Raw genomic sequence first — 124,436 nt, 5'->3', positions numbered from 1 at the left:
GTCAGTAACCACCGCTGGGCCTTGAACAGGTAAGGGAGTAATTGGCTGCCTTTTTCAAGATTAAGGCCGAGGATCTGTATTGGAAAGAAAGAGAAATAACTCTGCTCAAAGATGCTGTCCTTGGACGACGTTATCAGGGCATTCAATACATTCTGTCATTTGCCCAAACTACCTTTCAACTGTGTCTCCTACAAACCCCTGACATGCCTCCTCTCAGGGTAAACTGACCATCTTTTTCCCCCTGAGTACAGGAGGTGTACCTCCATTCCTTAGCTGTCTGCCCTTCCCAATGCCTGGAAAGTGCCACCACACCTGAAACACGACATGAGCACGCTCAGTGGCTCAGGCTCCGTTGGCCAGGGAATATTCATCTAGCGGCTTTCAGGTCCAATCCTATCCCTTCTCTCCCACTACTTGCCTGGAGTAGCCAGCTTGATCCATCCTGGCCTTTCTCCTCTGAACACCTACAGCACTTCCCCTGCATCAGGCAAATAGTTCATCTCCACTATGAAAGCATATTGGTGTTGAAACTGGACATGTTGCTCTTGAGAAAACTTAGCAGGCTCGGGGAAAAATGGTGTGTGTGTGTGGTGTTAGTGAAGGAACTGAGGGCAGATAGTCAGCATGGCGGAGTGGGTGGGGAATTGATGAATACAGAGATAGAGTAATTAGAGAGAAGTGATGAAAAGGAAATATCCCCTCTGCTCCTGATCACTTATTGTGCAAAACCCATAGTCCTCCCACATAGCTGTAATGATAAAAAAACAACAACAAAAAAAACAAAACATCTTTTCAGTTTAGAGAGACCACTACACACTCACACATTCTACACCCAAAATGCCAAAATGCTCACTAAATTGCATGTAACTTCCTACACGCAGTTGCTTTGAGGTCATTCTGTATCCTCATGACCAAAATTAAAGACTAAAGAGTTACATTTGCCGAAACCGGTTTGTCTCAGTGGTTGGAGCATCAGTCTGCGGACTGAGGGGTCCCAGGTTCGGTTCTGGCCAAGGGCATGTTCCTTGGCTTCAGGCACATCCCCAGTGGGGGATGTGCAGGAGGCAGCTGGTCCATGTTTCTCTCTCATCGATGTTTCTAACTCTCTAAGACAGCTGTGTCTGGGAAGCTGCAACATCACCCTGGTGATGTTTTTTTCCTCTCTGTAAAAAATTCAATAAAATATATATTTTAAAAAGTTTACATTCTTCTTCCTTCCCTTCCTCACCCTTTTACTGCAAGTGCTAACTTGCTAATAGGCCTCTGACAACAAACCCCCATGACCTTTGTTTCTCATCATGCATATATGTACTCTCACACTGTCATAGGATGTTACTCTTTAAGTGGAATGTGAACATTAGAAATCAATTTTGAATAGCCGATTTTGCTTCTATAATAAAGACATTTTGAAAAATAATGAAAAAATTGTGGACCCTGTAATACCTTTTCCAAATAAAATCCTAAAGGTATTAATATATACTCTCATCTATTATAATAAAAGCATAATATGCAAATCAACCAAACTGCTGAATAGTGGAACAACCCTCTGGACAATGCTGGGATGTGAGGGTGGCCCAGGCAGCTGGGGCTGTGAAGGCCTACTCTTGCACAAATTTTGTGCATAGGGCCTCTAGTGTATATATTGTACAAATATATATTCATAGCCATACACATGTCAAAGTTACGATAATAACTCATGTGGTTTTGATCTGAAAGTTTTATGAAATAAACATTGAAAGTATTGGAAACAAAACTTTCCTTCCCTTATTTTCCCTTCAATAAATATTTAGTACCTATTGTATTGGTGCGGTAGAAAATAGATTAAAATACTGTCCTCTCTCACATCCATGTGTCTCTCCCCTTCCCAGTCTCTAAAAAATAAATAAATAAATAAATAAATGGAAAAATATTCTTGGCTAAGGATTAACAAAACAAACAACAACAACACACACACACACACACACACACACACACAAACACACCAAAAAAAGAAGCTCTTGGGAAGAAAAGCGGTAAAACATTTTGGAGTTTCGACAGTGCCTCTGCACTAGCTTCTGGGAGATTGTTTTGGGTCCCCTGGGCATAAAAATCTGGGGTGATCACATGGCTTGTGAGTAAAGACTGAGAAGCGGTCATATGGACGGCAGCCTTCCCCGCTGGGAAGAACCCTAGGACTTGGAACTCCCCAGCAGGAGCCGCAGTTTCTCTTCCAGACTTTCCGCGGCCCACCCACGGCAGGAATCCGGCGGGACGGGGACCGGCCCAGCGCGCCCCAGCAGAGGACTCTGGCGGGCGGAGAAGTTCTCCCGCAGGCGGAGAGGCGAAGGACTTTCCATCCCAACCAATCAGGCGAGAAGAATGTTGGCACACCCCTTCCCGCGTGCCAATCAGCACCTGACTGAATGGCCCCGGCCCAATGACGCAGGGCAAAACGCCTTTTAAATCGTATTCGTATAGGGTTTTTTGTTTTGTTTTTTTCTCTCTCCACCATCATTCTAGACCACCCCAAAAATTATACCCAAAGAGGAAACCTGAGTGCAATAATTGCAAAGCTGGCCAGTCTTGTGGTGAGAAGCGAAACTATAAACCTCTCCATCCACTCTGTCATTCCAGGAGGGACGAGGGGGAAAAAGGAAAAGGGAAAGGAAGGCTTCGGAAGGTACACTACAACTCCCAAGAGGCCTTGCGCGAAGTCGGCGCGGGCCTCGGGCGAAGGGGCCGGCCTTTGCAAGGAAGCGGGCTGAGCGTCACGGGGCTCCTCTCAGACTTCCTGAACGCGAGCCCCTCTGATTGGGCGGGACTTGCGGTGGGCGGGGCGCTGGCTTCGCTGCTCTCGCGCTTTGTGTCCTCTCACCCCCCCCTCCAGACGTCGGAGGGGGCGTGGCCCGCGCGAGGGCCGGCGGAGTGGCGAGCGCCGCGGGACGTGGGTTACGCGGCTGCTTCCAGCTCAGCGGTGTGTGAGGTGTCGCGGCCCCGCCGGTGATTGGCTGCTGGCGGGAGAGTGCGCTGCGGCCGTTGGTCGCGGGCAGCCCGAAGGGAGAGCCGGGGCGGGCGGGCGGCTGTGGATACGGCGACGGCGGCTGTGGCGGCGGCGGCGGCATCGGCGGCGGCTGGAGGAGGCGGGCGCGACGAGCTGGCGGCGGCCGCGGCAGCAGCGGCAGAGCCCGGAGTCGTCCTGTGAAGCGCCCCCGCGGGGCCTTGGGTGAGGGCGGCCGGCACGCGGGCCTCCGAGGAGCCGCTCCCCCGGCGCCGCAACCCTTCGGACTCGCGCTCCCATCCTCGCGCTCCGGCTCCTCCATCTTGGCCTCGGCAGTGGCGGCTGCCGGGAGGATGTGCCGCCTTCTGGCCGGTGGAAGAAGGAGGAGAAGATGAAGAAGTACCGGCGGGCCTTGGCCCTGCTCTCTTGCCTCTCTCTGTGTTCCCTGGTCTGGTGAGTGAGCCTCGCCCGCGCGGGGTTTTCCCCGGGGCCGGGGGGGGGGGGAGGGAGGTGGAAGAGGGCGCAGCTCAGGTCACACCCCCACATCCCCTCGAGTTTCAGGGTGCGGGTCTCCGAGGTCCCTAGGAAGCGACACACCGACGGCTCAGCGACCCTCTGGCCGGCTCGGCCGGACAGCACTGTGCGGAGGTTTTCTGGGTGTGTTTTGGAGTTTACAGACCTGGGGAGCGGAGGGTGCCGGGGGACCGGGGACCGACCACCTGCGCGCCTTGGCGCTCAGCGCCCCTGGCCCCGGGGGGCGGCGTTGGGATGGGTGCTAGGAAGCCGGTCAGTTCGCTGCCAGCCGCTTGCTTTCCCAGGGCGGTCAGCGCATGGAGCTGGTCGGCTGGGATACGTTCCCGACGTGCGGTTTTTTAAAAACGCGAGGTGTTCCGAGGGGGGTGGGGGGGGTTGCCATGGACATCTGTAGTTCTGGCCATTTCCCGCAGTCTTTGGGCTCCAGTGCAGTTGGGGCTGCTGATCTTGGAAACTTTGGAGGGCGCTATGAAAGCACTTTTTTTCATTACGGGGAAGGTGATGGGAGGCCGCTGGTTTAGAAGAGAGCGTGGCTCAGGTGTAGTGGGTTCAGCACCGTCTGGTGCCCTGGCTGGGGCATGTCTCTTAGGAATGGGAGGACTGTCTTGTCCCTAAAGTTTATGGAGTGTGTACGTTCCTGGCACGTTGGTTTGTTGTTGTTTTTTTGTGTGTGTTTTTTTTGTTTTTACTTTTGTTTTTTTGTGTTTTGTTTTTGAAGAGCAGAGAGCTTGCCTGTCCAAGGATTGCTATCATTGTTGTAACTTGGTAGGGATTTCTTCAGAGATGTATGACGCTTTGCTGACTTACCAGGTGCTTCTTCATTCAAAGTGGTTTGCTGTTGATGAAAATACAAATTCACTGTTTCTGGTGTAGCTTATGTTTGCAAAAAGACCAACAGTTTTTGTTTTTATTTTTGGGGCTGGCCTAATAAACCCCAAAGACACTGAAGTTGTTGAGTTCTTTCTCCCTTAAGATGGTACATAAATAAGAGGGAAAGAAAACACTTGCCTGGCAGAGGGATTTTTGATAGGAAGGTTGATGGATGGTTTAGAGAAAAAGACATTTTGCCTCTTGTCTTTGATTCCGTATCTTCTTAAGACCAATGTCTGCTCCCGCTATCCCACCTGTTAGTATTATATTGGGTTCCAAGACGTGCATGTAGGTGAGTCCACTTACTCCATTTTAAATTTAAATTTGTAAATGAGGTACCAAAACCTTGTGTTCATTCATTATCCACCTCCTTGGCTGCGTAGTTGTTTGTAGATGACATCTTTCCTCTTTCTCCTTGGTCTTATCTATCTTTAGACCAAGTTATTTTTCATTAGCACTTTCAAAAATGGCTCATAGGACAAAGAGGTTACACTTCTCATTCAAATTTAAAATGCACCATTATCTGAATTTCTTTAAAATTTTGAACTATATTGGACATATAACACTGTTTAAACTTAAGGTGTACAACATGTGGATTTGATGTTTATATATTGCAATATGATTGCCATTGTAATGATAGAATCTCTGGCATGTCTCGTCATTTTTTTTGTGTGTGTAGTTGGAATAAAGTAAGTTTGATGATTGTCATAGAATATTGTTATTTATATTCACTGTACTGTGTTTTAGATTTCCAGGACTTATTTACTAGTTTTAAGTTTGTGTCCTTAAACATGATTTAGAAAAAATTTAATTGGATAGTGAAGATGAAAACAATTTATAATTTATTATAATGTGGCTCTTAACATTTGTGGATTTAAATGAACCACGCTTCTATTACTTTGTATAATTTCTGGCTATCTTTTGCTTAAGCTAACCTCAATATGATTTCTCAACTTTACTCAGCAGTAATGAGGATATTATGACCTGTTGGGGGTGGGGGGTGCAGATCAGTTAGCCTAGTACTGAAAATAATAATCGTAAAGTTCTGTGAAGTTTGTTGATTCCCATGGTGAAAAATGAATGTTGGAGTTTAAGTAAAGAGTGAAAAGTTTGTGGAACTTTTTTTTTTTTCTTCTTAAATATATTTTATTGATTTTTTACAGAGAGGAAGGGAAAGGGATAGAGAGCCAGAAACATCGATGAGAGAGAATCACCGATCAGCTGCCTCTTGCATCCCCCTACTGGGGATGTGGCCACAACCAAGGTACATGCCCTTGACTGGAATCGAACCTGGGACCTTTCAGTCCGTAGGCCGACGCTCTATCCACTGAGCCAAACCGGTTTCGGCAATGGAACTTGACCTTAAGAAACATTTGGGTTAGTATGATTTGAGATTTGTTTGGACTGCCAAATTTAGAGACATTTTAATATTATTCACTGAAGCCATTAAAAGACATTAAAATAGGATATTTAGACTTGAAGTTTTTTTGAAAAGGTGGTGATGAGATTGGGGAAGAGGATGGGTGCATGACGGTGATTGGCAAAGAGTATGTTGTATCTTTTGAAACCCTTCTTCCTTGGGAAATTAAAATATTGAAATTACAGCACTGACCCAACTAGAGGTCTAACTTTTGCTTTAGTTATTTCCCAACATCTCATTCCCCCTTAATCCACTTAGGTACCTAAAGCCATTGCAGAATTAGACAAAAGGTTTGTAGAAGAGTTGATAAGCTCCTCTTAGTAGCCAATTTTGTCATCTTTGTCATTCATATTATTATTCCATTATAATTTTTAAGTTATTACCCATTTCCCACAAGTCTCTCAGTTCTTAATAGAATTTCTGTTAATTTTTTCAAATTTCCAGACAGTAATGTTAAAAAACCAAACCATAATTTTTACTGTACTTTCCCACCCCTGTGTTTCATTTAAGTGTCTTTCCCAAAATATTTTTTTTGTTTTGTTTTGAGGGGGCTCCAGTGCCCCCTTTTTTGTGTGGAGAGGGCCCTACTTTACCACACTGCCCTAATTCAATGCTGACACTACGTTTCTGTACTAAGGATCAGATTTGTACTTACCAATGTATGTAAGAAGCAATTCCTCATTCCCAGTTCAGTTCTTTTACCATGAAGTCACTGATTACAAGGCTTTCCCTTTTTAAAGCTCTTATCAAGGCTGTTTCCACACATAGCCAGAGGAAGAGCTCAGTAGATCACTGTGCTGAGATCAGGGCAGAGGGTTGATTTTCTGCCCTAGATGTACCCAGTGTTGTATGAGAAACAGGAATATAAACAGTTCATTTCAGTTAGTGTTTTAGTAATTGCTTAGCTAGAGAGATGCCAAAGGACTGTGGGAATTGAGAATAGGGCCGCTTGTGGAAACCAGGAAAGTCTCCTAGTTTCTAACTAACTAGTTCCTTTCCCAGAAAAAAGAATAAGAATTTCACCAGGCTTTGGTTGGTGGGGAGTGAGAGCAGGGGCAGAACATTGTTGGGAACAGCATGAGCCAGAGCTTGGAAACATGGTATGTGTTCCAGGAACACAAGCAATTCTGTATCACTGAAGCATAAAGTGGGAGGCACGAGTGGCTGGAATTACAGAAGATGAAGATTTGGGTAGTAGAAGAATTGTAGAGATTTTTAAAAGAATGCAGGGAAGCTTGACTTTTGTCATGTAGAGTCTATAAAAGATCTTAAACAGGAGTGATATCCTGAGGTAATTTAGTACTAGGTTTTGGAGTGGTATGAAGGGTTGAATTGTAGAGGTAACAAGGTAGGAATTAGGGAGCTCTGTTAGGGGTTGCTCTGGTTAAGAGATGAGTGCTTAAGCTAAAGCAGTCTCAACAGGGAGGGAGAAATGGATTGCATACATTTGAGGTAAAATAAACTGGAGATGGTAAAAAAGGAGTAGCATGGTTGTTTTCAGGTTCTAACTTGAGGACTGGGTGGATAACAGTACCACCTGGTGAGAGCTAGGATGTAGGAAGATGCGGTTTGGAAAAGGAATAAGCTGTATTCAAGTTTGGATTTAATTTTGTTTTATTTTACATATCTTGGTTAATGAAGGAAGGAGAGATTCAACTTATAAATATGCTTAATTTATTCTCAGCATTAATATAGGGTATCATTGGAGGGTTTTAAGAACAGACTAGTTAGGAGAACATGCTAAGAGCTAAAGATACACATTTTGGCAGCCACCAACCCAAAACCATAAAAATAGCTGAAATTTCTCAAGATATACTTAAAGAAAGATAAAAGGGAGAATGAGAAAAGAACGCAGGTGGCACCAGAATTTAATGATGAGCTGAAGCAGAGTTATCAAAGGCGACTGAGAATCAGAGAGATGGGCAGAAGTGTGTTATTTGACAAAACAAGGAGAGGGTTTCTAGTGGCAGTGGTCTAAGGTGCCACATGCAACAGAGAAATAAAAAAATGGTAAATTGTGCCACAACCATACCAATTTGATAAGTGAGAGAAGATAGAAAGGTCAGTAGTTGATGACAGCAAAGATTTTAGGGCATATTCTATGCCAGGGCTAAGAATAGCATGTGCATTATTTCATTTTCCTCTTTATAACACCATTTACAGTATTGGTATTGAGGTACAGCTGTTTTGTCATTTTCCTAAAAACATATACAAGAGACCTGGGATTACACTTCAGTAGCTTGACTTTGAAATCCATACTCCAGGCAGTATACTGCAAAGTGTCATGTTTATTAGCACTTGTTGCTATCTACATCATGCGGCAAATGCTGTTCCTCCTTTGTGATAGTTTATGTTACACTAACTAGCGTGACTAATGTCATCAGTTTCTGAGTGAATGGATCCATGTTATTTCCTTACTTTCTTTTTGTTCATCCACTGACTCAAGAATATTAAGTATGAAATGCAGTAATACTGAAAGATCATGGGCTGTGGAGAGAGATCTAGGTTTTCAGTCACAAGTTGAATGACTTTGGGCAAGTTAACTTCTGAGCTTTAGTTTCTTTAATGTAAAAATTGAGTTAATACTTTAAAGGTCTTGACAGATTAAAAAAACTTTTTTCTTCTGGAGACATCAGATGTTTATAATTGGGCTGGCCGTCCTCAGTTAATGCCACTTTTTCCACCAGGTCCTCATCTTTGCTCCACTTTATATCATTACTCTTGTACCTTCTAATCCATGGTGATAGGAGTGATAGTTTCACTACTGTTTACCCCCATTTTAGGCATTTACCCTGGAATATATTCGATGCATTTTTTTCAATCAACCTTTATGTATGTATTTAGATGTGTGTTTCTTTCCACAGTAACGTTTTGTTGGTTTTAGAATTTACATAATGGATATACTATTGATATCATTCTTTTTCCCCTACTTTTCCTACTAAACACTTTTTTTTTTTTAACTTGATTTAGTTAGTAGAATCATCATTAAAATGAATTCTAGCAGATACTTTCAGGAAGGCCTCGTGTCATTGATACCTCCAAAGTATTTATTGACCACTGTGTGTAGGTTGTTTCTAAAGAGAGACTTTATGCCAAGGAATGCTTTTGGGAGTATTCTGTTCCAGTTGCCTGTCTTTTGCTATCCCAGTACTGTAGTCTAATTAGAGTGGTTTTGTAACAAATTTAATCATCTGGCAAGGTGAACTAGTTACCTTCAGGCTTTCTGGTTAATATGGTTATTCTTGGGTCATTTTTTTTCATATTGTATTTAGAGCAATAGGATTCTTCAAATATTTTGATAGGATTTATATTTGAGTGATGAATTACTTTGGAGAGAATTATTGTCTTTACATTGCTGTCACCAGCATTCCATCTGTATTAATACTAATTCTTCATTTATCTTTTCATTTTATGATTGTTACTAGAGTTATAAGTGGTGGTGTTACTTAGGTTAATTCTGAAGTTATTTTATACTTTTATTATTGCTAATAGTATATCTTCCAGGTTATTACAGAGGAGAAAAATCTTTTTTGTTATATTTTTTAATTGAAATTTACATATAGTGAAACCTACATATATTAACTATACATAGTTGGATCAGTTTTGACAAATGCATACATCTGTGTAGCCCACACCCCATCAAGATACAGAACATTTCCATTACCCCAGAATGTTCTCTTATGTCGCTTTCTAGCAAATCCCCCAAAACACAAAGAGTGATTTGATTTCTGTTACCATGGATTAGTTTTGCTAATTCTGGAATTTCATCTAAGTGGAATTACACAGTATTTATTTTTATATCTGGGTTCTTTCATGCAGGGTAAAGTTTCCAAGATTTATCCATGTTGTTTCATTTATCAGTAATTTGCAAGTAGTAGTACATTGTATGACTATACTGCAGTGTGTTTATTCTCCTGTTATTGGACATCTCAACTGCTTCCAGTCTTTGTCTATTAGGAGTAAAACTACTGTGGACCTTTTTGTACAAGGCTTTTTATGGACTGTTTTTATTTCTCATTCCACTTAACATTGGAATTGCATATGCTGAAACAGATGGATATTGTATGCTTCTGGATGTATTACCTGGAAAGACACAGATCACTAATGAAGGATTCTGGCCAGGAATATATAACCTGAACCTGGTCATGAGGAAACATCAGATAAACATCAAATAAGGATTATATTATCCTGTATAATAAAAGGCTAATATGCAAATTGGCGGAATGGCGGAACAACCTGTTGCTATGACACGCACTGACCATGGGGAGTGGGCCTAAGCCATCAGACAGGCCGGGCTGAGGGACTCTCCCTCCCCTGCCCCGAGTGCATGGATTTCATGCACCGGGCCTCTAGTTTAAAAATAAAAGGACTTTTGTTGTGGTGTAACCTCCATCTTACAAAGGACGCCTCAAAAAAGTTGAATTATGGTGTCATTTATTAAAGGCTGGTGGCATACGAGAGAGCAAAAGCTCTCCAGACCTCACAGCCCCAAACAGCTTGCCGCTTTGGCTTATATTGGCAGAATATCACAAAGGTATCGATTACATCTTTGGATCTGGAATGAGGAACCTGTTTCGAGATTTTACCAAAGTGAAACGGAGCAAGTTATCTAAAGTATCAACAGAAAAACTGGGATCACCTGGACAATTTAGAATAATTGTGCTGTCCAGATTCTGGGATCACTGAGTCAACAGGAATGCACTATCTGTAGCAACTGAGGCAATTTGGGATAATTTGTGCTCTTATTCTGGGACCACTGAGTCAACTGAAACTCTATTATCTGTCTTAGTTCCCAGAAAAATGTGCTTCAGTAACCAGTGAGATCACAATCAATGGGACATTCAAACCATCATCAACGGAGTATTGGGATAGCATACATAAATTCAGAAAGTCAGAATAACTTTTAAATGAGTACAGAATCCAAAACAGCAAGGTTAAAATATTAAACAGCAGTTTTTACCCAAGTATGGTTGCTACCATACTTCACTATGTTCTTAAAAAATATCAGTGCTACGTAAGATAAAGGCCATGAACTATTCCAGATTAAAGAATGCTGATGACAAATGCTGGACTAGACTCAATTTGTACTTGAGGTGGTGGGTGGGGATGCTATAAGGACATTATTGTGCTAAGTGACAAAACTGCATACAGATGATAAAGCATTGTGTCAGTGTAACATTTACTGAAGTTGATAACTGTACTATATGTAAGAGAATATCCTCATTTTGTGGAAATAATGCTCATACCGTATACTTATAAATAAATTATATGGAGAAAGGGAGAGAGGGAGGGGAAGCAAGGGTGCATGCCATAAGCAAATTGCAAATGATGGGAAAAAATGAGTAAAATGTTAACAATAGGTTGATAATGGATAGAGTTTATGGATGTTCTATGTATTATAATGTCAATTCTTTTGGAAGTTCGAAATTATTTCCAAATAGCCGTAGCCAGTTTGGCTCATTGGATAGAGCATTGGCCTACGGACTGAAGTGTCCAAGGTTCGATTACAATCAAGGGTACATGCCTGGGTTGCAGGCTCAATCTCCAATAGGGTATATGCAGAAGGCAGCCAATCAGTGATTCTCTATCATCACTGATGTTTCTCTTTCCCTCTCCCTTTCCCTCTGAAATCAATAAAAGTATATTAAAAAAAAAAAAAAAAAAAAAGCCTGGGTTGTGAGTCTCTCCTCTTTATGAGGTGTTAAGCCACTCAAATTTCTTTATTAGTATATTCCAAGTTTTGTATACTTTGCGCCAATGTTGCTACTTTCCCAGAAACACCTATTTTTTTCCTAAGTTTTAAAGTATATTGGTATATATAGTTTGTAATATTTTATAATTTAAAATAATTGGTTTTGTCTGTAGTTCTTTCATGTTTTTATACCATAGTTTAATTCATATCCTCAACTATCTTTAATTGGTTTTGCCAGTTTGTCTTTTTAAATATTTTCTTCAAAGGACCAACTTTTGGTTTTCTTAAATTTTTTTTTTGCATTTTTCTTCTCTATTTTAGCAATTTCTGTCGTTTTAGCCTTCCTTGTTTCTTTGGATTTACAGTGTCTTTTGTCATTTTCAGTATTTATCTTCAATTGCCTTCAAAAGCATAGTTTTCCTGTTCTTTTATCTATATCTCACCAATTTTGACCTGTAAGTCTTCCGCTGTAATATTTCATAATGTTCCTTATTGTTTCCTCAAAATGAAGGATTATTCTGCTACGTGATTCTTTCGCCAGGCTTAAAATGTTGTTAGTTATCTTTCTGTTTCAAAGTTTGTTGCAATGTGCTTGGAGAGTACAGTTTACTAGATTTTGATCTTTGGAATTTGAGTCTTCTTTTGAAGCTTTAGTATAGGGGTGTCGAACTCAATCAGAGAAGGGGCCAAAATCTAAAATCCAGCCTAAATCGCGGGCCGAATGGTTTACTGAACAGTCATAAACTGTCATTGTGATGGAAACGCAGCGGAGTACAGTGATGACAGCGCGGTGCGGGCCACGTTGCAAGGCCTGGCGGGACGGATTTGGCCAGCGGGCCTTGTGTTTGACACATGTGCTTTAGTAGATGGTCATTATTTGGGTAATATTTTATATAGTGTTTTAAAAGGATGTTAATTTGAATTAGTTGTGAAGTCCTGTATATTTGGGCAAGCTTGTTGCCTATAAATAATAACAAATTTCATGTTCTCTTAGGTTTTATCCATCTATTATTTTGTAAGACATAATTTAAAATAGGCAATCATAATTTTTTACTATTTTCTTTCCACCTTTAGCTATCAGTAATTTTGCATATTTTTTGAAGTGATTTTGTTAGGTGCATATGTATTTATAATCATTATATCTTTTTACCAATAGATAATACATTTCTCTCTTAGTGACTGTTTTTTCAATTAACTTAAATTTTATCTACTTAATTAAAATTGATACTTTTAAAAATATATATTTTTATTGATTTCAGAGAGGAGAGGAGAGGGATAAAGATAGAAACATCAATGATGAGAGAGAATCATTTATGGGCTGACTCCTGCATGCCCCCTGATGGGAATTGAGCCTATAATCCGGGTGTGTACTCTTGACTGGAATCTAACCCAGGATACTTCAGTGCTCTCTCCACTGAGCCAAACGAGTTAGGGCAAAATTGATACTTTATAATGTTTTGTCTTTATAACTTCGATGTTTAATGAGTTGGAAATTATGCCTAACAAAGCCCTGCATGTAACATAATATCTGGTACCTACTTGAAAGCCTTAAGTGCTTATATAGTTTCTTCTATATAACTCAGAGGGAAATAATATTAACTCATTTGAAAGTTTGATGGACCCCAGTTTAGTTTTGCCTCCTACCTGACATTTATTGGCTTATTTGCATATCAGCATATCCTTCATTGCATATTAACTTGTCCTGAAATTTATTATATTTCAAAATTTATTTCTGAATTTTATTTCAATATTTATTAGGTGGAATTATATTTCAAAATTTACTAGGTAGAAATAAAATAGTAATAAATTTTGAATTATAATATTTCTTTGATAAATTATAGAAATAAAAAACTGTTGAAGACAGTTCAGTATTTCTGTTAGGCAGTTGTAAAATGTTATCATTCTGAGGCATTGATGTCATTAAAAATGGTGTACCAGCAATCACTTTCACATTAAAAATTGTTTTCTCTCCCATCCAAGTACTAACCAGGCCCGACCTTTTTTAGCTTCCGAGATCGGGTGCATTCAAGGTGGTATGGCCTGAGACAAAGATTGTTTTCTCTCAATGAAGTCTTCCTTGTCACTTAAGTCTCAGTTTAGTTGCTAAATTCTCAAAAAATCAAAAAAAAAAAAAAAATTCCTGAGTCTTTCTCCTGTTCCCTTTGGTAAGAACTAATTGATACTCCTTCTATCCTAACATTTAAACCTTAATGATAATTTTTAGAAGCATAGTTGTAACATACTCTTAAAACATCATAATGTCTGGCAATATTAGATTCTAGGTTGTCACTACAAGAAAAACTTCAGTCACTATACATTCATGTTGAAAACCTTCAAGAAAAAAACTATTTAGAAATGTACTTTTTAAAATGAAAGGAGTCAGATTTAAGAAAAAATTGAAGTCCTTAAAATATGCCTCTTGAATCTAGGCATTTACTTTATTCAGGGTCATTCATTCCTTTTGTACTTGTAGTATTTTTTAAAGAATCTTGTATTAAGACCACACCTAAAATGTTTTTGTGGAAATTATAGGTAAATAACAAGTTTTCTCATTAAAATAGATGAATACATGTGTAGTCTCTTAATATACCTTTTATCCTACTATAATGTAACTAGAGGCCTGGTGTACGAAATTTGTACACAGGGGCGGGGGGGGGGGTAGGGAGGGGTTTGTCCTTTAGCCCAACTTGCACCCTCTCCAATCTGGAACCCCTCAAGATGTTTAACTGCCACAGGCAGTCAGACATCCCTCTCACAATCCAGGACTGCTGGCTCCCAATTGTTCGCCTGCCTGCCTTCTTGATTGCCCCTAACCTCTTCTGCCTGCCAGCCTGATTGATGTCTAAATGCTCCCCTGCCAGCCTGTTTGCCCCCAACTTCCCTTCTCTGCCTGCCTGGTCACCCCTAACTGCCCTCCCCTGCAGGGTTGATTGCCTCCAACTGCCTCTCTTACAGGCCTGGTTCCTCTCAACTGCCCTCTCTTACAAGCCTGGTCCCTCCCAACCGCCCTCCCCTGTTGGCCATCTTGTGGTGGCCGTCTTGTGGTGGCCATCTTGTGTCCACATGAGGGCAGGATCTTTGACCACATAGGGGCAGCTATCTTGATCTTGTGTATTGGAGTGATGGTCAATCTGCATATTACTTTTTATTAGATAGGATAATAGTGATAATGGACATTCTTGTCTTGTTTCAGATCTAAATAATGTATTTTTAGGTTTCTTCACTAAGTGTGATACTGGCTTTTAAGCCTGTGTATTATGCATATATATATTTCCCATGTTAAATATCTACTTATTTTATTGACTTGTGAGATGTGTTAAGTTTATCAGATTTAAGTGCCTGTGGAGATAAAAATATTTTTCCTAATGTTTTTTCATGGCAAAACTAAATAAATAAATTTTATTATATTGAATGACTTCTGAATATCTGCTTGATTATAATATTATTTTTTGCTGTGTTCCTAGATACTTTCTTCTTTAATGATTGTCTGATTCCATAAGCGGAATAAACTGTGGTATTCATTTGTGTGTGCTACTTCTGTTAATTTTTGATGTTCCTATTATGTTCCCCTATAAGCCCAGTATGCTTTGAAATAACATAGGTAGCTTTAGAGTTATTTGTTCTTAATTGTTTGGTAGAATTTAGACTATCATAGGCATCTGGTGCTTTCTGAGGTTAGTTAGCTTTTTGACAGTTTTCCCTGTTCCTTGTGGGATGATAATCAGATACTCCTTTTGTGAAGTCTTTTCTGTTTTACCTTCATGAAATTAATAATCCCTTATTGGAATGCTGATAACAGTATATTTTCTTACTAGGGCTTTAAATAAAAATTCCTTGTTTTAGGTACATTTGTCTTTATCATTAAATTAAATTCTTAAGGACATTAGATAGGAATCATCCTTGTGTTTATTGACCCAAATTCTAGTGCATAGTAGAGAATATGTGGGCTTAATATCTTTTCCTTTTTCTTTTTCTTCCTTTTTTCTTTTTTGGTGGTGGTGGTAATGGACATTTCACAGGCTTCCCAGTTGGCCGGTGTGTTGTAAAGAGAGTTCTTCAGCTTCAGCTTCATCATATTACTCTCAAGATGACAGTTGCGCGCTAGAAAATGAAGATGTACAATTCCAGAAAAAGGTACTTTAAAGTTGACAATGTAATCTGTGTGTCAGCTTTCTAAGACTTCCTCAACATATTCAGAGTAAAAGTAGTTTAAAATTATATGACATAATTTCTGGTGGTGGAGATTTATAATATTTTCCCTCGCTGTAATATGAGAAGTTACTTGGGTAATTCTGAAATAAAGCTATCGCCAAGATATTATATATTTACTAGAGGCCCAATGCACGATGACCTCATTTAGTGTATATATTAGGGGAGTACAAGGAGGGGAGTGCAGGAAGATAGATAAATGTGCAAACAGTTAAAAGCTTTTAGAGTCAAATGCTTTCAAGACAATGTTTGGGTTGTAAAATATAGGAAGAGATGGTCTTTAATATTGCTTCAGGACTGTTGTGTGAAACAATTTTTATCAGTTAGCTTTTTGTTTGTTGCAATATAGGATGAACAAGAGGGACCTGTCAGTGCCGAATTATCAGGAAAAGTGGGTTCAAACTTACCTGTTCTTCCAGAAGAACATAAGTTAAAAGATGACTATGTTGTGGATGTACAAGTAAGTTATGCTGCTTTGACTCTTAATTATATGCCTTTTCTAACTACTTCATAAAATAGGAAATATGTTTGGTTAAAGTATTGGGTATTGATTCTTTTCTTGAAGAACTATTCAACTGGCTTTAGTACTATTCAACTGCTAAGACTATTACTGCTTTTGAGAAAATGCACAATTACAGATTGAATAATAAGTGAGACCATTTTCTCTGTGGTGGAAGTTTGGGTGTAAGTGCTCATTTCTTCTTAGGTTTCATTTTTGCTCATTATAATGTATCTTCTCTCTTCAGATTTTCAGGTGTTAGGAAATTTTTTTCTGACAACAAAAAGTATTTGTGTGTAGAGCACAGTATTTTGATAACAAAGTTTAATCGCTTTTGTAGAATATGAATTAATAATAGGTTAAAATGTTTTCCTTTTTTCTCTCCTATGTCCCAAATATTATTTTTAATTTTGTACCCCAGGTTTTATAAAGGTACTAAAAACTAGACCAGAATGTAAGCTGACCAGAATGCTGAAGCATCTGGAAACCATTTAATATCAGACATGGCTGAAGGAACTGGGGATATTTGAGCTGGAAGAGGGACTAAGGAAAAACAATCTCACATATTAACAGAAATAAAATTTCAGCTCAAAATGAGGGAGAATTCTCTTTTTTAAATTCAGCTAGAGCTATTTTATGACTTAATTGGGTTATTTAAGGAGATGTAGTAAGTTTCGTTTTGTTGTGTTTGGAAGACATTTGTCAAAGATTTGTGTCTGAGAGAGAAAAGTCATCTCTCTATCCCTTCTAATTACATGATTCTCCTGAACAGTCCTACCATTGTTCATTTTCCAGAATTTTCATCAGGCATACTCTTGCTCAAACACTTTGAAGTTGCTTATTGCACATCTTATAGACTCTTGCTGTTCAGTATCATGGCCACTGGCTACATGTGACTGTTGAGCCCTGGAAATTCAGCTAGTCGAAACAGATTTGCTCTAATTACAAAATATACATCAGATTTAATTTATAAAACAGTGCAAATACCTCAAATTTTACATTAAATACATGTTGAAATGATAATACATACAATATTTGTTACTATGTAATAATAGTCCTTGTTCTTAAGGCCTCCACCATAAAATGCAAACGATTTGCATTCCACTGTGAATTTTTCATTTCAGTGTAAATAATTTGCCACATGATCACATTTTGTATTCTGACTATGCCTTGTATTTTCTTTCTGCTCACATACTGGCCCTCCTTTTCTTAAGGATCCTAGTTTTTCTAGTCCATAGTCTCTTCTCTGAACTGAGCATGAGCACCTCTCACTTGATATTTATTCATTTAGTAAGCATTAAATGTCTGGTGCTGCTAGGTATTGAGAATATGAAGATCAAGATAATATAGTCTTTAATCAAGGTGTTTATAGAAGAGTTGAGGAAAAAGAGATGTATAGATGTTGTGATAAAATTGTACAGGGAACATTGGAGCCTAGAGGAAGAGGGATGGCTAATTATATTTAGGGTTGGCTGTGGGGGAGGAGGTGCTGGTAGGGTTTTCAAACATGAGTAGATATTAGGTAGATTTCAGACTGTGTTTGGGAGGGGCAAATGGCTCAGAACACCCAGGACTGAAGGAGTAGCAAGATTCCTAATGGCCTCCTAATGTTACTTGTACATGCCTTGTCCTGTTTTTGATACTCATTATCTTCTTAACTGCTCAGGGGGTAAGAACTGTGTGTTGTATTATTTTGTACATTTACATAGGATTTCTATGTTGCTAGTAGGATTATTTAATTACAGTAAGAGGGAAATATTTGTAGGTCCAAAATAAAAAATAGGAAAGACAAAAGATAAACTCCTTTGTCCTAGTTTGTGAATTTTAATATGAACTATATTTCTTAGGATGGTAATATTGGAAGAAAGGACTTTCACTCTTTTGGTGAACATTCTTTATATTGCCACTTTTGAGATATACTTTTTATATAGTCCTGTTCAGCTAAAGAGATAATTTATTAATCTCAATATTTAATATAAATTTCTTTAAAACAGAATATGGAGTCAAAAACGTTAAGTCCACCTGTGATTGAGACACACTCTACAATTGATCTACATGAAGATTCTTCCGCTTTAGTGGGCAGTGAAAACATTGAAAATGTTTCCAGTTCATCTACCTCAGAGATCATTCCAATCTCAAAACTTGAGTAAGTGATTAGAGAGAAAAGAAAAAAGAATCTCATTAGATAGAAATATAGCAGACCTAAGTTATAATGCCTGTCTTTTTATTATTTTTTAGTATAATGATCTTATAATGATTATTTATTTTGCTGTCCAACGTGGTGAAACTGATTAGATCCCAGCAGTGAAATCTCTGTATCATTTAAGTAAAGTGAGGTTTTAGTTATTTAAGAAACACAATACTTACTTGAGTAATTGTTTCTATAATTATCAAAAATTCAAGTGTCAGATTAAGTATCACTATGGCATTCCAATATATAATTATGTGTTTGTGTGAATACCTTCCTTTTTCAAACTTGATAATAAATATTCAGAACATGTAGGCTTAAGGTTTTCTTAATTTAGAAAACCAATTATGTAATTCTCCCAGCTCCTTCAAGCAACAGTACAATGAACAAAATATAATAAAATTTCCTTAATATTACTTTAAAGATTTCCTTTATCTAATGAATTAATATATGTACAGTGCATAGGACAAAGTCTGGCACATAGAATATATGTGTCAGTTAATATTATCATTACCTTTTTTTTTTTTTTAACCATAAGCACTTTAAAAATAAAACACCTATTCTTCTTAAGAATGTAAGGGTCAGGTTGAAGGAACTGTGCACAGAGATGTTCCAGTTACCATTTAGGAGTTTGTCCCAATATGGGACAAAGGAACAGAAGACGTGCTTAGTATTTAAAAGTTTTAAATGTTTGTTCCAGAAAGAATTCAAGGCTGGGTAATATATATCTGAACAGTACCTTATTTTCTCATTATATTGAACATGACTTTCTAGTAAAATTGAAGTGTTGTAGGGAAAAGTATTTTTTTCTGGCTTAGATTATGTTTTGGAAATCACTGGTATAATTTTTAACTTATTCTACATAATGTGAATAAAATTATCAGCTTGTTTTTGTTTGTTTGTTTCTATTTTTAGTGAAATAGAAAAATCTGGTACTATTCTTATAGCCAAGCCACACGAAACTGAGCAACCTGAAACCGACTGTGAAGTTGGTGAGGCCCTGGATGTCAGTGTTCCCACCGACCAGCCTTCCTTTGTCAGTCCCCATGAAAGGTGGGTGTGAGCAGCGGTTGCCTTTGTATGACTCTGTAGTAACAGCAGTGTCATATTCAAGTGGACTTTGGTGGATGCTTGATTCCACCTTCTGATTGAGAAAAAACTGATCCCTGTTGTGCTCCTTTTTCAGTTTACTTTGTATGTGATAACTGTAATAGTTTAGATTGTATAAATTTATTATTTAATTAAAATTTGTTTAAATGTCTCTTTTATTTTCAAATAGCCTTGTTGGCCAGCATATAGAAAATGTGTCCTCTGCACGTGGTAAAGGAAAGATAACAAAATCAGAATTTGCATCGAAAGTTCCAGCAAGTGATCAGGGTGGTGATGATCCAAAATCTGCATTGAATGCGTCAGATAATTTAAATTTAAAAAATGAGGTAGGTATTATGCATTGCACTATTTCCTAATTTGTTAATATGACACGTTTTTGTTGTTAATTAATCTTGTAATTTGCTAACCATATTTGGCGTAAAATCAAGGATTAAGTAGTTGATGAAGAATGTGAAACAGAAAGGGCAGAGGGTGGGGTGGGAACCTGGTGGAAGGGGGAAGAAATGAGGAACCTTTGTAATATGAACAATAAAGATTGATTAAAAAAAAAAACACGTGAAACAGAAATGAGCTGTGCTTCCTGAGAGCAAGTTTTTACTTCATGATACTCTTTCCAGTACACTGTTTATGTATAAATTGTTCCTCATATGAACTCTGATTACATGCAGTTAAGTGGCTTTCTGCCACTATCACCCTTTGATGTCAGATACATAAAATCTTTATTTAATTAAGCAGGTTCTAGAGAGCTATAAAGAAGCAGCTATGACTTTTTAAGTATCTTCAGAATATTAGTTAACTGAATAATACAAGGTTAAATTTAGGCTCTTCAACCAGAATTATTTCAAAGGGCTGTTTTACCTTTATTATTTATGTGTGAAATACTAGACTGGCTTATATGTGATTCTTACCATAAAGACAGGGCTCATCCCAGTGTGGCAGTTAACTTTCCTTTCTCCTTCTGAGTTCTACTTTGATTTCAGATAGAGACAAAAATGTATTTTGGAACTATTTAAATTGCAAAGGATGTCTTTGTATTCTATGAAAGTTAAAATCTTTGTTTCTTTCAGAGTTCTGATTATAAAAAAACAGAAGAAATTGACCCTGCATCTGTGACTAGTCCCAAAGACCCAGAAGATATACCAACATTTGATGAGTGGAAGAAAAAAGTTATGGAAGTAGAAAAAGAAAAAAGTAAGATAGCACTGTTATTCCTTTTTATTTTCTTTTTATAAAGGAACTGTTAAATACGCTTTTCTCTTTTTAATTAGTCAAATAAAAGAAAACTTTGAAAACTTTTTAAAGGTAATACTTACCAAAATACTATTAATTACCCATATGTAATTTATCTGTGTATAATTATATACAGATTAATTCTAATAAAAATCCATTCTTATAAATTACTCAATGAGGATTAAAAAAGGGAAAGATAGCAGAGCAGTGATTTCATTTCAGTTATATGAGAGGAAAATTAAGGTATGGAAAGTTCTGAGTCATAAAGCTTTAAACTGTAAATACAGTTGCACTAAAGATATTAACACTTTCTTTTTGTTCTTGTAGACCAGTTCTCAGAGTTAAGAATTCTTAATATTGGGGACAAAGATAGAAGATAGCATTCATCCTTAATAGAATTAAATGTATTTTGTATTTTTAAAAGCTTTTATTCTTGTGGATGAACTTCACTTTGTGTTATATTATTTAGACATAAATTAAGCAATGTGGGTTTTTGTAGCTAATTTGTGTGATTGGGGTATTTTAAAGCGATTGAGGTAAAGCTTTTTGAATTTCTCAATGGGTTTTAAAAATATTCTCTTAAGCATTAAAACCTGTTCTTTTTTAGACAGCATCTGTTGCTTTTGAGATCATTATGTTGCTGGGTTATTTTCAATCATAATCATCATACATATGTTTGTAATAAGGTTTGTCTGCAGGTCAGTCGATGCATGCATCTTCTAATGGAGGTCTACATGCCACAAAAAAGGTCCAGAAAAATCGAAATAATTATGCCTCAGTAGAATGTGGTGCCAAAATTTTGGCAGCTAATCCAGAAGCCAAGGTACTTTAAGTATAAAAATTTTCTACATGTATAGGAAGCTAGTGACCTTAATAAATATAGGCAGTGATTTTCTGGGGACTATATTTTAACATGAGCTGTTTCTTAATGCACTAGTAAATGTAGGATTATGCTTTTAAAGAGCTCTTCTTGTGTGAATTAGGTTATATTTGTTGATATATTGCACTCTATTTCTTTTGAAGACTATTTTTTAGAGCAGTTTTAGGTTCATAGCAAATTAAGAGGAAGGCACAGAGATTTCCCATTCTCCCTCCCCTTACACAATACATTGCCTTCTCTATTATCAGTATATCCCCCACTCGAGTGATACATTAATTACAGTTGATGAACTTGTACTGACACAGTATTATCATGTAAAGCACATAGTTTTCAATCATACATTTGGTGGGTTTAGACAAATTATGTAATGACATGTATCCATCATTTTGGTAGTATGCAGGGTATTTTCACTGCCCTAAAAATCCTCTGTTCTCTGCCCATTTATCCTTTCTTCCCCCCAATCCCTGGCCACCACTGATCTTTTTAGTACCTAATAGTTTTTCTTCAGAATGTCAAGTAGTTGGAATCATATAATATGTAGCCTTTAAGATTGGCTTCTTTTACCTAGTAACATACATTTAAGTTTTGTCCCAGTCTTCTCATGCTTGTTGGCTCATTTCTTTTTAGTGATGAATAATATTCCATTGTTGGATGTATATCGCAGTTTATCCATTTACCTACTTAAGGACATGTTCCCTGTTTTTAATTAAACCTGTGTGAAATTTTAAAAAGGGAATCGTTTTTCTTTATAGTAATAGACATTTAATTTCAAATGTGATGTTCTAAGACTAACAGTGCTATAGCCATGCTGGTAATTTTTAGTCAAATTAGTGTTTTTTCCCAAATGAGTGTTTCAGAGTCAGGTGTGTTTTAAGATCTAAAAATATAAAAATCATAGACAGTTTTAGAATTTAAATAAATACTTTTACTTAAGTAATTTATTCCTTCCCCTCTTTTTAAACTAGAGTACATCTGCTATTCTTATAGAAAATATGGATCTTTATATGTTGAATCCTTGCAGCACTAAGATTTGGTAAGTAATATAAAATTTAATAAGCACACTATATATCCTATATAATAAAAGGCTAATATGCAAATTGTCCCCTGGGAAGTTCGACCAACTGGGAGTTCAACCGCTTGCTATGATGTGTGCTGACTACTAGGGGGCTGTGTAGAATGAAGGCAGGCCCCAGCTGGCAGCTGGAAGGCCCCAATTGGCCCTGATTGCATACAGGCCTAGGGACCCTACCAATGCATGAAATTTTTGTGCACCGGGCCTTTAGTATGTAGGTATTATATTAAACTTTTGTGTTGAGGTTAGATTGATTTTTTTCATGTAGTCCTTTAACAAGTACTTGTGATTGATTGGTGCTGATAATGTACTTACCTTAGATCCTGGGATATAAAATTAGGACAAAATGCTTTTCTTAAGAAGGAGGTAAAAAAACAAAACATAAACCCCAAACCAAACTAAACCAGTGTTATCTAGCAGGATTCTGTTACTAAAAGACAGAGAGGAAAATGTGAAATAACCAATTAGTGTTTATTAAATAACTAGAGGCCCGATGCATGAAGATTTGTGCAAGAATGGGCCTTCCTTCCCCTGGTTGCCTCACAGCCCTGCTGCGTGATGGCTGTATATGCAAATTAACCCGTCATCTTTGTTGGGTTAATTTGCATACTCCAGATTGGCTGGTTGGCATTGTGAAGGTATGGGCAATTAGCATATTACTCTTTTATTAGGTAGATTCTATAAAATGGAGATAATGACCTTTACAGTTAAAGAATGAATTAAATAATTTAACATGGTATCTGACCCAGGGTGAGCATTCAGCATTCAGTGCATGTCAGCTTGCTTGCTTCATGAGTATCTTTCTGATACCTGATTGTTTTTACCATTTCCTAGAACTTGATTCTATTGTCCAAGATTACACACAGTATGTTAATTTTAATGCTTTTAAAATAAATAATGTAAATTTATTTAACATTTAATTGTCAGTATATGATCTCATTTGATGTAATAGTTTATTAGTATTGAGTGCTAGATGTCATGATTATTTCTTTTCTCCAAATGCCATATACTGTTTAATTAACATACATGACACCATATTTTTCATTTTTTTTCTCTAAGCAGCAAGATTTGTGGCGTTTTTTCCATGTCCATAAATATAGGTCTCTGGCATAATTTTTTAACAACAGCTTCATTGCCTGACCTGCATGGCTCAGTGGCTGAGTGTTGACCGATGAACTAGGAGGCCATGGTTTGATTCCCAGTCATGGCACATGTCTGGGTTGTAGGCACAATCCCAAGTGGGGGCGTGCAAGAGTCATCTCATCATTGATATTTCTTTTTTTTTTTAATATATATTTTATTGATTTTGTGCAGAGAGGAAGGGAGAGAGATAGAAACATCGATGAGAGAGAGTCGTCGACCAGCTGCCTCTTGCACACCCCCCATTGGGGATGTGCCCGCAACCAAGGTACATGCCCCCGACCGGAATCGAACCCGGGACCCTTCATTCAGTCCCCAAGCCGAGGCTCTATCCATTGAGCCAAACCAGTTTCCGCTCATCATTGATATTTCTATCTCTCATCCCTCTTGCTTCCTCTCTGAAATAAACAAGCAAACAAAAACATTAAAAAAATAAAAATTAAAAAAACAGCTTTATTGAGGTATCATTGGAATACAATGAACTACATGTACACTAAACTGCAACATGTCAAAGTGTACAGTTAGTTCACTTTGACATTTTATATATGAAACCATCACCCAATAAAGATAGGGAACATATCCTTCTCCCCCCAAATTTTCATGTGCTCCTTTGTAATTTTTCCTTCTACCCCCCGCACCACAGCAATTACAGGTCAGTTTTCTATCACTATAAATTATACTTTCCATATTTCTATATAATGGGAAGTATGTAGTTTGTTGTGCCATTTTTAACTGCTCTATGGTATTTTATTGTCTGAGTGGGCAATGAAATCAATCCTCCTTTGTGAATCCTCACTGCTAACCATTAAGGTTGACTATCATCCCCAACCCCCAAACTGTGCTTTGGTGTATTAAAATATATAAACAAGAATGAATAAATGGAGTCATGTATCCTTAGGATAAATTTTGAGAAACGTGTTGCTAAATCTAAGACTATGATTGTACTTCTTTTTTTTTTTTTTTTTTTAATCAATCTTTATTGTTCATATTGTTACAAAGGTTCCTCATTTCTTCCCCCCTCCACCAGGTTCCCACCCCACCCTCCGCCCCCTCCCCATCCCCCATTGTCCTCATTTATAGGTGCACAGTTTATGTTCAGTCTCTTCCTCCCTCCCTTTCCCCGATAGTAAATCCTTTTTCAGATAGTAAATCTGTTACTTAGCATTTTCTCATATCAATAATACCACCACATGCCCAATGATACATTTCACACAAAAGACATTTCCAAATAGGTCAACCAGCCTCATCCAGGCCCCACCCAAGGCACTCACAGATCAACACCCCAGCCCTATACTAACTCAACACATCCAGATCTAAGCCTTCATCAGACCCTTGATTCAGCCGACACTCAAGTTCCCACAAAAGTTTCCAGCCATGTCTGAGAGGCCGCCGTGGGGCAGGGGCAGGCGAGAAGCGAGCTGTTCCGGGCCTGGCTGCTTCAGGCCTGGCCTCTGTTGCTCTGGTTCGTTCCACAACCAGCTGCTCCGGGTCTGGTCACCGCCGCTCCCGACCTAGTTGCTCTGGACCTGGCTGCTGCTGCTTCGGGCCTGGCCGCACCCGACCCGGCTGCTCGGGGCCCAGCTGCTCCGGGCCTGGCCGCTCCCAGCCTGGCAGCTGCTGCTCCGGGCCTGGCCACACCAGACCCAGCTGCTCCGGGCCTGCCCGCTCCCAGCCTGGCAACAGCTGCTCCGGGCCTGGCCGCACCAGACCCGGCTTCTCCGGGCCTGCCCGCTCCCAGCCTGGCAACCGCTGCTCCGGGCCTGGCCGCACCCAGCCTGGCAGCCGCTGCTCCGGGCCTGGCCGCACCAGACCCGGCTGCTCCGGGCATGGCCGCTCCCAGCCTGGCAACCGCTGCTCCGGGCCTGGCCGCACCAGACCCGGCTGCTCCGGGCATGGCCGCTCCCAGCCTGGCAGCTGCTGCTCTGGGCCTGGCCGCTCCCAGCCTGGCAGCCGCTGCTCCGGGCCTGGCCGCACCCGACCCGGCTGCTCCGGGCCTGGCCGCTCCCAGCCTGGCAGCTGCTGTTCCGGGCCTGGCCGCACCAGACCCGGCTGCCCTGGGCCCGGCTGCCCCGGGCCTGCCTGCTCCGAGTCTGGCCGCTCCCAGCCTGGATGCTCCGGGCTTGGATACTGCTCTTCTGGACCTGGCTGCTCCCAACCCAGCTGCTCTGGGCTCGGCTTCTCCGGGTCCAGCCACTCCAGGTCTGGGTATTCCTGGACTGGCCACCCTGGGCTTGGCTGCCTCTGCCTCAGGTCTGGCTGCTCCAGTGCTGGCTGTTGTTGCTTTAGTTCTGGCTGCTGCTGCTCTGGGGCCTGGCTGTTGCTGCTCCGGGCCCGGTTGCCATTGTTTTGTGCCTGGGCACTCTAGGCCTGGCCGCCGCTGTTCCAACATTCTGTCCTTTTTTTTTTTAAAACGCATTTATGTTGCAATGTTGGCTGGTGAGTTGAGTTCTGACTTAGTCTTTGAATTTTCAAGATCTTCTTTGTATTTTTTCTTAAGTAATTTTACTATCTTTTGCTCTCACTTGATTTCTTCACATTGAGAACTTTGGTTTCTTCCTCCTTGTCCTGGGAGCTCAGCAGGTTGGCCTGTGGCACCCCTTTGTTCTCCACAGGCTCCCGCGCTGCTCCAGCCTGTTGCCGGGGTCGGCGCCGCCCAGGAAGCAGCCCCTGGCCTTGCTCCATTGCCCGCGCTCAGAGGTCGATGGCTCGGGGGCACACACCCCCTCCCCCCCGGGGGTCCCGTCGCCCGGCTCCCTGCCAGCGCCCAGCTGGCTGGTGTCCGGCAGGGGCTCCTGCTCCCTGTCGCATTCCTCCAGTCTGGAGCTTTTTTTTTTTTTTTCTCCTTCCCACTAGGGGAGTCTAGGATCAGAGTCAACAGACTGTCCTCTGCGCGCAGTGCGCGTGACTCTGGGGGCTCTGCTTTTTGCCACTCCCCTGGGATTCCGCCTCCCAGCCCCGTCTCCCCTTGCCCGAGCCTGGGTCCCCAGGGTCTGGTCCAGGACTGGGGTTCAGAGCAGTCCGGACTGAGGCTCAGTGCCGCCGGAGGCTTTGTTTCTTCCCGCTAGGGTAATCCAGCATCAGAGTCAACATTCAGTCCTCTGCGCGCAAAGTGCGCTCGACTCCCGGGGCCCTGCTTTTCGCTGCTCACTTGGGATTCCGCCTCACAGCCCCGTCTCCCCCACTGGAGCCTGGGTCCCCAGGGTCTGGTTCATAACTGGGGATCAGCGCTGCCGGTTCGAGGGTTTAGCCCAGGCTGGGGGTTTTATTTCCTTCCTGCTAGGGAACGCCAGGCAGCACCCAGTCCTCTCCTCCTCTCCGGCTGTGACCTCTCCGCGCGGGCTCGTGCGTACGAGCACGCAGCATGTCTCCGTACCTTAGGCTTTTTTCAGCTCCTCTGATTTTCCTTCTGGTTTTCTCTTTCCTTCTTGTTGTAGAATTTTCAGTCAGTCGACTACCTCTAGCTCTGGGCGATGTCCACTCTACATTTTAGTTGTATTCCATTGAAATTGTTGTGTGCTGCTGTGGTTAGGTGTCTACCCGAGCAGCCATCTTGGATCCTCTCTATGGTACTTCTTGAGACAATATACACTGAGTGGCCAGATTAATATGATCTCCAAATGCATAATAATCTGGCCATTCAAAAAAAACACCCATATACACACACACACACACACACACATGTATGTGTATGTATATGTGTGTGTGTGTGTATGTATATGTGTATATATATACATATACATACATACATACATATATATATATATATATATATATATATATATATATATATATATACATATTTATATATATATATATTTTAGAGGCCCAGTACATGAATTCTTGCATGGGTGTGTTCTAGCCAGCCTGGCCAGGGCAAGGGGACATGGGCAGTTGGCCTGCCTGCTGGTCAAACTCCTGGTTGAGGGGACAATTTGCATATTAGCCTTTTATTATATAGGATATACACTGAGTGGCCAGATTATTATGCATTCAGGGATCATAATAATCTGGCCACTCAGTGTATATGCCAAACTGCCCTAGACTAGTCAGTTTATACTATCACTAACTGTTCTTAATAAAGTAATTTCTTCTCCAAGAATGCCCTTTCTCATTAAAGTACTCTTTAAAAAAATATTATGCATAAAATCAAGATTTGTTTATTTGTAGTCTCCCCTCCCTGACTAAAGATACGCTTGGGAAATATCAGTGTTCCCTTATAGATAACTAAGGGTGCAAATCATCCTTCTTCCTTTTTAAACGAGTCAGTTTATGAACATCTGGTTTATGCAAACTATTAATGTAATGTTTAATATGAACTATTGTTTTAATTGGTTTATCTAAATTGTCTTGTGTTTTTCTTTTTGAAGGTTTGTTATTGAACTTTGTGAACCAATTCAAGTAAAGCAGTTTGACATTGCAAATTATGAATTATTTTCTTCTACCCCTAAAGACTTTCTGGTTTCTATCAGTGACAGGTAAATTCTAAAGTTGGTTTTTATAAAATTTATGCTGGATCTCTAGAATAAAATTTTTTAACTTGATCACTTTTAAAATTTTTAATTATTTTATGTTTTATATTAATGTATTAATTTATAGGACCAGAAATAATAATACTGTAGTGCAGGCACTTAAGTAGTTTACTTTCATTAACCTATATAGTGCTTCTAACAACCATATATTTATTATTGCCTTCTAAGATGAGGTCTTTTGAATGTTCTTAAAAAATAAGTAATTTATATTATAGGTATATTTTTGTTAAAGTATATTTTGAAACTTTTTTGTTGGTCTGTATGATCATAAAAGAAAAACTAAACATAATTTATAAGGAATTTGGTAAAGAACCACAATGCTTTCAATCAAAGATAACTATTCATTAACATGTTATATATTTCTTCATGTTTTCTATGTATTTATTTACTAATCCTACAAGTAAATTCAGTTTTTACTGCTTACATCCTAAGAATATTCTTTTGTCTTTTAAACAGATTATTTTAAATGAGTACTTAATATTTTCTCCCCAATGAAAGAGTTTATTCATTCTATAAATACTTTTTGAGTGCCAACAATGTGCCATGTAGGATGCTGTTATTTATTTAACCTTCCTTCTGTTATTGATCATGAAGGGTTTTCCATGGTATTTCTTCCCCACTGCACACTGAGCATTGCATATTTTTAAAATAAATCTTCAAAACCTCTTGAGAATTCCATCCATTTTTTTCCTCCACTAATCTTGCTCAGATCACTTTTCTCTAAGCTGAAAATATTTATAATGTCACATGGCCATATTAGCTTTGACAGTGTGTGTGTATGTGTGTTTATTTTGTTTTGTTTTTGTGATGATAGAGCACATGCTATAATAATAAATAACTATTTTGGTTTTTTTATATTAGATTTCCTTTTCAAGATGGTATAGCTATGTTAGGTTTGTGAAATGCAAATATGATTTTAAAAGGTCTCTTCTTTTTCCCTGCCCATCAGTATTTTTATTGGTACTTTATTTCATCACTTACTGGTCAGCACAGGAAGAGTAGCAACTCCTTCTTCCACAACAATCTGGCTACTTCCCACTTTATAACCTCCAGTTTACTTGAAAGCCCTCTCAAGATCCTGATCCCATTTTCATCTTCTTGTCTTCCCTTCTGTTTGATAATGGTGTGATTTTTTCAAAATGTTCTTGCTCCATATAAAGGAACCTGTTAGAGTTTTGGTTGGAAAAGAAAATGTATGTATTCCACTCAATATTTAACTCATATTTAAACTATATTAAATCACTATGTTCACCTGGAGAGGAAAAAAAGTATTAATGATATATTTTGAAGCTGTGATGGGACCTCTCAATATGTATTTCATGATTTTTTACAAAGAATATTTCTATTTTCTAGGTATCCCACAAATAAGTGGATTAAACTAGGGACTTTCCATGGAAGAGATGAGAGGAACGTCCAGAGTTTCCCTTTAGATGAACAGATGTATGCAAAATATGTGAAGGTAATGTTTACACTTATGGACTGTGTTCCAGAAGGAAAACATACCTATTACTCAGACTTTATAACCTAACTACACCTGCTTAGAAATCAGAAAAATTAAGTGGAAATTTACTGAAATATAACATTTAATAAAATAACTTTTTACTTGGATATATTATTTTCTGAAACAAATAGTAATATATTTATTCCTTGAAACAAATAGTAATAAATTGCTTTTGGTGTTACTGGAAACCTAGGCCAGTTTTTTTGATATTTGTGGCTCTGATGAAATCCCAGATTATAATTTTAATTTTCTTGAGTCTTTATATAAAAGCTCATCTTCACAGTGTCATATTTCTCATTTCAAAACCTATATCAGTGTTAGTCACTGAAGTTTTTAAGCAGGTCTGAATTCTTATTAAATGTGATTTTTACGTCATTTCAACTTTACTATCCAGTTATTTGTTGTTGTTATATATTTTGCCTTTTATGTTCAAGTAAAATATTCTGTGTCCAAATACTCATTTCAAATAAAGTCAACTTTTAAATGTTTTTGTTTAGTATCCCGCTGCTTTCTTCACCAATAAATCAAGTAGAATTATCACTTTTGAATTGATTTAGACTAAATAAGGGAATTTTCTACTCTTTCCTCCCTCCTTTTTTTCTTTACAATAATAGCCATATTTTAAAGTACCACTGTGTCCATACTATGACCTGAAATGATAGCAGCTCTAATTTCTCCCTTTTATTCCTTAAATGTGGAAACTTATAGCTACTAATTATCTTGTGGGATTTTACTGTCTGTGTCTTGTTAAGCATATATTAAATTGGCTTCTATAAGTGGGTAAACTTGTAGTATTCTTACTCTCAGTATAAACATGCTAAATTCTATTTTTAAAATAGCTGATATTCTCAGAAAAATGAAGATACATTTTCAGCTCCTTTGAAGATGAATACTAAAATAATTGTTTAATGGCCTTATTATATTAGTATAGTTTCTACACTGTGATGAGGAAAGCATTAGCAGGTGATACAGTTGTATTTAATTTTATAATTCATACAGTTCACATGTTATGAAATAATTCTGAGAATCTTTCTTTATACCATCTACTTTGTTAATAATAAAACAGCATTTTCTTGTAGCATAAAAATATGCCAGAAAAATGTCCCTACCTCGTTTCTTTGATGGCCGGAGACTATCGAGCATTTTGACAGTTTCTAAAAAGTCCTTTTCAGTAGAATTATGTCTAAAACCAAAAAAAAAAAAAGAAGTGTCATATAAATTTACCTTGATTTTTCATATCCCAAAAGAACTAAACCCAAATCTACAAACTACTCTTTAGTATCTTATATTTTTAAAGTGGCTTGATATATTGTATATATCTTCTATTAAAGTTATGCCTGCATTATCATAGTATACCAAAAATTCATACTACCCCTAAAACAATTTATATACAATATTGTAAAATAATAAATAATTTATTTTATGCTAGTTAATCTTTTTTCAATATGTATGTACATATACATGTATATCAACATGTGTATTAGTATATAAATGCATATGTAGATATATATATATATATATATGATGATGATGCATAACAATATTTAAGGTAATATAAGCCACATCTCAATTTCTAGAGATTTTTTACATTTTGAAAGCTTTCTTAACTGAGAAATAAAAAGCAGCAATGAATTTTAACTGAATAGCCTTAAAGTTAATTTATTTCATCACAGTGAGATTATACTTTTAGTTGTGATGATAAAAATTTAAATAATTGCTTTGGTTTTTATAAAGAATTAAGGGTACTACAATTTTATCCATCAAAGTACATTGCTTTCTATACTTTAATTGTGCAATAAAATTTACAAATATTAAGTGTTGCTTGTGGCATGTTATCCAGACTTTGGAACTGATTTCTTTTTCTTTTCCTTTCTCTTGCTTCAGATGTTCATCAAGTACATAAAGGTTAGCAACCTTCTCTTTTGCAATATTGGATAATAGGGCATGGCATACTACTGCATGGCAAAAAACACACAAACCTTTATAAGTGATGATTTTGGGGAAGTGAGAACTTTACTTTTAGAAGTGTTAGAAATGAAAATCTGAGTACATTCTTGGATAATCTCTGAGCACGGTGTTAACTTCCCATTTCATTTGCTTTTATTCTTAGGTGGAGTTGGTATCCCATTTTGGATCAGAGCACTTTTGTCCATTAAGCCTTATAAGGTAACATAGAACAAAATACATTATTGAGTGATTTATAAATAAAAAGATACACAAAAATCCCAGTATGTTTAAAGTGAAGAAGTAATTTGCTGTTCTGTGAAGTTAATACCACGGAATTATAAGCTCCTACACCGTTTTTGCTCTTGAATACATTTTAAGAAAATGTCAAAATTTCCTCTGTTAAGTAAAAATAACCACCATTTTATGTGTTGGGTTTAGATTACTTGCTATTTACATGTGTTGGGTTTAGATTACTTGCTATCACAGTAATACAGAAGACATTTTAGACTAATATCAGAACTTGGTCATTATATTTGTAAATGCCTTAAATAGATCAATTTTACACCAACAGTGGCTGACTACAGTATAAGGAATAGTCATTTTGAAGTCCAAAAGCTAATGGCTCTCATTTATTGTGAAGAAATAACCCTTAACTTCGTTTTGTTTTGAGACTCTTTAATGAAGTTATTGTTAATAGGGTATTTGGCACTAGCATGGTGGAAGAATATGAAGAGATTGCTGATTCCCAGTATCAGTCAGAACGGCAAGAATTATTTGATGAGGAGTATGGTAAGTGACTATTATGTATATACTTGAGGCCCAGTGCACGAAATTCATGCAGGGGTGGGGTGGGGCTGGGCGGAGTGGTCCCTTCAGCCTGCTTAGGTATGTTGTTTTTAACCTTAACTAATTTTTCCTTAAACCTATTTTCTAAAACAAATTCTGCTTTGTAATTTGTTTTGTCTTCCAAGCTTATCAATCAATATTTGTAATTGGAGCTCCTTCCATAATATCTGTGCTATAAATTATGATTCTTTCTCTATGCCAGGCCCAAACCTATTAAACTCATAAGATAACTGAAATAGTAGAATTGAGCATTAATTCCTTTAATTTGCACATTGAAGTCTGAGACTTTGAAAAATACCTGTGAGACTGAAGGGTTAGGATGGTTTATGACACTCTCCATTTCTACTTTATCAAGTCCTACATAGTTTTAAAATCTATCTCTCTCTCTCTTTTTTAAAAAAAAATATATTTTATTGATTTTTCACAGAGAGGAAGGGAGAGGGATAGAGAGCTAGAAAAATCAATGAGAGAGATACATCGACCAGTTGCCTCCTGTGGATGTGCCAGCAACCAATGTACATGCCCTTGACCAGAATCGAACCTGGGACCTTTCAGTCCACAGACCGACGTTCTATTCACTGAGCCAAACCGGTTTCTTAAAATCTCTTAAACCATAATCTGAACAATCTAAATTTTCCTTTCAGTGTTTCTATAAATGAAATGAAGACATTGCAAGGGGTTTGTAAAGTACATTGAAAACTTGAATAAAAAGTCCTATATAGGCTGATTAAAATTTTGTTAATCAGTAGAATTACTTTCCTTGGTTTATATCTATTGGATAAGTGACTTCTGAATCTCATTTTATTTTTGTCAACATATTTTAGATGTATAATGAATATCTATACTAATAAAAGGGTAATATGCTAATCAGGGTTAGCGTCTTCCAGACGTCCATCCAGACAAAGCCACAGTGGCTGCAAGGGCCTAGGCTAGTGCCACTCGGAGGAGGTGGGTGCGACCGCCAGTCCAGTGGTCCCTTCCCCAGCCTGCCTGTGGTTGGGGGGCAGGGCCAGCGCTAAGAAGCAAGGGCTGAGGGCCTGCAGCTTTGGTGGCCGGCAGTGGCAGCAGCAGGGAGATAATGGGGGCAGCGCCTTCTCTTCATCATCTCGGTCTCCTCCGGCAGAGGAGGACATCTTCTGAGGGCTCCTGGATTATGAGAGAGGACAGGCCAGGCTGAGGGACCCTTTCCCCTACCCTGTGCATGAATTTTGTGCACCTGGCCTCTAGTTTACTATAAAATTTGTGTTAAATGCCAGCTGACTTTGACATAATTTGAGCTGTTAAACATGTTATGGAGATAGATCTCAGTGTAAGTACCTTCATTGTTTCTCTAAACAGATTATCCATTGGATTATAATACTGGGGAGGATAAAGCCTCAAAAAACATTCTTGGTTCCGCTACAAGTAAGTATCTTGGGGTATTTTCCAGTCACTGTTAAAGTGTTTAACTTTTTCTACCTGACATATGTGGTCATTTTGTTGTGGTGTAGTTTAGGAGGTTCATCATCCAAATGTTCAACTTTGAATTAACTTAGATACTGATTTTTAAAAGATAGTTCTATGGAAATAAAATTGAAAGGATGGATGAAAAGAAAGAGGAGAGGTAAAAACACAAGCATAAAATTAATTCTACTTTTTTTTTTTTTTTAATTAGTTCTACTCTTAAGTGTTCATAATATTAGGCAAATTCCTTACTGCGAGGAATGGAGTATGAATTCATTTAGGGACAGACTGTTAAAGAGCTCCCAGACCTTATGAGTAGGAGCAGCTAAGTAACCATACTGGATGGGAAAGGAATTTGAATTGTAATTTCAGAGGTCGTTACCCATCAGTGAAATCCTACCAAGGAAGGATTCTTTCATCTGTGGATATGACTAGTTTCCTATTTAAATATAAATGCTGTTCAATAATAATAATAATAATAATAATAATAATTCCCAAGGAATAACAATAATAGTAATATTAATACATACACTCTTTGAAAACTAAAGAAACAGTGCCTATGATTAGTGGCTTTGTTCTTGTCAATCCAACCAACTATGTGAACCTAATGGTAGGTTAGCTAAGGAGACTTCTGGAAAAAACTGTTACTGACACTTTGTTTTTACTGTTAGAATGTGGGTAGGTATATTTTAATGTTTGTTATTTTTTATTCCTGAAGAATGTAAAAATTACTAGGAGAAGCTTCCTTTTTATTTGGAGATTAATTTAGAAGATCTTAGTAAAATAGATTAACTGCTTTGCTTTTTCCTTGTTTTTAGTGAGTTAAATTGCTTGAGTTCCAGTCTCACAGCCTATTAACTATAGCTCTTTTAGATACTCACCCATAGTACATATACTAAGCATATGTATCTAAGCCACAGTATGTGGAATTGAGTCATTTCTTTTATTTTCTCCTTCCTGTCTTACTCTTTATATAGACTTGGGTGGATTTTTATTTTAGTCCTCACCCAAGGATATGTTACTGATATTTATTTAATTTTTAAATTTCTTTATTGACTAAGATATCACATATTTGTCCTCAACCCCCCATTCCAATTCCTCACCCCTCCCCACTCCTGCTCCCACCCCCTTATTGTCCTTGACCACTGTATGCACACAAGTCCTTTGGTTGATCTCTCCCTTTTATCCCCACCCTCCCTTTGAGGTCCACCTGTCTGACCCATGGCCCCTTATGTCTGGGTCTGTGTTACTGATATTTAGAGAGAAAGAAAGGGAGAAAGAGAGAGAGATAAACATTGACATGAGAACTATTGATCGGTTGCCTCCCATATGTGCCCTGACTGAGGATCAAACCCGCAACCTTTCTGGTATACATGATGCTGTTTTGCCTACCTGGTTATTAATATTAATTTTGATGCTCTTAAATATGTATTTAAAAATTCTATGTTATGTAATACTCTTCATAGTTCAGTGTTGCTGAATTAGCTGTGAGGAAGCATCTTTATTTTATAGAGTCAGAAAATAGGTTACTGGAAAGAAGAGAGCCTCTTAGGGAAATAATGCCATAACTATAATTTTAGATAAAGAAAATCCCATTGGTATTTTTGGTTTCTTTTTCTATCTTCATATAGGATTAACGCATGGATACCACTAAAACCTAGTTAGTTTAGTGGAGGTTTTTCCCTATTTGTAATTACTACCCTGACCAATGTATTGTGTTAATTAATTAGATACAGAATCTGTTTTAGATCCTACATTTTGGATTTTTCTCTTTGAAGGTTTATTTTCTATTGTAATAACGTATCATTTATTTTTCTTTTTATGGCTCTTGAAGGGCAGTTCATTTATCTTCCAGTGTTCCAGGTGTTGGCAGAATTTGTATAGTGAGACTAGATGGGTGGGAGGATGTCAGCTGCCTAAGCATAGAAAAAGGGGTTTTAAAAGATCTCCATCTCCTGAAGTTTCAGAAGGAGATAGGCATCAGGAGCTGAGTTATCATAAAGCTGGTAGGCGTGACCTAACACTGCTGCCTTCCTATGCCTGTGTCCTAGTTTTCTCTGAAGAGTCTGGGACTGTGTTTGCATCTGAGCTAGGTACCGCCTCCAAGATGGCATAACTTTAAGGAGTAAATAACCGAGTCTCTGGCACTAGAATGTCCAAGTTTGACTACAATTATCACTACATTCTAAATTAGCTCAGTTGACTAACTTTGAACCTAATTTATTGCTGGTATTTACATAGCATCTCCTAAACAATTCTGTGTCTTTAATCTTCATAGAAACTCCAGTAGCCATAGGTAATATGTCACCAGAGTGTGTTGCTTCTGATGGGACTTGGTTATCAAAAAACATGCATCCTGCATATTTAGAAATTCTTGATATTATATAGTTTACTTATGCCAAAAAGGAAGAAATTACCTAGAATGGGTTCTTGGCTGTGTATGTATGTTTGTGCTAGTTCTGGCAACTCTTCACCTGATCCTTTCAATTACATTATTGAATCAGAATATTTACATATTTTACATCAATAAGAATTTTTCATATCACTCTGCTTTCTTTGTGCATTGTCCCTTGGATTTTCCATAGAGAGTGCTCTATGTTGATCTTGAAAGTATCTCTTTCCTCCTCAGTATAGCCTGCCTTTTGTTAGAATTACAGATCTGCTGAAGACCAGGTTTCTGTGTGTTTGTTTAAGACAAAGTATAGTTTTTGTCAAAAGTCAAAGTATTTTTTATGATTGTATATGCTTAAAGTCCCAGAAGGAAGAGAGAGCGAAGCACAGTGCAAAAGTGTATTAATGCACACAGGAAGAAGTAGACTTTTTGTTGGTTTGTCTTGTTTTATTGTAGCATAGGTAGTCTGTCTTGTGTGTAATAAAGAGCTGTTGCTGTGCTGGTCACTGAGTACAACATACTGATATTTGGTTCCTAGGAGGATTTAATTCTGAAAGGGAAGATAAGGATGAATAGTTGCCTAACTCAAAGATAAGGGAGTGAGCTAATCCAGGAGAAATTAGGGAGAGGTATCTAACTTGGCACTATCTTTCAGATTATTACCTTTGCCTATACTGAAGGCTTTTTAGTGGCCTTGATGACCATCATGGCAGGCTTGTCATGTGTTTGGGTCCAGATTGAGAAAAGTTAGAGTAGAATATTCATAAAGCTGCTTTCTCTTAAAAGACAAAAATAAAAGACTACGTTTGACGGTGTTCTCTGAACATAGCAAAACTAGTTCATGTAGGTTAGATGGGTTGAGAAAGTACCTATAGCTAAATTTTGCTTCTGTTAGCTTAAGTGGCCCCTGAAATGATGATAAATAATATTTTAAAGTGAAAGATAGTATAAATCTTTACTGTATATGTTAGCATTAAAATTTAGCTTAAAATATTCTCTAAAGCTACTTTTTCTTTTCTTAAATTGTATATAATAAAAAAAGGCTAGTTAGTATACAAGTTGACCAAACGGCCAATGACCAGTTGCTATGGCACACACTAACCACCAGGGGGCAGATGCTCAATGCAGGCGCTGTCCCCTGGTGGTCAGTGCACTTCCACATGGGGAGTGTCGTGGAGCCACTAAGCTGTCAGTCGGACATCCCCCAAGGGCTCCCGTCTGCAAAAGGGTGCAGGCCAGGCTGAGGGGAACTCTCCCTCCCCCAGTGCACGAATGTTGTGCACCAGGCCTAGTTCTTTGATAATAAATGCCCCAAAATTTGAAATCAGAGGTAAGAATTGCTCTTGGAAGCTCAAGAGACTAGAGCATAGATTTGATTCCACCATTGACTGAGCTGCAGCTAGCAGGCTAAGTAGAAGAGTCCATACTGCTCTTGCACTATTGGTTGACGTTAAAAGTGGGTTTATGAGGAAATAACATTTTTCATTGCTACTTCATCTTGGTTTGTGAGGATATACAGAGTTTCCATTCCTATTTTTATCTCATGCTGAGGCATTTCCCTAGTTCTCAGAAGTAAGGCTGTTTCTCTGTTTACCAGTTTGCCAGGCCAATGGACAAGGTTGACCTATAATCTTAGATATTCAAAAAGGAAAAATACAAAGCTTTTGTGTGTCATACTAATAATGATTGGAAACAGTAGCCCTGTTTTGTTGTCTTTCAGACTGTAGAATCATATTTATGTAAAGATCAAAGTTAATAACTACTGGTTATAGCTCTTGAAGGAGTCTAGAGTCTCCCACTGCTCCTACCATAAAGCGCACATTTACAGGATCAACTTCAGGTGACAGTTCCCAGCCTTCTTGATTGGCTCCTTTCCCTCCTACATCCTTTCCAACTCTTCACATAAGTGGTTTTCATGGAAAGAGTGATAAAAACCCTGTGGATCTCTAGGAATCCTAAGGAGACTAAGATGGAATACTGCTGAGTCTTAATATGTAGCCCATTCCAGATCTTAGTATTTTAATAGGAGAAATACCTGATACTGACGAATTAATTTCTAGTGGCATGTCAGAAGTTAGATTGGGGATAGAAATTAATGTCCCTGGAAGTTCCATCATATGATAGGAGGAAGCCAACTCTTTGTCGAGTTCTGCTGTTTTGTGCTCCTCACGAACCTTCAGCTATTTAAATAGATATGAAGTTTGGCACCACTGTACTCTTTATCCAAACATCCTCTTTGGAAAGAGGCAGGCAGAATGAGCAAATATGTAGATTGCTCTACAGCCAACAATTGCAGTTTTATGTCTTTTAATGAATCTGCCTATGCTCATACTCCCCAGTTCACAAAAGACTTTGTGTGATTACTGTCCATAAAACTGGCAAAAGTTATCAAAGAAAGTTGATTCTATGCAGTATTAGTTTGGGGTTTAATCACATTACCAATAGATAGTATATGTTTATAGTTGAAAATAAAATATTTCTGTTGCCCTTTGGATAATCTTTTTATTTTATTTATTTTTACCTATGATAATCACCTGTTTAGGAAAAACTTGTTTCCTCAAGTTTTTTGGCTTTTGAACTGTAGAACGTCCTCAAAGAAAAACAGGCTTTTCTGTAAAATACAAATTTGGTTGTCACATTTCTTCCCTGTCTATATGTTGAATTAAACTTGAATTTTGTAAGGCTGAAGACAGTGTTTTGGTAAAAAGTTTGGGGAAGTTTTTTTGTTTTGTTTTTTTTAAACATAGTTAACTTTTAAAATCCTTCTGAACATAACAATTCAGATTTATGCTTTATACTTTTTGGCTGAAGTTTGTGTCCTATATTGGACTTACATAGTAAGGTGAATAAAAAAGTAATTAGTCCAAAAAAAAAAAATGCAAAAAGACCATTACAAATGGTTCTTTGATGATTTGATATTAAGTCATATGAGAATATTTAGGTGTATTGGTATTTCTTTCTGATTGAATTTTGTTTTAGATGCCATTCTAAATATGGTGAATATTGCCGCTAATATTCTTGGAGCAAAAACTGAAGACCTGACAGAAGGTACCTAATACTTTTATGGGTCTTTGAAAATATCTGATAATTGAGGGAAAATTCCTAATTAGGAAAATTACTTAATAAGCCAAGCAGTTTGATTTTTCATTTAGAGATATAGAAATGATCCAAAGGAACCTATCAGTCTTCTGTTATTCATTGTTTATTTCAGTTGCACAAATTCTCTTTTATAATAGGATCCTGTCTTTATAAAATTCATAAATTTGTTTTTTGATTCTCCCTTGCTATAGAAGTAAAGGATCTTATCTCTTTCCTGAGCTTTTGATGCCCTAATTGTACTTCACGTATGCTTCATTTAGCAAATAGCTACTCAATTTAGAAAGCAACCCCTCCAACCCTTTACAGAATGCCAAATAAGAGTGTTATTAACAAGGAGAAATAATCTTGCCCTTTAAAAACAACTTAGTTCCAAGAACAAACTTAGAACTACCTATTTATTTCTTTTCATTCTCTTTAGAAACTCTTTCAGATGTCTAGATGTGAGATTTCACGGAAGTTGCTCATCCTATTCGCTTTAGTTACCTGAGAAGCTGAGAAAGAATACACATTATTTGTGGTTGTGACCTTGTACAATCATTTCTTTCTAAAATAACATGGATCAAAATAGTCTACAGTAGCAAACCTATTTGACTTTTTTCTTCTCTCCTGAGAAATTAAAGATCTTTATTTGTTATAATGAAATATTTTCTTGGTATAGCTTTTAAAAATTAAACTCAACTTGGGCATCTTTCTTACAATAGGAAATAAAAGTATATCTGAGAATGCCACTGCTGCAGCTGCACCCAGAATGCCTGAATCCACTCCTGTTTCAACCCCTGTTTCTTCATCTGAGTAAGTTACATTGTGATATTCGAGTTCTCTTAAAATATAGGACCAAGTCTGTAGTATATAAAAAGTACTTGTGATTTGTGAGTGAAATGATTATTTTATATAGAAACTTTCAAACCCTGGGGCAGACATGCTACAGCGACTTAAAACATCTTTGAGTTGCTTTTGGGGTACTAGGAATACACTTTACTCCAGACCAACTATTTATTGTTTTGGTATTATGTATTACTTTTATTATTCACAATATTGAATTTTTTCCTTATTGCAAATAATTGACATAAGTCTACAACATAAGTTTGAAGATAAATTTCAAAGGCCCGTTTTTATTAAGTTCAAATTTAAAAGCATTGATTAAGTATCTGTGCTATGTCTAGAAAACTATGAAGGATACCTGAAATACCTAGAGCAGTGACTTCTAAATATGTGTTCATCACACAGCAAACTCTTGCAGTGTTTACTTTCTCAAATAGAATGATGTAGGTCTTTTCCAGGTTATAGTGGGGCACTTTGGGCAGGGATGTATGTATGTATGTAATTAACGTGTGTATGTAACATATAAAAATTATTTATTTGTCTTTTTTTTATCAGAGATGATTAAAGTGTTTGGCACTTTACTTTTTATCTATAACAAATAAGCTATAATGACTTCGATAATTGGGCATAGTTATCATAAATTTATGTATATTTCATTGGATATACTCTCTGTAAAACTTTGAAAGGCCATTTTTTCCCTCCCAGAGATAGATACTCTAAGAGAACAAGATGTTTGAACATGAAATAATTCAAGGTATATATGTATGATGCACACATTGGGTATGCTTGGAGTTGTAATTCTTAAATACTATATAGTTCAAAAATAAGATTTTTGTGCTTTGAAGGGCATATGACAAATTTGTATTTTCCTGTGTTAATTTTTTAAAAAAATCCTACACAAGGATATTTTCCCATTGATTTTTAGAGAGAGGGAAAGACAAGGTGAGAAACACATCAGTTGCTTGCCTCCTGCGTGGGCCCCAACCAGAGCCTGGGCTGAGGAGGAGCCGAAGTACTTGCCCTTGTCTGGAATCAAACTCAGGACCCTTTTGTCCACAGTCTGATACTCTTTCCACTGAGCCAAATCAGCTAGGGCCCTGTGTTAACTCTTAAAGGACTAAAGATATCTATTGGATGACTAGAGAGAAAATACCATGTTATGTGTCATTCCTAGGAGTTCTTGAGAAATCTGTTTGGGATAGAGACGTTCTTGGTGTTTCAATTATGTAGAGTTGTGATTGCTAATTTTGATCTTGTAACTAGTCTTTTTCATTTAAGAAAACATGATATGCCTTATTTTTCAAAACTAAATGAAACTAATTTCATTTTATTTATATATATATATATATATATATATATATATATATTTTCACACCCACACATATTCATATATGCTCACCCCCAAATATACAGGAATATTTGTTGGAAGATCAGACTACTGTGACATATATTAGAGTTTGTTTTTTAAATACATATTTTTGCATAATTGTATTATTTCTTGAAGTTTTCGTCATGTATGTTTGTCTTAATTTTTTTATGATTATGTGACAATCATCTGATGAAAATAAAAGAATTCATGATAGGATGTCATGGTTATTATGAAAAGATGACTTTTCTTTTCTCAAGTTTTAAGTAAAGTTCTGAATAGGGTGTACATAGATGCTATATATAAATTAATTTTTACCAAATTCCATTTAATTTTTCTCCCCCTCCTTCAGACATTGTTCTATTTTACTGTCATAATTTCTTTGATAGATAATAAATGATATACCACCTGCATGTATAAGAAATGTTATTAGTATAGAGAGTATCTATATAATTTATTTAGAGAAGCATAGCCTACCTATGGTTTAGTTCTGGTTCATTTACTGTTTTACTGTCAATAAAATAAAAGTATAGCTTTTAGATATTATTTAATTTATTCTTATTTTTGCTATTGAAATATGAGTCTTTATTTGAAGACATTTTCTGTCATTTTTAGTAATTTTTTAGAGGAGGGAAATTTGTATATGCAGGTGTTTTTTCTTTTTTCTTTTTCTTTTTTAACTCAAATTAGCTTTATAGTAGGTCCTTGGGTTATTTTGGAGATCCATTCCTACAGCGCAACATAAAGTAATTTTTGCCATCAGAACCCACCTACATAAGCACTTCTGTCACTCACATGGAGCCACATAAACAGCATCATGAAGTGAAACAGTAAAAAAATTTAACAGAATATAACAATTCTTGACCTTTACCTGTGGTAAATAAAATAAATAATAAAAAACATAAGGCACATATGTATATATGTCAAAATGACAGAACTTCTTCTATATATAAATAAATGGGAGATGGCGATGTAACCACGAAACAACGTACGGAGAGTCCAGCGTAACTCGAGGACTACCTGTATTTTTTCAGATTGTATCTTTTGTATAATATGGGCCTCACCCAGAAATGTATTCTCTTTATCTTGGAAAGAACCACAAGCATTATAATTTATAGCACTTGTCCACTAATTTTATCCCTCATCTTCTCCTGCCCTACACACACTCTCCAGAGCTCAAGGATAGGATTGAGTTAGTGGCTCTACTAGTTTATTATCACTAGGATTTTTACTAAAGTGGTTAAGTTTTTGGTTTTACATAACAGAACATGAGCCAGATGGTATTAAGATTATTTTGGGAAGAGGGGGATATGTTTCTTTTCCCTAAAGCATGTAACTGTGTATGTATGTGATGCCACATTGGAATTCCTCAAACCATCCACAGAAAATGTGATTTGAGTCATCGGTCTGGTCACTTGATAAATGGTCTTTCTCTTACCATTTCTGAATAATAATTTGCTCTTATAATGAAAATTATTTGACAGGGAAAAAGCCATCCAAAAGAAAAATTGAATTTCATCTGTATTTATAGTCTTCCTTTTATCTTATGTATGATACATTTTCCTTAAACAGAATTTTAACTTTAGATTTTTAATTAAAGTGATTTATAATTATGATATATATTTCTAGGATTATAAACACTGAAGAACAGAGACATGACACAGAGGCATTATCACCAGATACTACAAAAGAGAGCCCCATTGTACAGTTAGTTCAAGAGGACGAAGAGGAGGCAAGTCCATCTACAGTGACCCTTCTGGGAAGCGGAGAACAGGAGGATGAATCATCACCCTGGTTTGAGGCAGAGACACAAATATTTTGCAGTGAACTGACTACAATTTGTTGCATTTCTAGTTTTACAGAATACATTTATAAATGGTGCTCAGTTAGAGTTGCTCTTTATCGACAGCGCAGCAGAACTGCTGTGAGTGAAGGCAAAGATGATCTTGTGTTAGCTCAACCATCAATACCACTCCCTGCAGAATCAGTAGATGTTTCGGAATTACAGCCTCCAGATGGAGAATTGGACAGTAAGAATAAAGAAAAGGAAGCTGAAACTGTTGTTCTAGGTGACTTAAGTAGTATGCACCAAGGTGATTTGATAAATCACACTGGAGATATAATTGAACTTGAACCGAGCCGTCCACAAACTCTTTCTCAGTCTCTTCACTTAGATGTTACTCCAGAAATCAATTCATTATCTAAAATAGAAGTATCTGAGCCTATTAAATATGAAGCAGGACACACACCTTCACAAGTGATTCCCCAGGAGAGTTCTGCTGAGGTTGATAATGCAATAGAAAAGAAGTCAGAGAGTTTTCGTTCTACAGAGAAGCCAACTGTGATGATCTATGAAACTAAACTTAGTGAAATAATAGATAAGACTGTAAAAGAAGACACAAACTCCATGCAAATTATTACAAAGCCATCTGAAACAGTAGTGCCACCTATAAACACAGCTGCCATGCCAGACAGTGAAGATGGGGAAGCAAAAATGAACATAGCTGACACACCAAAGCAAATGCTGACTCCTATTGTGGAATCATCTTCCTTACCTGAAGTGAAAGAGGAAGAACAGTCTCCAGAAGAAGCCCTTTTAAGAGGGTTACAGAGGACAGCTACGGATTTTTATGCTGAATTGCAAAATTCTACAGATCTAGGATATGCTAATGGAAATCTTGTGCATGGATCAAACCAAAAGGAGTCGGTATTCATGAGACTTAATAATCGTATTAAAGCCTTAGAAGTTAACATGTCTCTCAGTGGTCGCTATCTGGAGGAGCTTAGCCAAAGGTAATCTTTATTATGAATTAGCATAATCCACTTTGCACAGTGAGTTAAGTAGCGAAATGTGATCTTGACTAGAGAGGATTTCATTATCTCCTGATATAATACTACCCTGTTTCCCCGAAAATAAGACAGTGTCTTATATTAATTTTTGCTCCCAAAGATGCGCTACATCTTATTTTCAGGGGATGTTTTATTTTTCCATGCGCTAGGTCTTATTTTCGGAGGATGTCTTATTTTCGGGGAAACACAGTAGTAAACACCATTTTAGCTGGAGAGAGAAAGTTACTTAGATATTGATGAGTGATTTCAAGGATTTACTTTCTGAGGAGTCCAAAGTGACATAACACCTTGATTATTAGGTTAAACTTGAATTATCTATAATCAGTTTCTTCTTTCTTCTATTGCTTAACTTTAGCCATGTTTACTGTTTGATTTCCAGAGTACTCATAGGAAAAATTATAATCTGTGAACTTTAAAGCTCTTCGTGGGACTTGACCAGATATTTTTAAAAAATTTAAGTGAAGTCTAGAGTGAATGAATTGGATGATGAGGCAACATTTGCACTCTTTCAACACCTAGGATCCTGATTCTAGTTGTAATCATTTATGTTCTTATGTGCCAGTGTGCTTGTGCAGTAATACAGACTCTAGGCCCAGTTCTTCATGTTTTTAAACTTGCTTATTACTCTTTTAGTCCTTAAGTGTTCCTGTCCTTAGGGTTTCTCCTCCATCATTTTGTAACTATTCTCCTCCATCATTTTTTTTTTTGATAAAATAACCCAGAGGTGGAATTGCTGGGCCATATTGTAGTTCTATTTTTAATTTGTTGAGGATCCTCCATAATGTTTTTCATAATAACTGCATCAATTTATATTCCTACCAACAGTATGCTGACTTTTCTTCACATCTTCACCACCATATATTATTTCTTGTCTTTTTTATGATAACCATTCTAACAGGTGTGAAGTGATAATATTATTGTGATTTGTATTTTCCTGATGATTAGGGATATTAAGCACCTTTTCATGTACCTGTGACCATTTGTATGACTTCTTTGGAAGAATGTCTATTCAAATTCTCTGCCCATTTTTAAGTCAGATTGTCAGGTTTATTTGTTTTTAATCTATTTTATTGATTTTTTACAGAGAGGATGGGAGAGGGATAGAGAGTTAGAAACATCAATGGGAGATAAACATTGATCGGCTGCCTTCTGCACACCCCCTACTGGGGATGTGCCCGCAACCAAGGTACATGTCCTTGACTGGAATTGAACTTGGGACCCTTCAGTCTGCAGGCCGACGCTCTATCCACCGAGCTAAACTGGCAAGGCAGATTGTCAGGGGTTTTGTTTGTTTTTTGGTGTTTTTTTTTTCTTTTTTCTTTTGCTATTGAGTTGTGTGAGTTCTTTGCATTTTGAATATTAACCCCTTATCAGATATATGATTTGTAAATATTTCCTCCCAATCCATAGGTTGCCTTTTCATTTTGTTGATAGTTTCCTTTATGTAGCTATTAATAGCTTTACAGAGGCTTTTTAGTTTGATATAGTCCCACTTGTTTGTTTTTGCTTATGTTGCCTGTGTTTTGGTGTCAAAAACATTGTGAAGACCAATGTCAGAGAGCTTATTGCCTATGTTTTCTCCTAGGAGTTTTATTGTTTCAGGTCTTACATTCAAGTTTTTCATTTATTTTTAGTTCATTTTTGTGTATGGTGTAAGATAGTGGTCCAACTTTAGTCTTTTGCATGTGACTGTATGATTTTCCAAACTCCATTTATAGAAATAACTGTCCTTTCCCCATTGTATATTCTTGGCTCTTTTCTCATAAAGTAATTGATCTTATATAATATGCAGCTAATAACTCTTAGATAGTATGAGGTTCATAGACTTGATGCTGAAGTTAACAGACACCTCCAATGACCTCTTATTTTACCTAAGAAAGTGGTCCTGTGTTACACAGGCCTCAGAAAGTCATTTTTAGAAAAAATGGATTTGTCTCAGAAATTAGAAGTGTGTTTCCAGTAATAATAAAAATTTAAGCTAATTTAAATCAATTCTTACTCCACAGGTATCGAAAACAAATGGAAGAAATGCAAAAGGCTTTTAATAAGACAATAATAAAACTCCAGAATACTTCAAGAATAGCAGAGGAGCAGGTTAGTCATCTTCATGCCTTATTTACTTTTTTTTTTAATAATAATTTCCATTTTGTAAATTCTTGCTGATAAGGATAAGTAAGGTTGCTTTTCTTCCCCCTCCTGGTAGCTTATGATTAATCCTATTAATGTCATTTTAGAAAGTTTATGTAGCTATTAGTATTAACATTTCCTATAGGGAATATTTTCTTGAGCATTATTGATAATTGCATTTCAAGATTTGTGTGTGTGTGCAGAAGTGCAGTGTGATGATTGCCAGGGTGGGGATGGTGTGGCGCGGAGAGTAAGTGGAAGTGAAAGAGGCTATAGGGGATAAATGCTGATGGAAAAAAAATAAATAAAAATTTTTAAAAAGCGTTTATAATTTTTATTCATTGAGCTTTCCTTAATATGATAATATTTTCCTCCCTCTGAGGAACTTAATAGTTTTTCCATATTATTTTACAGGAACTTAAAGTTAATGTACAGAAGAAATGAAAAGACAAATAATACTTATTTCTTCTTTTGTCATAGGATCAGCGACAAACTGAATCCATCCAGTTGCTGCAGGCCCAGCTGACCAACATGACACAGCTTGTTTCAAACTTATCAGCAACAGTAGCAGAATTGAAACGGGAGGTAATTATTGTATTTTAAGACTGTACATATGTAGAGGTTGTCATAAAAGCAGATATGTTAAAAACGTGGTATCTAGCATTAGCTGGTTTGGCTCAGTGGATGGAGGATCAGCCAGTGGACTGAGGGGTCCTGGGTTCAATTCTGGTCAGGGCACAAGCCCAGGTTGCTGGCTTAATCCCCAGTAATGGGCATGCAGGAGGCAGTCAATCGATGATTCTCATCATTAATGTTTCTATCTCTCTCCCTCTCCCTTCCTCTTTGAAATTAATAAAAAAATATTTAAAAATAAAAGAACATGGTATCTAAGAACTTTCACCAAAGAAAATTGTCATTTATAGAGAACTTTCAGAAAATCAGAATGTGGCATTTTAAAGTTTTAGAAATATATTAATTACTATAATCTTTTGGAAAACATGGCTTTCATAGTTTAGGTCTTACCTAAAACACAGTTAGTTATAAAACCATTATTTTAGGCCTTTTGCAAACCATTGATAGTTGCAACACACACTTCATTTTTAGTTCAAAAAGGCTTGAGTTACTTAACAAAGGAAACATCTCATTTATTTAATATTTATTGAGCAACCAGTGCTATGAGGCATGAATTTTACTGTCCCAGGTTGGGACACACAGCAGTGAATAGTCCCTGGCCTTAAACATGGAGAGGACAGTGGCGTAGAAAATGGTGAGATGTGAGTGTGGGGAGTGGTAGTGATAAGGGTTGCAGCTGTGGCCACAGTGATGTTGGGAGGCTTATCTTGAGGAGGTAACATTAGAACTGAGCACTTAAGAGGAGTTAGCAGTCAGAGATTGGGGTCAGAACAAATCTGTTACTAGACAAACTAGAGCAAAGAACTTAGGTTAGAAATTGATTTGTTTAATGCAGAAAGAAAGTTGGTGTGATTGGAGCTGAGCGAATGAGAGAAGTAAGTTTAGGATATTGCAGGAGCCCAGTCACATAGGCCTTTGAAGGCAATTTAGATTTGAATTTTATTCTAATCATTGCAAGTCATTGGCAAGTATTATGTAAAGAACTGACGTGGGCCATCTCATTGACAACACTTTGAGAAAGTCCCCAATTATTGCTCTGTGGGGAGTTATCTCTTGGGGAACAGCAAGAGCAGAAGTAGGGAGGAAACTTAGGAGGCTGTGGCAGTGGCCAGGTGAGGGAATGTTGGCTTGGACTAAGATTTTGGATGTGGAGAAGAGTGTTAAGTTGTTGAATTCAAGATGTATTTAAGAGGAGAAAGAGAAGCCTTACTGAAAGATTGGTTGTGTGGGGTGAGGAATTGATGATCCCCAGGTTTTGGTTTAGATAAATAAGTGATTGGTGGTTCAGTTTTATAAGATGGGAAAGACCAGGTAAAAGCACTGCTTTTTTCTCCCCAAGGAGGAAATAGTGCAAATGAAAAGATAAACAAATGTGACAGAATGTTAACAATTGGTGAAAGGCACAAATATGTTCATTGTACTACTTTTAAAACTTCCGTAGGTTAGAAAATCTCAGTGAATTGGGGGAAAAAGGAAAAACATTAAAACATTGTTGTGGCAGTGTGTTTCAAAGAGCAGACCCTGCATTATGATTATGAAGCACATTAAGAAAATGTTGAGATTTGTCATTTGAATTTTAAATTCCACTATGGTTTTCCTGGTGTGATTTTTAAAGTACTACTATTCTCCCTTCTCATCTCAGGTTTCAGATCGGCAGAGCTATCTCATCACTTCTTTGGTTCTTTGTGTGGTTTTGGGATTGATGCTTTGTATGCAGCGCTGTCGAAACACTTCTCAATTTGATGGAGATTATAGTTCAAGACTTCCTAAAAGTAATCAGTATCCAAGCCCTAAAAGGTAATGTCAGTATTATATTTCACTTTTTTTTTTTTTTACTATTCTTTTTATAATTTTGAGAATTTTGGTCAAATGGATATTGAGTTCATTTCTTAGAGAATAATCCTAAATATTTTTTTTACATGTATTAGCAATAACTGGAGTTTTACCTTAGGGATTATTCTTATGTGGTTTGTACAGCTCTCAATAGCTTCCATCTAGCCTCAACTACAGCGTAAATTACATGTCATGTACTCATTGTGTTCTCTGTTGGTTTTTCTTAATGTGTTAGGTGTTTTTCTTCCTATGATGATATGAATTTGAAAAGGAGAACTTCATTTCCACTCATCAGATCCAAGTCTCTACAGTTAACTGGCAAAGAAGGTAGGTGTTTATGAATATATAATTTGTACATATATATGTACAGACATGAATCTAGCTTGCTTATGGGATAAGTATAACATCAGTGTTGTGTTGGAAACCATCTGCAACAAATAATGGGTACAGTCAAAGCCACCTGTCATTTTCACACTTTATATGTATCTTTGTTCCTGAAAGCCCAGAGGGTGGGAGGGGCTGAGTTTAATGAGCCATTGGTAGCTTTGTTTGCACTTGCTCCTGTTTAGAAGTATTTCTTTTTAGAAAGGGATGTTTGAGACAGTTCATCAGATATGGAAAACCTGAATGTGCTCCCATAGCATCCTGTGCTTATCTGCTTCCTCTTCCTGTACAGGTAGGACTCCTTTTGCCTCTAGTTCAGAACTATGAGGCAATTCTGAAAAAAATCTGGTCTTTCTCTTTTCTAAAGCTCAGAGTCTATAATAGCGTTTTATTTTCATTGGCTAATACTCAATGAATACTTAAATTTCAATGAATAGATGTGTACTGAGTGGCTGTTTTCCTATGTTAGTACTTTTTGTAAGTAGTGCTTTAATTAGTGCTTATTAAGAGAGTTATCCTTATAGCAATACTAAAGTAACCAAACTAATGCTATATTTCAATTAGCAGTGCTTTCTTAATCATTGGTTTCTCTCTTTCTTTAGGATTTAGTAATTAAGCAGCCTATTTCAATTGATTATATTAGTCAAGTAATCATTCCTGAACTTTATTGGTTTGCTATTACCACAAAGGTTTACAGATTTAACCCATTACATGTATGTTTACTTAGGAATAGTAACTTTCTTCCTCCGTCCTCCTTCCTCTTGTTTTTATATCTTTTTTTCTTCTTTTGGCTGATATGTCTATTTGCATCTGAAAATTTTAATAGAAAAATCTCCAGAACTTTTTTATTTTGTAAATCTAAAACTCTACATACATTACATAACTCCCTTTTCCCCCCTTCACCCAGCCCCTGGTAATCACAACTGTGTTTTCTGGGTTTTTTTGAACTTAACTACTTTAGATACCTCATGTATGTGGGATCATGTAGTAGTTGCCTTTCTGTGACTGGCTTATTTCACTTAGTACAATGTCCTCAAGATGCACTCATGTCATAGCATGTGACAGAATTTCCTTTATTTTTAAGACTGAATAATATTTCTTTTTTTATTTTTTATTTTATTTTATTGATTTTTCACAGAGAGGAAGAGAGAGGGATAGAGAGAAAGATTGATGAGAGAGAATCATCGATCAGCTGCCTCTTGTACACCCTCCACCGGGGATGTGCCCGCAACCAAGGTACACGCCCTTGCCCGGAATCAAACCCAGGACCTTTCAGTCCACAAGCCGACACTCTATCCACTGAGCCAAACTGGTCCCGGCAAGACTGAATAATATTTCCATTATACATATATACTACATATTATTTATTCATTTGTTGTTAGGTATTTGGGTTGTTTCCACTCCTTGGCTATTGTGAATGTTGTCAGTATGGACTTGAGTGTGCAAAGATCTCTTCAAGACCTTGCTTTCAATTCTTATGGACATATACCCAGTTGTGGGATTGCTGGATCATATGGTAGTTCTACTTTTTGAGAACTCTTTGTATTGTTTTCTATTTTACTGTCCTACCACCATTGTATAGTGGTTTCAGTTTTCTTCATATTCTCATCAATACTTGTTGTTTTCCGTGTTGTTGTTGTTTGTTTGTTTTTTTATAGTAACTGTCCTAATGGGTCTGAGGTAGTGTAACTCACTGTGGTTTAGATTTCCATTTCTCTGATGATGGGTAATGGTGAGCATCTTTTCATGTGCTTGTTGACTATTTTATAAATCATATTCAAACCCATTTTTAAATTGGGCTATTTGGTTTTTTTGTTTAATTGTAGGAGTTCTTTATATATTCTGGATATTAACCCTTTATCAGATATATGATTTGCAAATACTCACATTTCTAAGGCTGCCTTTTTTATTTATTTTTTAATCTCTCTCACCTGAGGATATTTCTTTATTGATTTTTTTTTTTTTTAGAAAGAGAAGAAAGGGAGAGAGAAACATCAGTGTAAGAGAGAAACATTGATCAAAGGCCTCTGCTATCCATGCCCCCACTAGAAATTGAACCCACAACCTAGGTATGTGCCCTGACTGGGAACCAAACCTGTCATGTAAAGGACAATGTCCAACTAACGGCCACCTGGCCAGGGCCTTGGGCTGACTTTTTAAAAATATATTTTTATTGATTGCAGAGAAGAAGGGAGAGGGTGAGAGAGATAGAAACACCTATGATAAGAGAGAATCATTTATTGCCTCCTGCACATCCCACAGTGGGATCAAGCCTTCAACCCAGGCATGTGCCCTGACGGGAATCGAACTATAGCCTCCTGGTTCATAGGTCGATACTCAAACCACTGAGTCATGCTAGCCATGCATAAGTTGACTTTTGATTGTGTTCCTGATAGACAAGAGTGTTTACGTTGGCATAGTCCCATTTGTCTATATTAGGTTTTGCTATCTGTACTTTAGATGTCATATATTCAAGAAATCATTGTCTCCCTTGCCATTGTGGCTCAGTTGGTTGAGTGTCATCCTATGTACCGAAAGGTCACTGCAGGAGGCAGCCAATTAATGTTTCTCTCCTTCTCACTTCTAAATTGTCTTTAAAAAAGGCAATAAAAACATTAAATTATTACCAAGTCCAGTGTCATTTTCTTTTAGTAATGTCACACATAGTTTTAGGTCATATGTTTAGGAATGTCATACATAGTTTTAGGTCATATGTTTAGGTCTTTATCCACTTTGAGTTAATATGGTGTGAGGTGGTGAGGTAAGGGTCCAATTTCAGTTTTTTGCATACAAGATACTCAGTTTCCCCAGCACCATTTGTTGAAGAGACTTTCCTTTCCCTGGTGAGTGGCCTTGGCACCTTTATTGAAGATTATTTGATCATATGTGTGAGGGTTTATTTCTGGGCTTTTAAAAAACTTCTTTGGTCTATTTGTCTATCTTTATGCCAGGTTATTTTGGGTTTTCTGTGAATACAGGCATGTCTTTTTTTAATTCCTGTTTAAATTTGTTGGGCTTTTTGAATCTCTGAATTGATATCTTTTTACAAACTGGGAAATTGTTGGCTATCTCCTCTCCCTCAATACTACCTCTTCCTTATTTTAGAATCTCCATTTAATTAACTGTGTTAGTTCTTCTCTCTATATCTCCTTTGTCTCCTCAATTCCTCTTATCTTCCATCTTTTTGCTTTTTTTGTGCTATGTTTTGGATGATTTCGTATGATATGTTTTCCAGACCATAGCTGTTTTTAGTCCACTATTAAATTCATCCATTGACTTTTAAATGTTATTATTTCCCATTTCTAAGAGTTTTTATTTTTTTAGTATTTATTTATTTATTTTTATTGATTTTTATATTTTATTGATTTTGTAGAGAGGAAGGAAGAGAGATAAGAGAGTTAGAAACATCGATGAGAGAGAGTCATCGATCAGCTGCCTCTTGCACACCCCCTACTGGGGATATGCCCGCAACCAAGATACATGCCCTTGACTGGAATCGAACCCGGGACCCTTCAGTCACCAAGCTGACGCTCTATCCATTGAGCCAAACCGGTTTCGGCAATTTTTTAGTATTTTTTAAACATCCAGGTCTTTTTTGTTTTGTTTCTTGAAGATATTTTCAAGCTTGGTTTTTTATTTTAATATATATAGTAGGTATAAATATTTATAGTCTATATTTGATCATTCTAATATCTTAAAAATTTAAATATCTATTCATTAGTTGTCTTTGCAGACTCTTGCTCAGGTGCTTTTAGGTTTGTGAGCATGGTAGATTATCTGTATGCTAATCCTTCTTTTTGAAAAGTTATTTATAGGGACAATTTGAGTGCTAATATGTAGGAGAATTTGTGTTTGCTTGACATTCAGGAAAACTTGACATTCAGGAAAACTTGACATTCATGGTTTTAAGGTAGGGGTGTCGAACTCAATCAGAGAAGGGACCAAAATCTAAAATCCAGCCTAAATCGCGGGCCGAATGGTTTACTGAACAGTCATAAACTGTCATTGTGATGGAAACGCAGCGGAGTGTAGTGATGACAGTGCGGTGCGGGCCACATTGCAAGGCCTGGCGGGAAGGATTTGGCCCGCGGGCCTTGTGTTTGACACATGTGGTTTAAGGCTTGTTGGACCACCAGGTGATGGTGATTTGGACAGTCACTCTATGGATTCATTCTTTCTCCGAGGGTCTAGTCATTTGGAGTCCCAGGTTACCGTTGGGGAGACAGAGGGGATGTTACAAACTGCTTCTTTGAGTGGGCCCTGGAGCTTGATTTTTGATGTATTCCCTTATGTTGCCACCAAAACTCAGGTCTACATATTCTTGCATTGGCATATGCTCTCTGGACAAAAATGGCTTTTCTGGTCCTCTTGACTTGGATTCCTACTTTTCCTTCAATTTTGGTCTAGAGATTGCTCACTTATCTTGGCAGCTTTTAAATGCTTTTAGTGATTAAAAAATCCATCATATTTAGTTGCTTTCATTGGAGAGATTGTTCTGAATAATACTTAATACCCACTACAAAGGTAGATATAGTGTTTTTTGTTTCAGTCCGCAGGCCGATGCTCTATCCACTGAGCCAAACCAGTTAGGGCATAGACATAATGTTTTTAGAAAAAACAATTTGAGTGAGAATAGTAAATTGATAGAAATGACTGTTTAAGGAATGGTTAGATATTTTTATATATTTGATGACTTTCTCAATAAATTTCTAGGACATAATATAAAAATATAATGGTTGAATCATGTTAATAAATTTCTAGCATCTGAAGTTTCATAGTAAATTTTCTCCTTACAAACTTCTGCCTCTGTCATATCACAGATCCTTAACTCTTAATTGTCTAAAAGGGACTGAAGTCTCATAGCCCCTCTTGTGTATATGTGTTTATCGTGTCCATGTGGGTGGCATAGGGCTGTCTTGAATGTGCTTAAAGTAATGAAATTTTAGAAACCTAAAACTAATGTTTCTAATTTACTCACCATGCCAGAGCGATCAAACTTATTACCCTTTGGTCATTTATATTACATGTTGAAGCTGTTTTTAGGTTTTGGAGTTCATAGTTTTTATTATAGTAAATCAGAGTAATAAACAATTAGAAAAAAGTCATAGGACTGGTTTTGTGTATGTGTTCCTCTAACTTTCATACATGGCCATAGCTGCTTGTTGCACAGTGTTGACCCACATTTGTGATACAGTGTAGAGATTAGTCTTTTAGGGAAAAAGATGATCTGTAGGTTTGGTATTAGCGTATTGGTGGTGATGTTATTTTCTCAACAGGTAAGAGGGGAGGACTGGGCCTACCTGTTGGCTGATAGTTAGCTGGTAAAGACTGAGGGAAGGGCACCAAGCATAAGATAAGAATGGAACCATCTCCCACCTTGCTCCTGCCTTGTTGCTCTTAATTTACTAATTTAAAATGCATAAATATATGGTTAAGTTTCTTTTAGGAAAAATCCCTAAGGGGTAGTATAATATTTTATTGTGTTTAATTAAAACCTAACCTGCTTTACATCTACTTTTATTTTTTTCTTATTTATAGTAGACCCAAATGCCTTGTACATTGTAGAACCCCTCAAGTTCTCTCCAGAGAAAAAGGTAATATTTTGTTTCTTTTTAAATGTCTTGTTTGACTATGTGGTAGTAGATGAAGAAATAGGTTTGAAAGGTTTAATATAACCTTTAAGTGGTACTTAAATTACTCTTTCTTTCCAATCATGGTAATGATATAAATCATTGTTTACAAGTGTTAGCTGACTACTATCTGACTACATTTCTGGCCTGTGGCATATTTTGTATGAACCTGGAGCGGTTTTTAAAGGGTTGTAAAATAAAAAAGAACATTCCAGAGACAAATGTATGACTTAAAAGCCTAAGATCAGTATGTGTGAAAGCTTGCTGATCCCTGGCTGATAATCATGGATGGAGGGCCAGTGTGTGTCAGGCACAGAGTGTGCAATCCTGTAATCCTCAAACAGCCTCGTTTTTAATGTTATTTATTATTTTTTTTAATCCTTACTTGAAGATACTTTTTTAAATTGACTCTAGAGAGAGAGAAAGGGGCAGAGAGAAAGAACATTGATGTGAGAGAGAAACATTGGTCAGTTGCCTCACATATGAGCCCTGACTGAGAATGGAACCCGTAACCTACATAGATATTTGCCTGACTGGGAATCAAATCTGCAACATTTTGGTGTACAGGATAACACTACAATCAGCAGAGCCACCTGGCTAGGGTACAACATTTTATAAGCGGTTTTGTCTTTATGTGACCAATAGGTGGCAAATCTCAGAATAAACTTAGTTTTTTTTGTTTCTGAAGCTTGGGCTTTTTCCATTTTGCCTCTCCAAGTAAATTGTGCTCATCTTGATTAGAGGTGATTGTAGGTGAAAGAATGTGGGCTTTCGAGTCAAATAGCCTGGGATACAGTCACAACTTGGCTACTTACTATGTTCTAAGTTGTTAGGGACCCAAAACCAGGGATACAATCCTCACCGATCAGGGTTGTTAAGTAAGATATACATGAAAGCAGCTAGTAAAATATCTGGTGCATCGTAGGTATTCAGATGTGAGTTGGCATTCCCATATCTGTATTCAGAGATAGCAGTGAGAGCTTTTACTGAGTGGCATTTAGGAATGCAATGAAGGTATTTACAAAATAGACCATTGTTACTTTCACCAGGAGGTGGCGCTTCTCTTCCACTAGCTCAGTTCTCTGGTTTTTGATGAGCTAGCTATTGGAGGTCTAATTCCTATCCCTTCTTTTACTTGTGTTGTAGAAGAAACGCTGTAAGTACAAAACAGAAAAAATTGAGACCATAAAGCCGGCAGACCCATCGCACCCTATAGCCAATGGAGACATTAAAGGAAGGAAGCCCTTCACGAACCAGAGAGACTTTTCTCACGTGGGAGAAGTGTATCACTCTTCTTACAAGGGTCCTCCCTCGGAAGGGAGCTCGGAAACTTCGTCACAGTCAGAAGAGTCTTATTTTTGTGGCATTTCAGCTTGCACGAGTCTGTGCAATGGACAGTCCCAAAAGACAAAAACTGAGAAGAGGGCTTTAAAACGAAGGCGCTCTAAAGTCCAAGACCAAGGGAAGTTGATAAAGGCTCTGATACAGACTAAGTCAGGGTCATTGCCGAGCCTGCATGACATCATCAAAGGAAACAAAGAGCTCACCGTGGGGACGTTTGGTGTGACAGCAGTCTCGGGACACATCTAGAATAATCGAACTTTTCATACTGGAGACTTTCTGTTGTTCTTTGAAGAACATTCTGTGGTATTTGAAGGGTTGAGGGGAGGGAGAAAATCATAATGGGAAAAGTATTCAGAAATTATGGTTTCTGCCTTTTAAAAGTAGGTGGGATTGTGGCTGTCAGTCTTGGTCAATGAGCTGTAGTTCTGCAAGGCTGATGACTTCCCACAAGGACAGTGGTGGAAATTTTCTAAAGATGTTTTTTCACAGATTAATTACTGGTAGTTTGGAAGCCCAGTTCCCTGGGTAGGGTAGGAATGGAAGCCTGAACCTCTTCCTGTAGCTTTGTTCCTATTTCTTGCACCTTCCATATTTATGTGCCTTTTGTCTATTTATAATGCACTGGAAGAGGAGAGGGACTTTTCCTGTCATTTGATTTCTTTGATAACTTTGTTAGTTTTTTTGAAGCTGCAAACACTACAAGGCTTTAAAGTGATCAGCTCCTGGAACTCAGTACGTGGGTCAGACGGTGTGAAGAGCCTGCAGACTTGCCAGGTAGACCTCTGTTTAGCAAACTCACCTGAAACAAGCACTCGCTGGAATTTTTAAGTCTGTTTTTAGGTAAATGGTGATACTGTTAAATATTGTTTTCATTTAATTTATTCACACTCGTTTTCAGTAGTTATTAACTCAATGAAGAAAACAAACTACAAGATCTTTTCTTACAAATGACTGGTATTTGCAAATACATTTTTTATAAATTTACCTTTTAAACATATGTAACCACTGGTAAAGGCTTTCTGTAGCTACATTACATTTTAAACATTCACAGTAAGCACCAGTCCTGCAGACATTCCTTAGTACAAATAGAAAATGTGAGCATTTCTCTGTGAGTCCAGGCCCCGGGTGACACAGTCCCTGTCCAGGGATGTGCACAGAACTAGCCAGTGAGTTTGTCGAGCCTGTCAAATTGGTCAAGTCACAGGGATTGCTAGTCCTCGGTGTTGGCTTTGTATTGGCTACAAATGTGCAGAGTTGTACATGTGTGCTGTCCATGTGTCTGTCTTCATTTTGTCCTTATATTTCTTTAATTGGCAGAAACTGTATTTGTATGTATTTGTACAGTAATGAGTGAAAGTGGAAAGTTTCTTTTTGAAAGGGAGAGAGTTGACCATTTTGTGTTGTCAGACTTAAGTTATAACTTATTGAGCACTTTTTGTAGTAACTGTTTAAATTTGTCTAATACCTTTCTGGGTATTGTTTGTAATGTGACTTATTTAAAGCCTTTTTGTTTAAGTTGCTGCTTTAGGTTAACTGTGTTTTAGGTGATTGACGTTTTTTTCTCAGTCTGTACAATTAGCCATTCAGAGCGAGAGGGTCTGATTGCACAGAAACCCACTGAAGAGCGAGGTTCAGGGGAAGCAGAGGCAGAGCGAAGCCGAGCACTGCAGCACCTGCCCTGTGCAGGGCGACACTCAGTGTAACCACGGAGCTGTAGTGCCGTTAGAAACTGTGAATTTCCAAATAAATCCGAACACTTGTCTTTATTAATTGCTGCCTCCTCTGTTCTTTGAAGGAAAATGTACAAATTTGTTACTCTGAACATAGATTTGTTTTTGCCACTTCAGAAACCAAGTTCAGCAGCATTCTGTTCCATAATTGGTCACATTTCCGCCAACTGCAAGTTGAACTGTCCCATGAACATTTTACTGTCATACAGTCACAATTTCATCCTTTCAAACCCTAAAAGAAGGTGCTGAATTTTTATTTAGTAGATAGAATATATGTATATGCTTTTCTCCTGTTCGGGGCTATCTTTACAACTAATTTAATTTTTCCACATGTAATTAGAGCAAAGCATTTTATAATTTTGGTTTTATTTTCGACTTTGAGATTATACCTAAATAAGGAGAAAAATGTGAAAATTCCTGTTAGTGGGTTGTGCCTGCTAAGAAGCAAAGCTATGTATATATGAACAGAGGCGGGCAAAAAGTAGGTTTACAGTTGTGAGTACATGGAACATAACTTATTCTCATATTATTAAGTATTATATTATTTTCCACACGTTTTTTGACATTAACAACAACTGTAAACCCACTTTGCCCAACCCTCTATATGGCAGCTCCTTGCTAGTCCACTTCAGTCTATCGATATTTCTCATGTTAAGTAAAGCATTAAAACAGTATACAGTAAGAAGAAACTGAGGGTTTGAAGAGCAAAGACACAAAGCAAAACATCTTTTAGTTGAGGTTTTTTTTTTTTAACATATAATTTGAGGAATTTTATATTTTTTATTGATTTTTTTACAGAGAGGAAAGGAGAGGGATAGAGAGTTAGAAACATCAATGAGAGAAACATTGATCCTTCTGGGGATGTGCCTGTAACCAAGGTACATGCCCTTGACTGTAATTGAACGTAGGACCCTTCTGTCTGCAGGCCGATGCTCTATCCACTGAGCCAAACCGGTTAAGGCAGGAATTCATTTTATAAAGCTTATATAGAAAAACAGTTCTCTGCTCTCTACCACTACTCCCCTCCTAAGTGTCCAGGAAAAGAAGAGAGAATGAGAATCGAACCTGCAACCTTTTGGGGTATGGATACTCCAACCAACTGAGCTTCCTGACATTGGCTTAGCTCTTAGGCTTGTCTTCTTTTCCCAATAATCTTATACCCAGTTTTTTCCTCTAAACTAGTATCTTTCCATATCATGTTGCCTAATTTAGTTGATTACTCTGAACCAATGGAGTCCATGACTTTTGATTCCATTATGCACTTCTAGTAGAGTTTTCCTGTCTTTGCTCTTCCCTGCATGAATTGTAGGTGATTTGCCTCCGCAGATGCAATATATCATCAGCTTTATGTCCACCTGTGTATTGTCCAGCTATTTTCTGGGAGATGCTCTCTTTAATGGGTATTGAAAGAATGCCTGCAGCATGTTTATTAGATGAAAGTGTGTGAGTACTTCCAAAAGATATTTTGGTTCAATGAGGTAAAGTAAAAATATTTCATGAGCACAATTGACCAGGCAGGGACTGCCACACCCTTGACCTTTGGGGAAGTCCACACAGGGCAATTCTCAGAACCAGGCAACAATGAAGAGAAATGAACAGCTTTTGCATCAGTGGTGAAGAAAAGTCTGCTCTGCCCAGGAGCAGACAATCAGAATTCTTATTTATTGGGGTTTATGGAACTTTAAAAGAGAAAGTCAAAAATGACTCAAAATCCCCACATGAAAAAGAGGATTGATTTGAGGGAGTAGGAGATGCTAAAGAATATCACATCAAAGAGATTCTAAGTAAAAAATAAGCAACACAGCAGAGAACGGAAACTGTGGCTCTCCCTCCGCTTCAAAAGTCTCTGATCTCCCCCCACAACCCCAAGAAACCCTGCACATGTATCTATCACAAGAGCCCCATTTGAACTTGAGCCCTGGTCAGTTGTGTGTCTGTCTCAGAGCAATCTAGCACATCAAGTCACTCAGAAATGCCTGCAGGGCCTATTTATAGCAGGGCCCTGAGACCTGTCCCAGGCTATCTCTTGGCCCATTGCTGCTTGTATTATAGTTCCATCAATTAAGTAAAACTGGGCATTTCAGAGTGTTTATTTTTCACTGTAGCCTAGGTCAGTTTAGAGCCATCTCTGCTGGCTATTGGAATGCAAACATTAGTGAGCTCCTTATAAATTACCAGGAATAAGAGTCTGAGCCTGGTGCCGACCAGATCACCTTCAGTCAATCCTGTGCTGACTATAACTCGATTCATACTGTTATTTATGAAAAAAAGGTCAATCCGCTGAATAGAGGCTGTGCATTGAATTCTCATTCTATCACAGTTACCATACTTAAAGACAATCTATACATGAAATCTGAGAAATTATTTTTTAAGTTGATTTGACAGAGAGATACTGATTTGTTGTTTACTTACTTATGCATTCATTTATTGCTGCTTGTAAGTACCTTGACTGGGGATCAAACCTGCGACTTTGGCATATTGGGATGATGCTCTCACTAAATGAGCTACATGGCCACGGCCAAAGGAAATGGTTTCTTATCCTCAGGATTACCACTGAGGAACATTCATTGCTAATATTCCATACTCCTGTAAGAAGAATTATAGATGCAAACTACCACTGGTAAGGAGCTGAACTAATTTTCCCCAAATCTGTAATCTAGCCCCTGTTGAGACTATAGCTTGTGTTTGAGATGGTGGTTAGCTGGGATTGGCTTTATGGGTTATTTTGGGCTAATCAACTGAATTAACTTCTGTTTCTAAAACCTATGAACACCATAGGAATTTTTTAATCTCTCAGAGGGCGACATGAGTCACTTATCTTCATTGCCTTTCTCCATAGAGGACATAGAAGAAATGTCCAAAATAAAAGTATAAGAGAAAAACCTACTAGGTTTTTTGTTGTTGTTTTTTGTTTGTTTGTTTTTTGTTTTGTTTTTTATAGTAAAGGGGCTGCAAGAAAACTAGAGACATAAATGACCAGGGAGACTGGGTCAGAAGGCTGAGTCAAGGACAAGATCGATCCTCATAGGCATTTATGGCAGGTAAATAATGACTCTCCCTCACTCACAAAATACATTCACATCCAGGAGGTAAGCTACCTGGGGAACTTCTACTTGAGTAACTTGAGACTGAGGACATGTGGAATTCATTTCTTGTCTTCCTAAAGGCCCTCAGATGGTGTTCCAGGCAGGTGTCTGGGGGCGGGGGAGGCGGTGAATGTGGGATAGAATGGGAACCTCTGCCCAAGGACCCTGGGTTTTATATCTTGTGATAGGCTGTCTCTTAGTCCTTCAGGAGGGGGAGGGCATCTGTCACAGAGGTTTATTTCCTGCTTTAAGGGGCACAGAGCAGTCAGCTCTTCCCACTGCTGCTGCTTTTCAGGTGATTTCAGTGCAAAATAACCCGAATGCCATTGTGGGATATCTTGGAGCAGCCCAGGGTCCCAATACTATCATGGTAGGATTTTTAAATTTAATTTTATTGGATTTATTGGAGTGACATTGGTAAATAAAATTATACAGGTTTCAGATTCTACAATACATCATCTGTATATTATGTTTACCACTCAAGTCAAGTTTTTCATCACTACCCCGCCTCTTTCCCTTTTCTACTCCCCCTCCCACAACCCTTTCCTCTGGCAGTCACCATACTGTTTGTTGTCTGTGTCCATAGTTCTTTATTTTCTTAAATGCTTTAGCCTTCTCACCCACTCTCCCAAACCCCTCCCATCTGACAGGTGTCAGATTGTCTATATCCATGAGTCTGTCTCTACTTTGTTAGTTTATTTTGTTCATTAGATTCCACATGTGAGTGAGAGCATACGGTATTTGTCTTTCTCTAATTGGCTTATTTTACTTAGCATAATGCTCTCCAGGTCCATCCATGCTGTTGCTAAAGGTAAGATTTTTCTTCTTTTTTTATGGCTGAGCAGTATTCCATTGTGTAAATGTAACCATGGTGAGATTTTTAAGCGAGGCATTCGGAAGCCAAGCTAGAGGTTGCAAACTCATGCAGATGGAGCAGGCAGGTGACATGCGGAAGGACAGACAGCCTGATGCAAGACCAGAGAAGACCCTGTGGATGGAGGGCGCAGCCATCAGACAGGAGGATTTCTCCCTGGCACAGCCCTCTCCCAGCAGCTCCTCTGGCTGTGCGCTGCGGTTTCTCTGCCTCCTGCCACCCGAGTTTCCAGTGCTTAAAGCCTCCTTTGTCTTAGAACCCAGCGAGGGTGCCTGCAGGTTTTCTCGAAGGCCCACACCTGAGCAACCTCTCCCCGGGTGTCACAGACCATGGAACAAGAGGTGGGCTGAATCACAGCTGCTCAGCGGTGGAGCACCCACATGTTCCATTGTGCTCTGGAACGCCCGGCTCCAGCCCAGACCACAGAGGGCTGTGGGCAGAGCAGTCTCTGATTTGTCTCATCTCTGGAAACCCTGACTTTCGGGCTGGGTCAGAGCCAACCCAAAAGAAAGTGCCCAGGCTAAACCCGCAAGAGAGCAGCAGCCACTGGCAGGGCGGCAGGCGGCTGCCCGGGGTGCTTGTGCCCCATAGGGTGGCTGAAGGGACAGCCCACTACGGGCACCACGTGTGTGCTTTCCCTCGGAAGAGCAGGGCTGGGGTGGGAGGTTAACTAACCTCGCTGCCCAGTGGACAGGATGCACCGGGCTGGCAGGAAGGCTCTGATCACATGAGCAACGAGGAATCCGGTCACTTCTCAGACTGAGTTTCTCTTGAACTCGTTACTTGCTTGATCTTTTTCCCCCTTCCTTTCTTTCTTAGACACTAAAATAAACAAGTGGGCCTCATTCTTCAAGCCCCATCTCAGGTTCATCCTCCTCCCTGAAATGTTTCCTTCTCTCCCAGCTCCACCCTCAGTCCTAACAGGACTCCTTTCCTTTCCAACCCACTACTAACGTGCATGCATCCAGAGCGGTTATCACGCTAGTAACGCAGTTCCTGTTCCCCGGGGCCTTCTCTGCTTCAGCGCGGTGTGCGCTCTGGGCCACCTGAGTGCGAGGACTGACCAGCGCCCCGTGGTCCCCTAAGGTGGGCAGTGCTGAGCTCAGCACACAGGAGCTGAGGGATCCAGGGCAGACCCTGCCCTTGCCCACTCCTCGTCCCCGATGCGCTGCACTGGGCAGGGGGTTGTGAGGCCTTCCGAACACATTTCAAATAGATCAGGTCGGGCTGGTGGAGCCCCCAACAGGGCATGCGCTTCAGAGAGGTGTGATGTCTTCTGACTACCCATAACCTTAATAGTCCTCATGTAATCTGAGGGCTACAAGCAAGACCCGCTGATAGGTGCCTGTGGATGTAATCTGAGGGCTACAAACAAGACCCGCTGATAGGTGCCGGTGGAAGTGCCTGAAAGACGGTTGTCTCCGTGTTCCCTTGTATCCCCATAGGGGTATGTGGTGCCTGGTGCTCAGACCGAGTAGCTCCTGGCTTCGTGGGGCTCCTTAGCCAGCAGTGTGCCCCTTTCTCCAGCTCCCCGTGGGGAGGAGAGACTGGCAGGCCACAGGGCGTCAGCGAGGAAAGGCTGCCAGAAATCAAGGTGGCTCCTGAGACGCTAGGAGCAGCAGTCAGTCATGAATGCTGCCTCTTGTTAAAGGACCAGTGTCCACACAGGCAGGGACAGCGGTCACAGAGATGAGGAAGGACTTGAGATCGGATATCTATGATGAATGGAGGAAACACGGCTGATGATGAACCCCAATTCAGGCCTCTTTGGGTGCATCTACGTTAAAAATTGCCTTCTGGGGACCTGGAAAGCATTGTGGGAGTCAGAGGGGGCGAAACCTCATCGAAAGCAGTTTCATGCTCACATTGAGTCTCACTGGGAGGTTGGGTGGGTGGAGGGAGGAGATGCAGCCCAGGATGGGCTCTTTTCTCTGGGTGAGCTGGGCTCTGCCACTGGCACCCTCGTTAGAGCCGGCACCCCATGTGGTGAGGTTGACCTTTCCTCTTCTTAGGGGCTGGCGGGCACCAGGCCAGGAACAAAACATTGGCCCCTGCCCTTTCACTGAAACTGCTCCCGTTAAGTGTCCAGTGTTTGTGTGCATTTCAAGTGTCAGAAACTCAAATAGGCTTGCTTTTTTTGTGTGTGAATATATTTTATTGATTTTTTACAAAGAGGAAGGGAGAGGGACAGAGAGCTAGAAACATCTACCAACTGCCTCCTGCATGCCCCCTACTGGGATGTGCCCACAACCAAGGTACAGGCCCTTGACCGGAATCGAACCTGGGACCCTCCAGTCCGCAGACCGACGCTCTATCCACTGAGCCAAACCGGTTTCGGCTAGGCTTACATTTTAAAGAAAAGAAGGCAGTGATATGCTGTGCTCAGTGGAGTTGGGGAAGGTCTTTTATCTCAGACTTCCTGGACAGTGAGTGGTTTACACTGGATGATCACACTGTGCCTAGAGCCAAGGCAGCGTCCCTGCCTGACCCGGGCCACATGGTACGTGCAGAGGGAATGAATGAATGAATGAATGAACAGATGACCTGTGTTAAGATTGATATCAGTTCTCACTCCCATGATTGTGAACACAGGCATCTCTCCCACCAGGAGGTGCAGGAGAATGTGAAAAGTGGAGAATGTAGAAAATGTGCATCTGTAAAGTGGGAGAAGAGATTCTGAGCAGAGAAGCCAGGACACGTAGCGTCAACCCCAAGACCTCTGTGAAAGGAAGTGGTTCCTGCCGCCTGCTGCTTCCGCAGTTTCCCACCCATCCTGTGCCTCACTCTGGGGAGTGGGAGCTGAAAAGCTGAAATAGAACCAGAAGGTGTGTTGGGGGATCAGACTCTTTAGGGACCATAGTTACTGGGTCCTTATTCTTTGCTCCAACCCTCTCCAGGCCCTTCCTCCGGCCTTGTTAGCCAGAGCCCAGGGAGAGTGAGCGGGGCCTTTGCAGAAGGTCACACACACACACACACACACACACACACACACACACGTGTGCGCACGCATGCGTGCGGCAAGGTGCAGGTGTAGAGTGTAGAGAAGCATTTGCTGTGCGGGGATGAGGAAACGCGGAGCCATGCGGTGAGTTAATTCAGAGCTGCCAGGGGAAGGAAACTGCATGCCTTTTGCTCCCTTCCTGGAATCCCTGCCTTGAGGAATGGAGCCCAAGCAGGCCCCGGAAGAGTGCCCCTTTCTTCACAGGGCAGTCGCCTTCATCTGTGAGGTGAGGCGTGCAAGGATGGATGCACCGTGGGGTCCGGTGCTCCTGGGCCAGGTGTCTGCAGAGCAGAGGCTGACTCAGACAGGGTCCACCCCTGCCCCGGGAGGCAGCGAGTGTGCCAGGGCATGTCCAGGTGTTTCACGTGTGTGGGGAGGGGCAGTAGGAGGAGACAGGACTGGTGTTCTTCCTGACTATTCCAGACAGCGGCTGTGAGCTTCGGGGATTCCTCTTACTGCTGTGGAGCTCAGGTCCTCATCGGTGAGGAATAGCCATGATAGGGTGACCACAGCACTCTAGCGTTGAGATTCTGGGCTGGTGAGACAGCTGCAGCTGGTTTGCAAACCAGGCTCAGGGGCAAGTATCTCATTTGTGAGATAACAAACAGGTGCGGCCTAGCGCTCTTCACTTACCAGGCCGAGGCTGGCTGTCCCCTTTCTGCTGGCCAATGGCTGTGGGACCCGAGGGTGGGGAGCTCTCGAGGCATCCAGCTGCACAGCCTTGACCAACATCTGCCAGACACTCAGAGGAAACAGTGGGTGATTAGAACAACGACTTTGACATTTCAGCCTGTCTTTGGTGCATCTGGCTTTCCCACAAACCCACCATGACACATGTTTATGCATTGAAGTGTTTCAAACATCAAGAAGGGGGTTCATGAAAGAGCCCACAAGATCAGGCATTTCCAGTCTTAAAAGATGGTGTTTGGGGTGTGTCTCACACCCCACCCCACTTCCTCGCTGCCCTGCTGGTGGGCTCCGGGGTGCTGCTCTCAGGGTTCCCTGAGCATTCTTGCTTCGTAATCACTCTCATCCTGTGGTCTCTCAGGGTTAGAATTTTGGCTGAAATGCACACAGGTTGTGGGACCTTTTGGAGGATGTGTGTAGTCTGGAAGAATGAGTTGGGAAATAAGCTATGCAGCATCGCTCTTGTGTCTCCGTTACACCATGTGAAATCAAGAGAGTGAGGATGACAGTGGCAATGGGGTCAAAATGATCACTTATTTGAGTAACAGCAGATATTTATGGAGTGTCTCCAACATCAGTCTAGATGTGGAACCGCAGCATCTTAGGCAGAGGCCCTCAGGTGGGCAAGTGCTTGCCACGTTTGGTTGAACGGAAAGGCCCATGTGGCCACAGTGTGGTAGAGGGTAGAATGAGGTAAGTCGTAGAGTTAGGAAGAGCCCAGATCATGCAGAGGCTTAGAAGTCACGATGAAGAGTTCAGATTCCATTCCCAAGGTGATGGTGAGCCGCAAGAGTGTTGTTTGACACAGCAGACCAACATGGCCAGATTTCTACGTGAATGTTGTCAAGCTTCCACAATATATTAAAGTCAGCAGCAGGCCACAGCACCTGCAGAGTGTCAGGAGATGGGGCACATCTCATCACTGACTGAGGTTGTGGAAGAATTTTCCATCCCCCACTCCCCCAACAGTCCTGTTCCTGACCTGGGACCCTTCTGCCTTGATTATTCAGTCACTGTGTATTGGTTGAGATTGCACCCTTGAACAAGACAGATAGTGTGCCACATATAGTTTGTCAGTGCCCAGTGCTTTCCCTGTCCCAGGAGCCTTTATATCACCATTTCTACGTGCCCTGGCCAGTGGGATCCTGATTGGGTCCTGTCAGTGGGGTGGCAATTGCATGAGATTGGAAGGTGGAAGAGGAGGAGCCATTGTTCAAGGCCGCTGCTGAAAGGCACATGGGAGACCACACAGGCGGTAGGGTGTGTTTCTTGAGCTTTGCCATATCCTCCTGAGAATCACCACTTGAGAGGTTTTGCATTTCAGTGACCTCCCTGACCTTTGCTTGTGCAGCCTTCACTCCCAGTATTAACCCTTTCCTTACTCTTCATATTTGGAGTGGCTTCTGCTTTCCTGACCAGCCTCCCAGTGATCCACAGGGGCAGGGCAAGAAGAGGAGTATCTTGGATCTGATCATCCTGTTTTGAGGGGTGGGGCTGAGGGATCATTTTGACCCCATTGCCACCATCATCCTCACTCTCTTGGTTTCACCCCTCAACCTAGTGTAACTTGGAGGAACAAGAATGATGCTTCATAGCTTATGCCCCAACTCATCCATCCAGACCACAGAAGGATATCAAAGTCGCCACTCGCTTGGACACAAGAGATCAAATTAAAGCATAAAGCAAGTGGTGACTATCTACCTACTTAAGTGAGAAAACAAGGTCGTGAAAAATCTAAAGGAAAAAAATACTGTAAAAATAACCCTTCCCCAAACTACTACAATTACAGTTAATAGTGCTCTAGAACATTTTAGGAACTTGATACTATTTTGTCCTAATCCATTCAGGAGAGAATAAATATAATTAAGTAGCCAAATCAATTTGAAAAAGAAGAGTGAGTGAAAAAGAGGAGCTTTGCCATAACTAGCTCTTGTAACATTCTACAAAACCATGTTTGTGAAAACTGTGTGGCCCTGGTCCTGGGATACAGAAACAAACCAATGAAATGGAAATAAGAGCCCAGAACAAGACTCTATTTAGAAAGTTGTTACATGATGAATATACCACTGGAATTGAACCTCTCAACAGAAGGTTTGGGCAAGGGAGTGAGTGAACTAAATTTGTTTTTTAAAACACCTTCCATGCAGCATTTTGCAGGCAGACTTGGGTTTGGGAACAGCTGGTGGCAGAGTGACCAGTTAGGGTGCCATGGCAGTATTTCAGGTGAGAGATTAAAAACAAAAATAGCAGCAGGAAGAACGGGAGTGGAGAAGGTGTGATGTGAGAGACAGGTCTCAGAGAAAACCAGTTGTCCTGGGTGACTAGTTAAATGTTGGGAGAGAGGGAGAGAGGAGTTGACGTTGTCGCCAGAAAGAGTGACCTCGGGTGATACAGGTTGTACAGGGAGGGGTGGGAGGGCAGAATGTGGCAGGTTTGGCATTGGTTTGGTACAGGGGGAGAGCCAGAATGATAGTCATGGAAATGCCAAAGCATGATGGAGAAGCTAAAGCAGGGCCCTCCTGTAGAATGGAAAGTAAGAGATTGTGGGAGGTTTATATGGTTTATAGGAAGTCTGTTATCAAAGCTGAACTTGGAAGTTAATGGCACATAAGTGGTACCTGAGGCCAGAGGAAAGGTAGAGCCAGTCCAGGTAGAGTTGCCCTCTTTACTAAAAAACAAACAAATAAGTAGGACAATCAGTTCAGTTTGAATTTCACATACTCAATGAATACTTTTTAAAACATATATTCCATGTGATATTTAGGACCTATTTACCCTACACATTACTGACTGTTGATCTGAAATTCAAATTGAACTGGGCAGCCTGCATTTCACCTGCCAGCCATAACAGCCCCAGCAAACAGGAACGCCTCCGGAGACCAGGAAGGCATTGGCCATGGCGAGGAGGGGTGCAGGCTGGGCAGCCTGAAGAATATGTCTCATGGGGTGGGGGGTGAGGGTGGGGGAGTGGGAAGGCAGCTGGTGCCCAGATCCTGCTGATTGCATTTGCAGAGATGGCCTTCAGGGTGTCCCACATTCTAATGTTCAAAAACAGAAGAGAAAATAGATGTTTATTATGAAGTATTCCCCATTCGATAAAGGGACAACCAGTGAAAAGAAAAAACCATTGTGAGGCACAAGCAAAGCAGGTCTGTGGGTTCCATAAGGCATATGGGCTCCTGGTTTGCAACCTCGGGTGGACTCTCTGGCCAGTGGGTGGGGCAGGTGTTTCACTGTAAATGACGGTGCTTTGGAAGGTCGGGTACAAAGGCTTTGTGCAGGGAGACGATGGCAGCAGGGGATGAGACTTTCATGTAAAAGGTAAGATGTGAAAGCCACGCTTCCCGCCACAACTCCACCGCCGTGTCCCTCAGAGCCTGGTTGCACCCATGGCCACTGCACGCGCAGCTGGGCGGTGGCTGAAGCCACGGGCCTGCACCTGGTGCTACCTGCTCGCAGGGCCCGCCCAGCCTCCCGCCAGCCTCTCGGGCGCAGCCATTGGGCAGTGCGGGCTTTCATCAGAAAATTGTGGGTGGAAACTTCCCGGGGTTTGCGCTGAGCTTCCTGAGGGTTCTCAGCTTCAGATGCAAAGTGAGTGGGTGTCTCTGTGAGAAGCTGAGAGAGAACAAGAGAGGTGTTGCCCTTGACCATGGAAACTCTATAAAGAAGGCGCCGACTCCTTCCTCTCGAGCAGTCAGCAGCAGATGCTCCCTCCGTAACACCTGGACTCCAGGGATTGAGAAGGACGCACGCCCTTTGCAGGGGGCGGCTCGAGTCTGTGGCTGCCATGCAGCAGCCCCTGAACTACCCGTACCCCCAAATCTACTGGGTGGACAGCAGCGCCCCCTCCCCTTGGACTCCTCCAGGGACAGTACTCCCCTGTCCCTCCTCGGTGCCTAGAAGACCTGGTCAGAGGAGGCCACCGCCGCCGCCGCCACCACCACCACCACCACCACCACCACTACCACTGCCACTGCCACCCCTGCCTCCACTGCCACTGCCACCTCTGAAGAAGAGGGACCACAACCCAGGCCTGTGTCTCCTTGTGATGTTTTTCATGATCCTGGTGGCCCTGGTTGCGCTGGGGCTGGGGATGTTTCAGCTGTTCCACTTGCAGAAGGAGCTGGCCGAGCTCAGAGAGGTAAGTGCTGGGCTTGCTGGGGCCCGAGTGCTGGGCTGAGACAGCTCCGCGCGGTGGACGGTGTCAGGCTGCCCTGGTCCACACGCGGACCACGGTCTTCCTTGCAAAGTGCTCTTCCGCCCTTTATCCCCGCCCTCGAGGTGGATCATCTTAGCCATTCTATGCTACAGACAGAGAACTGGGGGCTCATATAAGTAAAAGGAATATTTTTTAAAAATATTTTATTGATTTTTTAAAATATATTTTATTGATTTTGTACAGAGAGGAAGGGATAGAGATAGAAAGTTAGAAACATCGATGAGAGAGAGTCATCAATCAGTCGCCTCTTGCACACCCCTACTGGGGATATGCCCGCAACCAAGGTACATGCCCTTGACCGGAATCGAACCTGGGTCCCTTCAGTCCCCAAGCCGACGCTCTATCCATTGAGCTAAACCGGTCCCGGCAAAAGGAATATTTTTTATCATGTAAAGAAAGGGTCATGAGAGGCTGCAGCTACATTCTTCCTTCCTGAGATAGCAAGGCAGCCTGGTGAGCCACGACCTTAGTGACTCAGGAAAAGGAGCGCTGAGTATCAATTAGAAGTGAATTTGTGCAAATGGCCAAACTAAAAAAAAAAAATTTTTAAAAGAGTTTAAAATATCAGAAGTATGCTAAATCACACAGCTGAGGCACAGGGAGACACAGCTGCTCGGCCAAAGTCCGAGGTACGAGAGGCTGTGAGGTGTGTAGATGCCTTCTCCGAGCCTGGTATATTTAGCAATTCTGCCTCCTTTGCTTAGAGAACTTTATATTTATTATATGAATTTTCTCTTTCTCTTTGTCAGTATTCCAGCCAAAGGCATATGGAATCATCTTTGGAGAAGCAAGTGGGTGAGTCCTTTTCTACATGCACATTGAGTTTCTCAAGATGGTCCTCAGAGCTGGCCCTGTGGGTGGAAGGCTGTGAATTGCATCCATTCTCGGACACATTTTACTGCAATAGGAATCCTGGCTGACTCTGAATCTCTGGTCCTTTTGGTTCCTTGAGCTGCCTTCAACTATGAAGTCAAGTTAGTTATTCAAAATAAGTCTATCTGAGAACTGCACACAATTAAAAATAACTTCTACTTGACTTTGGGAAGAGACACACACCTTTTCAACCCTGGATCTTTGCCCCCTGAGCAGCTGGCTCCAGGGCAGTCTCCTGCCTCAGGCCTCCTGGGCCCCAGGCACAGGGTGGTGGCTGTAACTCCCCAGAGAGGTGGTGGGGGGAGGTGAAGAAGGAGAGAGAGAGAGAGAGAGAGAGAGAGAGAGAGAGAGATATGTTTCTAGGAAAGGTCTTCTCTTTAAATTACCTAAGAGATTAATCAACAGTCAAGCTTTAGTTAAAGCATTTCATAGGATGTACTGAAGCTTTTAAAAGTGGGAAACCAATCATCTACATTAGGGTGATTCTTTTGCAATCACTAGAAAGATTGGGGGAAGATGTCAGCCATTATTCAAAGGGTGGTCCAGCTTCAACCACAGAGGTCATTGTGAACTCACTTCAATGATAAAGGAAAGGCCTGGCTGGCACGGCTCCGTGGTTAAGTGTCAAACTATGAATCAGGAGTTCTTGGTTCGGTTCCTCGTCCGGGCACATGACCGAGTTGCAGGCTCAATCTCCAGTGTGGGGTGTGCAGGAGGCAGCCAATCAATGATTCTCTCTCATCATTGATGTTTCTCTCTCTCTCTCTCTCCCTTTCTCTCTCTGAAATCAGTAAAAACATATTTTTAAAAATAATAATAAAGGAAAATCCTTTGTGTGAGATCCAGGACAGGAGGAAGGAGAAATGTTGAACATTTCTCATCACCTTTCAGGACATAGTTTTGGAAACTGTGGACAGACAGATTTAAGGCAGATAGGTGAGCCTAGGGTTTATGAACCTTTAGATATGATAAGAATAGGAAGGGAGCTAAGACAGCATCTGGTCCAGGCATCTCATTTTTCAGAAGAGGGACAAAACACCAGGCAGATTAGGTCACGTGCCCCAAACCACTGGTGTGGAACTACAGGGCTTTCCAGTATATGGACTGATACCTCGTGAAATAAGGCAACACCCATCTCTCTGTGATGATTATGAAATAAGAAATAAAGATGGCAAGAAAGATGCCTCTGGGAAGACAGTAAGTAAATCTTATTAGAAATTGGGAAGAAACATAAGGCAGCACTGGCCAGTCAGTAAGGGGACCCCATTCCTCAGAAAGTGCCCGCTCAGTTGATCCAAATCACCTACTGCCTGGAATGTAGGAGCCAACCTCAGGAGGCTCCGGTCCCCAGCTCTGGGTCCAAGTCCCTGAGGGTAAGAAAGTCCAGATGGGCACAAGCAGTGTTGAAATATTTGCTAGAAAAAACAAAGCCTCTATGTCTAAAAAAAATGACATAGATTTGAAAATTAGTGGAATGTTGCTGGTGAAACAGGTACCTAATTACTCACCTTTTCCTCACTCCCTGGAGTGGTTTTAGTGATTAACAGTCAAGCAAGCAGATGAGTCAGGTCTGCCAACCCCAAAACAATCATCTTCTCCAGATCAACCCAGATGGACCAAAATTGGTTAATTATCACATGGAAATCAAATGAGCAACTTTACTAATAAGAGATGCAAATTAAAACAAGAGATACCCATTTTCATCCATCAAATTAAGAAAAGTTAAAAAAAGCCAGCTGGGAAGCAATGAGAGAAAGGGGCTGCTTAAACATGATGGACAGCCAGCAGCCTATAAATTACTATCCCTTTTCTGAAGAGCAGTTTAGAAACATATATCAAAGGATCAAAATTGTTAATTTACCTTGTAGTCTTATCACAAAGAATTTATCTTTAGAAAACAGTGAGAACTGTACAAGGATGTTCATCACTTCTTTAGAAGGCTATTTGTAATAAATAATTCAAGAGAAATGTAAATGCCTCTTAATAGGAGATTAGTTGAATACACCATGGTATATTGAGATGACAGCATAATAAACAGCAGCTAAAAATCATATATTAGAAGGACACTTAATGCCATGGAGAGTGTGCAGTTTATAGTGTTAGGTAAAAACACAAGTTAGTTTAATATTGGCTACATATATGCATATTTTTATATCTTTATGTTCTCAGCAAAGAACTGGAAGAATTTATATTTTAGCATGGTAACTGATTCCTGCTGGGCGGCACTAAGCTTCCTTATGTCCTTCTTTTTCATTTTCCATTTTGCCACAGTTATTCATTACCTCTTTTATTCATTCACAAATGTTCTTGGGGTGCTTCCTATGTGCTTCCTATGGTGCTGGGTCGGGGGTGATCACTGAGAACATGAGAGATGAGGGGCCTACCCTCATGGAGCTTGAAGCAAGCCCGAGAAGCTAAACCAAAGCGGGCAAATAAACCATATCTTTCCAAAGTGTGCTGAGTGTGCCTAAGGCAGAGTGATCTGGAAAGTCCCGAGGAGGTCTTGTGATTGTGAGTGAGAGAGAGAGTGTGTGTGTGTAGTGCAGTGAAAGGATAAGGGAAAGCGTTTCAGCAGTGAGAACTACGTGTAAAGATCCTGGGGCAGGAAACAGTCATCACCAAAGTATGGGATATATATCTAGTTTCCTTGTTCCATTATTCGTCCAGCAGGTAATCTTGCTGAATGCTTTCTATGAGAACTTACCATACAAGGCTCCCTGAGGGCTATAAAGATATGCACCATTTCCTGTCAGAACATGGCCTAAAGCCAGATCAGCTGCACAGATGGCTTGTGGTTCAGGAATACAGGCAAGAGTCAGCTTTGCCTTTCCTGTTCACTAGCACCTCATTCATATTGGGTAATCTTGGGTGGCTGCAGAGGTAGTGGGAGCTCAGGCAACCTTCTCAGTTGTTAGGGCCTTGTCATGCACCTTTCTAAGACTCTCCAGTGTCTTAGCTCAATTCATGTGGTAGCTCTATAGCTCTATTCAGTTAAATATTTGAAATTAGAGAAGTAGTGTCTTGTTTTGAGATCTGTTCTTTATTTTAACTTCTCAATTTAACTTAGCAATCATTTACTGGTCACCATGCCCTGTGTTAGAAACTGAGCTGAGTACTCTGGTGGATTAGACCTGTCATAAGGAGTTTACCATTTATTTGAGAGAGTTAGACGAGTTACAAGGTTTTCACAGAAAAGGGGTGGGTGTCCAAGTTGATAAGAGAGGTGAAGACAGCATGATTATGGGAGGGGAAAATCCTATTTGATTAAAAAGGCTTGGGAGGGTACCCCAAAGAAAGAGGTATTTTCTATGGTATTTATAGGGTTGATAGCAACTTAACATAGAGATCTGTTTGGAAGGGCATTCTGGGTAGAAGAAACAACATGAGCGAAGGCACAGAGACAGAGAGCTGGGCATGTTCAGGTCATATCAGGAGGCCTAGGGGAACCATACACAATTGTACGTTCTATGAACCCATTCAAGCTCTTTGAACCTTAGGATAATTCATTTAGGGCAGGTTATAGGATGCTTTTTGGGGGAACACCTAGCAGCCAGGAGGGGAATTAGTAGTGCTCTCCATCCTCTGGCCTGCTGAGTCTTAGGAACAGTAAAGCCAGAGCAGAAAGAGTCCTGGATTGGGAGTCAGGATTCCCCAGTGTCAGTCCCACTCTGACCCTGAGTCGCCGGGGCTTCTTGGACAAGCCACCCAACTTCTAAGCTCATTTTGTCATCTGCTGCGAGGTGGGGCTGGGATCTCTGCCTGAAAGGGTTGTGGCACGTTCTAACTGCAGTAACTGATATGACAGCTTCTAACGAGTGAATAAAATTGTTAATGAATGTCATTTTATTGTAACAGTATAACACGCCTATGTCTGCCTTAATTTTGGTTTGTTTTTTACCTCTCCGAGTCTGTAATACAGGGATGATGAATTCCACAGTTTGGATTTGCATTAATATGTGTCCTACTGTTGCTATTTATGCTTTTTTAAAAAATCTCTTTTATTTAAATGCCCTGTTTAGAATTCCACCAAAAGAATAGTCAACATCTCATTTTTACCTCTATATCTCATCTCTCTACGATACAGATCACTCCAATCCAGCCTCTGGAAAAGGGGAACAGAGGAAAGTGGCCCATTTGACAGGTGTGTATCGGGAAGGTGAAAGAGGCAGAAAGTAGAACAGCATTGCTGTGTTTTGAGGGAGGTGATCAGTGGAGGAGAGGCCCAGGCCTGGCACAGGTGGGCTTCCAGTCTGTGGTTGTGTTGTGGAGTGAAATGATTGATAGTGATGTGGGAGGGGCAGTCCCTGTGGGAAGGTCATACACACCCGAGAAGTGAATGAGTATCACAGACCGTGTGTGCCTCTGTCCCTGGGATTATTTAGGCAGAATGATCCAGCCCAGGAGCAGGCTTTTATAGAGCAGGCACCTGTGTATGTGCCGAGCCTTCGGGACGTGGTGAGAAAGAAACAATACATGCTTCCTGCCTTCAAGAAGCCTAAAATACAATAGGGAAATGGATACACAGGTCATCACTTCAATACTGGAGAGCGTTCTCTGCGTAAGGCGTGTGCATGATGTTGTGGGGACACAGAGGAAAGGGGGCTTCAGCCCAAAGAGGGGGACTGCAGGTGAGAAGTTGGGTCTCTAAGGTCCTTTCCAACTTTAGATCTGTAGAGTTCCTTTGATTTGGCTTTTTCCCTCATGAAAGGACCCTAGAGCCTAACCTTCTATTTCTGAAGATCATAGAACATGTGTCCAGAGAGCCAAGCTCCTCTCATTAACTTCTTACTACAATTGGTTAAGATTACATATTATTGTCCCATTGTGTGTCTAAGGAGGAATTTAGTGATGGGTGAGTCTGACCTGTTGGCCAGCTCTATGGGGGCTATGTCATTTTGGTTAAAACACACACACACACACACACACACACACACACACACACACAACACACACACACACACACACACACACACAAACAAACAAACAAACCCACAAACAAACAAACAAAAAAACCCTCTTGCTCCAGGAAATACAGGTCCATAGTTTTGCCTTGGAAGCTTAGTTTGTAGGGTGCATGGGCATCTCTGGCTAAAAGCTCCTCTCTGACTTGGTTTTAGGCAAGCCCGACTCAAGATCCATTCCTCTGGAATGGGAAGACACCTATGGAATTGCCCTGATCTCTGGGGTGAAGTATAAGAAGAGCAGCCTAGTGATCAATGACACTGGGCTGTACTTCGTGTATTCCAAAATATACTTCCGGGGTCAGTCCTGCAAGAAACAGCCCCTGAACCACAAGGTCTATATGAGGAACCTGCAGTATCCCAAGGACCTGGTGCTGATGGAGGAGAAGATGATGGACTACTGCACCATCGGCCAGATGTGGGCCCGTAGCAGCTACCTGGGTGCGGTGTTCAATCTCACCAGTGCTGACCACTTATATGTTAATGTGTCTGAGTACTCTCTGGTCAATTTTGAAGAGTCTAAAACATTTTTTGGCTTATATAAGCTCTAAGAAAAGCACTTTGGGATTCTCTCCATCATGGCTCCTTGATACAGGCGCTGAGAATGCTGTCTTGAAAGAGGGTCTTCTAAAGCCCACTTGAGGTCAGGTGAGAAGACATAAACCAAGAGGGTTCTGAGGCCACAGAGTCCAGCAGGTCTATGGTTCCTCATCTCACTCCCAACATCCATGAGCCAGACAGGAGGAGGAAGAAAGCTGATGAACATAGCACTCTGGGCTGCATGTCCACATGCAAAATGGGGCAAAGCAGCTACCAGGGTGGTCTACATTCAGCTGCAGAGGCCAAGCGTGTTTGGGCACATTGCAAAGGACACCTTATAACTCACCTCCTGCGGTGGGTCTACTGTCTACCTCAGAGGAGGCTGTCTTTCAGGTACAAGGGATGGAAAAAGGGACTAGGCTTGCATGATAAGCTCAAGAGACTGAAAGGCTGGTGTCCCAGTGGCAGCATTTTTCCTTCCAAAGCCATAGCCTCAGCTGCCAGGTGATGGAAACAGAAAAGCTAGGGATATCTTTGGGGGATGCAGTCCATTCCCTACACAGCATGTATGTTTCCAGAGCAATTGTAGGTGTGTGTGTGTGTGTGTGTGTGTGTGTGTGTATGTGTGAGTGAGTGAGTGAGAGAGAGAGAGATTGGGAAAGCTACCTAAATAGGAAGAACATGTTAGGAAATTAGGGGATACATATGGTATTGGTTTCAAATGCTTCTTGGCAACCAACTCTGACAGTCCTCTAATCTTGGATTATGACAATACCTAGTGATGCTTTTTTCCTATAATATAACCAATATTTATATATATATCTATATATTGTGCATTTTAAATGAAAAGAATACATGTAATAAAAACTATATTTTAGAATACAGATAAGCAATATGGATGTACTTTTTAGAAGTCAAAAAGATTTTGCTTTTTTCCTTAGTATTTATTTCTTCATGGCCTCTTAATTCACTATGACTTACGACCACTTTAAGGAGAATTTACTAGGTGAGAAGGACTTTGCCAGGTTCTCGTCCCCTCTCTGTATTTTCTTCCCTCTCTCTCTCCCATTATTCAAAGTTTCCATTGCTATTATTATTGCCAGGGTTAAGCTCACCCAACTTTCCATAGGTTTGATGACAACTTGTCTTTTCCTGTGGGCATAGTGGAAAGGGCACAGGCTTTGGGCTAAAATAACCTGAGTTTGAATCTTCATTCCTTCACTTATTAGCTATGTATTCACTGTGCAGGCCCCTTGACCTCTCATAGACAGAAAAGGGCCAATATATACATAAAGTATCTGACACATAGTAGAATGTAAAAAAAAAAAAAAAAGGTATGTGCCATTATTTATAAGCTACTCTGTGAGAGACACTTTGTTCTCCAGAAGTCACTGCTCTTGAGAGATCCATCTAAACACCTGGGTTCTTGCATTTTCACTTAGATCACTCCCAATTTCCTTCTCCTATTGTCTTCAGCCACTACCATGGCCTTCTCTAGACTGTCATTGTTAAACATTACTATACCTCCTTTGAAATTTTATTTCAGGCATTTTATTTTCACAAATCTATTATTCAAGTTTAGTTGCTTCAACATTTTATCTATCTATCTATATCTATAATAATAAAAGTATAATATGCTAATTAGACCAGACGTCCTTCTGGACAACTTTCCTGATGAAGCCAGGGCTGCAAGGGAAGTCTGGGTCCCTGGTACCAGAAGAAAGTTGGTGTTGGCAGCTGGGGGAAGGAAGGTCTACTCTTGGCACAAATTTCGTGCATCTTATGTACGAAATTTGTGCCTTGTGTGTGTGTGTATACATATATATATATGTGTGTGTGTGTGTGTGTGTGTGTGTGTGTGTATATATATATATATATATATATATATATATATAATATATATATTTACCATATTGAGACCTCTAACTAATGAGCTCTATTATTTTCTTGCATAACCATCAGCTTCTTTATTTTCACTCCTCTCTGTCTGGCTGATATTCTATCATCTGTCATTACAATCACTATCTTGGATAGACCCTCAACCCCCAATATTCTGTTTCCTTCACTGTAATCCTCTTGGGAAAATCCTATTTTCTCTATGCTGGCATCCTAGCAGCTGGATGTTGCAGGAGAAAAATAACACAAACAGACTGGTTTCATTTTATTTTTTATCACTCATCTACTGAAGTCAGCCAATCAATTATGTACCCATCACTAATTTGTTTTCTTCTTTGGATGGATTTGAATAGGCAATGTATGCTCACTATACAAAATTAAAAGGATATGCAAAGATAGGAGGAAAGAAGTTCCCTCCTCACCCTATCCTGTGGCCCCATTTCTGCCCCCTGAGATGAGCTGGTGTGATGTGCCATCAGCTCGTCATACTGGTGTTGCCACTTTTATAACCTTTATCTCTGCCCTGCTCAATGCCTTTGACGTTTTCTGGAGACAGGTGTGTACCTCACCATGCTTTAAGTTCTGGTTCTACGGAAGAGAGGTTAACAGCTTCTTTAGGATCCTGACTTACTTTTTTTTACCTCGGTAGAAATAGACAGGATGTCAAAATCTTGAAACGTTTGAATATGCTCATTAAAAATGGAATCGGCCATGGTTTCTTTCTTTTTCCTTTAAAAAAAATAGATTTTTAATTGATTTTTTACAGAGAGGAAGAGAGAGGGATAGAGAGTTAGAAACATCGATGAGAGAGAATCATTGATCAGCTGCCTCTTGCACACCCTCTACAGGGTATGTGCCAGCAACCAAGGTACATGCCCTTGACTGGGATCTTTCAGTCTGCAGGCCGACACTCTATCCACTGAGCCAAACCAGTTTCGGCCATGGTTTCTTTATGTAATGCTAAACCCAAAGAACAGCTTAAAAAAAAAAAAAAGTCACTTCTGGTTCAGTAGTTTGAGGTTTTCTTTTCTTTCAGACAACTGAAGCCCCCCATCACGGTGACTTTGCATTCTCTGAAGTAGGTTTTGACTTACCACAACTAAACAGGAAAAGAGCTCTTCTGGAGATGTCGCTGCAAGAGTGACTGATCTGAAACAGCAGCTCTTTGAGAGAGGGGGATTGGAGAGAGAAACCTGGCTCCTCCAAGCTGGACTCTTGTCCAACCACTAGGTCATACACCTGGAACTAATATAAGATAACATTGAACATCAACTGTAATTGGAAAAACACACACACACACACACACATCTTCTAAAAAGAAAAATTTCCTTAGGGAGTTAAGCCTGGTCCTAAGCTAAGAAGTCGTGTCACCTGATGTCAAATTGCATTTTTTTCAAAGGAGTCTGGTTAAGTTCTGAAGTTAGAGAGATCATGATTTTTTTTTTTTTTTCCTTTCTGTGTTTTGTTGTTTCTTTTTCCCTAGGGTTTTGGATTATGCACAGGCAGAAGAGGCATTCCTAGGGAAGCAGAATCAAAACCCCATCCTTAGGTCTTCAGACTCATGTCTGAGTCAGAAATGAACCTGATTCAGAAATAATGTAATTATTGATGGTAGCTCAGGACCTTTGGAACTCATCAAGAAACTAACTGGCCATGGGAATAAGACAGCTAAGTGGGTATTCTGCTCCTGAAGGTCGGAAAGCAATACCGCAATGAGGTCAAAGCTTTCCTTTTATAGAGACACCTCTCCATCACTCTAGCTGGTACATTTTTCAGAGAAAAGTAGAATTCAGATGTCCCTCCTCTCCCACTCTATCTGCTCAATGGAGTCACCTTTTCTTCTATTTCTTAACAGAATGACATGGACCTCCATCTTACATTCTGTGGGAAGCCCAGAGTTCTTTGCAACCTTCAGGGAGGAAACTCAACCTTTGGGAGGTCCACATTCTAGTGTCTGCTGTCACGGGGACCTGGCAGTGACTGTGCTTCCAGGCTCCTGTCAGCTCATTTCCCTCAGGGCACCTCTCCCACAGGATGCTGGGTACAGGCAATTCTACTGAAGGTTTGAAGGTAATGGAGAGAGGTTACCTTAGACAGTATAATTATACAGTTACGCAGTATAATTACACCTAAGGCTGAGTATTAGACATCGCTATCATCCTCCAAATTCACCACAATTACCTATTTAAATGTGTCACCTCAAATCCTACTACTTGAAGCAAAAGCCCATTCATTCATTCATTCATTCATTCATTCAACAAGTGTTTGCCACGTACCTGAAACTGCCCTATGTATTGTGGATACATTGAAATATAAAGCCCCCTGTAGAGTTGTATTTTAATGGAGAAATGGTGAATATACAATAAAGAAAGAGCAAAAAATATCTAAGATATATGGTAGGAAGTGCTATGAAGAACAGTTAAACCAGGTAAGGCTTTAGAGAGTTATGGAGGAGGCGTGGTTTTTTAAAAAATCAGAACTGGGAGGCTTTTAAAAAAATATGTGTTTTTATTGACAGAGAGAAAGAGAGAGTGAGAGAGTAACATTGATCAATTGAACCCCAAAACCTGAGCATGTGTCCCCACCAGGAATTGGACTGATGATGCTTTGGTGCATGGGGTGATGCTCAAACACCGGAGCCACACTGGCCAGGGTGAGGGGTGATTGTTTGACAAGTGGCGAGCAAACACCGCTTCGAGCACAGCCAGTAGAAAAATTACAAGCATATAGTCAGTTAAATCTCATTCTGAGACATTAAAAATAATGAAAAGATCATATTACATTTTTGTAGTCTTTAAAACATTTTCTCACATGCCTCTTTTATTGTTTATTTTTTTTAAAATATATGAAGTAATCCATATGAAAGATATTGGCATGGGCCAGATTCTCTATAAATGTTCCCAGGAAATATTGAATATACTCTGTGCTCATTATATTCACAGCCTGGCATGATGCCATTTTGAGGCCTGTTTTTGTGTTTTGTTTTTTTTAATCCTGAAGTATAATTAAATAAGGTGATGTTTAACCCAGTGTTGTCTCAGGACAGTCTCATTTTACGTGAATGTGAACTGCTGAGGGAATTCCCCCCCTCCAGCTGCTCATCACAGAAGGGACAGAGCTTGGTTCTTACGTTGTAGCCCTGACTTTCTGCGGGTGAACCACTTCAAAGACAATGTGATTTCATAAGAGACACGCTTGGTGATATTGAACTCTGAACGTGTCCACACATTTAAGATATCATATGCAAGACAAGAATCTTTGCAAAGGAGATGGAGAGGATTGGGTGGGCATCCATGGGTGTCTCAATATATCTCCGGACAAAGATCTCTTCGTTTCACTCCACCCTAACATCATTTACAGTCTGTGGAATGGAACTTGGTACACATTTTCTGGAAGAGAAGGTTCTAGAAGTTGTGCCTGATGGAAAGAGAAGGTAGGTGAAAGACTCAGAAAGCTACCAAGGTCTCTGGCCTTAAATAAATGACCTGAGATTCTAGATTAACGAAACGGGATTCTGGTAACATGAGATGCATTTTTATCTTCCCACCCCACTGAGAGGAGAAAACGGCCTTGACTCAGATGGTGAGAAACAGGCTCAAAGGTGTTAAACAGAACTCTAAAGTTTGAGCTGCAAGAGAAGACATCTCAAACCTCAGCATCCTCTTTGCATCATCTGGTGGGTTGTGTTCTGGCTTCTAAGAAATTCCGAAGGCTTCTGCAGGGGTCTGGGAGGGTGGCGACGAGAAGATCACGCGGCTGGGGAATTAGATGGTTTATACTTCCTGTAGCACTTTTGGGTTTGCTGATGGTGTTGACTAGAATGGATAACTGGCTTTTACTAACTTTCCAGGGGGACATGAAACAACTGCACTGTTCTGGGAAGGCAGTGGGAGGGCAATCAGTGTGGGGAGGTGGCCAGGTGGCTGGGTCCATTTTTCAAAGGAAGGTGACTATGAGGTATGTTGTTTCTGCCCTATAGCCAAGGTTATATTATCACATCTATGGCTCACAAGAGAGATAAGAATATAAACTTTTTATTTAAAAATAGCAGGACACTTATCACTTATTTTTGCTCTAAGCCAAGCCATGAAGCAGATAAGCAATAATAATAGTTGTAACTTATAGACTCCCCTTTTTGTAACAGTTATGCAAAACACCCTTCACTTATGTTTATTAATTCTCACAACTCCATAAATCAGGTGTTATTAACTCCACTGGTAAAATTGATTTAGGTTCCGAGAGGTTAAGCAACTTTCCTAAGGTGACAGGGTAACAGAGTTAGGATTCAACACTGGGCTTTTCTGACCCCAGGAATCATACCTAAAGCAGGCTTATAACGCCCTTTATACTATGAGTATGCTTCATTCGACAAACATTCATTGAGTATCTGCAAGGTGGTAAGCATTGTTTAGGGGCTAGATTGGTGACTAAGCCAGATAAGTTTCTTGCTCCCTTTAAATTTACATCCTAGTTGGCGACGAGGGTGGTAGAAGTGGTGGAGAAAATAAACAAGCAAATAAAAATAAATACATAAATGACCAGATAATAATAAACACTAAGTATAGATAATTAAAGTAGGGTGCTAAGATAAAGACTAGCGAACTCATTCGAGGGAAGGCCTTGTCATTTAAAATGACAAAAGCCAGGGATGCAAAACAAATATTAGGCTAAAGAGGAGTATTGCGGGGGAAGGTAACACCCCCCCTTTTTTTTGGTGGGGGGGCAGCGTATGGTATTCAGGATCAAACAATGCACAATTGTGCGAAGTAAACTGATTAGGAGAAACTGGGTCTATTGGGAAATGCATGAGGGGTGGAGGCCGCTGGTCCAAAGAGGGGCCGTTCAGCCAGGTTCAAGCCGCGATCTGATTGGCTTGAGGATGGGGACTGACTCCTGGCTGATGCTCATTGGTCAGGAGGTAAGTGTCCATCTTCCTCAATTAACGCGAAATATGTCCCAGCTGTGAAGTCACGTGCTTTCACGGGCGCATGCGTGAGACTTAGCAGTTGCGGAGGCGGCGTCCGTCGTCGTTGTCCTCGTGGTGTCGTCGTGGTCGTCTCCTCCTCGTCGTCAGCTCCATCTCCCACGCGGCCAGACGCAGCAGGTCCCCGAGTTATGTCGCCGAGTTCGAGGCCGGTTCCTCCTGGCGCCGATGAGAGGCGGTAGGAACTCAGCTCTTGTTCCTGTCAGTGCGCCTGCGGGGCGGCGGGCCTCCTCAGACGCGGACAGTCAGTGAGGACTTTCTGTATGTCCCCCCCCCCCCCATACACCTAACCCCCCTCTGGGGGTGGCTGCCGCCTCCCTCCGCCTCCAAACTCTCCTCTGGGGGTGACTCCCGCCCCCTCCACCTTGAAAACCACACGAGGGGCGGGCAAGACCGCTGGGTCTAAGGCGGGAACGGAGCGAAGCACCACGTGGAACAGAACGTGCGAGGCCCCGGAGGCCTCGGAGGCCGGACCCGGTAAGGGCTCTCCAGCCTGGGGTGAGGGGCTGAGCTTTCCTGGCTCGCATGGAGGGGAGTGCCAGGAAACCTGGTAGAAGGAGACTGGGGCCGAAACCGGTTTGGCTCAGTGGATAGAGCGTCGGCCTGCGGATCAAAAGGTCCCGGGTTCGATTCCGGTCAAGAGCATGTACCTGGGTTGCCGGCACATCTCCAGTGGGGGATGTGCAAGAGGCAGCTGATCAATGTTCACATCCCTTTCTCTTCCTCTCTGTAAAAAATAAAATATTAAAAAAAAAAAAAGAAGAAGAAGGGGATTTGGAGGGGTGTGGAAACATGTGCCGTGGCGTTTGCTAGTAGAATTAGTTTAAGGTCCGCTGCTTGGGTGTTGGGTGCGTGGGAAAGAGAGGGTCACGGATTCAGGCCTGTTTTCTACTGTTTCCTTCGCGGAACCGGCTGTAATTCTGTCCTAGGCTTTCCTCCTCATGTGTTTTTTTCCGTGCGCACTCTTATTCCGGTGCTCAGGAATAAAAGGGTGTTGACTAAGCAGTTGAGCAGCAGGAGACCATCCGGGCATCTCTGACTCCATACGCCCAGACCTGCCTCTGTCTTTTGAATGGCGTGTGCCTGCACCAGCACCGCAGCCGCCGTCATTTCTCTGCTGAGGGACCTTTATTCGGTTCCCAAAGTTTTTCTGTTAAAAAAGAAAAGAAAAGAAAAGAAAAGAAAAGAAAAGAAAAGCTGTATTGGCTGTCTATATACATGTCTGCTTCTACTTCCCTAGGATGGCAAGGTAGAATTGGGTAGGAGAGGCATTCCCTACATGTTACAATTTTCATTGTGTTCTATCAAATCGTTCTCTAAAAAGTTGTACTATTGACACTCCCACACACGCCAGAGAGAATGCCTTATCTCTATACTCGGAAGCACTGTTTATATGATCACTTGTAAACATTCTCACAATATCAGCAGGCAGAAAGTGGCTTCTTGTATTTTGCATTAAAAAAAACACACACCCATTTTTTGAAGTTGAAACTCTTTCATTTTAGTTTTATGCATTGTCATTTGTATTTCTTCTTCAGTGAACCATTTAATATAACTATCTTTAAAAAAAACAAGCTCTCAAGCTCTTATCTTTTTAGTACTGGTTTACAGCAGCTCTTTGTAGGGTATGAATGTAACTCTTTGTTACCTGTGTTAAAAACATTTCTTCCTGTTGTGTCATCTGTCTGTTAACTTTTTCCATCTAGAAATGTTGACTTTTTTTTTTTAAGCAAATCTATTGTTTCCTTTATAACTTCTTGTCACACTTAGACTTCCCTCACCCTATTATTATAATTACATCATTTCCTAATATAAAATTTTCATTGTGCTTCAGCTCCATAACCTATATAAAAATGTCTTATGCAGTAGGAGGCAAGTAGTAAACTTAATCTTTTCAAAAATAGATAGCCAGTTGCACAAGCAGCACCATCTTTGAATTTCTTATTATTTGAAAGGACAGTGCTTAGATTAAGCTTCACTTTAGGCTTGGGTTTCATTCTGAACTCTCATCTGTTCCTTTGATCTCTTTGTCTACCCATTGGACTAGTGGCACTATTTTAATTGCTTTGTCTTTAATAACTTTTTTCTTCAAAATGTAGTTAATTTTTGTATATTTACTTTTCATACAGATTTTATAACCACCTTATCTAATGCCTCACTGCACCTACTTCCCTGCCAGATTCTATAAACTACCTCACATTAATTAGGAAGTCTACCCTTCTAGGAACACAGGGTGTGGCTCAGCATTTATTCAGCATAGCCTTCATTCTTTCAGAAAAGTTATGGTTTTTTAAATTGAATATATTAAACATATAATGTGTACCTTTAAAGTGTACAATGTGTTCATTTGATACATTTATATATTGTAATATGACACAGTTTCCTTCACACACTGTGCATTTCTTAACTTTTTTTCTGTGTATTTTATAGTTTTATATCTGACTACTCTATTAAAACCTCTTAGCTCTAAATGTGCTACACTTAAGACAAGTGAATATTTTTTCCTTGTATTCTTTGATGCTTCCATCTTCTTTACCCCAAACCACCCAGTATTGCTTTCTGAAAGGGTCTTGCTTTCTAGCTTTTCTCCACAAATATGTAATATCGATAAAATATTTGCTGTGGACCAAACTTCCAGAACCTACCATGAAAATACAAAGTCCCCTAGGTCTGGGTCCCAGAACAAACACCTGGCACAGGCCTTAGCCTAACCCACAGCTGGGAGCAGAGCTGCCTGGCCAATCACAGTATAGAGCAGCTGAACTAGTCACCCTGCAGAGTCACCAGCTTGAACATCAGTGCTTTTTACCATAGAACGTCTGGTGGTTTTCTGTGTGGCATTAGGATGGAAACAAAAGACTTGATCGACACACCCCTGAAGATATCTAGTAGGATTTGAGGATGCAAGGGAAAAACCGAGGTAAGATCCCAAATAAGAGAAGGACCTTAGGCAATATTGGTATAGTGACATTTGTCTTTTGGACATGTGTGGTTCTGAGTATTGAAGGTATTTCTTTGTTCTGTGATGGTATTATTTTAAAATACAAATGAGGATAGGTATTACTGTAAGAATTCTCTGTACTCCTTTTGAACTGTAATATGCTCATGGACTCTGGATTATGTAGACAAGATAAATACCAATCTGTGTTTTCACTTCCTGAACTAGGCCCTTTCTCTCCCAGGGTATGTCTTGGCATTTTGACTCTGCCACCACAACAGAACATCTCATTCAGACTTCAGGGTGGATTTCCATTAGATACCATTCTATATGTCAATCTTAGATAGTCTTGTATCCTAACTCCCTAAGAACAAAAGCATATTTTTGTTTGTTAATTTATTTTATTGCAGTATTTACCTTCCTTTCAAATGTCATAGTTCCTGTTAACTGCCAGAATCACTGTGGTGGCATCATTGACCACAAAAATGCTTTCATTCTGATGGGGCCTGGAACCTCTGCTCTGAGTCTTGATGAAGATGGATGCACAGTTGCCTTCAAACCAAACCTCACAAAGTGGGTTGTCGAGGCTCTTTCTCCCAGCCAACCCTTCATAGCAGCTTCCTGTTCTCATGAGGAACAAGCCAGCATGATTCCCCCTCCCCCCCGATTAGAACATTTTTTCTTGTTTATTGTTTAAAATATTACATATATTAGTACATATATCTCCTTTCCCCCCCATTGACCTTCCCTAGCTCCCCCTACCCCCTCACCCCCCCCAGTGTCTTGTGTCCATTGTGTGCTTATATCAGCATGAATTTCTTTATGCAGAAAAGATAGATGAGAGTGCCATTTCCTTTGCTAAAATTATTATTTGATACTTGTCAATGGAGGTCAGACTTTTAACACAAATGGGGGAAGTTTGGATGGAGAGCGAGAGTTATGGGGGAAGATGATGCATTTCTTGTTAGAAGCATTGGATTTCACTAGTGAGAGAAGCTAGTTTTGGAGTGCATGTTAGGGCTAGTGTTACAGATTTGAGCCTGACCTGAATGTTTGAAACTTGGAAAAGCTCAAGGACAAAGGTTTCTACCCAATTCGGCTGATGAATGAGGAAGTAAAACCAGTGAAAGAGAACGGCTAGTGTGCAGTAGGGAAATTGTGACAGTATAGTCTCTTGCATGCCAAGGCAGGTGGAATTCTAAGAAGGTGGTGTGGTTAAGAGTGTCTAGGGCTAAAGAGAGACCAGGAGTAGGAAGGCTGAGACAAAGCCATCTAATTTGGTGACCGAAAGCCACTGGCGACATTTGAGAAGTTGGTTTCAGAGGAGGGGTTTGAACTGGAACTGAGTGCCTGTCATTGGGACTGATTCAGTGGCAAGGAAATGGGGGAGGGAAAGGCAGCATGTAGGCAGGAGACAAAGAAGAAAAAGGCCAGGATGAAAGTCAGAATTGCCATATGTGGGTGAAACTAACTTCACAGCTCTGGTCCTGGGATGCCTTGGATTTTGTAATACTTATCAGCTTTTTAAAAATATGCAGGCTGCTATGATTTCTTTTCTCATTCTATGGAAATGTTCACTTTCCTACCTAATTTCATATTTGTAATTTGTTTTCTCTAAAAGAAGCTATCCAAGTTGTATAAGGTTTTGGTTGCTCAAACCTGGATCCTCCCCAGCAAGGATCTGTGTTCATTAACAAGTTCATCAATAGGGAAACATATTCTCTCCTGTCTCCTCAGGCCCAAGGACAGTTTTGGTAGAGATGAGTTCTGACTTCCAGGGTAAGTGCTAGCATGGTGGTCTGGGCCAAGCACATGTAGCCAGAAAGTTACCCTGAATGTGGGAAAGGGACTTCTTTTGGCTCCTCTCAGTGTTCTCTGAGAGGGCAGGGCAGGGCAGGGCGAGGATAAACTCCTAACTCCACTGTGGGGCAAGGCGGAGTTATCTTTCATTTTGTGTAACTGGGCCCTAGCCCTCACCCAACCAATCAGGGTCAGCCAAAGCAGTGGCATCACCACTGGTGTAAAACCCCTGGGCTTGTCAAAGTTCACTCTCCTCCGCCATGCTGTCGCGGTGAATGGGACAGAGCCCATGTTAACATGGAAGAGGCTCTCTTGTTAATTGCATGGGACTTGGCTCCCTGCTGGTCTTTGGGGATCACGGAATCTCGGTACAACATTGGCCTTTTTCTTTTCCTTTAACCTCCCGTTAGCACAACTTGCTTGACCAGGTTAGCTGCTATTACAGTTGACCTGGAATACCACGTGTCTGAACTGAGTGGGTCCACTTATATGACCCAGAATACCACGTGTCTGAACTGAGCGGGTCCACTTAACATGAAACAAACATATTGACTACACTCAGCTATTGTAAAGCTATATTGTTGCTGCTTCACTGCCAATGCTTGAATCATTGGACCATTATATTCTTTTTCACACTATCTTTTCATTTTTTTATGTCTAGTATTAGTAATATGTAGAATATCTACAATGTTTTGTATCTAACAGACAGCATAAACTGATGGTATTAATAAATACAGTACAGAATGGTAAATGTATTTTCTTTATAATTTTCTCAATACCTTTTTCTCCTTTCTGGCTTACTTCATTGATTGTATAACTACAGTAGGTAATACATATAACAAATAAAATATGTGTTAATTGACTATGTTATAGGTAAGGCTTCTGATCAAGAGTAGACTAGTTTTGGGGGAATAAAAAGTTATATACAGATTTTTGACTGTGCAGGGGTCCATGTCCCTGACCCCCACGTTGTCAAGCATCGACTGTACTTTGGATGGTACCTTAATGGGTAGGATTGGATGACCCTTGGGTTCATTGTCAACTTGGGGTTCTATATTTGTGTCAAAGAGCATGAGTTTAAGTGCAAGTGAGGGCTGGAAGATTCAATAGTGTCTGTGATCAGATCAGTAGGAGAGAAGATGGCAGGGAGAGATTGGTGACAGGTAGGTAGTGAACAGCTCTGAGGGAGAATAAGGAGGGGCCAGCATAGGTTTTGCCCAGGTGAGGGGTTTGGTGTGGGGTTGCTGGTTCTTCTGGGGTTGGCCAAGGACACAGGCCTAGACTGATGGGACAGGGGAAGAGCTGGAGGTGAGGGTGCATCAGGGGTGAGGGTAACTGCCTCCGAGGTGCCTCCAGAGTGGCTGCTCACAGGAAGTGCTCCTTTGATCACTGACTCATCATGTGACCGTGACAGGCACTTCCTCTGCTTTCGTTTCCCCTCCTGTGAGATGACAAGGAGCACAGAGGGCTGTGGGGAGGAAGCAAAATACCCAAAGCACTGGTGCTGGATAAATTCTTATCTGGTTTCTATAGTAACAGTCTGGGCTAAAGTTAAAATAAAACACACACACACACACACACACACACACACACACACGCACACACACAACTATATAAAGTAACTAAAATACTTGTCCAGCCAAAGCCAGTTTGGCTCAGTGTAGAGCGTTGGTCTGCGGACTGAAGGGTCCCGGGTTCAATTCCAGTCAAGGGCATGTACCTTGGTTGCGGGCACATCCCCGGTAGGGGGTGTGCAGGAGGCAGCTGGTCGATGTTACTCTCTCATCGACATTTTTAGCTCTCTATCTCTCTCCCTTCCTCTCTGTAAAAAATCAATAAAATATATTTAAAAAAATAAATAAAATACTTGTCCACTCACTAGTAAAATTTCAAATTGAGATTTTTTTCTCTTGCAGGGGACTGTCACTAAAAGAGAATTTCCATCCAGGAAACTCCAGTCTCAGAGTCTCTAGTTTGTTATTGAATTGAGTACCGTATTTTCCGGCATATAAGACAACCTCCTAATTTTACAGTTAAAACATAGGTTTAGGCCTATATTCGCTGTATAAGACTACCCCCAACTTCCGAGGCAACACCAGTTCTTTTTTTAATTAAATTTTTAATGAATGACATTTTTCAAACATACCGTAATATACCGTACATTGATATGATAAATGGAAGGTCTCTTCACAAACAATAATTCTTTTTTTTAAAATATATTTTATTGATTTTGTACAGAGAGGAAGGGAGAGAGATAGTCAGAAACATCGATGAGAGAGAGTCATCGATCAGCTGCCTCTTGCACACCCCCCACTGGGGATATGCCCGCAACCAAGGTACATGCCCTTGACCGGAATCGAACCCGGGACCTTTCAGTCCCCAAGCCGACGCTCTATCCACTGAGCCAAACCGGTCTCGGCCACAAACAATAATTCGTTTAGCGGCATATCGAGACATTTTTCGGGATATATTCGGCGTATAAGATGACCCCCGATTTTCGGTTGACTTTTTTTCCGTTTCAAAAGTCGTCTTATATGCCGGAAAATATGGTAGGTGAAAGTGGCCCATATTTTTTGCTGTAAGGAAAGCTCTGACTAAAAAATAACATATACTGAGTACCTAACCCATGCCAACATGCCAATATTATGAGAGGTGATAAGGTTACAAAGATGGGAAGGGTGAGGTTTACCTAAAATAATCATGGGAAGAAATACAGCTAATGACAACTGCATGAACTCAATTTCACAGGTATGTGCCAGGGATCAGATGAAGAGGCCATGAAGGCAGGGAACAGATAGGAGCTGGCATGTGACCTGATCCCTGGAAGTGGTCAGCAAGTGGAGAAAGGTATTCAGGTAGTAGAAGGAAGGCTGTTGGGAAGACATGAGAAGGGAGCTTTTCCACTTCGGCATTCAGTCTAGAGTCAGAACACTAGAATGACAAATCTTTAGAAGCTGGCACCATACTTGATTCATCTCCATGTGTCCCAGAGACCTTTCCTAGACCTTTCCCCCAGTGCTGCCCCAACAAACACATATAATCTAATCCCCTGTCTAAAAGGATTCAGTAGCTTTTCATTTATTATGAAATAAAATCTAGCCCTTTTACTGGACTTTGAAACTCTGTGTGATCAGCAGCTATTTTCAAATGCTCTTGCTTCCCTGACTTGACTGTTACTGATCATGTCTTTGGCTATTTTTCAGTCTCCAGGTTGCCATGCCAACATTCTCTCCTCCAAAAGGCCTGGTTTGACCACCTCCTCTCAGTAGGCTCCTATACATCATCCTAGTTTTCTTTATTATTGTCTCCTATTATTAAAACACTTGTTGATAAATGTTGATTGAAGTAATGATCATCATAATAAAAGCTAATATTTATTGAGTGTTGAGTGGCATTATGCTTCTTTCTTTAAAAAGGTTTAAATTTTTTTTAAAAAAATATATATTTTATTGATTTTGTACAGAGAGGAAGGGAGAGAGATAGAGAGTTAGAAACATCGATGAGAGAGAGTCATCGATCAGCTGCCTCTTGCACACCTCCTACTGGGGATATGCCCACAACCAAGGTACATGCCCTTGACCGGAATTGAACCCGGGATCCTTCAGTCCCCAAGCCGACGCTCTAGCCATTGAGCCAAACCGGTTTCAGCAAAAGGTTTTAAATTTTAATTTTTTCCTTTTCTTTTTTTTGTGATGAGAACACTTAAGATCCACTCTCTTAGCAAATTCCAAGTGTACCATAAGTCATTAATTATAGTTACTGTGCTTTACATTAGATCTCTAGACATTCTTTATCTTATAGTTGAAAGTTTGTATGCTCTATGCTTATGTCTTTATAAACATGATCTCATTTAGTTCTTATAATAAACTTAAGTGGTAAGTACTGTTATTACTCCTATTTTGCAGAAGAGAAAACTGAATCTTAAGTGCCAAGCAAATTGTCCCAGGAAACAGAAAGCTTAATATTTTAAAATACTGCCTTTTGAATGTATATGATTACATATAGTGTTATTCGAATGATTATCATATATCTATTTCACCTCAGCCTTGTGTTCTGTAGAACTTCTCTCTGTGTGGGAGGAGAGGGGGAGGTCACCTTGGGGATCCCTGCTCTTCTGATTTCTGCCTAAGAAGACATCTGCTTCAGCTGATGGGCCAAAAACCAACTGAACAGCAGGAGCTTTTTCTTTTGATCTGTCCCATTCTGTTGTATTTCTCCATCTCAAGTTTGCTGAGTATTGATTTCCACTGCAGATAGAAGGTGTCAGCATGCCACTCTTTCCCTCTGTTTGTCAGCTTTTACTTTTTGTTTACTCAGGCAACCCCATGGGGGTGGGATCTTACTCATTGTTCCAAGAGGTGCATACTCAGATGGCTTGAGAAGGTTTGCAGAGTCCTCCATGCATGTCTCAGAGGGCTCTTTAGGTGCAAATGTGATGGGAGGGTAGCTTTGCAGACTGAACTATCTCCTCTTTATGAGGGTGGGGGATGCGGTGTGGGGGAGATGAGAAAAATTGCTTTTTTCTTTTCTGCTAACCTAGACATTTGTCTTTGAGATAGGTGAAGAATGCCTGAGAAAGTATTCTAGCTTTGAAGTCTAAACCCAACCCTTTCCCCGCCCCTACACCCATTGATTCTGGGTGGACCCAGCAGATGGAACTGGCTGATTGGGGTAAATTCATCCTTTTTTCTTGCTTTTTGTATGTCCCTCCTAAAACTTCAATCTCAGTAGTAGAGGCTGTTTTTTTTTTTTTTTTTTTTTTAAATAGAATTCTGCATTTGTAGTCAAGAGTATTTGAGTATTTTTCTCTTTAGGTTAAAGCAGTATTTTTCAACATTTTTCACCTCATAGCACACACAAACTAATTACTAAAATTTTGTGCACAACATTTTTTTTTTGCCTATTTGACAAAAAATAAGTATAATTTTGATTGATTTATAAAAATAACAGTAATTACCTACCTTTTTTTTCTTCTGAAGTGACTTTTTAAAACATCAGTTGCCTATACTTGTATATAAAGATTTCTGGTAACAAGAATTAACCAATCAGATGCAAACTTATTATATTATGTAACCAATGAGATTCATCTCAGTTATATGACCAATATATTTATGGTTCAAGACAGGGTTTTCAAACCATAGGGCTATTGTGTTGGCCATTGTCATTTTTTATTTGACAATTTAAAGCACATGTGTCAAACACAAGGCCCGCGGGCCAAATCCGTCCCGCCAGGCCTTGCAATGTGGCCCGCACCGCGCTGTCATCACTGCACTCCGCTGCGTTTCCATCACAATGACAGTTTATGACTGTTCAGTAAACCATTCGGCCCGAGATTTAGGCTGGATTTTAGATTTTGGCCCCTTCTCTGATTGAGTTCGACACCCCTAATTTAAAGGAAAAGAGGTCAGCAGCACCCCTTACTAAATAGTCAGGTATTGCATATTTTAAAAATTCTTGCAGTTGAAAAATTGCTGGGCTAAAGAATGAAGCGAAATGATCAGAAAGAGGTAAACCCATTTCATTTAGGAGAGGGCTATCATTTTTCTATACTTGTGACTCAAGCCCTTATGATTGATATGATACAAGAATATTGCTTTATATTATTGAAAAGGTGAATTCAATCTGAAAGAGGTTGACAGCTTTTAACAGAGAAACTGTTTTACATAAATCATTTTAGCTTCAATAGCCAGAGTGTCCTTTAAAAACCATAAATTAGATCACACCATTCCCTGTATGTGTGATAAAAAATCCCTTCAGTATTTTTTTGTTGCTCTAAAGCAGGCGTCTTCAAACTTTTTAAAGTGGGGGCCAGATCACGGTCCCTCAGAGAGCTGGAGGGCCGGACTATATGAACTACTAATTCCTACTGTAACACCTCGGCTGCGCTCACTGCCCAAAAAACCTGGCGGGCCGGATCAGACTCCTCTGCGGGCCGCATGTGGCCCGCGGGCCGAAGTTTGAAGATGCCTGCTAAAATCCAAACTCTTGACCATTGCCTTCCTGACCTATGTGGTCTGGCCCCTACCTACCTCCTCAGCCTCATCTCATGCTAGCTTCCCCATCAATATGCAAGGTCAATTTTGAAATTAAGCTTCAGCCTGAGAATTTCCCCCCCCTTTTCCCCTCGCCTTCTCCTTCTTCTTTTTCTGTTGACTACTACTCCATAGGCAAAAAGCCATTCCTAACCTTTGCACCCATAAGTGGAACCCTTGGGTGGGTTGTGGTAGTTTTTTTGTTCCAAAATGTCAGAACACTTTGTACAGAGTGGCTCAGTCATTTAAGCACCTGTTGGGAAACCAATGGGTAAAATATGCCTAGGTCTTCAGAAGGTTAAGGGCAGGACTGAGGTTATACTGACCGCTCAGTTCTCCTTATTCATTACTAAGAATTCACTAAGAAAAGTCATTACTTCCTCTCATTAGTGGCAAGTTAGGCCTAAGTCAACATTTAGTGGGTGGAGCCAATGGGTGCTTCATTCAGAGTCCAGTTTCAAGAGTCCTGTTCCTGCTTTGAAGTGATCTAAACGGGTTTGCACTAATCTCTCAGAAAATTTATTGATTTTCATGAAAACTTTGGGAAGTCTCTTAAGAGGTTCCATTAGGTGAGTGAACCTGGATTGGAGGGATGGGAAAAGGTATGTGACAATTACATTGATTTTAAAAAATCAGATGCTGGTTTCATAAGTATGTCCTTAAAAGGCAAAGCCCTGCTGAAACCGGTTTGGCTCAGTGGATAGAGCATCGGCTGTAGACTGAAGGGTCTCGGGTTTGATTCCGGTCAAGGGCATGTACCTTGGTTGCGGGCACCCCCAATAGGGGGTGTGCAAGAGGCAGCTGATCGATGACTCTTGCATCGATGTTTCTAACTTTCTATCTCTCTCCCTTCCTCTCTGTAAAAAATCAATAAAAATATATTAAAAAAAAAAAAAAAGGCAAAGCCCTTTTGCAGTTCAATATTTGCATAACTGCTCACTAAAGTTTGGGAGAACTGAATCACCAGATTGTCTTGGGGGCAGAATATTTCTATTAGGACTGATGGAATCTTTCTGTGGTAGGCATGGCCTGCCTGGGCCCCCATAACAACTGGTAACATCCGGTACAGATGGCTCTTCTTTTCTAGCTGTTGATTATGGGTTGTAGTGCTCATGAACACTGATGATTCAGAATGCTGGGGGAAGTGAAGACCCTATCAAAGACCTTCCTTTTTCCAGGATAGGAGAGAACTTGGAAAATATCAGGATGGAAGAACTTATTCTTCAAAGCCACTAAAAAATACCTTCAAAATTCTCTCCTTTCCTTGCCCAGCTGGTATGGCTCAATGGTTGAGCACTGACTATTGAACCAAGGGTCACTGGTTTGATTCCTGGTCAGATCCACTGTAAGGGTTGTGTAGGAGGCAGCTGATTGATGATGTTTCTATCTCTAGCATGTCTTTCTCTCTAAAAATTAATAAAAACCTGTTTTAAAAATTCTGTTCCTTTCTACTTCAAAAATTCTTTATGCCAAGTTAAATAATAATAATAAAAAAAACCTAGTTTCTTAGTGGAACAGCTAAAGCAGTGAAACGGGAACTATTTTAAGGAAAAGGAGACAATTTTACATCCTAATTGGGATGATATTGTCAGTAAAATTAGATAATACATTTAGCTCTGATCTTGTCACCCTTAGCAAAACAATGACAATAACAACTAAAAAACAAAGAGACATAGTTCTTATTTGATAAAGGGAAACATAAAAATCCATTTGGAATGTTTTTTAACATTAAATTTCTAAGAGAAATTAACTTAGTGGATTTCTTTATAAAAGATAATGAACAAAAGAACAGGTATGTCTGCAGAGATGTCCTATAGGTAAATGTCTCTGATATGCATGACCATTCAAAATCCAAGGGCACAATATTAAGTTGTGCTCATTGAAGGAATTTGTATGAGATGTATATTAACATGTTTTGTTTAAAGATTATTTGACATAAAAATAGAGTATTGAGAGTTTATTGTTGCAGTTCTTAACTTCCTTATATTATGGGCCTTTTTAAAAAATGGTATTTTACATGCATGAAACTAAGTATATAGGACTATAAGGAAATCAATTATATTGGTGTATAGATATCAGCATACATGAAAAAATTATCATATATTAATGTGTTGACACATTAAATAATAAGATATATATATATATACATATATATATATATATACTACAATAGTTTAAATAGTGATGAACATAAACAAACACTATTTAAATATATTTGACAAACTGTAATGTGATAAGAAAAGTATCTGTGATTCTATTAACAGTCACAGGTACTGCTAATATTGCCATGGTGTATTTTCTACATTCATAAAATAAGAATATGTTAAACACCAGTTTTAAGTTAATGAAAAACAATATACCTCACCCTCAATCCAAGTTTAAAGACCCCTTGTATACTATACACAGGTCCCTTAGGAACTTCAGGACTTCAGGTTAATGACCAGTGACTTAGAGGAATAGCTAAACCCATCTTCATTTGTTTTGTTTTTTAATTTTTTTATAGTTTAAATTATTACATATAATACATATATCTCCTCCCCCCCCATTGACCTTCCCCCAGCCTCCCCTACCCTCTGTCGCATCCATCTTCATTTGTTTTTGTCAAGCGCTTGATAAAAAGTCAAACTAAGATTGATCAAGTGCTTAAGCGCACACACACATACACAAGTAAAGATTGTGTGTGTGTGTGTGCTTAAGGTGGGAGTGGGGGGGAGAGAAAGAGAGTGAGAGAGAGGGAGGGAGGAACAGAGTGAAAGGAGATCCATAGGCTTTAGATAATAAGAAATAAAGTTGATGTTATAATAGAAAAACATTTTTCAGTCTTCTATTAGATTTTCTTGAATTTTCAATTATTTCTTGAACAGCTCTGTAACAACAATCAAATGGTTTTTATTTAATTTTTATCTCATTCCCTGTTAAAAGATAAAATATAGTGGTTGATGTTAGAATATATGAAAGAATGAACAAATTTACTTTTGATATTCTTTTTCTCTAGCTTCAGTTCTTCCAGTAAATCTTTCTTTAAGCAACACATAAAATTGATTAGACTGAATTTCCTTTCCTTTCACTTCTCCACTCAATTCTTTGGTAAGATTTCAAAGCTTTAGCAATGGGAAAAGAAAGGAGAAGTCATGGCTCTGCATGATAAGAAAGTGGTACCACCAATACCCAACTCATGGAAAAATCTTGAATTGAAGGACACCAACAAATGACAATCTGTGCTCAGAAAGTCTAGATGAGCCCTGGTCGGTTTTGCTATGTGGATAGAGCGTCGGCCTGAAGACTGAAGGGTCCCAAGGTTTTTAATTTTTTAATTTTATTGATTTTTTACAGAGAGGAAGAGAAAGGGATAGATAGTTAGAAACATCCATGAGAGAGAATCATCAATCAGCTGCCTCTTGAACACCCCCTACTGGGGATGTGACCGCAACCAAGATACATGCCCTTGACCGGAATCAAACCCGGGACCTTTCAGTCCCCAGGCCTACACTCTATCCATTGAGCCAAACCAGTTTTGGCGGGTCCCAGTTTTGATTCCAGTTAAGGGCACATGCCTGGGTTGTGGGCTTGATCCCCCAGTGGGGGATGTGCAGGAGGGAGCAGATCAGTGATTCTCTCTTATAATTGATGTTTCTCTCTTCTCTCCCTTTCTCTTCCTCTCTGAAATCAATAAAAATATATTTAAAAAAAAGTCAAGATGAATGAGGCCTTTTCTTCTGCTACCCTTTTCCTTTTCTATGATTAACAGCTGAAATTACAAAGACAAGGGAAGGAAACAATGTGAAAAGGGGAAAGAAGAAAGGGTGGTGGGAAGGACAAATAATAGTCAGAGGAGGAGTGAGGGGAGAAGGAAAAGGAAAGGAATCCCTATCTGTGCTGAAAATTCACTACCATTGCATAATTGACTTGGGTCATGTGGGGCTATTTGGTGTATCTGTGGGGTGATGGGGTTTCTAGAATGGGTTATCTCACAGTGTAGGCCAAGAACCACCAGTGGTATTTGTTTCAAATGCAGTTTTCTGGGTTCTCTCTCAACTTAATAAAAAATCCCTATGGGTCCCAGGATTGTGCATTTTTATTAGCTTTCCATTTAGTTCCAGTACCCATTATGTTTGGAGAACCACTGATTTTAATGAGAGAGAAAAACTTGGTTGACTCTTGCTAAAACAAAGTAATCTAATTCCATTCCCTACTCCCCTGTCACCCTAATTAGGCAGGAAAGAAATTTACTTAATTCACAAATACCCACACTGCACTGAAATTCAGGGGATTTTGACATTTGGTAATCTGATTTATAGAAATTTGCCAAAACTGATGCAAGGAAGCAAGGCATGATAAAAAAAAAGGGGGGGGGTGTGTTGGTTTAGGTTCAATTTCTTGATCTTTACTATATCAGGGTTGTGACCTTAGGGATGTCACTTTACCTTCTGGGTCTTCATCTCTTTAACTGGAAAATAAGGGTCTTGAACTAAATGACTTCAAGACTGCTCATTAACACCATGAGCCTAAAAATGTGTCCACTTCCTGTTTTGTTCTTTTACCGAAGTCCATCTCCATAGTCCCTGCCTTTCATGGCTCATTTAGAGGCTTATAAACTCAGCAGCAGTGATCTTCCCTGATGGCTCCTCCATATACCTCTGGGGAAATATCTGAGCAGAAGGTCCAGAGCATAAGTCAGGTGCTACTTCAGCAGAGTAGGGCTCTGGAGAGAAGTAGGGTCAGAACAGCCCTGAAAGTCATCCAGTAGATACAATCTCCTTCCAGTGTTTGTAAAAAACTTACTGTTCAAGTCAGATGACTTGCCTGTAGTTCAACAGTTGAACTTCTTAATATACTGTAATAAGTGGTCTTCATAGAGTAGCACTCAGTTTATGTGAGGATTAAGTTACTGATTTGTAGACTTTTGGAGTTACCCCGAGAGCCATATCTAATCTCCCAAAAGGCGTTATTTTTCTCCCTCTTGGCACCATTTAGAGCTTTATCTTTCATCTTCCTCCACTCTGCCTCTGTGGGGTTTCCTATCCTCGCCCCCTCCTCTCCCTCCTTGTCACCCGCTCTCATGTGGTGGAAAAAATGCAAAGACTCACCTTGTTTTGCAATTTTCCGGGGAGACCTATTCTAAAGTACAAACAGAAAACCAAATATCATGACTGAAAAAAATAGTTGAAATTATTTTGAATAGTCAGTAGGGAAACCATGTAGATAAACCCACATCAAAAGCCCAGCTGTTGGGGTATACCTTTCAGATTCCATTACTGCGGGGGCCAAGTGCAGGGAGGGGGCCATGGAGATGAGAACGTTTTTGAAGAGCGATAGAAAAGGTCAGAGCGATAGAAAAAAATAGATTGAATAACAAGTTTCAGAGAGAGAGACAGAATATATCATCACAGGGACTAAAGAGTTTAATTTCTAGGAGAAACATGGGACTTCGTGTGGTCATGTTACTTTGCAAGAAGATAGATAATTTTGGACAATCTTTCTAATGGATCTAACTGGAAAGTATTTTGAAAAGTTTCCTCTTCTCCTCCCCTTCCTCCATGGATTTTTTTTTTCTTTTTTAAGTGACTAAATCCTGCAGTTCCAGCTTGGAAATGAAAAGAGGTGATTTTATATTTGGCTAAGTGGCACATAAGCAATTTGAACATAGTTCTGGTAGGACATTTGGGAAGCTTTTTCCTTTCCCAGATAGAGTCTGGGCAGAGACAGAGAAATTTCAAAATGGTACCAGGCAGGTCTTTCGATGATGCTGTGGGTTTGCTCATGACCAGCCTCTCACCTTCTTGGCAAGTGTGCTGTGAGCAGTGTGTTTACAAAGCCACATTGTTGCAATGTTTGCTTTGACACTGCTTTGCCTGTAGTTTCAGTGACTAGACACATTTTCCTGTGATGTCATCAGAGGTCCAGAAATGATTGTGTCTAGGCCTAGGAAACTATAGAATATTCATAGTAAATTCATATATGATCAATTTCTGGGACTGGGAGTCATTCTAATATCTCAATTCTAAAATCAAATAGAACATCTTATTTGCTCCTGCAAGCTCGTATTCTCAATCTAGTAACCTCTTACTCCTGTGAGTGTGATTAGATGAGGTTATTGGAAGGAGGCTCCACTGGGAGTGAGAGGGTTAAGAGAAAGGACTAAGCAGCAGCTTTTAGATAAAGCCATTTAGCGTGAGTCATGAATCAGGTCCTTTGGGATGCTGGTGTGGGAAGGCTATAATTTGTGATTAATAACTAAGGTCTGGAGGGGCAGAGAGCTCTGGGTTAAATCTTGCTCTTTCAACTGATAGGGCATTGGGCAATTTTATAGGTCCCCACTTTCTTTTCCTTAAAACAGGGATAATGCTTGTACTTACATGTACCAATTAAAGTATGTACCTTTGTTTGTGAAGAACAGACCTGTGAAGGCTTAAAGGAGGTATAGTTCTAGGTGTGGTTTGATTCACTTAAATGTTGTCAGGCCTCCAGTTTCAGTTCTCAGGGATACATTCGCTGAGTCTTCCTTGTGGGGCTGGGACCGTCTTACCTCAGAGTAGCAACAGTGTTGTGACAATTTCAGATCTTACACCCGCATATCCCACTATCTCGTTGGGAGTTCCTGTGGAAAAAAGAAGAATCTTATTTCCCAAAAGCCCTCAGCCAGTGTCTCCTGTCTCAAAGACCTGCAGGAGCTCATGAATACACCCTGACCGATCTCTGGGCCAAAGAGCTGGGTGATAGAGTTAAGGCTATCTTCTAGAGCTGAGGGTAAGACCAAACGCACATCAACCACCACCCAGAGAGTATAGGGGGGCAGATACCCAAAAGAAAATATGCATGTTGTTCCAGGAGAAAGGGAGAAGATGATGCTAAGAGGCAACCAAGAGTAGCACTCTCATGGGGTGCTGGGAAAGGTCTCAGCAGGGTGCCTGACCTTTGGAAAGACTAGGTTGGAAAGATCATGTTGGTATCATCCTGGAGTCATGGTTTCTGCCTAGAGGTGTCACCTCACCTTTTCTTCTTCTATCATCTTTTATGCCTGCTTCTTTTATATACCAAGTTTGGAGAACTGAATTCCAGTCTCCACGCTGTGTCTGACTTGCTGGGTGGTGGTGGCCACATTGCTCACTTTCTGTCAAAAGAGAAGTTTGGATGAAATATGAGCTCAGGCATTTTTGTAGAAATAAAGGGCCTTATTTTCCTTTGGTCCCCAGGAAACTTTAATAAAATGACTCATGAATCAGGGTCTTTGTCTAGATGGTTCAGGTTTTAATTTAAAGACAAAAGGCTTTGAAGACAGACAGATCTGGATTTGAAGCCTAGAACCTCAACATCTGAGCTCCAGCCTCCTCTGCTATACAAGGGAAGGGGTGGTAAATAATACCCATTTCTCAGGCTTCACTCACATGTATGCGACAGAGTTGGAATGAGGCACAGCTAACATGTATACAATGATAGAACAAATAGAATGGTGACTGGCATTTAGAAATATATGCTTCTATTTTATCTGCTCTCATTTTAAATGTCTTATATTTGTCTGATGATTACATGTACTTTCCCCCCAGGAATATTGAGACATGAAATTGAGGGCCTGGAAAGTTATATCAGAAGAATATGAGTTGATGTATCATTATGTGAAATTCTCTATCAGCCTGATGCTCATCTCATCTAGGGCTGTTATGAAGAATAAGTAAATATTCAATTTATATTGGTTATATCCATTCCTTTCTATTTCTCTTTTTTTTTTTTTCCTGCCTTGGCATACACTTTAGGCTTATTGGTACTCTCTAGTGGCAATTGTAGGTATTACTTAAGCTTGATAGTATAGTCTTTTTTTTTTCTTTTTTTTTAAACCACTTTATTGAGTCTTTCAGGTATACTTATTGGAGATATATGCATGTCTATGAGATAATCATCACAGTCAAATCACAAATACTCCATCACTTCCATAGGTTTCCTCCCATTTTCTTTATGTTTTGTGGTAACAACAATTAACATACGATCTAACCAGTTGGCAAATTGATAAGTATTCAGTGCAGTATTGTCAGCCATGGGCACTGTGCCGCGCATTGTGTCTCTAGGACTCATCCATCATACATAAGGGAAACTTCGTATCCTTTGACTAATACTTCCCCATTCTCCCTCCCCCAGCCTCTGGCAACCACCATTCTACTTTCTGCTTCTATGGGTCTATTTTAAATTGCTTACCTAAGTGGGACTTTGTAGTATGTTCTTCTGTGTCTTGCTTATTTTACTTAGCAAAATTTCCTCTGGTTTCATCCATGTTTTCACAAATGGCAGGATTTTCTTTATCTTTAAGGGCAAATAATATTCATTGTATGCAAATGCATAATTTAAAATTAATTCTGCCATAGATATTTAGGTTGCTTCGGTGTTTTGGCTATTATGAATAAATAGAAGCCTGATGCATGAAATTTGTTCAAGATAATAGTGTGGGGAAGGCCTGACATGGGGAGGGGCTGTGTGTGTGCCTCTAAAGTTAGATAATAAACTGTTAACCAGTTTCCTTGGATGATGAACTTAGGACAAGTAGGGATATAGGTAGACTAAAAGGGTGTTGGAAATAGAAGGGGCACATTTAAAAAATATTTACAGTATATAATTTTCATGTGGTGAAATTATGAGTGGCTTTAACTTTGTCTATTTTTTAATTACAAAACGGTTATGAAACTCCCCTTCATCTCCATTTTGTTCCATAGTTTCAAATGAGAATCCTTAGTACTCTTGTTGTAACAGCAGAAATTTGGGGGAAATGATTCATTTTTTTTAACTCTCTCTTTATTACAGCTTTCCTTTCTCAGGCTCTGGCATGATAAGCGGGGGCCTGTCACCTGCCAAGGAGATACCCAGTTCTGTCTGTCCAATCCTGCCCTTGGACCAAGTGCAGGCACATAGACTCATTCTGGTATTGGATAACTTCCCTTGAATTTGAGGTTACTTGATGTATATGTATGAAGCAGCTCAGAGAAATTAAATAGGGTGCTAAAATTGATGAGTGCATTTAAAAATATTTAGGGGCATATAAGTTTAATTACCTGCTAGACCATCAGATAGAAATATGTGACATGGATGAAACCAGTTAAAGTGAAACAAGACTGGTCATATAAAATCACATTTGTCATAATTTTAGTGTTTAAGTTCTGGGTAATTTTCCTCTGATTTATAATTATGGCAATGAATAGAGGAAGTTAAGTATTTTTAGTGATTTGACTTAAAATTAAAATTAATAACCTCTTAAGTGCCTTGATCCATTTAATTGAAGCGATCTGAGATTTCAGTGTGGATTGTTAACATTTGCAACTGCTTTTTGGTTTGACTTGATTTCTGAAGTTCTGTGAGTCATTTTTCTTCTCTGAGCTTCAGTTGTTCTCAACTGGAAACTGAAATGTTTGGACCAGCTATTCACCCTTTCTGCTTGATTCTCCGTGGTTTTTAGAGGGTTCTTCTTAGTTCAGCCATTTACCCTGTTAACTAAATTTGTTTCTGGAACTCCTTTGCCTGTCCTCTGAATACGAATGTCAAAACTGCTTAAAATACTTTACATAAACTAATAAAGTGGCTTGTAAGTGCAAGTAGATTAAATGTCCCCCCCCACTTTATACTGAGTTCTTATTAAAAGTTATAATTTGTCAAGAATCACATGAAAGCTATCTTTGTTGGTCTGATTCATTCTATTATAGGTGTTTCAAAAATACTGTTCAGGAGTCTTAGATTAATATAATGCTTCCTCAGAAAGAGAAAGTGATAACCATTCCAAATTATATTTATTCAGGTAGAAGAGGGAAATTCTTAAAGCTATTGGAAAATTCTGCAGAAAGAATTAAAAATTTGGAGGAATCTCTTGCTATTTTTTATATTTGGCATGTAATTTTGCAGATTCTGAATTTCCCACAATTCAGAGACTTAGATCTATTATGTGAGTTGCCATGTTTATTTTATCCAAAGAAGGGATATATCATCATTATCATTATTCCATAAAAAATAAAATCGGTGATCTCCTTGATGTGTTCTCCCATTTGGTGTGGTTCTCTATTAAATTGCAGAATGATTGAATTTTAGAGCTGAAATGAACTTTAATTATTGTGTAATCAAACCAGCTAATTTTACTTCATAAAGATTGTTCATATCCCAATAATAATGTTTCTTTCTAACATTGGAGAAATTCAGTGATATAATTATATCCATTCACTTTTCCTCTACTTTATTTTAAACTAGAGGCCCAGTGAACAAAATTTGTGCACAAGTAGGGTCCCTAAGGCCTGACTATCAGGTTCCCTGCCTCCTTCCCTCCTTGTTCAGCACCCTGCTGTCGCTGGTCACCTGCCATGTTCTGTGCCGCCCCCCGGTGGTCAGCACACATCATAGCGAGTGATCAAACTCCTGGTCTCCCAGTCAAACTCCTGAGGGGACACGTTGCATATTATTATAGTTATATATATTCACTCTATTTAATATATAGTTTTGAATTTTCACAAATGAACATTCATATAATTACCACCACAATCAAATATAGACGGTTCTATCACTCCCAAAAATTCCTTGTACAATTTTACCTTCCTCTAACCATCAACCCCTAGCAACCATTGATGTGGTCTCTGCTTCTATAGTTTTGCCTTTTCTAGAAGGTTATAGAAATGGAATCAGTTAGTAAGCAGCCTTTCAGCCTATCTGCTTTCACTTATCATAATGCATTTATTTGAGATTTATGCACTTCATTGTGTATATCAGTAATACATCCCTTTTGCTGCTGAATGGTGTTCCATGGTATGGATATATCACAATATTTTATTCATTAACTCCTTGAAGGACATTTAGTTATTCCCCAGTTTGTGAATAAAGTTGATATAAACATTTGCAAACAAGTTTTTTTTTGTGTGAACATTTTTTTTGGGGGGAACACCTAGAAGTAAGATTGCTAATCATATGATATGTGTGTTTAACTTTATAAGAATGGCCGAATTGTTTTCCAAAATGAATGCATTATTTGCTTTTTGACTATAAATATATGAGAGTCTCAGCACTTGGTATGGTCAATTATTATTATGTTTTATATTTTAGGATTCTTCTAGGTGAGGGGTAGTATCTCATTTCTTATAACTTATGATATGGTGTATCTTCTTGTGTTTATTTGCTACCCTAGATTTTTTTTTTTTGGTGGAAGCATCTTCAAATATATTGCCCACTTTTAAATTGGCAAAATATTTGTTTTATTATTGTTGAATTTTGAGAGTTCTTTGGTCAGATATGATTTGCAGATATTTTTTTCAGTCAGTAAGTTTTTTTTTAATTTACTCAGAAGTGTCTTTTTCAGGGAAAATTTTTTTATTTTTATTTTGATGGAGTCAATCATTTTTTTCTTGTTTGGTGGTACTTTTGGTTGCCCAAAGCCACAAAGATTTTCTACTAAATTTTCTTCTAGAAGTTTTATGTTATACAGTTAAGTCTTTAATCCGTTTTTTGTTAATCCTCACCCAATGATATTTTTCCCATTGACTTTTTAGAGAGAGTGGAAGGGAGGGAGGAAAGAAGGGGGAGAAAGAGAGAAAGAGGGGCACACACACACACACACACACACACACACACACACAGAAACATCAGTGTGAGAGAGATAAATCGATTAGTTGCCTCCTGCTTACACCCCAATGTGGGCTGAAGGTCGAACCTGCAACCGGGCTCTGTGCTTGACCAGGAATTGTATTTGTGACTTTCGGAGTGTGGATCGATGCTCTAACCACTGAGAGCACTGGTCAGGGCTCTTTAATGCATTTTGAGTTAGATATATGAGACAAGGTTCATTTTTCTGGATACGAATGTACATTTTTCCTAGTACTGTTTCATTAGAAGAACATTGTTTCTCTTGTGAATTGACTTTACACCTTTTCCAAAATTAGTTGATTTTATATGTGTGGACAAAAAGGGGCCATATGCTAACCTGACTAGCTTAGGGAAGGCCTATGTGGTGACCTTACAAACTCAGAGACCTAAAGTAACCACAAGGGTGATCTCAAATTAAAACTTTTTAAACTAAAAGCAGTTTATGGTAGGTAGTCATGTACTAAGTTGGCATCATTCCCAACAAAGGTCAATCTTTATCTTAACTGAGTCTGCCTATTGTCTTTTGTTTATACTATAACATATGGACCCCTCCAAGTACAGGCCCTGCTCTGTGGAGATCACAGATGCCCTTATTGTCACTGAGTAAATTGTTGACTGTTAACTGTCCTGTACCCATCTATGTAAAAGAAGTATTTGTCTATCATTTTACTTTTTATCCAGTCCCAAAGGTTTCTCCCTTTGTTTTCTCCCACCTTCCTAATCTGTCATCTGTGGATTTCACTTGTGTCTGCTCTTTTGATTGTAATTTATCAGATAAAGTGCAAAACTGTCATTCTCTGTAGTATTATATTATCTCACTCCGTTGAGATTTTGCTTCCTAGCAACAGTTGACAGTTTGGCTCAAATAAACTAACAAAAAATCTTCACAGGTTTGAATGGTCCTTACATTGACATGTGTGGATTTATGTCTTGACTGTATTCTCTCCCATTGACTTAGGTGTCTACCCTTAGTCAATAACACACTGGCTTTGCTCCTGTAGCTTGCTAGCAGGACTCTCAACCTCAGCACTGTTGGTGTTTGAGGCCTGGTAGTTGTTGTGGGAGGCTTCATAGGATGTTTAGCCGCCTGGCCTCTCCTTACTAAATGTGAGGACACTCTGAGCCATGACAATCAAAACAATCTCCAGACATTGCTCAATACTTCCTGAGAGGAAAAAGCACCTCTAGTTGAGAATCACTGACCTATATGGTAAATCTTAAAACTCAGATGTTATTTTTTTTTCAAAACCATTTTGGCTATTCTAGTTCCTTTACTTTCTCTTATAAATTTTAGGATCAGCTTGATTTCTATAAAAATCCTGTTGGGATTCTGATTGTAGTTTGTTGAAACTATACATCAGTTTGGGAAGATGTGGCATTTTAACAATATTCAGTCTTCCAGTCCATAAATAGAGCATATCTCCACATTTATATAGGTGTCTTGATTTTTAAAAATGTGTTGTGTTGTTTTCAGTATAAAGGTTCTTTGTAGGTATGTGTGTGTATCGAATATATATATGTATAAAGACATATCTGTGTGGGCAAAAGTAGGTTTACAATTGTAATACAAATCAATAATACAATACTAATAAGTCATCCGTAGGAGAAGTCTATAATGGGCTTGCTTCATGTTGGCTGGCTGCAGGAGTCCTTTACAATTCTTTACATATGTATAAATTCTTAATTGCTCCTAGTGCCTGTCACTTAGAAGATGGTAAAAAAAAATTTTGTTGAATAAAAGTATAAATGAATAAACAAATAAAGAAAAAAGGAAGAAAAACTAGAAAAGGAAAAGATTAAAAGGAAGGAAGGAAGAAAAGGAAATAAAATGGGTAGATGGGGGGAATGTTTCTGGTTCCTACAACATGGCAATGTATTTAGGCATATTTCTACAGTCTGGTCACTAGATGGCAGTAGAAGCCAATGCCCACTTAGTGATCTTTAAAAAATGGATACAATAATTATTACTAATCTACTATGGGTAAAGTAGTTTGTTGGGACAATGAGGAATGCAGAGGAGGTGGGGCTCAAGTTAAATAAGGGAATTTTTGGCTTTTCTGGAGTTCAAGTTAGCAGAAAGAGAGACTATAGGATAAATTAGATTGTGCTAATTCTACAGTAGGCATGTAAACTAATGTAAGACAGGAGGGAGTGGTCAATTTTGACTACAGAAACTGGAGAAAGTGACACAGAAGTAGAGTTGGAGCTGATTTTGAAGAATGAATACAGGTTGGACATACTGAGATGGGAGGTTGGTGGAAGAGGAGGTATTTCAAACAGAAGGTATAAGTCTGGGAAGAATATGTAGTGAACAGTAAATATTGAGGTGTGGCTGTGATATAGGACATATGAAGGAAAAAGTTGGGAAGCTAAGTTGACATGGAATTACAGAAGTTCTTAAGAGGGGTGAAAGGCCACAGTCCTGGTGTTGTCAGTGGTTCCTGTGGCCATGCCCAGTCTGTGATGGGTCAGGTGCTAGGTGGGCTGAGCTTAGCTACAGTAGCTTTTCCAGGGCCTGCCCAGCTACTGCTGGGTCAGAAGCCAAAGTCTCAGATGCCTTTAGGATCTCAGAGGGAAGCTGAGGACCTTGGCTGGGTGGACACCGTGCCAGACATGGCCCCTCTGAAGGGCTTCAAAGAACTCAGCTTTTTGCATGTGGCAATGTGAGTACAGAATTACTAAATCCCCCAATTTTTTCAAGAAGTCAGAAATATATGACTTATGTGAAATTTCCTGATTTTTAAGTGCTGGCAGTGACTCATGGTTTACAAAGCACTGAGTGAGCCTATCAAAACAGTTGCTTTCTGACCTCCTTTCCCAAGAGTTGTTTGTGAGTCCTTTTTCTGGTTACCGCAGTGGCCTAGATCCAGACCTAAGTGTTCTTAGAGGGATTTCCTCCTTTCCTCTTCATTTGTACAGAGGTTCTTCTAGGAGTGTCTCTCAGAGTGACAATTCCCAGCCCTTCTCTTTGGGGAGTCTTCCCAGTTGCCTTCTCCTCTATGTGGGAGCCACCAGGTGGCCAGTCAGGGGAGGCGGCTAGGAGGCAAGCCCTCCACACCTGGTGTCCTTCTCATGTCTCTAATACATCAGGGTGAGCTTTTTTTTTTAAAAAAAAATTTATTTATTATTTATTTTTTTAAACATATATTTTATCGATTTTTCACAGAGAGGAAAGGAGAGGGATAGAGAGTTAGAAACATCGATGAGAGAGAAACATGGACCAGCTGCCTCTTGCACACCCCCTAATGGGGATGTGCCCGCAACCAATGTACATGCCCTTGACTGGAATCGAACCTGGGACCCTTCAGTCTGCAGACTGATGCTCTATCCACTGAGCCAAAGCAGTTTCGGCAGGGTGAGCTTCTTAATGAAACCAATGGGTCATTTGTGCATAGAAAATGCCATCTAGTAGTTACTTTGGTTTTCAAAATTTATTTTAAAAAAATGTATTGCTGTTTTCAGGTTTTAGGTTTTCATTTAAAATATTCTGCTTACTTATCAACATCCAGATTTGAATAATTGTTATTTCTTATTAGAACTGGGGGAAAATTTAGATTTTGTATTTTCTTGCTGACCCTTTATTATATTTGTACTAGAGGTCCAGTGCACGAAATTCATGCATGGGGGGGGTCCCCTCAGTCCAGCCTGCACCCTCTCCAATCTGGGACCCCTCAGGGGATGTCCCCTCACAATCCTGGACAGCTGGCTCCTAATCACTCACCTGTCTGCCTGCTTGGTCGCCCCTCATTGCCCCCCAACAACCCTCCACCTGCTGGTCTGGTAGCCCCTAACTGCCCCCCACTGCTTGCTAGGTTGCTTCCAACTGCCCCCTCCCTGCTGGCCTGGTTGCTTCTAACTGCCCTCCCCACCAACCTAGTCACCCCTAATTGGTGCCCCCCTGCCCCCCCGCCGGCCTGGTTGCCCCCAACTACCCCTCTGCCGACCTGTCACCCCTAACTACTACCCCCATCGGCTTGGTTGCCCCCAACTGTCCCCCCCACTGACCTAGTCACCTCTCACTGCCCCCCTACCAGCCTAATAGCCCCCAACTGCCCTCCTCCTTCCCCCGCCGACCTGGTTGCTTCTTACTACCCCCCCCCCCCCGGCTGGCCTGGTCAACCCCAACTGCCCCCCTGCCAGCCTGGTCACCACTCATGGCCCCCTTGCTGACCTGGTTGCCCACGCAGCCTGCTTGGTCAGACTCTGATGGGCAGCTGCCATCAGAGTCTTGCTGGCACCTTGGGCTGGCCCTGGGCAGCTGGAGGAATAAGAGGACTGGGCATTGCCATCTTATGGCTATGGGTGCCACTATCATTGTGAGGGTGTGATGGTCAATTAGCATATTCCCTCTTTATTATTGTAGATAGGATGGACCACAGAGATAGGAAATCGGCATTCCATGTTCTTTGAGGCCACAGAGGCTGGGAGTCCAGCCCAAGGCACTAGTGAACTTGAGAAGTGGACACTGGAGAAGCATGGGATGCAGGCTCAGGAAGGAGATAGGATGCCCCATCCCTTGCCACCAGTGATCAGTCTCCAGGTGGCAGAATAAGAGTCAGCAAAGCACAGCAGAAGAAAGGGCAGGTTCTGAAGCCACTCTCTCTGAGGGTCAATCACAGCTCTTCCCCTAACTGGACACATTGCTTAGCATCCCTGTGCCTTAGTTTCCTCATCTGTGAAGTGGGGATATTAATATATTAACTCAAGAGCAAATCAGATGTCTGGTCAATTGTCAGCAGAAGATAAACAGAGTTTTTTTGTTTGTTTTGTTTTGTTATGATTGTGGCAATAGAATTTCTATCTTAAGACCAATTATAGACAAAACTGTGAAGATGCATCAAAACTTCTTAGGAATGAGCTTCATTTACCTCTTAGAGCTGACTGTGGCTCTTCAGAAGCTCTTTGTAATTCTCATTTTCTTTCTACTGTCAGTGTGGTTTAGACTCTTAGCAAAGAACTTGATTCTTCCAAAACTGTGGTTTCCCTCTGTTGTCCTGAACCTTAGGACAAGGAGGAGGGTGGGGGTTTATTTGGAAATACTTGGGGAGCACTAGATGTCTCCGGGGTGTCTTGGACAGACAGTGATGTCCTCTTTTCTTGTGTCCAGGTGAGTGAAAATGGGCACAAGTTAAGTCAATAACCCTACAGCCTGTTTGATTATGAATGTCCACCAGGTGGCAGAAGATCATTATGAAGGGAAGTGACAAGGCTTCAGGATCCTGCCAGCCTGTAGGGAGCCTGCAGACAAGCAAGAGAGGGTGGCTTGTTCAGAACAGTCGTCCTTGTCATTCTGAACACAACTCATTAAGGTGGGCAAGTCACGCTCCAATATGAATTCAAAAACAGCATCTCCAAGTAAAAACTATAGTCAGCCAAGGAGAGGAGATTCTGAGTGAGGGTAGAGACTCCAGAGCTGTGTAGTCAATAGGGGGTGACATGAATGAGTCCAGAAGTTACCTGGACATTCAGCTGTGGGTATGAAATGCAGACCCAGCCTGTATGCAGAGCCGGTTGCCTGCTTGATTTAACTGAAATCCTGTATTCTTCACAGTTTCGCTCAGTCTTGCCATCATGGCTTATCTGGGGTCAGCTTTTGTCTCTAAAAGGCCACTATTGTAATGCACATACAAAACACAGCTCCAACTGCCTTGGTTCAAAATTTTAACTCTTGCTAATTGAGATGAATTCTTCTGATTAGTTTGTGCACATTGAAAGCATGACTTGTCCCGAGGAGGGAATGGGAAACATACAGTGTTTGTTTGTGTGTGTGTGTGTGTGTGTGTGTGTGTGTGTGTGTGTGTTTAATGTTTTTATTGATTTGAGAGGGAGAGGAAGAGATAGAAACATTGATGAGAGAGAAACATTGATCAGTTGCCTTCTGCATGCCCTCCACTGGGAATGAAGCCCACAGCCCCAGGCATGTATCCTGACTGGGAATCAAACCTGTGACTTTTTGGTGCATGGGTCGATGGCTCAATCACTGAGCCACACCAGAAGGGTGAAACACCACAGTTTTAAGCCAGAGGAGGGGTGAAGAGCATATACTAGAAGGAGCTGAGTCTGTGCTTCAGGACCATACCATGGGTTGCTGGGCTGGCCCCGCATGCATGGCCAGGTCTTAGTATTCTCCTGTTGAGCAGAAATAATTTCAGAGACACGGATATCTGACAAGGTCACTCTGTGACCACAGTGGAGCAAAGCCAAACAATACCACTCCACAGTCACATCTCCATAATCACAAAACCACAACATCTACCCAAAAGTGACCAAAAGCTACCACAAAAAATTGTCAAATATGCTCCTATACTGTTTAATGTGAATAATTGATGATTTCTAATCAGCACTCATGCTTTCTAGATAAGAATTATTAGGGAATTGAATCATAGAATAATGGCAGCACCCGTTCAGAGGGAGGCCCCTTAAACCCTCCTGCGAATCAGCCAATACTAGGTTTGGTGAGAGCCTGGACGTTTAGGAAGAGGATAAATGGTAGGACAGTGGTCGGCAAACTCATTAGTCAATAGAGCCAAATATCAATAGTACAACTATTGAAGTTTCTTTTGAGAGCCAGATTTTTTATACTTAAACTTCTTCTAATGCCACTTCTTTAAAATAGACTCACCCAGGCTGTGGTATTTTGTGGAAGAGCCACTCTCAAGGGGCCAAAGAGCCGCATGTGGCTCATGAGCAGCAGATTGCTGACCACTGCTCTAGGAGAACATGCCAAAGGAAGGGAAAGAGGAATAAGGTCAAAACTTCACTGCTTCACCACGGGACCTTAGGAGGGTTCTACTCTCAGAGTTCAGTAACCAGAAGCTAAGGACCCTGACTACACTCCTTTGCTCTTAGTCTCTGCTTAGCCAAGAAGCCTGCGGGTTGTCCGGAAGGCTGGCTATCTGGAACGAGGGGAGAGTTTGTTTAGCCCACAGTCTCTTCTCCTTAAAGTAGCTGACTTCTGATGTGGTTTTGTGGTTATATAGCAAGCAGTCCTGCTCATGTGGACATGGTGTACTTTCAGTTTCTGAAAGTGAGTCATGTTGACTTTCCTCTTGGGAGTAAGAGTGACCCTTGCTCAAAAGGACTCTATGACTAGAAAGAAGAAACACCCAAGGCTACCAGCACCAGAGTGTTTACCAGTGTAGCTTGTCACTAGTTTCTGGGACTGGTATGTGTCATCTCTTCTAGCATGGTAAGCTAGGAAGAGGCATTTGGTTTTGAATCTTTGCCAGTGTTTATTCTCATTCATTATTTGGAGTGATGATGATGCAAAAGGGCTCAGGATTTATGGATGGATTCAAATGAATTTATTTACATGTAGTCAGCTGGTGCATATGGGAAAGTTTTCAAAGGCTTATTTACTATTACTGTGTTTTTAATTCTCGTGTCTACTAATAGCTCATAATATTGGATCTAAGAAATCTCGGCAGGCCTATCGAGAATAAAAATGGAACTCATAAAGAATCAGCCAATTGCCCAAGCTGATTTGGCTCAGTGAATAGAGCCTCCGTCTGCAGACCAGAGGGTCCCAGGTTCGATACTGGTCAAGGGCACATCCCTGGGGTGCGAGCTTAATCATCAGTGGGGGCCAGGCAGGAGGCAGTTGGTCAGTGATTCTCTCTCATCATTGATGTTTCTATCTCTCTTGCCCTCTCCTCTCTGAAATCAATAAAAAAAAAATTAAAAAAAAAGGATTAGCCAATGGTCAAAGGGCTTTCTTCTAGTCTAACTCTGTTATGTGATTCCATTTGAGTAATTTTTCATGAAAATATATAGAGCTAGGATGGAAGATATGTAGCACTCATATCACCACCTCTTTGCCCTTCACAGGAATTGTTAATTAATTCATTATGGCATCCTTAAGACACTTTGAGCAGCCACTGCCACCAGATCCCAGTGGGCATGGAAGATGAAACCTATTTTCCACATCTGTTTTAGCTCTCAACTGAGTTTTACTCTTTTTTTAAAAAAATATATTTTTATTGATTTATTACAGAAAGGAAGGGAGAGGGATAGAGAACTAGAAACATTGATGAGAGAGAAACATCGACCAGCTGCCTCTTGCACACCCCCTACCAGGGATGTGCCCGCAACCAATGTACATGCCCTTGACCGGAATAGAACCTGGGACCTTTCAGTCCGCAGACCAACGCTTTACCATTGAGCCAAACTGGCTTCGGCTGAGTTTTGCTCTTGATTATCCATGTCATGGGAGTGCTACATTGAGATTGCCTCTCTTTTCTCAGTAAGTAAAGCCTTCTGGGTTGAAGAAAGAGCAGAATAATTACCCTTTAGTTCTAGATGTCTGAGCTATCAATCACTGACAATAGTGAGCCTTTCTATCATCCAAATGACATTTGGATGATAGAAAGGGAATGATAAGAAAAGCCCAACAGTTGAGTAAATTACATCAAATCATTACTAAGATAAATCATCCAAGATAATTTATATTTTACAAGTGTATAAAAATTGCTGCCACTTCATGTGGCTGCGTTTTCAAGAAAATTCCATTTTCAATTCTCATTAGGTCTGCCTTTCATTTAGCAGTTGCTATAAAGTAGGTGGTAGCATCTGTTAGGGCAGATAGATTCAGTAACAAAACTTATTGAACTGGTAATATTTTTGATTAGCACATGATATCCATCTATACTTTTTCTATGAAATATACTTATTAAAATCATAGTGTACAAATACTAAGTAATTGATGTGTTAGCTGAGAGTCTTGGTTGCACTTAATAGATATGAACTTTAGATGATACAGGCAGAAAAGGAATGTATTGGAAGGACTCAGAGTAGTTCAGAGCAGCAGATAGAAGGTTAAAAACCACACTTTTACCAAAAGATAGTCACTACACTTCAAGCCAAGCTGGTATAGGAGCTGTGCCTGTCTGAATTCTCTTTAGACCAGAGGTCCTTAATCTTCTGTGACACAAACCCCCTTGGCCATCATGAGAAGCCCATGAACCTCTTCTCAGAATGTTTTAAAATTTATAAACTAAAGCACATAAGATTATGAATGAAACCAATTATACTGAAATATAGTTGCTAAGTATTTTAAAAATTCCAAATATGTGCTGGTAATATATGTACTTCTTTGTTAATGCATTACATAAAATTACTGGTGGCTCTAATTACCAATGTAATTGCATTGGTTATGAGTATAAGTGGATCTTGGGTATACACCATCTCAGTAGCTTACAACATCTTCAGAGACTGTGAAAATATAAAAATATCCGTGATTTTAGTTGGAACAAGGTCACAGTTACTGTTACTAATATTGAAGTGAGTTTATTGTCTGCATTAATTACAAAAGGAAATGTTAAATTTTAGTTAGAAATTAGCAAAAACAATGGTACATATTTTTTTCAATTTGATTTCATGGATCCCCTTTAAATTCTGTTTGTAGACTCCAGGTCAAGAACCCTGTCTGTGATTGTGAACTCTTTGATTAATTAAGTTGCTTCAAACGCAGAAAAATTAAAGCAGGATGTTTGTTCTGTCCCACTCCATTTTATTTATCCCATATTTTCCCCCCTTGGTTATCTATGTATCAAGAATCGCTGTTAGATAACTCTTAGGAGGTTAAACTGAATCCAGAGCTATAACAGAGATTCTGATCCCCCTTGAAGAGATGAAGAAACAAGGCACAGAAAACCGAAATGACTTGTTTAAAGTCACTTATCTATTTTTGGCCAACAACTGGGCTAGAATTCTGGCTCTATTCAGTTGTCTTCAGAAGAGCAGAAGTCTATTTTCACAGTAAAGTGACTTTGGAAGATCACTCTATGTTCTCCCTTTCAAAACAGGTGTGTGTGTGTGTGTGTGTGTGTGTGTGTGTGTGTGTGTGTGTTTCAGTTCTGCTAAGACCAGCTATTTGTTCACTGTGAATTCATTGTTCCTAGGAAGAGCCTTGGTCAGCAGTTCTGACTTGAAGAGCCGAGTCCAGGCTTGCTATGCCATTCTAGAGCAGTTGGGCTATGTTTTTTTTTCCCTTGAGTATGATTGTAATTTTGTTCTGCACAGTTGTCTTTTTATTCAAGGCACATTGTGTCGCTTTGGTGAGTATTTGTTGAGCAAGTGCTTTAAACTTCTATTCACTTTGGGGACTGGGATATATATCCTGGGCCAGTCCTAAGAGCTTTTAGCCTGGGAAGACAGCCTGTTCTTTTTACCTGGGAAAGGAACTACAGAATCCCCAGACATGGTGATCTGAGGCATCTCCAAGATACCAATTACTTCTGGCCTCCTAGGAAATAAAGTTGACCTAATATTGTGTAAAGGTATATTTTGGTTCATTCCAGTAACTGTTTATATGAGCATAAGATGACTGAATGTTTGTCATCTAAAAAAATTATTTGAATATATAATAAAAAAGTAATTTCCCTTTTCTTTTATCTATCCTCCCATAATCTTTCTTATTATTTTATTCCTCCAAGAAATATTTATTGTGTTTAGAATCAATCAAGGAACAAAGATATCACATCAATAAAACATGGCTTTTGCCTCAAGGAGATAGATATGTTATAAATTTTGATGTAATGAAGATATTCATAAACTTCAATAACAACATAAGAATGGATGCCTAGCTATGGGGGTAGTAAAAGGAAGCTTTATACTGTAGATGGAACCTGAACTGAGTCTTGGAGAATGAGTAAAGCCCGACAATGGATTATATATACTTATAAATAAATAAAAAAAACTCAATGTACACCAAGAAAAAAATGCTAAAAGTCATATAAACTAAACTATTTTTCTGACTAGACTTGGAGAGGGAGTGAAGACAATTTAGATGGAGAACTATAGATCAATAGAGAAGCTGGATACCAACTCTAAAAGTTGGCCTTTAAGAAATTGGCGGGAGACTCTGAGGCATCAACAATTCTATCAGAGCATTTCCTGCTTCAAGATGATCTGAGGGTCTGGTGGGAGGTCTTCAGAGCCAGTGCCTAGCAGATTTTCTCCATCAGATATCACTTTTCTAGCCCAGGGGGGCCCCAGCAACTCAAAACTGAAATTGTTAGTTAAACCACAGCTTTGACTACTCTGCCCCCAAGTCTCCAGTCATACTTGTCAATTAACCCTCATCCCACACAGACCTGCTTTTTTTCTTCTTTTTTTGTGGGTAATGCCAGTAAACTCACCTCTGTCTCAGATACGACTGTATGGGAGGCTTAAAAGCCTATGGGATTTTCAGAATGTCAAAATATCTATGTGGGATGGCCCTCACATATGTGCCAAGTGACCTCTACCCATCCTCACTCATCCATATATATATATATATATATATATATATATATATATATATATATATATATATATATATATAGCGGTTTCTTCTAAAGTTCATGTGCAGTAAATGCTCCTGAATAAGTATACCACCGGAAGAAAGAATTAGTTATGTCATTTTCGGAGACTTCCATTTTAGAAAAAGCCAAATGACAAAATTAAACTTATAGGGGATCAGTCTAGATTCGGTGTATTTTCTGAGACTTTTATTCCTCTGTGAATATCTGATATATGTGATTATGAATGACCAGACTGATGACTTGAAAAAAAAATTGATTGTTGATTATTTTGTACTTCCAAATGCCAGAAATAGAAGAGTAATAAAATTAAAACAAAAAGGAGGTAACTGTAGGTTCACTATAAAATTAACTTATAAATTCTCTTCTCTATGTGTTTGGGTTCATAAATTTTTTTTCAAAAACTTTATGCATTCTCATATCTTTAATTAAAAATGACTTTTTAGATGCACTGTTTTACAGATAAAAAAAGAAAGTGTGTTCAATTATAAAATTTACAGAAATGTATTTTAATTTACTGTTTCATGGATATTGAATAACTTTTGTTTCTTTGTACCTAATTATTTCACACATTCTCTTTTAAAATTTTTAAAAAATATATAATTTTACTGATTTCAGAGAGGAAGGGAGAGGAAGAGATAGAAACATCAATGATGAGAGAGAATCATTGATTGACTGCATCTTGCATGCCCCCTAACAGGCTGGGCATGTGCCCTTGATGGGAATCGAACCCAGGACCCCTCAGTTCTCAAGCTGAGGCTCTATCCACTGAGCCAAACCAGCTAGGGCACTTCACAGATTCTCATTTCAAAATGAACACAGGGAAGCCAGAGGAGGTGTCTGGTAGTGTGTAGACATACTACTGGTTGGGACACAGCGTAGTGCCCCTATAGGAGGCAGAGGCCTAGGATAGGAAGAGGAGATAAAGAAACCATGGTGTCCAGAGGAAAAGGCTGATAGGCTGGCTACCTCATGGAGATGCAGGAACTGAATCAGGGGCAGCGCTGAAAGTCCTAGAAGGGTCAGTTGTCATCTACCATCTGCTGTTCAAAGGGACAGTGTGAAGGATTATGATTCTTAAGGTAAAGCTGTTGATATTTTGGCTAGTTGACCTCTTGGTTTCAGAGAGGAGTGGATGACCTCTCTGGAGCCTCTTAGAGCTATGTAAGAGATTGATCATCCCCATTCAAATAGTTTCACCAACCTTTAGTTCTCATCAGAACATTGAATTATACTTTCTCCACCTTTATCACTTCCTACTTACACCTGAGAGAGCCACTGTGAAGAAGGAAGTAAACATCTATCTTTAGTGGAAAACTGTCCAAATAAATGAAATGCTGTAAGAGAGGATTGTGAATGCAAATATTTCATTCCGACACCAGCACTCTTTTCTGTTCTGACTCAAATGGGCTGCAAGCCATGTATTTTAAATCTGATGTCGTTGTTTTTCACTTTCCAGCCTTGGAGGAATTTCCCCAACGTCCCCTGAGTTTTATTCCTCACTTGGGTGTAGCTTTCCAGGAGTTATGGCTTCCTCTTCTTTCTTCCTCATTTTACAAATACTGTGACACACCTCGCCTTTTATGAAACCACATAAAGTCATAACAAGCAAATGATAAGACTCCAGTGTGGATACCAGAGTTATTTTTTCTCGATATGTCTTGGGAGAGGGTGTAGTGGAATTGTCTCAAATATACTGCATTTCTAGTTGGAGCTATGTAATCATTAGTCATTTTCTCATTTTTCTTTCAGTCTTGGTGCTACACAGATAATTAGTTCCTGAACTTTAATAAGAGACTTGATGGATGCAAATGAAGTGAGTTGAGGATTTTTCAAAAGAGGGTCTTCTCTTTTCAACAAAAACAAAACAAATTTTCTTCAGAGAGGAACATCCCTTTATGCTCATGATTGGGAGACAATGTGGTTTATTTTAAACAACACTGAAATGAAGTTTTCACTAAGTTGGAGTTAGGTATTTTTTGTGGATTCTCTATATATCGATAAAAAAAAAAATAAGGTGTAGTCATCATAAACAGCATTTTCAAATGAAAGATTACTTTAAGATTTGGTTCAAAATATAAAATGCAATCTCAAAGGGCATAGGAAAATGAATTCCCAAAGCTTACCAAAATGGCCATGAAGCATTGATAGGGTCAAATTTCCTACCATTAAAATTGAGTATAGTAGACATGCATGTTTTGGTATTGTCCTTTTTTCTCTTTCATTTTTTAAAATTAATATATTTCATTTAAATTAATAGTCAGTTTTAGGTTTACAGAAAAATTTAGCAGAAAGTACTGATTCCCATAGTCCCTTTACACACACCAACACCACATACACACATAGACACAATTCCCTCTGTTATTAACATTTTGCACTGGTGTGGTATATTTGTTATAATTGATTAAACAGGATAGATATATTATTATTAACTAAATTTCATAGTTCTCATTAAGCTTCACACTTTGTGTTGTACATCCTGTGACTTTTGACAAATGCATAATGACTTGTATTTATATCATCACAAAATCATACAGAATAGTTTCACTATCCCAAAAGTTTCCTATGTCCCACCTATTCATGCCTCCTTCCTTCTCCCAGAATCCCTGGCAAATATCATTGTTTTTACTATCTCTATAATTTTGTCTTTTTTTTTTTTCTGTCATGTAGTTGGAATGATATAGTATATAGGCTTTTCAGACTGGCTTTTTTTTTTCTTTCACTTAGCAATATGTATTTAAGGTCTTTTCATGCCTTGGTAGCTAACTTATTTTTATTGCTTAATAGTATTTAATAGTATTTCATTTTATGAATGTACTAAACTTTATCCATTTACCTATTGATGGACATCTAGTTGCTTCCAATTTTTATTAATTATGAATAAAACTGTTATAAATATTTATTTGTAGGTTTTTAAAAAAATATATATTTTATTGATTTTTTTACAGAGAGGAAGGGAGAGAGATAGAGAGCTAGAAATGTCGATGAGAGAGAAACATTGACCAGTTGCCTCTTGCACACCCCTTACAGGGGATGTGCCTGCAACCAAGGTACATGCCTTTGACCGGAATCGAACCTGGGACCTTTCAGTCCGCAGACCGACGCTCTACCACTGAGCCAAACCGGTTTCGGCTATTTGTAGGTTTTTTTGTGTGGACATCAGTTTTCAACTCATTTGGGTTGAAACACCAGGGAGCACAATTGATATATTGTATGGTGAGACTATGGTTTGCTCTGTAAGAAACTGCCAAGCTGTACCACTTTGCATTCCCTTCAGCAATGAATGGGAATTCCTATTGCTCCATATTCTTACCAATATTCAATGCTGTCATTGTTTTGAATTTTTGACATTCTAATTGGTGTGATTAGTGGTCTTTCACTGATGTTTTAGTTTGCAATTCCCTGATGACATATGATGTTTAGTATCTTTTCATATAGTGATTTGCCATTAGTAGTATCTTTTTTAGTAAACTGTTGAGAGATTTTGCCAATTTTTAAATGGGGTTTTTTGTTTTTGTATTGTTGAATTTAAGAGTTCCTTATAACTTTTGGATGCAATTCCTTTTCCAGATATTTGTTTTGCAAATATGTTCTTTCGAACTGTGGTTTGACTTTTTATTCTCTTAAGGGATTGTCTTTTTAAAATGAGGTGTGTTACACAAATAAGCAGTTTTCTTGGTTTTCTGGGAGTGCCCAGTTACAATGTTATGAAAGAGGAAGACAGGGGAAATTTCATTTTAGTAAGAAAAGTTAAATCCTCTTAACCATGAGAATTGAAAGAGAACTGTCACAGGAACCACAAGGAACATTATCTGAATTACCAAATTTTGTGGAATACGGTAGACACCAAGGGGGTTAATTGTGCATTTTAAAAGTAGCCCCATTCTGGTGGGACATACATATTCTTGCACAGGTCTAGTGCTCATGATTTTTTATTCTGAAACTTCTACCTTGAACTTCACTTCTTGTTTTTAATATCCTTGACTGTTCTCTTACCGTCTTTATTTCTATCTGAACTCCCCTATCGGCCCCCCTCCCTCCACACACACGCTTAATGTCCAATATGCAGTATTGAATCATGAGCTCAGGCTTTCTTACCAGAAAGGCTGAGCCTCAGCTCTTGGGGCCATAACTACAAGCTGCATGACTTGAGGGAAATTGGTAACTTCTTGCATCCTGTTTCCTGGTGTGCCTGCCTCACAGATTAGTTAAGAATATTAAATAATGTATGTAATACATTCATTCAGGTGCTGGTCCCTGGTGCTCATCTATACATTTTATGTTTTCTTTTATACATTTTATGTTTCCTGTACATTCTTCCAATCTTGATAGCCTAGGATTTTTTTTTTAATACAAGTTGTATCTTATTTGAGACTATTTCTTCAAATAGCACTGAGCAACAACCCCTTTCCTTCCTCCCAATGAATTCCTCTCTTTTAAGTGTCCTGTGGTCAGCCCCCATGTGGTCTGCTCTGGTTGCCTGGTAAAGCCCCCACACAGACCCAGTTAACTGAGGTTAGTTCTTTTACCTGCAGCTTCCCTTTTCTTCTTTAGCTGTTGCTATTTCTAGCTTTTCTACCCTTTTTAGAGGCACTGAATTCAGTTATAATAAGTATTTAGTGATGCATCCCTAGCATTGTGACATATATGAGGGTCTCACAAAAAGTAAAAAAAAAGTCTTCCCTCCCCCCTTCAAATTAATGATCTACTTGGAGAGAAAATATATACATGCATATGTATAAAATGGACCCCAGTGTTAGACAAAGTAAGTCTAAAGGTTATACACAGTCAGAATGTGAGCTGGTGGTTTCATAGGATTCACTGGCACGTCATCTAAATGGCTACTGCCCAACGTTTAGGTCCTAGACCCTGACCTATAGGGATACCTCCTGGCTAAAGGAGCTTAAGGAAATGAGCACAGGGTTGATGGTGAGGGACAGTGAATAGAGGGAACAATTCAGTGTGTAACGGATTCACTGAAGGACTATAAAAAGCAGCTGCTCCGGGGCTGGTGGAGAATCTGAGATGTAAATGCCTAGAACAGGAGAGCCTCCACTTTCTCCTCTTATCTGCTTTCTTCCTGTCAGTTCACTGTTAGTTTATGGACATATGTCTAGTGAGAACTATGAAATAAAATTATTAAATTTAATGTTGGGTTCTGCCGTTGTTAATTCAACATTTATTCTTTAAAAATACTCTGCCTTAGTGCTAAAGGATTTAAGAAAATTTGCAAAATTAAAAAAAGTAAATGGATACAACAAAGGAGGCAATGGGAAATAAGGGTGGGAACATTATATGGACCCAAGAGTGAAGTTAAAACATAAGGTCACACTCCGGAGCTCATTACGTTTGTTGGAGATGGGCCTGTCTAGGAACCAGTAAGAACAGGGGACAGGATCATATACAAAATTTCCAGGATTCCTGAGGTAATACTCTGTGGTATAGGACAAAAGGAACCATTCCTGATATGAGACCATAGAAATATTTTTACTTAAGTTTTCATAGATCAAAAATTCAGAATTTAAAATATTGACTCTAACTTTTCAAAGAACATTGCAGTAAGGGAAGGGGAGAATGTTTATTAACCAGAAACCATGTGCTAGATTTCCTTATATCAAAACTAGAGGGATTCTTTTCTATTTGAATATACCCAAGACTCATCCAAGATTTTCCATGATCAACAGAGGAGGAGGGGCCTTCCCTCAGAAATCAAAGATGAGACATTTTAGCACACAATTTCAAAGATCACCCTCTCCTCCATCACCATATGTTATGGCATGATTTGTCTCCTTCCCCAAAGTCCTAATGCTCAGCACATCAGAAAGTGAATTTTGGAGTCAGAGCCTAGAAAGATTCAACTACATTAAAATGAGGCCATTGTGATAGGCCCTAATCTATAGGAGTGGTGTCCTAATAAAAGGAGATTAGGACACACAGGTGCCCATCACATGCATACACAGAAAGATGACCTTGTGAGGTCACGGAAGAAGCCAAACATGCCAAAACCTGGACTTCTCACCTCCAGAGCTCTGAAAAAAATAAATTTATGTGTGTAAGCCACCTGGTAGGTAGTACTTGGTTATGGCAACACAAGCAAATAAATATACCTTCCAATTGGTTTTATATGCCACTGCATGTGTCCCCTTGCTTAAGTTTACTTTGACTATGTCAATATTTTCTTAAAGACACTGAAGACTTAAGTTACTTATTTTAGCATTCATGACCTTTAAAAATCTAGTCCTGATCTGCCTTTCCCCAATAAGCTTATACAAATATCCTCTAGCAAAATTGCTCAATACATTACCTTCAGGTGTGCTTTGTACTTTATATATTCACATCTTTGCTCATTCAACTTGTAATACTATAATTTCCATCCTTTGAGATCTTATCCATCCCTCAATGTTCATGTCAAATACCTACTAATCTACCAAGCTTTTGGTTATCTTACTAGCATCTTCTTCCTCTTCTTAATTTTTTGACCATTTAAAAAAATATATATTTTATTGATTTTTCACAGAGAGGAAGAGAGAGGGATAGAGAGATAGAAACATCAATGAGAGAGAATCATCGATCAGCTGCCTCTTGCACACCTCCTACTGGGGATGTGCCTGCAACCAAGGTACATGCCCTTGACCGGAATCGAACCCGGGACCCTTCAGTCCGCAGGCCGACGCTCTATCCACTGAGCCAAACTGGTCCCGGCTTTTTGACCATTTTGTCATTGTTTATTCACTAGTCTTCTTCCTCCTGTTTGAGGGTAAGATCCTGGAATGTGCAAATCACATTTTTATAACTATGTATAAAATTCCTAGCATTCATCCATTCATCCATTGCTATTAATTACATATTGCCTTAATTTTTTAGGGGATATAACAGAAAACAAAACAAACATGATCTCTGCCCCAGGGAACTTTCATTCTGTTGGAGGTGTATATAAATGAATAGTTAAGTAATTATAGGTTGTTATTATGATACAACTAGAGGCCCAATGCATGAATATTTGTGCAAGAATAGGCCTTCCTTCTTTGGTGCACTGGTACCGGCTTCCCTCTGGCACCTGGGACCCGGGCTTTCACTTTGGCTGCCACTTTCCACCTTTGCTTCAGCCTTGCCACTCTCCTGTAGCTCCCTCTACCTCTTAGCCCCCCTCATAGCAGGTGTCCTGCCCTGCCCCAGCTGCTCCACACCTGTGCTAGTGCGCTCCCTGAGGCCCAGAGCGGCTGGAACTCCTGGCAACGATGCAAGTGTCCTGGCCTGGCCACTGCCATCTTTGTCACACAATTTGTATATTCCCTTCTTATTGGGTGCCACCATCTTTGTTGTGGAGTGATGGTCAATTTGCATATTTTATCT

The 124,436-nt window shown here is 39.8% G+C and overlaps 2 protein-coding genes and 1 long non-coding RNA gene across 12 annotated transcripts; all 3 read left to right on the top strand.

Annotated features, from left to right (window-relative positions):
• The first annotated feature begins 2,902 nt into the window (after positions 1-2,902).
• SUCO (SUN domain containing ossification factor) lies at positions 2,903-58,337 on the top strand. Of its 10 annotated transcripts, none has more exons than XR_004988664.2 (24): positions 2,903-3,430; positions 15,513-15,627; positions 16,052-16,162; positions 18,196-18,347; positions 19,305-19,442; positions 19,669-19,825; positions 20,567-20,690; positions 21,416-21,552; positions 22,575-22,642; positions 28,189-28,296; positions 29,704-29,809; positions 31,736-31,756; positions 31,962-32,017; positions 32,496-32,587; positions 33,983-34,048; positions 39,459-39,527; positions 40,280-40,370; positions 43,396-44,559; positions 46,623-46,710; positions 47,224-47,328; positions 49,019-49,173; positions 49,445-49,536; positions 49,795-49,885; positions 55,135-55,180. XR_004988664.2 is itself a non-coding variant. In XM_036441997.2 (24 exons), the coding sequence occupies exons 1-24, from the start codon at positions 3,369-3,371 to the stop codon at positions 56,811-56,813; spliced, it is 3,774 nt and encodes a 1,257-aa protein (XP_036297890.1). In that variant the 5' UTR covers positions 2,904-3,368; the 3' UTR covers positions 56,814-58,337. The 10 variants fall into 10 exon arrangements, 8 of the variants coding, with proteins under 8 accessions (XP_036297890.1, XP_036297891.1, XP_036297893.1 ...); XR_004988663.2 differs by having other exon boundaries at positions 55,132-55,180; XM_036441997.2 differs by lacking the exon at positions 49,795-49,885 and adding an exon at positions 56,370-58,337 and having other exon boundaries at positions 2,904-3,430; positions 55,135-55,187.
• Positions 13,547-14,905, top strand: LOC118721238. The gene is made up of 2 exons (XR_004988665.1): positions 13,547-14,101; positions 14,650-14,905. It is a non-coding gene; the product is annotated as an uncharacterized LOC118721238 (long non-coding RNA).
• A 10,045-nt stretch (positions 58,338-68,382) lies between the features above and the next one.
• FASLG (Fas ligand) lies at positions 68,383-77,422 on the top strand. The gene is made up of 4 exons (XM_036442695.1): positions 68,383-70,086; positions 70,914-70,959; positions 75,122-75,178; positions 76,155-77,422. The coding sequence occupies exons 1-4, from the start codon at positions 69,733-69,735 to the stop codon at positions 76,547-76,549; spliced, it is 852 nt and encodes a 283-aa protein (XP_036298588.1). The 5' UTR covers positions 68,383-69,732; the 3' UTR covers positions 76,550-77,422.
• Positions 77,423-124,436: the final 47,014 nt, after the last annotated feature.

Source organism: Pipistrellus kuhlii, unplaced genomic scaffold (genome assembly GCF_014108245.1).
Source record: "Pipistrellus kuhlii isolate mPipKuh1 unplaced genomic scaffold, mPipKuh1.p scaffold_m20_p_18, whole genome shotgun sequence".
In the NCBI taxonomy this organism is placed as follows: Eukaryota; Metazoa; Chordata; class Mammalia; order Chiroptera; family Vespertilionidae; genus Pipistrellus; species Pipistrellus kuhlii.
Note: the sequence above shows the minus strand (reverse complement) of the source record. Positions and strands in the feature narration are given on the sequence as shown.

Excerpts from the sequence above, each read along its gene's own strand:
- SUCO (XM_036441995.2), top strand. The coding sequence starts at position 3,369 with ATGAAGAAGTACCGGCGGGCCTTGGCCCTGCTCTCTTGCCTCTCTCTG. Across the intron at positions 3,431-15,512 it reads TCTCTGTGTTCCCTGGTCTG|GCTTCCCAGTTGGCCGGTGT; the intron begins GTGAGTGAGCCT and ends GACATTTCACAG. Across the intron at positions 19,443-19,668 it reads TTTGTCAGTCCCCATGAAAG|CCTTGTTGGCCAGCATATAG; the intron begins GTGGGTGTGAGC and ends ATTTTCAAATAG.
- FASLG (XM_036442695.1), top strand. The coding sequence starts at position 69,733 with ATGCAGCAGCCCCTGAACTACCCGTACCCCCAAATCTACTGGGTGGAC. Across the intron at positions 70,087-70,913 it reads AGCTGGCCGAGCTCAGAGAG|TATTCCAGCCAAAGGCATAT; the intron begins GTAAGTGCTGGG and ends TCTCTTTGTCAG. Across the intron at positions 75,179-76,154 it reads GAAAGTGGCCCATTTGACAG|GCAAGCCCGACTCAAGATCC; the intron begins GTGTGTATCGGG and ends ACTTGGTTTTAG.